The sequence below is a fragment of the Lissotriton vulgaris genome, chromosome 4_1 (genome assembly GCF_964263255.1).
Source record: "Lissotriton vulgaris chromosome 4_1, aLisVul1.2, whole genome shotgun sequence".
NCBI classification, from domain to species: domain Eukaryota; kingdom Metazoa; phylum Chordata; class Amphibia; order Caudata; family Salamandridae; genus Lissotriton; species Lissotriton vulgaris.
In genome coordinates, this window is record NC_141691.1 from 1,602,637,282 (window position 1) to 1,602,781,460 (window position 144,179).

Consider the following 144,179-nt stretch of genomic DNA (forward strand, 5'->3'; position numbering starts at 1 on the left):
TTCCCCACTGCAATTGTGCCCTTGTTTCGGATACATAAATCGGCTTTTGTGGCAATGACATTTATGACATGAGCACTGGATACATTCACATTTCGCTGATTGCTATATATTCGTGGAGCAGATACATTATCAGGCCTGTATTCTTCCCACTCGAAACGTGTACCCTCAGCCCGGGGAAACCCATCCTTGTCATGGGAACATACTTTATTCAAACGGAAAAGCACCCCCCCTTTTGTTGGCCATCTCAAAGTAAAGAGGAGGGTGTACCAGGCATTGCATGACCCATTGTGCGAAAACGGGAGTGGAATAAGTGGGGTGCCCCCCCTCTTCTGGTGCCCAGGCAACATTCCACACACCCAGCAATTTGAGGTATTGGTCATATTATGCGTGTGGTGAAGAATCTGAATGAAGCTGTTATTTAAGTACGTTTGACGATGGCGTTCTTCATGGAATGGCAATGTAAAATGGAAATGTTCAGACGGTGCCGGGGTAGTCGGCAGCAAATGTTCACGTACAGGCACCACAAGTTCGACTACCCAGGCTATAACAGCTATCACCACAATGGTTAGAACAAAGAGAAAGGCACCCAATATTTTCTTGTCACGAGATGCCGTTGATGCCATAGTTCAAGAAAGTTTGTACAGAGTCTCAAGTAGCACGAATTGTTCACAAATTGTTCACAAATTGTCCCAGATACACGTGCGTGTATACCTAAAAAAAGAAAAATGCGGTGCTGAACTCCGAGGTAGCCGTTGTTTTTTTCTCCGGGCCAAGACGGGTGTCGCTACTCTGGCAGAACTGATCCCCCCCCCTTGGAATTCCCGGTTTCCGTTTCACAAACCTGGAGCGGTAACCAACCAGTCATAAAAAAAGGAACAAAAATCTTCTCATCGCGGGCGTAGATTGTAGCGCTCTCTTCCGGTAGCAGATTGGTCCGGGAAGGCTCCCTCCACTTCGGCCGACGTCACAGCTGGGCTCTTTTCTTTCTCCAAGATCTCCTTATAGTCAGTCAGCACAGCAGGAGTCACCAGATCCGGAGAGACACGGCGACAATGTGTCGAATGCACCCACCGCTTCCTGTTCGTCACTCGTACTGCGGTGCGGGTCGCCAAGAGGACCTGCTCGGGGCCTTTCCACCTGGGCTCCAAACTGCTTGCTCTCTCAAACGAGCGGATCATCACATGATCCCCAGGACGAAGATCGTGGCCTTCTCCAGTGGAGTTATCGGGGAGCGCTTCTCGAACCTGTTGATGAATAGAGAGCAAATCATTTGTTAATCGTGCCAAATAATCATTCATCATAACACAAGGCACATCATGTATTAATCGCGGCTTGGGCACCCCCCAGATATTCATAGGGCGGCCAAACACCACCTCATAGGGCGTAAGGCCAGTTCGTGAGTGGGGTACTGATCTAAGAGAGAGCAGTGCTAGCGGCAACGCATCTGGCCACTTCAGCGATGTAGACGCCACAATCTTGGCCAGCTTAAGTTTCAATGTTGCATTGTACCGCTCGACCAAACCTGCTGACTGAGGGTGGAATACAGCGTGGAACTTTTGCTGAATCCCCAACCCCTTCAGTACATATTCCACAATCTTCCCAACAAAATGGGGCCCGTTATCGCTCCACAAAAACTTGCAAACTCCAAAGCGAGGAAAGAATTCCTTAAGCAACACCTTAGCTGTAGTCAAAGCCGTATTGTCTTTCGTGGGGTAGGCCTCAACCCATTTGCTAAAAGCACACACCACCACTAGGACGTACTTCAGGTTATTGCAGCGCTCGAGTTGGATGTAATCCATTTGAAGCACTTCAAACGGTGCAGAAGGTGGAACGAACCCTCCTTTCGGAGTATAGGTCCCCTTCCCAGGATTGTGTTGCAAGCATACCAGGCAGGTCTGCACTACTCTCTTTGCAGTATTCGCAATCTCAGGATGTTCCCAAACTCGTGTTAAAAGACGAGCGATTGCAAGAGCTCCGACATGGGCCAGTCCATGAGTCATCTGGACCATCGCCTGTAAGTAAGCCGCAGGCAATTTCCACTTCTCCATGTCTTTGCTTCTCCAACAACCTTCGTCATCTAGCACCCCATCTGCTGCCCAAGCCGCAAGTTCAGATTCTGTAGCTGATTTTTGAATATCCCGTATCTCTGCTCTAGCATCACTCCATCTCTCAGCCTGTGATTGTACCACGTACATAGGGGAGCTAGTTCGGGACATAGCCGTCTGCCTTGCTATGCTGTCTGCAAAGGCATTTCCTTGACCCACTTTATCCGTAATCTTCTTATGGGCACTACACTTCACTATCGCTACTTTTTTAGGACTAAGCAACGCATTCAGGAGATCACGCACTAGCTCTCCGTGCATAATGTGCTCCCCGTGTGACGTCAAGAACCCGCGTTCCCTCCAGAGAAGTCCGAAGTCATGGGCCACTCCAAAGGCATACCGGCTGTCCGTGTATATGTTCACACATAGGCCAGCACTCAATTCGCAGGCTCTTGTTAAAGCTATTAGCTCTGCTGCCTGAGCCGATTTCTGTGGTATTCTAGCTGTTTCTACCACCGTTTTAAGAGTCGTGATCGCATATGCTGCGGAAGTCGTACCATCTGGTAGCCTCAAACACGATCCATCAACCCACAGTTCCCCATCCACATCAGGAAGTGGCACATCCTGTAAGTCAACACGACCCTTTGTCTGTTCCTCAGTCAGGAAAACACAGTCATGATGTTTTTCTTCCTGACCCTCCTCGGCCGGATAGGGCAATAAAGTCGCGGGGTTCAAAGTAGCGCATCTTTTCAATGTTATGTGTGGCGCTAAAAGTGTCAGCTCATATCCTGTAAGTCGTGCACTCGTGAGGTATTGGGTCTTTGTTTGGTTTAACAGGGCATCTACTGCGTGAGGAACTAACACCAACAGTTTGTGTGATAACACTATGCCCTCACTCTGTCGTATGGCTACTGCTGTTGCCGCTACCGCTCGAAAACACCCAGGCAACCCTCGTGCTACAGGATCCAAAATGGCAGAGAAGTATGCACATGGTCTCTGCTTATCCCCGTGCAACTGCACTAACACTGACAACGCACACCCATCATTCTCGTGTACGTACAATGTGAAAAGTTTTGTGTAGTCTGGTGTTCCTAACACGGGTGCGGAACAAAGGGCCTGTCTCAACTGCTCAAAGGCTTTCTGACATTCGTCTGTCCACTCAAGAGGCATCGGTGTAGTTTTGGACAATAATGCTAGCAAAGGTTTTATGATATGTGAAAAACCCATGATCCATTGTCTACAAAAAGATGTCAACCCTATGAAGGCACGCACATCTCTCTGCGTGCGGGGGACTGGTGTATCTAAAATTGCCTGAATTCGATCAGATGTTAATGCCCGCCCCTCCTTAGACAACAGATGACCGAGGTAGGTCACCTGGGGTCTACAGTATTGAAGCTTTTTCTTGGAAACCTTGTGATTGTGTTGTGCCAAAAAGGAAAGTAATGCAAGCGTACTCTGTTCACATTGTGCATAGGAGTCGGCGGCGAGCAGAAGGTCATCCACGTACTGGATGAGCGCCACACCAGACTGCAATTTAAAGGAATCTAGTTGACGTTTCAAAGCCTGGCTGTAGATGCTAGGGCTCTCAGTATATCCTTGGGGAACACGACAAAATCTATACGATTTATTATTGAGCGTAAAACCAAACAGATATCTGCTATCTGGGTGAACAGGGATAGAAAAGAACGCATTCTTTAGGTCAATAACGCTAAAAGTGGTGGCTGTCGGTGGAACCAAAGTAAGCAAAGTCGTGATATCGGACACCACTGGGTATTGGGGGATGACAATTTTATTTATTTCACGCAAATCAATAATAAATCGGTAGATCTTGCCATCTGAGTCTCTCTTAAGAATCGGTAGAATAGGGCTGTTACAGACATTATAAGGGACCTCCTCCACTACCCCTGCAGAAATCAAATCCTGGACAATATGTGTCAGTGCAATTTCACCTTCCTTCGAGATCTTATACTGTGGCACTCGTGGTAGAGGGGCCCCCTCCTTAACAGTAATGTGTATTGGTGGAATGCGCATCTCTCCCACATCCGTATCCGATGTCGCCCACAACGTGTGCGGCAGAGAGGCCAAAGCGGGAATATCTAAAATGACACAAAATCTGTCAGGGTCAGGGCAATCATCAGGGTCAGGGTAGTTGTCATTCAGAATAACCCGCACTCCCTCTGGAGCGCAGCGTATTGTTGCTCGAAAATATTTAAGCAAGTCAATGCCCAAGATATTATCTGGGGTATGGGGCGATAACAAAAATTGGCCAAAACTAAAGTATTTGTCAATGCATAGTGCAAGGGGCTTGGACAATGGGCTGGGGGAGGGTGTGCCATCAAACCCTACACACGTAATCATTTCGCCAGACAGGGGAGCCCTCGGAACCAAGTTTTTCGACAGAGCGCTACGAGTAGCTCCTGTGTCGACTAGAAACTGATCAGTAGAACCCAAAATACCCGCTGTTACATATGGACCTTGCTGATCTACTGGCACTTCAACTGATTCCTTACCCCATCCTACGCAATCCTATGCATGCACATAATCCTGATGTTCCACATTCTCTCCTTCCAAAATCTGGTATTGGTTCCGTCTATCAAACGTATTTCGTTCGTCCTGGCCACGGCCCCTCTCCTCAACCTGTCTACGATCTCCTCCGCCACCTCTTGTTCCCGTATAACCTCCTCTTGACCTTCCACTACCTCGACCACGCTGACTACGCTGTTCACGAAGTACCGGACAATCTTCGGCCCAATGCCCAAACTCCTTACAATAAGCACACTGATCCTCCGCAATGTCCGTACGACCATACGATGCGTTACCTCCACCTCTTCTACCTCTCTCATTCCCTCTACCCTGTGTTCCCCGAACCTGCGCCAACATCACCTTCGTTTTAAATTCCTTCGTCTTTTTCTCTACACTTTCTTTAGCCTCCACTTCCTGCCGCTCATAATACTGAGCCATAGTTAACAAAGATGCAGGGGTCGCCGTGGCCCAGGAACTCTCACTCGACTTCAATCGCTTTGCAATCTCTGGTAGGAGATTAGCCACATACTTATCTACAAACAAATGCCGACCCGTATCGTCAGTTAAAGATTGACCACTGTAATCATGAAATGCCTCCTCGAAGCGCGTAAAGAAATCTGAGACCGTTTCATCGGGTTTCTGCTTGCACGACGTTAACATGGTCCAATCAATCTTTTTGGAGGGAACAAGCGTTTTTAATTTATGCAAGATAGCTGCCGGGAGATCTAGAATTAGCTGACAAGGCTTACATGCTGGTTCTCTATCTAAATCTGCAGCATTTATTTCTTTCCATGTCCCCCCCAAAATCGTTTCGTCATTAGTTTTGCGAATTTGCCTCCACATATCAGGTGGTAAAATTAGCCCAAAAAACAAATCTATATCTACAAGAGTCATCACACAAGACGATATAGCCCCCTCCACCCCTTCATAAAATGCCGCCGGATTCTTCCGAAGATCAGGTAAAGAATTTTTCAAGGCCATCACATCTGCTCTATTCCATGGCGTATATACCCAATTATACACAAAATACCCTTTCGCATCCTTTGACAACTTATCATCATCCGTACCTTCCCCTTTTGGTGGAACATACAAAGGCGCAGCTTCACGCATAGGCATAACATGCAACGCAGAACTCTTATCTGAACCACGGAGAGAACACTCCTTAGCCTGCCCACTATTGTCCGGCTCGGACTCCTTCTGCCTCCTTTTTCGTTCCTGTCGCAACTGGGTTGTCTCATCCCGCAGCTTGATCAATTGCTTGAATAGGTCGTCAACATCTGAAAGATCAAAATCACCTTTAGCTAAATTTTCACGGTACACTGACAACACTTTTGGCTCTAACGTATCAGAAAGATCTCGATATGCGCTTACAACCTCATCAGCCAAGGAAGACAGAAAATACATCACTTCAAGATACGTCCACCCTGCTTTCTCTGATATCAATTGATCCTGAGTAACACTATGCTTATTCACTTTGCGAGCCCAACTACGTAAATGAGCGGACCTCTCCGCAGTAAACCTGAGAGCCGATACACCCTTCTTGCCCAACTTATCCCGTCCGTCATCATCAGAATCCACAGCTGGAGCCGTCGGCGTAACGTACGGAGGCGGTGACCGATCTAACAAAGAGAAATCATCAATTTCATTATTAAGGACAGGATAAAGTGGTCGACGAATAGGAAACTGACCAGTAGTTTGCAAATTACGTTCCCGTTCCTCCCTTTCTTTCTTCTCCTGAGCCTCCTTTTCCTCCAGCTGTAAAGCCTTATCCCGAGCAGCCTTGCGCTGCTCTTTGTCCGCCAAGGCAACCTCACGCTTCATTCGTTCACGCGCCGCTTTCTCCCACATTCGCACACAATCAAACATGTTTTGTCTAGACCTGCGTTGAAACATACATTGCTCTACAAATTGGATTTTACTCAAATCGTACGACCCGTGTAGGGGCCATTGCAATTCGGGATCGGCCTTGGTGTATTTATGCCATAATTTACTGTACATAATAGGAGGGAGGCCAAACTTGATATACATTTCCCTATTTGGAGTCCCCTCTGGGGGAGCCGGCTGTGATTCCGCTAACCTAATTGAGGCACCTTCTCCCAGACAACACATTCCTCGGAGTGTGCTAAAAACAGGCATGTTCGAAAAGTATCACGAAAGCGTGACACCAGACCAAATGGCACTTACAGTTCTCCACACGATTGTGCCGCTCAAAGGAAAAAAACAAAGTTAGAGAAACATCTCTACATGCCTGCCTATGTGAAGTGCACTACACATATAAGTTCAAAGATCACAAATTCACAATGTTAGCTAACTCAAATCAAAGTTCATAGAATTCGGCAAGCGTCCTCACCGATCACAAAGCACAAATTTTCAGTAAGCGTCCGAAGACTACCTTACCGAACACAAATCGTAGCACTTCAGTAAGCGTCCGAAGACTACCTTACCGAACACAAATCGTAGCACTTCAGTAAGCGTCCGAAGACTACCTTACCGAACACAAATCTTACCAAATTCCCAAAGATCCAGGTTCCAACTGCCAAGGTCTTGTAAGCCAAATCAGCCAAACGGCACTTTCTCAGCGATGCGGACACTTCGAAAACTCAGTCGGAGACCGGCGCCACCTGGAAGGTCAGATCGGAAGGAAAGGAAAAAACACCGTGGCAGCCAAGACTCGGGTCACTCGTGGCAGCGCGCGCCCATGGCGGATTTCCAAGCCTTCGTCACGACCTCTCCTTCGGGCATCCGAGTCGCCGATGAGTCCCTTCGTGGTCGCCAATTGAAGTATTTCGGGGTTCCCAAGGCCTACACGCTCCAGAGATTACCCACTTACACAAGAACTGTTGGCACGGAAACTGTAAAATGCAAAGAACAAGTTTATTAAAACCCCATGGGGTGGTGGTACACTCAAACAGCACCCTTCGGTAATGCAAGAGGTATCACACCGAACACCGGTGTGACCCCGTTTATATACAATTTTGGGGCAATAAAAGATAGGCGGCACAAGTTAAGACACAGTTTTAGAGACATATATGGTCATGTTTTGGAATACTGCCAGCTCATTGGAGAGTTTCAAACCCACTGGTCAGTTAGCGGTACATTCCTGAAGGTTTACGGGTCAGTGAGAACTGCGCATGTGTGGCTTGACCAGTACTAAAAATAGCCTGTTGCTGGGCAGATGAGAGTGGTCAGTGGAACGGACAAAGGACTAAAGGGCACGTCGGCCACGAGGCCGCTCATGGTCTAAGATGGCCGCTGCAACATTCAAAATGGCGTTTATCGTATATAGCCAAGTTAAGGAGGACAACGTGTAGGTTCAGCTAATCGCTAATCCGAACGGGCCAATTACGACATACTGATCATAAGTTTCATTTAGAAGCAAGTGATGCCTATTTGAAGGAGGCACACACCTCCTCCCTCTCAGCGGCCCAGGCTGATACACTAGAGCAAGCCCTTCGAATAGAGGAGGTCATTTCTGCTATCTCCAGGTTAAGCACAGCTAAGTCTCCAGGCCCGACGGGTTTTCCCTGCTATTTTATAAAATATTCTGCTAGAAATTGGACCCATTCTTAACCCGGTTAGTCAACAGTTTCTCGTTCCCTGGAGGAATCCCCCCCAACATGCTCACCACCACCATCTCCGTTATTCCCAAACCTGGTAAGGACAGGCAGCTTTGCGGTTCATACCGCCCCATCTCGCTCCTTAACATCTATCTTAAATTATTTACTAACATTCTTGCCTCATTGTTAGGGTCTCAATTCCCTTATGTTATAGACCCGGATCAAACCGGGTTCATCCCCAAGTGCCAAACAAGCAACATTACGAAGAGGGTGTTACACCTAATTGAGAAAGTCTCGAGAACTCCCAATTGTTATATGCTGCTTGGGGTTGATGCAGAGAAAACCTTTGACAGAGTGCACTGGTCTTTTCTCGAGTGGGTGCTGGTCCACTTCGGGATCCCCGAGAGGTTCCGCACCTGGGTCCTGAATTGCTACCGCTTTCCCTCAGCATCGGTGATGGTAAATGGGCTCCTTGCCACACCATTCCCTATTTGTAGAGGGACCCGTCAAGGTTTCCCCATGTCCCCACTATTATCTGCTCTATTCATGGAGCCATTTGCTCAGAGGGTCCGTGATACCGTTGAGATACGAGGAATTGTCTTTGGGTGAAGAACACAACATTAATATATTGGTGTCCCTGGTTGATCCGCTGGTCTCTCTTTCCACCTTTCTAGCTTTGATGGAGGCATTTGGTGCCATTTCTGGTTTTAAAATCAATCTCTCAAAGTCACATAATCCGAGCCTTTCGCTACCCCCGGGCACGATCGATATTTTCAATCAATCAATCCACTTTATTCGATTTTTTTTAAATCATAAAAGTACACAAAACTGATACAAATAGACATACATTTAAAAACATTTTAGCTAAACAATTTCCAATTGCCTAGGGATGGGACACTTTACTTTATCTTGGCGTGCAGATAGCACCCTCTCTCCAAAATGCCTCCCTCATTAATTATCGCACCTTGTTAAATGGAGTCAAAGCAGAACTTGGGTAGTGGTCGCAATATTGATCTCCTAGCTGGGGAAAATTGCAACCATCAAAATGACTAATCTACATCAGATACTATACATCTTTCAGCCACTCCCTCTAGCTCTCCCAGTGGGAATTATAAACAAACTACAATCAGAACTACACAGCTTCATTTAGGCTGGGAAGAAACCAAGGTTGAGGAAAGAGCAGAACTACCTCCCCAATTCCATGGGCGGTCTCGGACTGTGAATCTCCTACTCTACTACCAAGCCTCACAAATGAAATACTCAGTTGAATGGAATAAGGCAGAGTCCAAGTGGTGGTGGCTCTTCCAGGATAGAGCAGTGGCTGAAACCTCACTAAGGATGATTCACTTCTTAAAGAAAGCACACAGAACTATGAGTCTCTACTTGTCCCTGATCACTAAGCCTACGATGGAGGTGTAGTACTATTATGGAGGCCGTCATGGCCTCACTTCTTTCCCATCTCCCATAATACCCCAGTTTGATAACCCTGACTTCACTCCCAGGATGCCCCCTGGAGTGTTTCCCAAATGGAGGCAGTCCAGTTGTCTCTCGATGGGCCACATGATTGATAGTGACAAGATAATACCGTTCCCACAATTGCAATCCAACTTAAATCCAGGAGACTCAGAACAACTACAGTACTTGCAGCTCAGACACTGGCTGTCTCACCAGGACAATAGAGCTAATACACAAGGGCATCTCGCAGCATAAGAGAAATGGCTTGTTACAAACAATGTTTAGCACAGGCCTGATCTCTACCCAATAGTCCCTTCTAGTGCAGCGCTCAGCTCATACATATAAAACCAATCAAGTCAGGTGGGAGGGAGAACTAGGGAGGACATTAACGCACAAAGAATGTGAAAGTATCTTATAGATTCCACCACACAGCCCAAAACACAGCCCTGACTGAAACGCTGACGAAAATAACATCGTACTGTTATCTCACCCCAGAACGATTACACAAGATAGACCCAACTAAGAGCCCATACTGCTGGAGGGGTTGCCAGGAGACCGGATCACTAGTCCACCTATTATGGGAATGCCCGTAGATTAGCACCTATTGGACACAAATTTTAGACAAGTTTGACCAACATTTTGAGACGCAGCTCCCAAGGTTCCCTGCTTATATTTTACTGGGTTTGCCTAATCCTTTGAAATCGTTGAAATGCAGGCAGTTGGGCATCGCACTGGGCTGCTCTGAAGAATGTCCTCTCTCACTGGGGTTCTACACACACCCCAGCCCACTTATGTTGGCTCCACTTCCTTTGGTTTTCCTTGGGATGGAGAAGCTCTCACACGTCTCTAATACAGTGGAGAAATCCTTCTAGGACCTCTTGAGGCTGTTCATTTCCTTTTTATCTCAGGAGTTCCGAGAGTTGAGGTGCCCCTGCTACCTACGGGTACTGTGGCTCTCGAGTGCATCACCCAACACAACATCAGACAAATATGGACATGGACAGTAGACGCTGAAGAACGCCATATGACATAGAAGAGGGACAGGAAAGGAAGGAGGGAGGGGAAGGGGTTTGAAGTTTCTGTTTATTTTGTTATATAAGCTGTTGGGATTTTACAAAGCTGTCTCTGTACGGAATGAGCATTGATCTGTATCCCTGTGCTACATTAATATAAAATACCAATAAAACATTTGAACCACAAATAAAAACATAAGGAAAAACACAGGCACATACTTACTCCCAAGGCACTTGCACCCCTCACCGCGGCATCCATTGACTTGCAGCAAGACAATACACCACCATCAGACACGACATCCGTGCAGCAAGACACCACTCCACCAGACACTACACCCATGCAGCAAGACACCACACTACCAGACACTACACCCATGAGCAAGACACCACACCACCAGACAATGCCACTACCCACATCACACACCCAGATACCACAACACCACCAGCCACATGCACATCAGACATTGCTGCAGACCAGACACATTCCACAACCAAACATACATCAAACTCAGAGACATGTGCACACACAGTCACACCTCAGACCTCACATCCCTCTACAACCAAAACCCCACCCCTTGTCTCACCTCTTCCCCGTCTCACCAAGAACACTGCCTTACTGCAACTGACCTCTTCCCTGCCGAAGCTGCCTGCCCCCTCCCTAAACCAGGTCTGGTGTCCCACCCCTACCTATCCCTCTCACTTCTATCCCTGCGAAAAGCCAAAGTAAAAATATAGGTCAACATCCCCGAATAGACCCACCTCTCCCAAAACCCAAAGGAGCTCTTCCCCTCTCCACCCCAAATCCTAATAAACAAAAAAAAGCCACAACACTTCTGTTCCCCCCCTCCGCACACCCATAACTACCCTTAAGGCCTATAAACTTCCAGTATTGGTTTGGCTCAGCTCAACACATCCCGAGCACAACCCTCCCACAGCCCAACTCTTCCCTCCCCATTCCCATACCCACCCTCCCACAGACCAATCTGGCTCTCAGAATCCCAACCCATAGCCCACCCAAGTGACATCTTTGAGGTGCCTGGCCTGCCCAATAGGTGCCCCTTCCCAAGGAGGTTTCCTTGGCAGTGTTCTTGAAGGAAAATTTGTGGCGCAGCAGTGTTCTGCACCACACTAAAGACACTGGACATTGGCCTTTGTTTTACAACCAAACTTTCTTGTTTGTAATAAAGACTTTCTTGTTGTTGATGACCTTTGTCCTGCCATTGCTACTGATACCAACTGTTGTCAGTGGATATTTTGGGATGTGTGTCTGCAGTTGTGTTTGTTTGACCATGATAGGTGACCCATTTGCAGTGGTGAGTATAGTCAGACCTTGGGGCATAGTAATGGAGTTACAGAGGCTGAGGGTCCATATTCAATGGATGTATATGTTGGAAGGGTTCCTATTGGGGCAGACACTGCATTGTGTGAAATCTGCTATGGTAAGTATTGCAGCTTGCCTTTGCCATTGTCCATGTGTTTGGGTGTGCAGTAAAACCTAGGATGTTGGGTGGATATGTGTTTGCTGTGTGCCAATTTGGTATTTGTTTCCACACACAAGGGGGGTGTTGGCCAGCGGGCTCATCCCTGGACTTCATTCCCCAAGAGTAGTGTGCCATTAGGTGCGTTTGCAGAGTAGTTGAGAAAGGGGGCAGGCATCCGACGAGATCTGAGCAATCCCGCTGTGGGGAACTCACTTGTGGCTACAATAGGGATTCTTGGCCCACAGCGATCCTCACCAGCCAAGGGGACTTCATCCCCAACCAGTAGTCTTCCCTCTCCTTTATTTTAAAAATGCCCCGGGACATGGCCCACCAGAGGGCCGATTACACACAAAGCCAGCGCTTTGTTTTTTTTAAGGATTCCCTGTAGGAACCACCTAAGAGACCTAAGGGGTCATGGAATTTCTACCCAGCCTAGCCCATATATATTTTTTTTCTTTTACATTTTTTCTGGGACTTGGCTCAAGTGTTGGCAGACAATCAGATCTCAGTACGAGATCGAGAGGGTTCACGGAGCCTTCACGTCCCCAGATATCCAAATTTGTTTTTTTCTTTAATAACTCCGCAATTACTGAACAGATTTACACCAATTCACAAAAAAGGCACTTTCTGGACCAACAGCTACATTTCTGCCAGATTTGGTGTAATTTCACTTACAGTTCAGGCTGTAGCCATGTCCAAAGTTCCTAAGGAAATGAACATGGGGAAAATGTGTTTTTGGACCCACTCTTTTCTCAGACCCCGCTTGAAAGATCACCCTGAAACTTTAAAAACAGCAGCTGAAGTGCCAGGGGGTATGAGGTTTCTGCGGCCAAAAATGGGTTAAACAGTGATGTCATTTGAGATGTCATCAGTGATGTCACCAACCATGTCATGTGTGATTTCCTATGTTGGGTATTATAGGTGGTTAAAAATCTCACCTGAGGTTTACCTTCCTCCTCCCTTGAATAGGATAATTTCTCTTTTTTTTTGTTGGCAGCCCTACACGACTCCTCTATTACTTTTCTACTGTAGCCCCTCTCTATAAATCTCTGACTCATTTCATTCTGGCATGCATTTAATTCAGTTACCATACTGCAGGTTCTGTTAGCTCGCAGCTTTTCTCCATACAGTATATTTAGTTTAGTGTGGGTTGGGTGAAAACTAGTGCCATGCAAAGTTGTACTTCCTGCTGTTTCCTTACTGTGAAGTCTCGTCTCTAGCTATCCTGCCTGCACAAATACTTCAATATCTAAGAATGTAATACTGCTCTTGCTAATGGTATGATATATAAGTATGCAGACACTGGGCAGGAAAATACAACGGCAAAAACAACAGTCAGATAAACACAGAGGATATAATTACAGACCCAGATATGGATAACACAGTCATCAACCTTACAAATATGGAGTTAGAGGAACATGAACAAGGGATTTTATCTTTAGGACATACGTATTGCCCTAAAACGAAGTTTGACTATGTTCAGACCTGCATAGATCTTTTTCATTTCATCAGGAAACTTAAGTTACAGAAGTATTTTAGCAAGGTTAAGATGCACACAAAGGACAGTGCAGAGAATGTATACAACATGGGAGGACTATCGGTAGAAGACATGACACCATTTTAAGACATGAAATAACTGCAATATGGATAGCAACCGAATAGAACATCACCAGAGGACTTGGCATCAGCTATGGGTTTAGAGATCTATGGTAGCATTCATGCCTAATATAAGCCAAAATAGTTTTTTCTGCCCATCATGCCAAGAGATGGATTGGGCATCTTTGCAGAAAATGCGACAAGAGAACTTAAACAATTAGCATCCCATCCAGCGAAGAATTCATGCGCACTGACCACAATCGCAGTTTACAATACATACCAGTGATTAACAAAATAAAAGAAAGGCAAGATATTGTAGTCAGATGGTCAGATAAGGCAGAGAATATGGTGCTCTGGCCCCATGACATGTACAATAAGGAAGCACAAAGATAACTACAAGATAAAGCATGCTATTGCAGATCAGGCCCCAAGAGCATCCAAGGCATCAAGGAAAAATTCCACACCAAGTTATACAAATGGAGGGGTTCAGGACTAATCTCTAAACAAGAATTTGACTTTTTGAAAACAGTTTATCCGATCATGCTGCAACTTTTCCTCATACCTAAAATACACAAACATGCCAGTAATCAACCTGGGAGACCTATAATTTCTGCCATAGGGTGTATGTTTGAGAATACTTCAAGATATATCAATTGTTTCTTACAAGAGCATGTTTGCAAACTTCCCTCTGAAATTTGAAATTTGGGTCTTATATAGCGCATGGCTGCCCGTGAGCGTCCCAGCGCTGCAATTGCAGAACTTCTGAGGGTGAAAGTCGGGGAGAGGGAGGAAGTTATTGCGGGAAGAGGTGAGTTTTTAGAAGCTTGCGAAATTTCAGAAGATTGGTCTCAGAACGAAGATGAAATGGCAAAGCATTCCAGGATGTGGCCGCTGTAACCGAGAAACGGCGTCCTCCAGTTCGGGGCTGTGTCCCCTCTTACATCGGGGACACAAGAGATTTCCTTAAAAAGATCTATAATTTTGCACGGAAAGAACAATATGTTCTTATGACCTTAGATGTCACTGCTCTATATACAAGCATTAAACATACTGATGGCTTGAGAGCCTTAGCATACTATCTAGGCAGCAGGCTGATGCATCTGTATCAACATACACAAATGCTACTTAACATGGCAAAATGGTGCTTAAATAACAACATTTTTATATATGACCAACTGACATATAAGCAAACACAGGGCACTGCCATGGGTACCTGCTTCACCCCCAGGTAACACATTTGCATATTGCATATTGGCTGGTTGGATGAGTAGGTACTCAAAACCAAACTTTCCAGGGAAATGACTGAGAATGTCATTCTCTAGACTAGATATATGGACAACCTCTTTATTCTCTGGCAGGGATCTCCAGAATCAGCACAGAAGTTTGCAGCAGAGTTAAATGTGAATGACCTGATTCTTTCGTCAAAACAGAATCAATTCATTTTCTAGATCTGGAAGTATTTGAAGCTAACAACCAATTACATTCCAAAATCTACAGACAGCCCACTTCTGGCAATTTCATTTTACATGCCATCAGCTTCCACCCCACTAAACTCAAAGAAAGCATTCTGTATGCGGAAGGCTAAGGCATGAAACATAATTGTAGCAATGAGGAAAGTTTGGGTGGAGCTACTGATGACCTTTTCAAGTGACTTAGGTCCCTTGGGTACAGATCTGAAGTTCCTAAAACTGCCCAAGCCAAAACAAGATTTATCAAGAGAGAAGATATGCTGATTAGTCAAAGTGAGAATAAGAAAAAAACCACACACCCAGGTACACCTCGTCTCATTACAGGCTATTCTGCATATCATGTCAATCTTCACAGCATCCTCTATAAAAATTGGCATATTGTCAAAAGTGATCCCTTCAATGGCCGCAACATCACCAGAGTCCCTCCCATATCATTCAGGAGGGCCAAATCAATGCGAATTGAGTAAGTACGTAATTCACCACAGGTAAAGAAAGGCACAGATTGTATGAGAGTGCACAGAGGTTTCAAAAAATGCCTAAAATGTAAGGCTTATTCACATGGCTCCAGTATAAAACATACACAAACACCTTTCAAACGTACACATTTTAAAATTAAAGGGAATTTCAATCGTAAAAGAGATTTTGCAGTCTATATTCTAGAATGCACTTGTAACAAAAGGAACGTAGGGAGCACCATACACCCGGTACGCATCAGGATCTTGCAACATCTAAGGGTGATTGCCAATGACGATCCGAGTTACCCTGTAGCCAGACACATCAACCAATGCCATGGTGGTGATGCAAAGGATTTATCCTACTTTGTAATCAACATTGTCCCTAGGAACCCTAGGGTTGGGAACAGACAGTTGTCACACAGGAGGCTACAACCTACGTACATACTCCTATTGAGAAAGCAAAGATGGGCGCACACCGCTGGCCTCTCCACCGGATCGCCCCTTTGCTTTCTACATACTCCTATTCAACTCTAAAATCCCACATGGGATGACTTATGATGAAGCATCTGTTCCCTCATAGCTCCTTTGCTCTCTCAAAAAAACTTCGGGTGTTTTGGTTATATCGCACATATAACATTTTCTACATTCTTTTGTTTATCAATAGGGTTCATTTTCACATGATGAATATTTTGTGGGCTTAGCCGGTTCTATTGTAATGTCCACATACCCAGGTTGTGATTGGTTTGACAATGTATTAAGTGCATGACTTTGCAACTTCTTTCATTTGCAGAATTAATTCAGGCCTACTTGGGCAGTACTCTATACCTCACCCGCGTGCAAAATGAGAATGTGTATCATTGGTAACCTCTCTTTATTTTAGGCACTGTAATTTGATTCACAATAATGCAGCAATTGTCTGCAGTTAGCACTGACTCATTAGTGTACAAATGTAACTTTCATTTTGTATTTTGTCTCTAGTTTAAAAATTACAGACTATTCATCACTGTTACTGGTATAGCCTGTTTCCTGTGTTGTTCGTTCTGTTCAATACCTCATGGTCAAAGTTTAGCCCACACCATGTTTACCATCACTTATTTAAACGTCTAGTAGCAGACTGATTTGAAGTCTCTACTACTTTGAGTTTATGTTTATTTAAAACTCAACACTTTTTCATATTGTATATATATATCATTATTTTTTGGACAATCTACCCTTTCCTTTCAAACATTTATATCTATGGCTTTCGGTTGCTCTGACAACCATGAAGAGTGAAGATCTATTTAATGACTTACCTCAAAGGCCCCGATGTTGGGAGGAAGGCGATTTAGCTGTCGAAACACATCTGGGTCATCATGTGGAAAAAATTCCAATATTACATTTCCACGGTGTCAGCGCCTGTTTTTCGGCAAAAGTGAAACTGGATTGGATTCATAGAAAAAAGGGGTGTCCCAAAGCATGTTTTCTCCATGTTGATTTCCATAGGAACTTTATTACAGGCTACAGCCTGAACTGTTGAACGGAATAATAGTTAATTTGGTTTAGACTGCGCCCTATTTGTTAAATGGTGTAAATCCGTTCAGTAGTTCCTGAGAAATTTAGAAAAGAAAAATATAGATATCTGAGCACCGAAGAGGGTTCGTGAATCCTCCCGGGCACCAGCTTCACCCTGATTGGTTACTAACACTCCAAACCAGGAAGTGTTGGCAGCCATCTTGTGAGAACCGAGTCAGAAGAAAATAGTGAAAAAGAGGTTAAAAAACAATAAAAGAGGGCAAGATACAAACACCCTGACCGACTAGGCCTGCTCAGGGGGTCCCAAGGGCCAAAAAAGCATTTTTTTAAATAGAAAATCAGCCAAATTTGCGCTGGGCTAACGAATCCGGAAGAGAAAATAAAAGAAAATGAAGCGCAGGCTCCCGCACTTCATTTAAATGAGCCTCTGGTGGGCCAGGTCCCAGGGGAATGCCAAAATCCTCTGCAGCCCCAGGGACTGACACCTCCCTGGGGCTATGTAACTTATATGTGAGAGGGCACACAGTCCTCCCTCAGCCCCAGGGACCGCCACCTCCCCCGGGCTTGTTTTTTAATCTGTGGGGGGGGGGCCCCCAGGCCTCCAAAACCCCAGGGACTGCCACCCCTCTGTTTTTTTTCTTAAATGTACGTGGGGGGCCCCCGCTACCCTGGGAACTGCAACCTCCCTGGGGCTTGTACCTAAAATAAAAAGATTTGTGTGGGGCCGTCATGGACGCCCCCATGCACCGGGGACTGCCACCTCCCTGGGGCTTTCTTGAATTATTTGCAGGGGGCCTGTGGGCCCCCCAAGCCCTGGGGACCACACCCCGGGGCTGTGCATATGATGGGAGGGGGCCGCACGGTCCCCGTCCAGAAGCCTGTGATGGCCCTGAGGACAGCCACCCCCCAGGGATGGCTCTTGCAATTTCCCTGGCTGCCTACTCCTGGGACGTTGCCGTTTGCTATGACTTGTTATATCAGGCCCCACCCCCTACCTGCACCACTGTGCAAATGCACCCCCTGGAGCATTGTAAGTTGGGGGATTAAGTCCCTGTGAATCCTAAGGGTCCCTGGGGCTAACTAGCCCACCAGGTACCTCCAGTAAGTGCCACAGAGCTGCATTGCCGAGTGGTGTAAAAAGGGTAATGGTCTCGGATCACCTCTCTGCAATGCTTCCATGAAGCAAAGCAGTATTGCTTTTGCACAAGGAGACCTGCATGTCAGCAGCTCCCCTTGTGAAAAAGCAATGCCGACTCCCCAGATATCCCTGCGGTTCCCAACATGAGGCCCTGTCCCGTGGGACCGGGTCCCCAAGGCCAGAAGTAGCCCAGGGGATGGGGGTAAATGTATTTTTTGTTGTTTTTTAACAAGGCAATGCCCAGGGGGATGGGGTCCCCGGGGCAGTAAAAGCCCTTAGGCGGGTGCAGGGGTATTATTTTTTCATAGTATGAAATGGCTAGTGCTCTGGGATGGGGTCCCCAAGGCAGAATTTGAGTTATAAGAATGGGGGCTTTTTCTTTTTCTCACATGCTTGGAGTCGCGACTCCATCGCGGCTCTCAGCACGCCCCCACCCTGTGTAACCGCGATGGGTTCAAGACTCAGAGCAAAATTTTAAAAAAGAGTATGTATGTTTAAAAACAAATAAGATAAAACTGTTGGGTTATAGGGTGGCTCTAAAAAGAGCCCTTGTTCTCATTCTGATTTTGTTGCAGCTACATGTAAGTGCGGACACACAGCTTAAGGTTGTTGAGGAAGACTCCTTGATTCCTTGATCTGTGAAGTGCACTCTCTCACTTTAGTACATGTTGTCCATGTCATAACATAGATTGTTGTTGTAGATGGACCCTAATCTATGATCTCTAAAGTATGCAGAAACAGCTTTATTATCATTCTTCCTAGCTTTCTCAAACTGTGGACAGAATTGATTAGACCAGTTCCATTTCTGTCTTTTGTGTATGTTAGAGTATACAAGGACAGTTTGCGGCAAAAGCACCATAAATTGCGCAAAGGTGTCCTTCATTATCATTTCCAGACCTACCTGAGTCAAAGTGCCTAGGTCATTGCCACCGCAGTGCACAATCATGAGGTCAGGGGGTTGGAGATGCAAAAGGGTTTCAACCGAAGGCAACAATCGGTGCCACATTAACCCTCTCTGTAAATCTATTTAATGTCCATATTTTCCAAACCTAGGTATTTGCCAATACCTCTGCGTTCAGCATACCTTTTGCACCAGAAAACATATTTGTGCCCTACAATCCACACTGTGAGCATCTATAAGGGATGCTTGGAAGTAATCAAAAGATGTCTGTAGCTCAGGTAGTCAGTTGGTAGAATGAGAGGTATGTAAAATGGCAGAGAACAAGTTGTGTTTTAAAAAGTTGATAAGTGATTGGCTGTTCATCAAGATTGTGCACTCAAAATAGGATACATGTTACTTTGCTGAGATATCATGTTTGTGATTCGTTGTTAGAAAATGTTTGAAAGGTACAGTTGATATCATAATGTAATATTTTGCAAAAGTCAACCACACCTGCTCTATGCATTAGTAAACTTGTGTGCTGAATTTGAAATTACGTTGAACTTGTGACCTGGTAGTACAATTGAATGCTGCATGGACTGTTCCTATGGAAACTGGCATTAAGTAGAATGGGGAAAGGGTTGAAACTTAACTGTGGACTTAAAATGTCAAATGCATAATTATATATGAGTGTAAAGTTAGTAAATTAGGGATTTCTAAGACATTAGTATGTGAGGAAGTAGTGTGTTGCTGATAATCTATCCTAGTATTATTAAAAATAGGTTTTTGAACTCCCATGTGGAGTCGCGGCTCCACCGTGGTGGAGATGCACCTTCAGAAAATTACAGAAGCAGTTTGGGCTCCATTTGAGGACACTTAGAAAGGGTTAATATGTCTAACCAATAGAAATTTGTTTTACAATTTGAAATAATGATGGAAGCAATGTGATTTGATACTTACATTTACTTGAGTGAAAAAAGAGAGGGAAAGTTTGCCATTTCTGGTTTCATCTTTCTGAGAGAGGTGCATTACATTTCTTGTGCGGAAAAGAAAATCTGTTAAGAGTTTCTGATATTTGGTATTCTGCTATACTACCTCAAATGTGAGTAACCAATTTGTAAGGTATATTATATATTATTCAGCGCTGCTTTATTGATTCTAGTCATATTCTTTACTTTTAAAAAATATTATCCAAGTGTTGAAATTGTAAGACAAATGTGATGTATGAAATATGTGATGAAATGTACAGCTCTCTATTGCACCTTGTAAAGAGTTTTGAAATAGTTTGTAGATAGTAACATGGTAGAAGGATTAGTGTTGGCTTTCTGAAATTATACAGGCAGTACTCTTGTCCTGAAGTTTTCACTGAGGCACTACTCATCTAGATATGCTTTCTCTCAGGCACTACCCACTAACCATCTATTTGTGTGTTTCTTTGATATATGATGCCACTTTAGAAAGGTACAGATACATACAAGCGTGTTTGTTGGAATATTGTGAGAGTTTTAATAGATGAATTGAAAAGGTTGGTGCTTTGTATTTGCTTCGGAGCAACACTCAGAGTAGTTACTGAATAGTGAAGAGGCAGTTCAAAACTGAGGTTTAAAACATTTTGCCAGAGGGATTAGGGATTAGCTTAGCTTGTATTGGTCTGTGGAGATGTATACTTCAAATATGCTGCATACCTTTAGGTGTCTTTTTAAAATGTATTGATATACTCTTGGCTTCAAGCATGCATTAGCCTTGCACTCATGGTTTGTCTAAGGTATTTTTGCTGCACTGTTATAATCACCCATTCAGTACTGCTGTCATGCAATCACCCTGGCAGTACTTTTGCACTGAACTTTTCAATCAGGCACTACCGATGCAGTTAACCATTCTCTTTGGCACTACCCACTACTTTTCTATTTGTATGTTTCTGTCATATATGATGCCACTTTTAGAGGGTACAGACACACGCATGCATGCATGCTCTCTGAAATATTGTGAGACTTTTAACAGACACATTGAAAAAGTTGCTGCTTTGTATTTGCCTAGGCCCAACACTCTGAGCAGTTGGTGAATAGTGAAGCTGCAGCTGAAAAGTGAGGTTTAAGACTTATTGATAGAAGGATTACTGATTAGGTAAGTTCGTATTGGTGTATGGAAATTCATACTTCAATAATACTATATAATTTTAGGTGTCTCTTTAAAATGGAAAGTGTGGTCTGTCAAGGTTAAGGGCTTTGTAGTGTTATGTCTCAAGTATGTGTCAGCCTGCACATATATTCTCACATGTGTTATTTCTATAGAGATGGTAGAGCTATAAAACACTGGTATATATGAATTTGTATGTTTCTTTTACATATGATGCCACTAGGAAAAGGTACAAACATATGCATGCGTTTTTAGGAATATAGTCAGCTAGACACTACTATTCAAGTCAATCATTTACTCAGCTATTACCAATGCACTCATGTATTCACCTGGACAGTACTGATGCACGTATGTAATTATGCAAGCATTACATTAATACTCATAGTTTCTCAGAGGTATTTACCATACATTCATACATTGATCCAGGTACTACTTCTGCAGTGATAGAATCACACAGGCAGTATGCCTACATTCATGTATTATCTCAAGCTCCACCCATACAGTTATGCAATAAACCATGCTTTAGGCCTGTATTCATAGTTTCTGTCAGGTATTTTTGATGCATTGATGCAATCACCCTGGCAGTTTTGGTGCACTCATTCTATTTTTTTTGGTCCTCATTATCTACCCTGGTACTTTGTAAGAGTCAGTCGAGAGTGGCTCACTACCTCAGAAATCTGGATTGGAGGGCATGATACAACTCCCTTCAGCCCTCACTCAGACACCTTCAAGGTATTAATTTGCTGCACTGGAGTACCCACAACCTAGATAAAGTTTTACAGGTCGGGGTTCTGCTCGCAGAGAGAATCGGGAATGACCAAAAGCAGCATAATCATTGGACCAAACGGGGAGAAAAAAAACATATTTGGTCTTGGAACTATGCCCACTTTAAAAGATGCCAAAATGCTCTTTTCTTCGGGTTGCCTGATCTTAATAAATCGAGTTATGAAACTTGCAATATTGAGGTCTGCCAATCGAAAAAGGAGGGGGGAGCTGAATCCTGCCACTTCATGCAGATCTCCCTCCTAGCTAGAAGAATGGAATAAAAGAGCAACATTTTTGCAGGACCCACTACCCCTCCATTACTCCAAATATAATTAACGCAGAATGAAACGTGACCGGGCAACCCAAACTGGCTGTAAGAAAAATACTAATAGAATGCCAAAAAGAGGATAAAAGTGGACATTCAAAAAACATGTAAATCAGATGTTGCTATTGCCCCACACTTTGCACAGGAAACTTGACGGTCTGTAGAAAATTTAGAAAGCCTTTGGGGCGAATAGTAAGCCCTATGCAGAACAAAGAGATGGTTCCTCCGAAGCCAATCTGGCTTAACAATGTCCCATAACAATTTAAACGAAGAGGGCCAAAGCCTTCCCACCTCCAGATCTGGAAAAGATGTTGCCCACTCATTCTAATATTGAGGCTCTACTCTAGCACTGAACTATTGACTTAGGTAGTAGCCATTTAGAGATACATTTTGTTAGGCACTATATATAAATTCATCCAATGATCCTATCAATACTCTTACATTCATCCTTTTACTTAGGTACTACCATGCAGTCATACAGTTAAGGAGAAACTACCTATACATATATGACTCCTCTTCCCTCTTTCAGCATCTGTCTAGTCTCTTTGTACATTACTCTTAGTTGTTTTGCACCTCTATTGCTCTTTCTGCACCTCTGTTGCCTCTTTCTGCACCTTACTTGTTTCTTTCTGCACTCCTCTTGGCTTTTTCTACCCCCTCTTCCTTATTTCTGTACCTCTGGTGCCTCTTTCTGCACCCCTCTTCTGTCTTTCTGTACCTCAGTTGCATGTTTCTACAATTTTCTAGCCTCTGTGTGCAGTTCTTCTGCCTCTTTTCCTATTTCTGTTGTTTTTTGTGCAGTTGTCTTGCTTCTTTCTGAACCCTTGTTTACTTTTTCTGTACCTCTCTTGCTTCTTTATGCACCCCTTTTCTCTCTTTCTGCACCTCTTTTGCCTGTTTCTGTAACTCTGTTGCATCTTTCTGCACTTCTCTTTTTTCTTTCTCCACCCCTGTAGACTCTTTCTGCACCACTGTTGTCTCATTGTGCATGTTTGTTGCTTCTTTCTGTAGTTTTTGCTTCTTTCTGCACTTCTTTTGTTTCTTTCTGCACTTCTCTTGTTTCTTTCTTCACTTCTCTTGCCTTTTCTTTTTCTGCACATCTTTTGTTTCTTTCTGCACTTCTCTTGTTTCTTTCTGCACTTCTCTTGCCTTTTTCTGCATTTCTCTTACCTGTTTCTTGATTTCTCTTGTTTGTTTCTGGAGTTCTCTTTCTTCTTTCTGCAAGTATGTTGTCTCCTTCTGTATCTCTGTTGCTTCTTTGAGTATTAATATTGTGTTTAGAAACCTTTTGTTTTTTTCTTTTCTCCTTTTGGCTGTTTGACCACCTATTCTTATGTTTTTACAGATGTTTTGCGCATTTTTATACTTTTCTCTTTTTAAGAGATATAAATGCAATAGAAACTTAATTGTACTTTTGCAATTAGTTATTTTCAAAATTAAAATATTATTAATGTTGAAGTTTTAATTAATGTACTGAAATAATTAAACTATAATTTGTTTTTTAGTTAGATTTTATTTTTTTTTAGAAATAAAAGATGACAAGACAACATGAAAAAAGAAGAGAACAAAGGAAACAGAAGTACTGAATGAAAACTAAAACAAGTGAAGTAGAATAACACCAAAAAGATGCTGAGGATAAAGTGGCTTCTGGTGAGAGAAGTAAACGATTTATTAAAAAAGTTGTGGAGATATTGAACAATCAAAATACTAATCAAAGAAGGAAAGACATTTTTCGAAGAAAGGAGAAGCAAATGAAGAAACGCAATGAAAAAGAAGCACATGTTACAAAAAGACAGAAACAATTTAAGGACATACGTGTATGTATGTTTTGTAATAGAGTAATTCAAAATTGATGAAAAGATTGAAAAAGTATAAAAAATTATCTTTTGCATATAAGAAGTAGTGTAGTAGATACTGCTTTTGAATTAAAATGGAAATTATTTATATTGGTATTGAAGAGAATGAAAACATTAGTAAAACAATGCACATTAGGAAGGAGAAAAGCAAAAGGAAAAGACTGGTTAATAGAAGTAACTTTTGGAAAGCTTTTTCTGTTGAATGGAAGCATACTTCTAGCACTGAGCCATTTTTTAAAGAAGAAAGTTATTTTCAACAAAATACATTAGCTCACACAGTTGATACCTGTGGTCATTGTTACGAGGTAAAGGATGTTAGTCCAATTGAAAAAGAAAAGATGGTTCCTAGAACTGTGGAAGAGGTAATAGTTGAAGAAGTGCAAGGGAGATGTGCACAGGCTCCAGTGTATAAGTGAGATTGCAGTAGTACTTTTAGCATTCAACAGGAATCTATTGATATATTAGGACTTTTCTTGCAACAATATGCTAAAAAAAGTGTTAAAAAGAAGATTAAGTTCCCCCCGTCAGAGCTCGACCTTGTCAATATTGCTCTAAGCCTTGAGTTTTGTTTGTCTGTTTTTTCTTTTTGTTTCTTTTTAAAAATTAAAAATAACTATGTCCTAATTTCATCCTGTGTTGCAGAGAAATGTATCCTGTATTTTTCTGGACCTCTAGGGGATCAGTCGCTGCTCCGTGATGTTTTACGGTTGCTTTTTATGCCTTAGCGGCGGGCCCCTGTGGTTGAAGGCCCATACTTGTAATGATTTTGGTATTGCACAATAAAGTTTAAAAAAAAAAAAGAAGATTAAGATGTTGCAAGGACTAGATCCATGTAAAGTAAGAAAATATACTAAGTTGCAGGGTCATTCTCTGGTTTGTCTTTCTAGAAAAGTGTGTAAAAGTACTTTTCATCATTTAAGAATGTTAGCAGTACATTACACAGAAATGTGGAAGTTTGTAAGGAGATTGTACTATGTAAAAAGTCCTGCATTATCTTTAAGTGAAATGAACACAGATCTTTTGTATGGATCAGTATCGGATGTAAAAAAAAGTTTGTGATGATATACAATTTTGTTTCTTTCCTTCACAAGAGAAGTGTAGAGAAAGTGATAGTTTGATAAGTGCAGGTGGAAGATATTAGTACTGAGCAGTTTGAAGAATAAATTACAAAGTTTAAGATACATTCAAGTGAAAAACCAAACTAGGTTTGCATTTGTTGTAGACATACCCACTATAGAAGTAAATCTAGGAATGTTTATGTGTATTTAACCCTTTCAGTGCTTGAATCGGCCGTTGTACTATATGCTGGGTGCTGCACACGACCGTTGGCCGACTCAGCCACGCCTACCCCATCAAAAGCCAGCACTGCGGCGGAATGTTTGCTGCGGTAAACGGGTTAAAAAGTGAAAAGGAAAATAATAATGTGGGAGCAATTTGGTGCCTATTTGTTGGTGGAAGGCCATATTGAGTTGGTTACTGATCAATGTATTTGTAAATATTGTTACAACAAATTAGAAGAGAACAAAATGCCAGCTAGAGCAGTACATAATAACTTAGAGTTGGTAGCTATTTCTCCGGAACTGCCAAATTTAAATGAGCCCATTCTTATTCAATCTGTGCACCCGTTTCAGGCTATAATTCGTATGGAGCCTAAAACAGGTAAGCTGCCTCTGACAGATTTACAATGAAGTTTGAAAGGAAGAGTTGTGTACTTACCTTTAGATTTGAAAAAAAATATTGAACCTGTTGGTATAGAGAGAGAGAGGAAGGTGAGCCTGTAGTTATTCTAGGTAATGGTGTTCCAACAAAAAGTCAGAAAATATATGTGAAAAGTTAGTAGATGTCACCATACCTCAAAAGGCTACATTATATATTGTACAAAATTATATTTTTTTTATAACATTTTAAATGTAGCAGAAAAGGAAATATGTTTAGAAGAAGATACAGAAATTTCAACTGGCTAAAATGAAAAAGTGGACAAGAGCAAGAGTGAAGAGATTTACGAACGTTACAATATTCATCCTTTACATTTAAAAGAGGTCATTGGATACACTATTGAATTATTTCAAATGAAGAAAGCAAAGGGAACAGCCATGAGTGTATGGGGAAAAGGTTTAAAAACGTCTTGTTTTCCACAACTGTTATCCCACTGGAGAAGGTGGACTATTTGAGGAACGATAAGTACAGCTTCCAGCTACAGAATACCGGACGACAAGATTGTACTCATAAGATTCAAGATTTCAACAGTGTATTCCCTATATATTTAATCTTTTATTTGAAAGTGACTTGTCTGGACTATCATATGCACTGAATCACATATTAAAAACAGGAGCACATCTTGCACATGTTTCTGCAAAAGAATTTATGGACAAAGTTCAACAAAGAGACGATCATTTGGAATCTCAGTTAATTAATTTGATGGCGTGTCAACCTGGTACTAATGAGTATTAGTATCATTATCACGGCAAACTTAAATGTATGTTAAGAAACATAGGTACTCCTACCTGGTTTCTAACACTTAGCTGTGCTGAATATGCTTGGAACGATTTACTTGCATTTCTTCGACAAGCAAATTCAAATGTCAGGAATATGGAATTGAAGACAGCTAGATAACTGTGTTCTTTGGATCCTGTGAATGTATGCAGATATTTTAATCATATGTTTCAAGGTATGATGTCTTTTATCTGCAATAAAAATAATCTACCTCTTGGAGAAGTTACTGATTTCTTTTGGAGAAAGGAGTACCAAGCCAGAGGTACTCCTCATATACACATGTTATTATGGATATAGGATGTACCTAAATTTGGAACTGATTCTAATGAGACTGTTTAGTCTTTTATCAAAGAGTATGTTACCTGTTCCATTCCCAAAAAAGGAGAAGAGAACTTAAGAGAACAAGTTTTACGTTTTTAAAGTCATCGATGTGGAAAATATTGTCGATGAAAATACAAGTCAAAGGGAAACTTTATACAAAATGTCGTTTTGGATTCCCACGTCCAGTAATTTCAAAAGGAAGAGTCAATAGTTTTATGTCAGCAGTAAGACATACTATAACACAAAAATCTCAGAAGAATACATACAACATAAGAAGAACTGAAGATTCAAAATATATAAATGACTACAATCCAGTGATTTTGACAATGTGGAATGCAAACAAGGATATCCAGTATGTTGCAGATAATTTAATTGCTGTTGCTCGCTGTGTCACGTCATATATAACAAAATCTGAAAAGACAGATTTAAAGGAAATGTGCGAAGAAATTTCACAATAGAAAAGTTTTAGTAGCAAATTGTACAGCTTTAGTTTGAAAATGCTTTCACATCAAGAAATTGGATCCTATGAATGTTCAGATCGGTTGAGCTCTGCGAGTTTATATTCAAAGTCAAGAGGGTAAGTCTAGGTCTTGCGGCTACACAAAATAGAGTATTGAAATCTGAAATTAAAATTGAATTCTTAGCATTGAATGAACCAGAAAGGACAGATATTCTTAAAACTAAGATGTTGGATACGTACTATCCCAAAAGTTGTCCACATCTGGAAAACGTATGTCTCTATGAAGTACTGGAACATTACAGCTTTAATAGAAATGTTACTGAAAATATAAATGAATAAAAGTATGCAGTCATTGGATGTGATGGATGTTTGGGTAAACATGCCGAAGGCAATCTTATTAATCACAGAAAACTCAGTGGTGAAACTCCAGAAAAAAGGGAAATTTTCTATTTAGCACTACTGCAACTCTTCAAGCTTTGGCATAGTGAAGCGGAATTACTTGGAGATGTCGACTGCTATGAAGATTCTTTTAATACATGTAAAGATAACATTCAATGCACAATTTTCCCTACTTATCTACAAATGTTAAATGAAGAAACTGAACAAGATAGTCAGAGTTCTGCTCCACTAAGTCAAGATCCACTAGGACAACCAATTATTGAAAATGAAGCAGCAATAGCCATGAATGAAGTAGAAATGACAATGTAATAAGCACATCAGGATATTATTAATTTAAGAAAGTTTAAGAACAACTAAATATTAAACAAAAAGAAATATATGAGCAAGTTACACTACAGATACAGCATGGTTTGCTACATAAAATAAGAATGCCAATGTCCATCATTTAAACCTATTTGAATGTACATCAGTGGTCAAGATGGAACAGGAAAAAGTTTCTTAATGACATTTTTCACCAGTTATCTTCACAAAACTACTGGATGCCATTAATCTTGTGTTGTAACAGGTCCAACTGGATTAGCAACACACAACTTTAAAGGGATTAATTTACACCGATTACTCATGCTACCAGTTGAACATGAAAATAAATTGGAATATCACAAGCTATCTAGAGAAGCTTGTTATGAAGTGTCAAGAGTACTGAAGAAAATGAAACTTCTAATCATTGATGAGGTGAGCATAGTCTCAAACATAATGCTTGCCTTTGTATATTTAAGAATGTAACAGATTCTAAAAACACATTGTGATGTTCTTTTTGGAGGAAAACATGTAATTGTATTTGGTGATCTACTTCAACTTACTCCTCTGAAAGGGCAACCTGTTTTTAAAACACTTGTCCATGAAGACACTCGGAAATATTTGGGAAGTATTGGAAATGTCAACATTTGGTCTCATTTTGAATATGAAGAACTTATTAAGAATATGCAACAAGCAAGTGATGAACATTATGGAAACATTTTTCAAGATATAAGAATTGGTGTTTTTACAAAAAATGGTAAAGAGGCTTTACAAAGTCGGCTTTTAATAAACTTGTTTGCAAATGAAAACATACCACCTGAAATACTGTACAAAAAATTGGAGAAAATAAGTCTATAGTTTTCATAATGCCTACACTGCAAGACTGTTCTACATTCAATCAAGAACTTTTGAAATTGGAAAAACAACCAATAGTGAAAATGGAAGCTATTGATAAAATGGAACACGAAGGAGTTACTATTCTTCTCTCAGAGAAATTACAGACAAAATTGGATACTTTGGAAAAGTCGGTGTCTAAGACTGTAGGTTTAGAAAAAACTTTGTATCTGTGTATAAATTGTCGAGTAATTTTACGGTGTAATTTGAATGTAGAACAAAGTTTAGTAATGGGAAAAGTTGTTGATTTTCTTAATTATCAAAACAGAGATGGAATTGAATTTTTGAAGATTACATTTGGTCAGATTGAAGAGGTAAAACAGATTGGACATTGTGCTGTTCATTTTTTGCTTGTAAAAGACTTTTATGTATAGTAGAAAACAGTTTCCTCATTCTTTAGTACATGCAGTAACCATTCATAAATCTCAAGGTTTAAGTGTAGACAGTGCTTAAGTAAATATTGGAAATACAGTGTTTAAAGAGGGCAGGGCATATGTTGCATTGTCTCGAGTCAGAACATTATCTAGTTTGTATTTGATTGATTTTGATGAGAAAAAGATTAGTGGTGATGCAAATTGTGTAAGAGAATATATTCGGTAAAGAAGACTTTATGCTTCTTACTTAGGTGAATATCCTTTATATGAGAAATGTGTAGTATGTCCTAAATGGAAATATTAGAAACATTCTAGTGTGATTAAAAAAAAGAAAGCAAGTTAATAGAATGATGAAGCTATAGGATACCAGTTAGAAAATAGTTCAGGTATCAACTGCTATGCTAATGTAATTGTAAATGTTGTATTTTTTCTAGAGGATCTTCATCATGAAATTATGGAAAATCGAGAAAAAAGATTCTGTTCTTTATTGCATTATATTTTTCAAAAGTTGGTAACTGATAGAACTAAAATTGATACTGCTTCAGGCATTCTGCATTTTTTGGATTTATCTACAGGATCATTGAAATTTACATTGAATGTACAACAAGATGCACAAGAATGTCTTATGTTTAGGCTTGGAGTATTGGAAGATTAAGAAATAGAAATTTAAAAATTATTTGGAGTAAGTTACAGATTGGATCATAACTGTGAAGAGTGTTCATTTTCTTCTACTACTGAAATAGACACTGAATGAATCATATAATTGACGATACCTGATTGCAAATCAGTGTCTTTTAACAAATTAGTAAAAACAGCTAATCAGGATATGAAATGTTCTCGTTTTAAATCAGACATGTTGTCAACATTACATATAGACAGATATGCAAAATATATCATTTTAATGCTACAAGGTTGTAGAGCAAACGGAACAAAATTGGAAACCAAAATTAAAAAAAATGGTGGCAAGTCAAGTTTTAATGTTAAAAGGAACTTTTAAAGCAGTGGCTAATTTTTTCCATGATGGACCTACTACAACATCTAGACACTATACTGTGTATTTAACGTGCAATAAATGATGGACACACCGCAATGATGCTCATTTGGAATTCAAATGGAGGCTGCCTTAGGAATTACCAAATTCATATCTCATATCTTTGATGCCAAAGTATTGGAAACATCATTTGTCCTATTGGAAATATGTGAACAATTAGTGTTTGGATTATTGTTTATGCTAATTCATTTTGCATTTGAAAAAGACTTAATGTGGTTGAAGAATGTAATTTAGAAACTGTAGATAGGTAAAGAGATAGTTATGCTTGTTCTAAATAACGTTCAATGCTGATTTCGTTTTTTTCTCAATCTTATTGATTGTATTGTAATCACTGTGTATGGTGAAATTCAGTAGAATCTCAGAACAGCAAAAATGGGAAAGTGGAAATGTTATGTAATTCTAAAATTATGTTGTAATCTGAAAACTATAATATTATATTCAAAAGCAGTTTTTCTTCTTCTTTGTTACAGAAGGTAATGGTGAAGTTTGAAAAGATTTTGAATTTAAATACAACAAAAGTACTGTCAAATAGTGAAATAACGTTTACAGTTGCTTTTACTGCACTCATCCAATCCTTTAAACACTAGCCATGCACTCATGTATACAGTTAGGCACTATTACCACACTCCTCTAATTACCCAGGCAATATCCATGTATTTCTACAATCACCTAGCCAGTACCCATAGACTTATAATATCATCCAGACATTACCCCCGCACTAATACAATCACCCATGCAATAACTATGTACTCTTCTAATCAAAAAGGCAGAACCCTTGCACTACTTTTATCATGCAGGCAGTATTCATGTACTCCTTAAATCACCCAGATATTACCCCTCCACAGATGCAATCACCAAGGATTACTCATGCACTTCTTCAAACACTCAGGTAGTAACTATGCATTTGTGCAATCAGCCACACATCATCTCTATACTCATGCAATCACCCATGCATTATCCATGTACACCTGGAATCACCCAACCACTATATAATCACACAGCAATTACCTTTGCACTTCTCCAATCACGCAGGAATGACCACTGTACTCTTCCAATCACCCAGGCAGTACTCATGCACTTATAAAATTACCCAGACACTACTTATGCACTCATGTAATCACCCACACACTACTCATGCACTCCTCTCATCATGCAGGCACTACCTATGCACTCGTGGAATAACCAGGCACTATTCTTATAGTCCTCCAATCACCCAGGTAGTACTTATACACTCATGCAATTACCCACTCATTACCTGTGCACTTGTGCAATCACCCAGGCACTACCCTTGCACTCTTGAAATTGTCCAGGCACTATCTATGCACTACTACAATCACCTAGGCACTACCCATACACTCATGCAATCACCCAGACATTACTCATGCATTGCTTCAATCACTCAGGTAGTATTTATGCACTCATCCAATCACTCAGCCAGTACCATGCACTTATAAAATCTCCCAGACATTACTTATGCCCTCCTCCAATCATCTAGACACTACCATTACACTCATGCAACCACCCAGACATTACCCATGCACTTATGCAATCACCCAACGATTACTGAGGCCCTCCTCCAATTACTGAGACATTACCCTTGCACTAATACAATCACCTAGACATTATCTGTAAACTCATGCAATCACCCAGGCATTACCTATGCATTCCTCTAATTCCCCAGACATTACCCCTGCAGTTATGTATCCACCAACGCATTATCTAAGCACTCCTCCAATCACCCAGACATTACTCCTACATACAAGCAATCACCCAAACATTACTCATGCACTCCTTCAATCACTCATGTAGTACGTATGTACTGCTCCAATCACCTAGACATTATCTCTGCACCCATACAATCAATCAAGCATTTCCCATATACTCATTCAATCACTCAGCAACTCCCCATGCACTTATAAAATCACCTAGGCACTAGGTATTCACTCTTCCAATCACCCAGGTACTACCCATGCACTCATGCATTTACTCAGGCACTACCCATGCACTCATACATGCATTGAGCCACCTCTGCTGCACTCATGCAATCATACAAGCACTACCCATGCAGTCTTCCTATCACCCAGGCACTCCCCGTGCATTCATGCAATCACCCAGGTACTACTCATGCACTCCTCCAATCACTCAGGTACCACCTATGCATTAATGCAATAACTCAAGCACTATCCTTGCAGTCCTGCAATCATGCAGGCACTATCCATGCAGTGCTCCAATCACCTAGACACTACCCATGCTCTCATGCAATCACCCACACATTACTCATGCACTCCTTCAATCACTCAGGGAGTACCCAATCACTCTTCCAATCATCCAGACATTACTCTAGCACTCATGGACTCTTCCAATTATCCAGACATTACTCCAGCACTCATGCAATCACCCAGATAGTACTTATGCCCTCCTCCAATCACCCAGGCACTACCTATGCTCTCATGCAACACCCCAGGTAATACCCTTGCAGTCCTCCAATCACACAGTCATTACCCAGTCAACTCATTACCCGTGCATTTGTGCTATAACTCAGTCACTGCCCTTGCACTTTTCAGATTATACAGGCACTATGATTGCTCTCCAACATTCACCCAGGTAGTACCCATGCACTCATGCAATCATTCAGACACTATACAACAAGTCCTGCAATCACTCAGGCAGTATCATTGCACTCATGCAATCACTCAGGTATTTTTTCTATTTTAATCACTGTATGTCGTTCCGTAAGAACCGTTTTTTAAAAAAGAATTTTATATTTTTTATTTTCTAACAATCTTTTCTTTTTTTTGGGGTGTTCTTGACTTTTTTTTAAAGAAAACAACATTGAAGAGTCCAATATAACTGTTTGGACAAAAAAAGGAAAATAACATTTGGGAGCAGATTAAAAAACAATATTAATACTTATGTGTTTTAATTGCATTGGTTATGAAATCAATGCATTGCTCCCCAATGCCAAGTTTTGCATCACATTTCTTGCAATTGATTATGGCATACAGTAGTTCAGGAATGATGTGTGACCTCGGTGTAGGTGGAACACCTGTTGAGGATATTAATTTAGCATTTGGGTCTTACTGTGCCCCTTCATTTATCTCCCTCTGAGATATTTCTCTTTCTAAATGCAAAGGGTGTATTGTCTCCAAGTGCTTTTTCATGGATGACGTTCCACATGAGTACTTTTTTACTGAACCTCTGAAGAGCACTCTTTTGCAGATTTTGCATGTAACCTGTCTTGCATTTACCTTCTTCTCACCCTCCGGCACAGTAAAGAAGGCCCAAACAACACTTCCTTTACTTTTCTTGACTGGCTCCACTAGATCATCTTCCTCTTCCAGTGGGTCTTGATCTGGATGACTGGATGCCATTGTTTGAAAAAAAAAGTCTGCAAACACACTAAAAGAGAAAATTGAAGAAAGATACGACAGGTCTTGCCAGGAAGACAGACAAATAATAAGAGGAATAAAACAGGTGTTGGATTCTCCCTCCAACAGAATGAAAATGTTTGGAACCAATCAGAAGCTTTCTTTTCAGGTCACATGGAGTTGCATAGGGTGCGGGCACCAGTCGCGCAAAGTCGCGCATGAGTAAAATTTTGCATACATAATAATAAAGTATAAATAGGTGTTTAGAAAATATTTTAAAAGGTATATTAGTGAAAGAGTTTATACAAATCTAATATTTTTACTTTGAGACACAATCCTATGCACACACTAAAGGTACATGTACAAATACGTAAATGGTTAAATCATGCAACAATGTTCAAAAGACTTGGTCCCAAATCTTCTTGTTTGTGCAGTTTTGCTCTTTTTTTTATTGTAAGAATTACACTGCGCCCACTGCGCCAGCCGACACGTGTTTCGTCAAAACAATTGTTGCTTTGACTCTTCAGGGCTGGAGAGTAAAACAAAAGTATAAACATTCCTGAATATCCTAGCAAGAATATTCATTTGTAATCTATTTGACAACAGATTTATATATCTTAATCAATACATTTAGCTTTCATTTTTCCAGGTTAAAAAGGTCATCATTGGTAGAAAAACTATTTGACAAGTGGAATGCTTGAGATATTTTTCATTAAAAAATATAAGAATATGAATCTATGCTCTAAACATTATGCATTCCTATTGTTTTTAAATTTCATCCAATGTTGGTGTGTATTCCGGTGATCATGCAGGAAAATTGGAAAAAGAGTGATCGGTGACAATGAAGACATTCTTCTATTGTAAATTCTTGTCGCATTTATTTCCAAAGTGATTATTATTGTGACTGAAATCAGTGACGCACAGATTAGATATAGAGACCAAAACACATCCAAGTGACATGATTGCTAAGACAAGTGCGATTGTAAATAAAAAACAAAGAACCCCAATTTTCTGTGAGGTAATGTTTCGTCATGCGACAACGAGCTCTAGAAAGAGTGTTAGTACATACCTGCCTTCTAATCAAGGCTGGTGTTGTCTTTCCTGCATAATATAAACTGAGTGTGTCAGAGAAACTAGTCAACTGTCAGGGGATTTAAGAGTCTTCGATCATGTACACTATTCAAAGTGGAATGAAAAAATAGAGCTTACAGCTTAACCGGTGATAATTCCAACCCGGTAAGGGTATCTGTATAAATTCCAATTCGGACAAGGCTCGGTAGCATTGATTCCTGTAAAGCGCAGACCCATACCAAAGGAATAGAAAAAGAGAAGTAGGGGCAGTCAATGATCTAAAATGATTGTATCCACGAATTAGGTGAAGTCAACAAAAATTTCTATCTAACTACTATCCGCTAGGCTTATTATGCACAGAGTTTGACAATCCCTCTATACTAGAATTGTATCTAGTATATTGGCCCAGTTTCCTTTCCAAAATAAGGAAGTTATTCCAGGTATTGTTACATACTATGAGATTCGCTGGCCCTATTCTACCAAACAAACGCCAGATGGACATATATTCCATCCGCAGTCCCTCACCTGCCACAATAAATCGCCTAAGTTTGGCCGTACTATCTTTGTTGGCACAGAGCAGGGATCCCAGTCATTGACACGTACACAGTAAAATGTGCCTGTTGAAAAATGCAAAGATTACCAGGCACATGCATCAATCTCGGCATTTGCGATTCCTTAATTGCGATTTTTAAGGAATCGCAATTAAGGAATCGCAAATGCCTATGCATCAAGAAATCGCTAAATAAATTGCGATTCCTTAGAATTCCTTATTTGCGATTAGCATTTTGCGAATCGCAATTAAGGAATCCCTTCCCATTCATTCCTATGGGCCTAGAGGCCCATAGGAATGAATGGGAAGACAATCTCAATTTGCGATTCGCAATTAGCTAATCGCAAATTGAGATTGCGATTTCAAGGGTGCAGGGGTGTCCAAAGGACACCCTGTTGCACCCCTGAAATCAAACAATGCACATATGTTGTGTACACACATGCCCTAAGGGCATGTGTGTGCACAACATGAAAGTTAAAAATATGAGCAAAATTGCATATTTCTAACTTTTCGCAAAATTACCATGAGGTCCAACCTCATGGTAATTTTTTCTCTCTAATTGCGAAATCGCAATTTTTTTAAGTTTCATGCATTGCTTTTAAGGAATCGCAAAATTGCGATTCCTTAAAAGCAATCGCACTTTAAAAAATCGCTAAAATAGCGATTTCTTCACTTTTAGGTTGATGCATCCCAAATAGTGATTTGGGAATCGCAAACGGCCGAATTTTGCGATTCGCACCGTTTGCGATTCCCAAATCGCTTGATGCATGTGCCTGTACGTCTCTTAGACACTATTAAATCACGTTAGAACCACCCTTTTTGATAGGATACGCCGCGCAGTACTCACTTAAAATATTCTCACTAGTATTTGCGTTGGTGTTCCGATGTCTAGATAATAGAGTATAACTGTCCTTCGCAGACCTCCTGTAAAAAACGGGATACTATCATAAGAAAAAACTGATCCCGGCCCCTGCTACAACCTGGCCGCCTCACTATAATGGACTTACTTAAATTATGTCAATTTCACGTTCCATCTCCGTTTATCTAAAGTGTGCCAAGCTTCGTGGAAACCTGTAAGAAGTGTAAGAATACCATGAGTCGACCACCCCCTCTCGAATAGTTTTAATCGACTGCCACCCCTTTCATCCGTATTACAGACCTGCTCCATCTTCTTGCCGCAAATCCGGTGTTCTCGCTCTCCATGGTGACTGCTGTTGCGAGACTTGAAGCCCCGCGCATGTGTTATAACAAAAACCCCGTTTACGGCCACTAGACCGTCACAACCACTTCCGCTTGAAGTTAATGTGTAAATCAGACGTAACTAGACCGTATGAGTAACTTCCCTTATAAAATGTTTCGGAATCATAATCCGTACTAAACCAACAGTAGTACGGCCAGGTTGTAGCAGGGGCCGGGATCAGTTTTTCTTATGATAGTATCCCGTTTTTTACAGGAGGTCTGCGAAGGACAGTTATACTCTATTATCTAGACATCAGAACACCAACGCAAATACAAGTGAGAATATTTTAAGTGAGTACTGTGTGGCGTGTCTTATCAAAAAGGGTGGTTCTAACGTAATTTAATAGTGTCTAAGAGAGGTAATCTTTGCATTTTTCAACAGGCACATTTTACTGTGTACGTGTCAATGACTGGGATCCCTGCTCGGTGCCAACAAAGATAGTACGGCCAAACTTAGGCGATTTATTGTGGCAGGTGAGGGACTGCGGATTGGATATATGTCCATCTGGCGTTTGTTTGGTAGAATAGGGCCAGCGAATCTCATAGTATGTAAAAATACCTGGAATAACTTCCTTATTTTGGAAAGGAAACTGGGCCAATATACTAGATACAATTCTAGTATAGAGGGATTGTCAAACTCTGTGCATAATGAGCCTAGCGGAGAGTAGTTAGATAGACATTTTTGTTGACTTCACCTAATTCGTGGATACAATCATTTTAGATCATTGACTGCCCCTACTTCTCTTTTTCTATTCCTTTGGTATGGTCTGCGCTTTACAGGAATCAATGCTACCGAGCCCTGTCCGATTTGGAATTTATACAGATACCCTTACTGGGTTGGAATTATCACTGGTTAAGCGGTAAGCTCTATTTTTTCATTCCACTTTGAATAGTGTACATGATCGAAGACTCTTAAATCCCCTGACAGTTGACTAGTTTCTCTGACACACTCCGTTTATATTATGCAGGAAATACAACACCAGCCTTGATTAGAAGGCAGGTATGTACGAACACTCTTTCTAGAGCTCGTTGTCGCATGACGAAACATTACCTCACAGAAAATTGGGGTTCTTTGTTTTTTATTTACAATCGCACTTGTCTTAGCAATCATGTCACTTGGATGTGTTTTCGTGTCTATATCTCATCTGTGCCTCACTGATTTCAGTCGCGATAATAATCACTTTGGAAATAAATGCGACAAGAATTTACAATAGAAGAATGTCTTCATTGTCACCGATCACTCTTTTTCCAATTTTCCTGCATGATCACCGGAATACACACCAACATTGGATGAAATTTAAAAAAAATAGGAATGCATAATGTTTAGACCATAGATTCATATTCTTATATTTTTTTATGAAAAATATCTCAAGCATTCCACTTGTCAAATAGTTGACAGGGAAAACCCTATTTCCCCTGACCTACACAAGGGGATCCTCTCTTTTTGAATAACAAATAGTTTTTCTATCAATGATGACCTTATTAACCTGGAAAAATGAAAGCTAAATGTATTGATTAAGATATATAAATCTGTCGTCAAATAGATTACAAATGAATATTCTTGCTAGAATATTCAGGAATGTTTATACTTTTGTTTTACTTTCCAGCCCTGAAGAGTCAAAGCAACAATTGTTTTGACGAAACACGTGTCGGCTGGTGCAGTGGGCGCAGTGTAATTCTTACAATAAAAAAAGAACAAAACTGCACAAACAAGAAGATTTGGGACCAAGTCTTTTGAACATTGTTGCATGATTTAACCATTTCTGTATTTGTAAATGTAACTTTAGTGTGTGCATAGGATTGTGTCTCATATTCAATGTGTTGTGCAAACAACATCCCTAAAGGGGTATAGGGTCCCCCTTTTCCTGTGGCACCACCAGTATAATTGACCGCGCCTTACATGCACTTTCAGAAAACATTGCAGAGCACAAGTTATCCCTACGATAAGAACCCTGTCCGTTACATAAACTAATATTTTTACTTTGTATAGTGATATTTCACACTTTGAAAATCACACCGGAGTCGCGACCCCTGCGCATCCCCGTAAATACGTGCCGGGAAGGGTAGCGCACCCTACATGCATATTTCGTACACTCGTGAAATTTTGTATCATTCATAGAAAAGTAAAAAATACTGTTTATAAATTGTTTTCTAAATTATATTAGTGAAAGTCTTTAACCATAATTTGTATAGTGATATTTGATACTTTAAAATTTACACCGAAGTCACAACTCCAATGCGACTCCGCAAATGCGCGCCAGCAGGGTTCGCACACCCTGAATCCGCGCACCCATCGAGTAGGTTTGCGTAGGGTGCACAACTCCTTTGTAAAACAAAAACAATTTAAGAAAGTATAACAATATAATAAAACAACTGTCACAGTATTAAAAGTATTTTTTGGGGAAGAATTTGTGTTGGGTGCACTTTTCCAATGACCCAGGCACTAGTACTACAGTCATGCAACAACCCAGATATTACTCCTGCACTCATGTAATCAGAAAGATATTACTCATGCACACCTCCAATAACTTACACATTACCCGGCACTCATGCAATCACTTAAGCACTACCCTTGCACTCCTCCAACGACCCAGACATTACCTCTGCACTCATGCAATCACCTAGCTATTATTTATGCAGTCCTTCAATCACTCAGGCACTCCTCATAAAATCATCCATGCATTCTAGCTCTACCCATACACTCATCCAATCACTCAGGCAGTACCAATGCAGTCCCACAATCACTCAGGCACTACTGTTACACACATCCATTCCCTCAAACACTAGCCATGCACTCATCAATGCATTCAGGCACTAGCCATGCATTCCTTCATTCAACCTGGCAGTGTCCATGCACTCATCCATGCACTCAGGCTCTGCCCATGCACTCATTTAATCAGGTTTCAAGTCTTTATTTCGATTTTTGGCAAATCATAAAAGACACATTATAATACATTAATAAATCAAACAATAAGTATCAAAAAACTTTTGCATAGAAAGGAATGCAAAACGTTAATGGGGAAAGACTATGTACATTTGAAACAAACCATCTAAACCATACAATAATATCCTTAAGTAAGTTGATTTTAGAAGAATTTTTTAAAAAAAAGTATTAAACATCTAGGAAGGGAAACCTGATTTAAAAACATAGTGTTTTAGAGATACATTTCGAATCATGTCGATCAATAGGAAACCATTTCATGCTTAAATTGCAAAAGGTGCAAATAATAGAAAACAGATGTTTTAAGCAATATACAGGATATGTCACTTTATGAAGCACTATGTGCGGGTTCTGGCAACTTTGACGTATGTTTTAAGCTTATAAGCCAGGCCCAACCCAAATATTTAGCCAGATTCACTACAAAGACCTCAGAGGTGTTAATCTTTAGCGCCCAGATGGCTTCGGCAGATGTTTTAAATGGTAAGCGCTGAAACAGTGGTTTTAACCATTTCTTTCGAGGCACTGAATAACTAGGGCAAGCAAAAAGAAAATGACCCTCTGATTCTTTCTGTCCCGGGCAGCCTTTACAGAAAATCGATACCCCTGTAGACCATTTGTTTGCAAAAGTGTTCAGAGGCAAAGCCCCCACTCTGAACTGATGATACAGTTTCTTGTCCAGCGGTTTGGTTATGACATCCCAATAGGGCTCTCGGGACAGATCTAGCTTGAATGTTAGAAACCTGCCCGTGAGACTGACATTGCTGGAAAGTGGGACTCGATTTAGGCGAATCGAAGCCCAATACAGGGTTTTGAACTCTTGTTTAGAGGGGAAAGCATTGGATAAAGGGGATATCCAAAGCTGTTCTAAGCCCATGTCAATGAGTATGGTTTTTACAGCTTGGAGCCATGGGATTTTTCCAGATCCACTGATTGACCTGACTTCTGCTAGTTCTTTTGCGAAAAGAGACAGGTCAGGGGAGGTCCATATTCGTCTCCAAAGGGCCACCAACCTAAATCTAGCCATCTCGTTGATCGGAGGGCACCCTAAATCCAGACAAAGGGGGATTGAGGGAGTCGACTGTGGTAGGCCTACTAGGTTCCGTAGGAACTTGCATTGGGTTTTAAAGAGGTTAAGGAGATCCATATAGCCCCAAAGATCTGCGCCATATAGAATAGCAGTGGTAATTTTGGCGTCATAGATCTTGAGGGCTGGGAGTACCCGCTTGGTGGTGGATCTCTTTTGCTCTTTTATGAGACAGCCCGTTAACCGTGCAAGCTTGAGATGTTGGGTGTTAATTTGATCTTTCCATCTCAAGCGGCTGTCAAGGGTGACCCCCAGGTAGGTCATGGTCTCGACTTGCTCGAGATTAACTCCATTCAACCTCACGGAACTCCGGACAGGATGATTTCTAGAAAAAACCATAAACTTTGTTTTCCCCACATTCACCGCAAGATTGTTAATGGCACAAAACTCCTCAAAGCAGTCCAAAGCCCGCTGCAGCCCGCTGCGTGTTCTAGAGAGGAGTATGGTGTCATCGTCGAAGATGAGCAGTGGGAATCTCGTCCCAGCCAACATTGGGGCATCAGTGGGGGTGTCCATAAAAAATTTCACCACTTGGTCGATGAATAAGAGGAAAAGTGTTGGTGCCAGGACGCACCCCTGACGGACACCTCTAGTTACGGGAAATGTTTCCGTCACTTGTCCCTGGCCTCCCCACCTCACCCTCGCATAATTATCCTCATGGAATTTAATTATGAGGTCAAGTAGTTCTGGTGGACATCCTAAGTTTTCCAACACTCCCCACAGTTTGTCCCTTGGCACCAGGTCGAAGGCGGATTTAAGGTCAATGAATGCAGCAAAGATGGTACCGCCGCCAAGCAAGACCACTTTCCAATAGATCAGGCAGAGTCTAAACACCTGATCTATGGTGCTTATTCCTGATCTAAAGCCCGCCTGCATGGGAGATAATATGTCCTCTGTTTCAATCCTGCCCTGGACCCGTCCCAAGACCATACGTGCGATGATTTTTTGTATGGAATCAATGAGACTAATAGGGCGGTAATTCCCTGGCTTGGGCCTATCGCCTTTTTTAAATATTGGAATTATCTCCGCTCCCTTCCATGATTTTGGGATCGTGGCTCCTTTAGCTAAGGAGTTAGCGATCATGGTTATATAAGGAAGCCACAAGGCTGGATTAGATTTAAATAAGTCCGCTGGTATGAGATCCATGCCCGGAGCTTTCCCTCGCAGGGTCAAGCCCAAGGCCAGCTCGGCCTCTGATACTGAGAAAATGAGTTTCTCCCCGAGGGTGTGTAACGGGGGTGACCTGCCCGAGGATTTTAGGGCTTTGGGGTCATCGGCTCTGAATTAGGCAGAATAGAATGTTACCCACTCGTCTAGGGGTACATGGTTAGCCGGGGTACACGAGTCCGGGTCCTTCCCCCTCTTGACTAGATCCCAAAACTTTTTCTGATTGTTTGAGGTGGAGGCATCCAAGAGATCTGACCAAAACCTGTCCTCCCACTCCCGTTTGGATTCCCACTGGGTTTTTCTATAATGAAGCCTAGCCGCTTTGACTGCGACCATGTCCCGAGATTTAATAGTTTTAATAAGATCAGAGTGGGCCTCCCTACATTTTTTATTATACCATTTCTGGGGAAGGGGATTAGCTTTGGTGGAAGCACTCCGGCAAGGGAGGGAAAGTAGGGACTTTAGATGGTCAAAGCAACTAATGTGGAGATTAATAACATTGTTTGCCAAGCCCGGGCTTCCCCCCAGCAGATCAATTTTTAGCATGTCATTGTACACATTATTAGCCATTGTGTTAACATTGTCCCATAAGGATTTATCCTCCATGATCCGGGACCATTTCAACCTCCTCCTGTCATTGGTTAACAAAACGTCCCCTGTTTGTGAGGTGGTGGGCTCCTCTAGTCTCTTTTAATTTGGTAGTTTCAATGATAGTAACAGCGGATTATGGTCACTTTCCGGGCGCTGTTTTTTACTACCATGTCTACTAGTAAGGATCAATATTCCTGTTTTAACAAGACATAGTCAATGCGGCTCCGCCTTAGGCCATTATCGAAAGTACAATTGGCTTCTTTATCCGAACTTGTGCGGCCATTGCAAGCTCGGAATCCCCTGTTTAGGCAGAGTGCCATCCAGTTCACTGCCGCCTCAGTTGCTTTAGCCATTTTATCAACTATTAAATCAGGGATGTCCCAAGCAGCATCCTCAGCCGTTCTCCAACTGTCCCCCATATCAAACAATGGCTCTATGGTGCAATTTAAGTCTCCAGCTAAGATGGTGACATTCCCACTGCCCATTTCAGCAAGTTTGTGGTCGATAATGTTCAACAATGGCGGGCTACGGCCACCAGGCAAGCCTCTGGCATATATGTTAAAGATGTACAGATCCCGTTGATTAGCCTTACTCAGTTTGATTGAAAGAAGATCCGGGTGCTGAACAGGTAGCTCTGTTGGATAAAGACCCAATGACTGCTTCACCCAGATCATTAAGTCACCTGAGGAACGCCCTTTGCCCCCTTTAATCGCAGGTTTAAAGAAATTGGCTCCATGCTATACCCAATTGGCTCGTGGCCAGCTACTTTAGCAGGGGAAGACTCACTGGGTGTTATGTGGAGTCAATCTATGGCCTCAAGATCGGAGAGGGGGCCAAAGTGATTAAAGAGGAATGGGCGTTGGCGGTCAAGAGGGGTTAATGCCAAGGGGTGTCTTATGGCTGGGGCCTGACGGAAGGTGGGGTATGGTTGGATGGGTCTTTGCCTATGAGGGTAGAAGTACGATAGGCCCAAAGTTTGTACATCCCCCTGTCTAGCAAATCTAGCTTCTCTTTGGATGGAATCTACCACCCATGGGTCCTTAAACGAGATCAAGATGCAATCTCCCTCCAGGTCCTTGGTCCCATGACCCACCCAGTCCACTCTTCTTACAAATAATATCTCAGTAGGAGAGGAGGGGGGTAAAGGTCGATTTTTATTTAACCAGAAGATTACTTTGTTACGGAGATCCCCATATGACTCCTTACTGCCTGGTTTTAGTGGAGCAATACCTGAGGGGTGGTAAATCTTCTTCTGCGACTCCCCTCCCTATGGTTGATGTTAGTGCTTGGGCCAGCAGGGTTTATTTTAATTTGTTGGGATGGTCCTGTACTTTGTTGCCCACAGGAGTTGTGTTTGTCCGAGGTCTTTGTCTTGGATGCCTGTGTTAAAGTACTCGTGACTGGTTTAGAGGATGTGGCTTTTTGCTTCTCCACCCCTGTGAGCGTATTGGTGATTGGCCCTAAAATTTTGTTATGGGATGAATTACTCATTGCCAAATTATTACTAACTAATTTTTTTGGGGCTGTTTGTGTTTTGCTAACTCCCATATGACTAGTGCCAGATAGTTTTTGTAGCATGGCATGGTCTGAGTTAATTATAGCCTCCATGCTGTCTATTTTTGAGGTCATTAGCCTTGTCCGCTCCAAAACAGGTAGTAATAAAGTTTTGAACATGGCCTCCATTTTTACTAACAGTATTTCGTCACTGTTAAGACACAAAGGGCAGGTGTTTGAAGAACCCAATGTGGTGAGGGAAGGGCACAACATATTAGAAAACACAGAGGGATTTTGTGTGTCAAAAGGATACTCAGGACCCTGGCTCCCTTTGTCTGAGACATCGTTTATTTTTGGGATCTTTCGTTCTCTCCCCCCCGACAGTCTAGAGTCTTGCTTTCTCTTTTTGTTATTAAGGTCAGTATTTATATTTGGAGAATCGGTAGTTTCAGTAGTGTTAGAGACATTAAGGGGAAGGTATCTAGATAACTGGCTAGGTTCGAGCCCCCCGCTAGTCTGTAAATCGCCCCCCTGGCTAGCTTGTGAGTCATCTGTACTGTACCCATCTTCCTCCAGGATAGGGACAGTTGGGCTCACCCCCACACTTTCTAGATGGACAATCGTGTCCGTGGAAGAGGTTTGAACACAATTAAAAGCGGCATGTGGTACAGGGCTAGTAATGGTGGCTAGACCCCCCAGCGATGAGCGCTTTCCGCTGATAAGGTCAAGCGAGAGTCTTTTTTCGACCATGGCAATTTCCTTCTCCAATATCCCCGTGGCCCGTGTAATAAAGGCGTCAAGGGGGCCTGATACGACTCCCTTGGTGGTATGGATTTGGACTGTTCGTTCTTTGCCTGACCTTAAGGGCATTATAAGAAGTAGGTGGGATGAGAGAAAGATCTCACAGTTATTTTTAATCCGTCCTTGCAAAACCAGAAGGCAAGGGTTAGTATGGTAAGGACCACCGCCTACCTTGAGTGCCTCCAAACGGCAAGGGGGGGTGGGCCCGGGCCGGACTCTGCCGTACTCGAACGGCCTCAAACGGCCCGCTCTTTGCCCGTTCTTCGCCCCGGTCGCTCCCGCGCAGCGGATACTCCGCCCTGTGAAATAGGGGAGGTCAGGGGGCGTTGCAGGCAGGGAGAGCGGCCACAGGTGTTGCACGCAGGGACTCCTGGTCAATGGAGTCCCTGCTAGGCTGCTCGCAGCCCCGCCGGTGTCCAAAAGATGTTGCTGGCTGTAGGGCTCCCCCTCTATGCCACACAAGGAGTCTCTGTGCGTAGCGGGACCCGCGCAGCGGGTCCGGCAAGGCGTTGCTGGTCACAAGTTAATCCAAAGTCTGGCAAGTCGCGTGAGCCTCCTTCCGTGCTCCGTGAACCGATGATCCGTTTGAGGTTTCCCGCTTAGGCAAGGGAAACGCTAGGTTTTCACTCCGCTTGTCAGGGGGCGTTGCCGGCAGGGAGAGCGGCCACAGGTGTTGCACGCAGGGACTCCTGGTCAATGGAGTCCCTGCTAGGCTGCTCGCAGCCCCGCCGGTGTCCAAAAGATGTTGCTGGCTGTAGGGCTCCCCCTCTATGCCCCACAAGGAGTCTCTGTGCGTAGCGGGACCCGTGCAGCGGGTCCGGCAAGGCGTTGCTGGTCACAAGTCAATCCAAAGTCTGGCAAGTCACGTGAGCCTCCTTCCGTGCTCCGTGCTCCGTGAACCGATGATCCGTTTGAGGTTTCCCCTCATTTAATCACTCAGACACTACTATTGCACTCATCCATTTCATCAAACACTACCCATGGCAGTACACAGGCACTACTGATGCACTCCTCAATGCACCTAGGCATTACCCATGCACTCCTCCAATCAGCCATGCACTATCCATGCACTCATCTAATCACCCCGGCACTACCCCTGTAGTCATACAATTACCCAGGCAATATCCATGCACTTATAAAATCACCCACCCAATACCTCTACACTCCTGCAATTAGCTAGACATAACAAAGAGATTCATACCTCAGACATTACCCCTGCACTCATGGAATCACCAATGCATTAGCTTTACACTACTCCAATCACTCAGGCCCTACCCTTGCACTCCTCCAACCACCCAAGCAACCTTTGAAAATCACTGAAAAAACCACAGGTTTCAGAGACGTTATAGTTGGAAATCAGCATTTAAAAAACCTTTGAAATTCACAGAAAACCATAGGTTTCAGGGACTTTATAGTTAGAAATTAGCATTTAAAAAACCTTTGACATTCACTTAAAAAACATAGGTTTCAGGTATGTTATACTTAGGAATTAGCATTTAAAAAAACTCTGAAATTCACTGAAAAAAAACACATATTTCAGGGGCGTTATAGTTAGTTGGACATTTTACTCATACAAAACCAGAGAAATTTGGCAGCAATAGTTAGTTAAGCTAACTATAACTTACGCCCGCAGTGCACTGCTGATTACATCACATATTACATCACTCATGACATGGTCAGTGACATGACTCATGACATCACTGATAACATCACTGATTACATCATCCATGTGATAATCTAATGCACCTCCTCACATCTAATATAACCTTTGTTACACCCACTCTAAATAACAGACTGCCATTCTCAAAACCATAGACACACCAATACCAATTACTACCTAATTTCTAATTTAAAAACATTTCTAAAGCGCAGCGTACACCATGCGGTTTCTTGGCGCTAGTGGGCAGGATCGGCAACTGAGGGAAAAGACAAGAGTGATAGGGATGAAAAGCTAAGCGGGGAAAGCCTGATTGAAGAGGAAGGTTTTTAAATCTTTGCGAAAGGAGAGGTACTGGGTAGCAGAACGGAGATGGTCAGGGAGGGAGTTCCAGAATGTTGGAGCCAAGGTGGAGAAGTTGGCCCCACCCCACTTTTTACGTGTGAAGCGGGGATCTGAAGAAGGGACTTAGAGGAAGACCGGAGCTCTCTTGTGGGAACATAGGGTTTTATTAAAGAAGAGATAAAGGCGGGGGCAGTGCCCTGACGGGCCTGGAAGACCATGCAGCCAGTCTTGAAAAGGGAGCGTTCTTTTACGGGAAGCCAGTGAAGCTCCCTAAGAAGGGGGGTGGAATGGTGATAGCGTGGGAGGCCGTAAACCAGCCGGGCCGCCTGGTTCTGGATCGACTGGAGTCTTCGCAGGCTGTAAGCTGGAATGCCATGATAGAGGGCGTTGGCATAATCCAGCCTTGATATCACCAGGGCGGCCATGATAATCTTGAGTGCCTGGGGGGAGAAGAAGCGGGAAACAGAGCGGATGGTGCGGAGAGTGAGGAAACAAGAGGAGACCACGGAGCTGATTTGTGAGTGGAGAGTGAGCTGATTATTCATTTTGACACCCAGTGTTTTGACTGTGGTTGAGGGGGAAGGTGCGGGCCCAAGAGAGGGGGGCCAGAAAAAAGTGTTCCAGGGGCTGGATGAACCACCGGTGAGAACCAATTCGGTTTTATCCGGGTTCAGCTTAAGGTGGTTGTGGTTCATCCAGTCCCTGATGAATGTCATTGTAGACTGGAAGTTAGAGACAGAAAGGGGAGAGGAGGACAGATCGAAGATGAGCTGGAGATCATCCGCGTAGTTGTACACGGTGACCTCCAGCTGCTGGAGCGCGAAGATAAGAGGGAAGATATAGAGATTGAAAAGTAGGGGGGAGAGAGAGGATCCCTGGGGAACACCACAAGTGACAGGGAGAGGAGTGGTAGAGAAGTCGCCTAGCCGCACTGACTGGGTGCGGTCCCTCAGAAAGGAGGAGAGCCAAACCAGGGCTGATCCCCCGATTCCAGCCGCCCTGACACGGGACAGTAAGATGGTGTGGTCCACCGTGTCAAAGGCGGCGGACAAGTCAAGGAGGACCAGTGCCTGGTGTTTGTTATCATCCATACCCTTTCTGAGGTTGTCTAGGACTGAGACCACAACCGATTCGGTCGAATGTCTGGGACGGAAACCGGCCTGGCGAGATGCCAGCCCCCCATTGGTCTCAATATAGGCACTGAGTACCGCGGTGACGTGGCGCTCCATCACCTTGCCCAAGAAGGGCAGCAGGGAGATGGGGCGATAGTTGGCCAAGATGGAAGGGTCCGTGCCAGGTTTCTTCAAAATGGGCACTATAGTGGCTGCCTTTAGCGCGGGGGTCACTACACCCTGTGCTAGGGAGCTGTTGAGGAAGGCGATGGGGGGTTCAGAACAGCAGGAGTAAATTTGCTGCAGGATACGTGCCAGGCAGAGATCCGCCGGAGACCCCGACTTCACTTTGGGAAGAATCTCCAGAAATGATTCCTGAGTAAGGGGGGGAATGGAAGTGAAAAGGCATTGAACGGTGGGGGGGGAAGGATCAACAAATGCAGGTGAGGGTGGTGGAATGTTGGCCTTGATGGTAACGATCTTATCCAGGAAATAGGCGTTGAGTTGATCGCAAAGAAGCTGGGAGGGAGGGATTTGGGGTGAGGTTCGATCTGAGAATGCCAGGTCATTCACTATGCCAAAAATTTCCCTGGGTTTATTTTCAGCGGACGTTATTTTTGCAGAGAAATGGGTGGTTTTTGCGGCGAGGATTGCTGTTTTATATTTGGCCAGTGATGTGAGGAAGTGAGTTTTTGATAAAGGACAGTAATTTTTCCTCCATTGCCTCTCCGCCCGTCGGACGCTCAGTTTAAGCTCTTTTAGGTGGTCGTTAAACCATCTGTTGGAATCCTTAGGTCGACGGATGGAGATGCGACGTAGGGGAGCCACTGAATCACAGCCAGCCAGGTGTTTATGGCCTTGGCTTGAGAGGTAGATGACAAGCCAGAAAGGGTGGGAGTGGAGTTTCGAAGCAGGGAGGTCAGGGAGGGAAGATCCAGTCTGTTCCAGTTCCGCGCCCAGGTGTTTTTGGCATGCGGAGTTTTTGATACCGGATTACGGGGAATGGAGAGGGAAATGAGGGCATGGTCGGACCAGGGGCAGGGAGAGACTGCCGCCGAAGCCACTGGGAGGTTGAGGGACCAGACCTGGTCCCTCAACCTCCCTACACCCTACCTGATTCCTAGGTCTACACATATATCCACTCACTCACCCATAGAGTCACTCATACATGCAGTCACTCATCAAACCAGCCACTATCATATGCACTCATACAGTAACTCATAGTTACTCACACAGCAAGTCAGTCATGCAAACAATGAATCATACTCCCATTTACTCACCTACACAGTTATACTACAAAGCCCCCCTTCTTAAAAGTAGTTTTGAAAAAAAACAACGGGATCGGGAGGAGGCCACGCCCCCTCCCTGCACCTCTCTGCAAAGGCGCATTTGCGGAGGGGGAACTAATTCCCCTTGCATACTGGGTGTCCCTGGGGGGCAACTAGCGCACCAGGAACCTACAGTAAACACCAGGGGGCTGCGTTGCAGAGAGGTGTAAAAAGGGTTGTGGCCTCAGAACACCTCTCGGCAAGGCAGCACCCTGGCACATACTGTAGGTTCCTGGTGGGATTTTTGGCCCCCAGATACCCTCAGTATGCAAGGGGAATTAGTTCACCCAATGCAAACGTGCCAGGGGGCTGCATTGCAGAGAGGTGTAAAAAGGTGTGTGGCCTCAATAACCTCTTTGCAACGCAGCCCCCTGGCGCATACTGGAGGTTCCAGGTGGGCTACTTGGTCCCCAGGGACCCCCAGTATGCAAGGGTGATTAGTTCCCCCTCTGCAAACACCCCAGGGGGCTGTGTTGCAGAGAGGTGTAATGAGGCCACGCCCCTTTTTACACCTCTCTAAAACGCAGCCCCTGGAGCATACTGGAGGTTCCTGGTTGGCTAGTTGGCCCCCATGGACCCCCAGTATGCAAGGGGACTTAATCCCTCAACTTAGAACGCGCTACTGGGCGTGTTTGCACAGTAGTGAAGGTAGGGGGTGGGGCTAGAGGTGATATGTGTGCAAACATGCCCTGTGGCGCGTTTTAAGTTGGGGAATTAATTCTTTTTCAATCCAGAGGTCCCCTAGGGGCCAACTAGTCCAACAGGTACCTCCAGTAAGCGCCACGGAGCTGCGTTGCAGAGTGTTGTAAAAAGGGGGTGTGCCCTCTGAACACCTCTCTACAACGCAGCTCCCTGGCGCATACTGGAGGTAACTTTTTGGGCTAGTTGGCCCACAGGGGACCTCAGGATTGAAGAAGAATTAATTCCCCAACTTAAAACGCGCCACAGGGCATGTTTGCACACATGTCACCTCAGGCCCGCTCCCTTCCTTCACTATTGAGTGAAATATTCCTCTAAAATCAGCCGAACTACGAATTTCGATTTACTCACCTGTTATCACGAGAGGTCATGAGTGGTGTCACTGACCATGTCATGAGTGATGTAATATGTGACTTCATCTGCAGTGCATTGCGGGTGCGCGAGTTATAGTTAGCTGAACTAACTATAACTGGGGAATTTCAATGGTTTTGTATAAGTGAAATGTCCAGCTAACTATAACATGTGTGAAACCTATGGTTTTTTCAGTGAATATATATATACATGTAGGCTGGTGTGAGGAGCATGTCCTCAGAAGACAAGACAGGGCAATGTTTGATGCGCACATTGCCTATATGTGGAGGTATATAGATGATGTCTTTATTGTGTGGAAAGGTGATACAGATCAGGCAAATGAATTTGTTCAATGTATCAACAATAATCATCTCAATTTAGCCTTCACCAGCAATATAAACAACACACTCACTAACTTCTTAGACATCGAGGTTTCAATCCATGATGGGGTTATTGAAACTAGTCTATACCAAAAACCCACAGCTGGCAACACGCTGTTGCATGCATCTAGTTTTCATCCTAGACACACCATTCTCACTCCTCCCACAGATCTCCCGAGGCTTCGCCGGGAGCAACGTTTCTTTTTAGCTAAACACTGACCTCTGGTCCATGAACTTTGTGTCTCCTAGCTGCGCTCTGGACTTTCGCCCATTGCAACCTTTTAGCTGCCTCACCCTCCTGCACGCGCCGCTGAGCGCCAGCCGCTGATCGTCTCCTCCTGCCGGGCTGGTAGGGACGGGCGAGTCCACCATCTTGGGAGGCGCTGGGGTCAGTGCTGCAGTCTTCCGGCCCCTCCCCTCCCCCCCGACAAGCATTTCAGGCACCCAGCGGACTTTGCGCCTATTCTCACTCCTCCCACAGATCTCCCGAGGCTTCGCCGGGAGCAACTTTTCTTTTTAGCTAAACACTGACCTCTGGTCCATGAACTTTGTGTCTCCTAGCTGCGCTCTGGACTTTCGTGCATTGCAACCTTTTAGCTGCCTCACCCTCCTGCACGCGACCCAGAGCGCCTGCCGCTGATCGTCTCCTCCTGCCGGGCTGGTAGGGACGGGCGAGTCCACCATCTTGGGCGACTCTGGGGTCAGCGCTGCAGTCTTACAGCCCCTCCACCCCCTACCACTCCCCCTGACCCTCCCCCCTCATGTGTCCCTACATCTTGGTTGGTCAGTCCTGGCAGCGCAGCGGGCGCGACGAAGGCGTGCCGAAGTAGCGCCTAAGTTAAGCCCGTCTGCGCCCGTCTGCGACGGGCCGGGACCAGGGGCCACAGACTCTGCCCTTCCTCTGGTCTACACTTCGGCTCAACTGTCTGCACATCTTGCTACTATCCCTCTCTCCCCTTCTTTAGTGCACCGTTTAGACACTCTTGGTATCTATGCCCCCACTCCCCCTGCTCTCTCTCAGTCGCACCCAGCCCTGCCTCCCCTACGTCTTGTACTCTCCCTGCCACTCGCCCCTCCCCTGGTCCCTTGGCAGCCTCTGCCTTTCTGCTCAACACCCGTTCTGCGGCCAAAAATCAAACGGCACTCTTTAATCTTCTCAACACTGAGTCCCCTGATTTCCTATTTCTCACAGAAACCTGGTTCTCCACTGATTCTCTTCCAGATCTCTTGGCCATCCTCCCTGACACCTATTACGCCCTCCGAGCAGACCGCCCGGACGGCAAGGTTGGAGGGGGTGTGGCTATGATAATCCGCTCCTCCTTGAAATTCCAACTTCTTGCTCACCCCCCCATACCCAATGTAGACTACCTGGTGGCCCATTCCCTTAATCTCCCCTCTCCTCTCACTGTTGTCCTTATGTACCGCCCCCCTCAAGCTATGCCGCTGTTCGTGTCCACCTTGCAGGATCTCTTGGCCACACTGGTGGTTAACAACTCTTCGTTGCTACTGCTTGTTGATTTCAACTTCTGGCCGGGTGACCCCAGGGAGGACTCATCATCTAAAGACTTTTCTGCTACACTTCAGTGTCTCAATTTCTCATCTCACGTTTCGGCCCCCACTCACATCCAGGGTCATATCCTGGACCAAATCTGGTCTTCACGCTGTAACGTCTCATCTACCTCTATCCTCCCCTGCGTCTGGTCGGACCACTCTATGATCTCATTCTCTATCCACTTGGGTCCAGCCGAGAAAGTCCCTCTACCTAAAAACATTCTGGCTTGTAGTTGGAACCAGACCGACCTCAACTCTCTTTTGTCTTCCTTGGCCTCTTCTGCCCCTGACCTGACTGACCTGTCCCTGGAAAGTCAGGCAGATGCCATCAGCACCTGGCTCTCTTCCTCCTGCGACCAGGTTGCCCCGCTCAAGAAGGTCAAATCCGTCCGTCCCTACGACGCCCACAAATGGTTTACCAGTGATCTTAAAGCTCTCAAACTAGATCTCAGGCGCTCGGAACGCCATTGGAGATGGAACTACTGCCCCACTCTCTGCCTCAAATATAAAGCTCTCCTCAACGACTACAAAAGAGCCATTTTAGCGGCTAAACTAAATACTTCACTGAGAGAGTGGCCCTCTCTGCCAATAAATCCCGAGAAATCTTCTCATTAGTCCATAATCTCGCCACTTCCGATCGCACCTGCACGTCTCTTGTTCCATCTCAAATTCTCTGCTCTTCACTGAATGATTATTTCATTGACAAGATCATTAACATCAAGGCCAACATCCCCATTGTGCCTCATCCTGAACTCTCTGGTTCCCTTCCTCTGCCCTCCTCTTCTTTGGACCATTTTCAACCCATCTCTTCTGAGCTTTTCCTTGACTTGCTTGTTAAGGTTAAGTCTGGTTCTCCGGCGGACTGTGCTCCCGCACGGATTCTCAGAACACTCTTCACTAGTTGCCCCGTCCCTCCTCTCACTTTCCTTAATGCTTCTCTGGCTTTGGGTTCTGTCCCTTCTTCATTCAAATCCGCTATAGTTCTTCCAATTCTTAAAAAACCTGGTCTAGATCCCTCTCTTTCATCTAATTTCAGGCCTATTTCTCTGCTCCCTTACCTGGGGAAGATCCTTGAAAGCCATGTTACACTTCCATATGGATGATTGTCAAGATCAGGATGCTATTAAGTTGCTTGATGTTACGTCTGCCTTGGGCTTGCTCCCCTACCTCTCTGGCCCGACCCACGACAAAGGTCACACCTTAGACCAGGTCTTTTCTACTTTACCTATTGAGGTCACGGCACTCCTGCCGGTATTATGGTCCGATCATCGGCTTGCCCACTTCCAAATATCTGGCACTGAGAAACCAGCAATTACTGCTATGAGACAGCAGGGAAGTAACTTCAGGGCGTATCATCGGGTGACCCCAGATCTGTTAGCCCAGGCCCTGGTGAACCATCCTGTGTCCTACACTGGTGATCTGGACAATGACCTTGAAGCCCTGCAAACCTGGCTCTTAGCTAGATTAAATGAACTCGCCCCCCCACAGCCCTCCCGTTCCGGCATCAAACAGGTTTCGGCCCCTTGGTTTACTGTGGAGCTGGCCCACTCCCGTAGGCAATGTAAAATCGCCGAACGGACGTGGAGAGCCCAATATGATGCCGAGGCAAAACGGACTTACAAATCTATGATTAAATCCTATCATAGGCTTGTCCTACAGGGAAAGAAATGCTACTTCGCTCAGAGAATAGAGGAAGCAGACAACTCCTGCAAGGAGATTTTTTCGATCGTAAGGGAATTCACTACCCTGCGATCGAATTCAGTACAGGAAGTACCGGCTGAGAACTGGGCGGATACCATTGCTACCTTTTTTACCACCAAAATTAGGCAGATTCAAGATTCCTTCCCTTCGAGACCGTTAGTCGATCTCGTGACCCTGCCGGAAGAGCCAGTCCATCTACTCACCGCTGGCCCTGTCCTGGTGAATTTTCTGCCCCTCACGATATCTTCATCCCTAGCAACTGTGAAGAATCTTAAATCCGGCTCACCACACGACCCCTGCCCAGCGAAATTTTTAGCTAAAATGGCCGACGTTGTCAACCCCATAGCCAACCCTATTCTGAATCTATCTCTGAGTCAGGGAGCCTTACCACATTCCTGGAAACAGGCCATGGTTATTCCTCTCCTTAAAAAGCCTAGCCTTGCCCCGGAAGTCCCGGCCAATTATCGACCTATCTCGCTCCTTCCAGCACTCACTAAAATCCTGGAGAAACATGTCCATAGCGTGCTCTCCAACTTCCTGGAGTCAAATGAGCTTCTCCACGCGTCTCAATCAGGTTTTCGACCTAACCTAAGCACTGAGACTGCGCTCCTGGAGGTTACAGAGATTGTTAAGGAGTCGCTGGATGTCGGAGGCAGGGTGATGTTAGTAATGTTAGACCTGTCGGCGGCGTTTTACACCGTCCCCCATGAGGATCTCCTCACAAGACTACATGACATCGGTCTAAGGGGGGCGGTGCTCAACTGGTTTCGTTCTTTTCTAGCCAACCGCCGACAAACGGTCTGGGCCCCCCCTGGATCTGCTGAAATGTCGCCATTGGGAGTCGGAGTGCCTCAGGGCTCAGTACTGAGCCCTACTCTATTTAACATCTTTATGACCCCTCTGGCGGCACTGGTGGAGTCCTATGGGGCCCAGATCGTCTCATATGCTGACGACACCCAGCTTCTTTTCACCTGCCGTAAGAGCGAAGAATTCGATGGGGAAAGTATCCGTGAGTGCCTTGGGGCTGTTTTTAATTGGTTCCAACTGAACAGCCTCAAGTGTAACTCGGATAAATCCGAGATACTTTTCTTTGGATGCCCATCAGAACCGGACTGGCATGATTGGTGGCCTGCCGACATGTTCCCCCCTGCTCACTCTTCTGAGTGGGCTAAGAACCTGGGTATTAAAATTGACAACAGGTTGTCGCCTAAAGCCCAGGTGTCGACCCTCACAGGAACATGTTTTGGCATCCTCAGGATGCTCCGAAAGTTCTTTCCGTTGCTTTCTGAGGAACATCGGAGAATAACTGTCCAGGCCCTCATTGGATCCAGACTGGATTACGCCAATATCCTGTATCTGGGTCTTCCAGAATACCTCTTACAGCGTATGCAGGTGACCCAGAATGCAGCTGCACCAGCCATTTTTGGCCTGCATCGTCGAGCCAGTGCCTCGAACTTGTTGCAAACTCTACACTGGCTCCCCATACGGAAGAGGATAATATTTAAAGCCATGACTTTAGCTCATAAGGCTTTACACGCCACAGGTGCCAAGTACCTACAAAAGAGGCTGGCCTTCTATCTGCCGACACGAACGTTAAGATCGGAGTCTCTGGCACTCGCGGTAGTCCCCCGTATAAAGAAATCCCGTGTTGGAGGACGGTCTTTTAGAATGCTGGCTCCCCAATTGTGGAATTCTTTACCGCTGTCCCTGCGGTCCACTTCTAACTTACTCACTTTCAGGAAGGGTTTGAAGACCTGGCTTTTCACAGGCTAGAGTTTTTTTAGTCTTCTCCTCCGGCTCTGCCTCTTTCTGTATTTTTGTTATGTTTTCCAGTTTCCTTTTCTGGGTCTGGAGCGCAAAGCGCCGGGACACTCCTTTGGAGTAGCCGCGCGCTATAGAAGTCCCATTATAACATTATAACATTAACATTATAACATTGCTTGTCCACCTACATCGAGGAGAATCATCTTCTGGCCTCCCACCAGTCGGGTTTTCGCCCAGGCCACTCCACTGAGGGAGTGGTCCTTGCGGTCCTGGACGAACTCAAGGGGAAAGCTGACAGCAACCTCCCCCAAGCTCTGGTCCTCCTCGATTTGTCTGCTGCGTTTGACACGGTCGATCATGCCATCCTTCTCGATCGTGTCAGCGCAGCGGGCATCCAGGGCGCTGCCTTTTCTTCCTTCAAGGCAGGTCGCAAGCGGTTCACCTCTCCGGTTTTTCCGCTCATCCTCGTCCAGTTACCTGTGGGGTCCCTCAAGGTTCCTCCCTCTCCCCACTTCTCTTTAATAATTACATCCGCCCTCTTATCTCTTCTCTTCTCGAGCTGGGGGTCTCTGTGTATAATTACGCAGATGACCTTCAGCTCGTCTTTGATCTTTCGTCCCCTTCTGACTCCCTTCCCAAGTTCTGCTCCACTTTAGTCTTTATTTCTCAGTGGATGAGCTTCAATCACTTGAAGCTCAATCCGGACAAGACGGAGCTTGTCCTCGCGGGTGGTCCTTCTAATCCCTGGTCCCCGGTACACTGGCCCCTTTCCTTTGGTCCCCCTCCCTCACCGGTTTCTTCTGTTCGTACCCTGGGCATCAAGGTCAGCCAGGATCTGTCCATGCATGCCCAAATCAGTTCCGTTGTGTCCTCCTGTTTCTTGTCTCTTCGTTTAATTCGAAAGATTTCCTGTTTTTTTTCTGTAGATGCCCTCAAAACCATCGTCATGGCTCTTATCATCTCTCGCCTGGACTACGGGAATGGCCTGTACGTAGGCATCCCCGCCTATGAAACCCGCCGCCTCCAGGCCATTCAAAACCAAGCGGCCCGCCTTATCCTCCGCCTACCCAAATCTTCTCACATCACCCCTGCACTTAAGTCCCTACACTGGCTCCCTGTTCATCTCAGATCCTACTTCAAGCTAGCCTGCCTGGTCTTTCGGGCGCACGCTCGCTCCACCCCTCTCTTCATCAATTCTCTCATCACCTCCCATGCCCCCAGCCGTACTCTCCGCTCCTCATCACTTTCTCTTCTCCACGTCCCCCGTTTCCGTAAATCACGCACAGGGGGCACCCGTTTCTCGGTTCTGGCCCCCCGGTTCTGGATCAGTCTCCCTCTTTCCATACGCTCCATCCCTATCTACACCCACTTTCACAAGGCCCTCAAAACTTTTCTGTTCTCTCAGGCATTCTCCAGCTAGTCCCCTTGGGTTCCCTCTGTGAGCCTGGATGAGTCTTCAGCGCCAGGAAGCCGCTTGGCCGCAGTGCGCTTAATCAAGTTTCTTTTTCATTTCATTTCATTTCACCATAGAAAGTCTCCCTTATGGAGAACTTTTGAGAATCAGAAGGGCATGTAGTACGGATAAGGCCTGGAAAGACTCGCAGGAAATTGCGAAAGCCAGACTGTTAGCGCGAGGATACGGGGCACGCAAGGTTAAATTGGCTTTACAAAAAGTCAATTCACAAGATAGAGAGGTTTTACTAAAACCGTTGATTACCACCCAGAGTAGAGAAGCGGAGCCAACCTGAGCGCCAAGTGAAGATTTTGGCAGTGGCAACGGCAATTCCCAGTGCAGGTTTATTACCACGAACCGTAAGCAATCGCATGCCATAAGAAAGATCATTAATGCACAGTGGCCCATTGTTTTAACAGATGGGGTTCTCAAAGGAGTCTTGCCTATAAAACCTAATATCACTTACCGAAAGGCATACTCTATGAGATCAGATCTGGTTAAGAACAGTCCAGAACTATTAAACAAAGATATATGGTTTTCCACAAAGAAGGGCTTCTTCAAATGTAGTAGTTGCAGAGCATGCAAGTTTGGTGTGAACACTAAATCCTACAAGAATGCATTTTCAGATGAGCCGATTGAGATCAAAGGCAATTTTAACTGCAAAACTGATTATGCAGTCTATGTTTTGAATTGTGTTTGTGGTCTTCGCTATGTAGGAAGCACGAAACTTGCAGTGCAAGCTCGTATATTACAACATTTGCGAGCAACTGTCAATTCTGATCAATCGTATCCCGTAGCAAGACACGTCAAGTCTGAACATGGGAACAATTTGAATGTTTTATCTTATTTTGTCATTGACAGTGTCCCTAAAAAACAGAAGAGAAGGGAATAGAGATAAAGCTCTGCAACAATTGGAAATCAAATACATTCTAGAATTAGACACGAAGAGCCCGCAAGGTCTAAATATGTGTGAGGACATGTATCATTATTTGTAACCGAGTATGCAATCTCATTTAAGTGAGTATTTGGTCATAGAGAGATTTGTCGTGGTGTTAACAAATTTTGTATGGCACATAATGGGTTTTAGATTGTATATACAGCAACGTATTTATGTCTCCATTGGATCGCCGGTAGATGTGTGTATTGTCATGAATTTATTTATGGTTTTATGCTATTTATTGGCGTTCTTTTGCAGAGATGTAGATTGCACTGTTTTCAATATATAAATACCCAGCTGCTATGCACATGATCACTTTATTCTCATAAAATCTGCATGTATACGTTTCTCAATATGAAATAACATTTCGACTATTAATGCTGATTCACCCGCTGAAAGGGGTTCCCGGCTGGGATACCCTAGAGAACTTATTAATTGTTATGCACTTTATTCACTTTTTGCACTTTCCTTTGCACTACAGCACTTTCAAGAATACAGATAATATTTTATATGTTTGTCTATATACATACAACCTAATAGCTTGACGACAAAGTATCAAGAATGTGATACAGATTAATTGGGATGTAACTATATTGTATTAAACAGTTATAAGAGACTAGGACTTCATTGCTACGTATTGTTATGCTTTTAATAATGATTCTAATATTTATTGTTTTAAATATGAATTTAAGCAATGAGATTACGATATTGCATTAGTTTTTTCCCCACATTATATGTCATGTGCAATTTCAATGTATTTAAACAGTTATTAATCAAATTGCGACATTTATTATAGTGAAGCAGACGAGGAGTAAGTCTGTCTTCTATTTTCGTTAATCTATGATTGATGGTCACGTGGTATATGACAGAAAGTGATCTAATTGGTGGTTCACAATTTAAATGTTATGCACTCACAAACGCTTGTATCTGGTGAGCAAGGCGACAGGATCGCCGAAACGCGTCACATCGCGGCACCCTTGGCACACTGAAAAGAAAATAAATAAAAAACTCTGCTGCATCCATTACCGAATTCAGTGTCCCTTTTTCTCCTGGAGAGTGCTGGCTTGTGCGGTGCGCTGTGGGAGCGTCAGCGTATATTTCAGAGGACTGACGAAGGCAGCACGCCGAAACGCGTCTGTGTAGCTCCTGCACACAATAAAAACTATGTGGACACCGGAATCCCTTTGAGTGCTGCTATTTCTTTCTCCTAAGTAAATGTGGGAGAAATTTGGAGCGTAATATATATATATATATATATATATATATATATATATATATATATATATATATCTCAATGCTTTGGCTAATATTCTATTAGTAGGTTTTAGATGCACTCATTTGAGACAAGTTTTAAATTTAAAGCGTCTTTATTCGCAACCAAAAACGCCTGACGCGTTTCACCTCTACCTGAGGCTTGCTCCCGTGAGCAAGCCGCAGGTAGAGGTGAAACGCGTCTGGCATTTATGGTTGCGAATAAAGACGCTATAAATTTAAAACTTGTCTCGAGTGAGCGCATCTAAAACCTGCTAATAGAAGATTAGCCAAAGCATTGATATTTTCAGTCGACTTTACCGAATTATATGCACCACGCCGAATTGGGAGCGCTGGCGTCCGAGTGAGTCAAAACCAGTGAAATATATATATATATGTATATGTATGTATAAATATATATATATATATATATATATATATATATATATATATATATATATATATATATATATATATATATATATATATATATATATATATATATATATTTAAACTTTTTAGTAACACTCAGTCACTGGATGAGGACTTCAGTGATGTTATTTGAGATGTCATCAGTTATGTCATGACCATGTCAAAAGTGATGTAATCTGTGATGTCATCAGCAGTGCATTGCGGTGGCGTGAGTTATAGTTAGCTCAAGTAACCATAACGGCCAAATTTCTCTGGCTTTGTATGAGTTGGATGCAGTTAGAAATTGTAATAAACATACAAATTCACTAAACTTTCAAAGGATATAAGTGGTGTTATAGTTAGATGATAATTTCAGTGACAACATATCACTGAAATTCACAAGTTATAGTTATGTCTAGTAACTATAATGGCTGTGCTAAAGTAACTTTAACACTCGCCCACGGCATGCACAGTTTCCTCAACAGTGATGTAATTTCTTTTTCATAATATTAAATATTTATATTAAATACTACCATATTATAAAAAATGATATGTACAAAAAACAATATTTGTGACTATGAAATTCTATCACACAGCATTTTTCTAGAAATTATATTCTTGAAAGTCAACATATTTCTGGGCTTAGACAACCAAAGGCGGCTTTAGGAGTTGTAGTTTTTTTTTATTTTTTATTTATTTAGCTAATTAAACTAAATACATAATGATTATTATTTGGACAGGAAAAAACATGGCACCCTTGCACTTTCACCACTAATTTCTATAGCATCACACCATTGCTGGCACATTGTTTGAAAATATAACCATGACATCTTTTTAGCTCACTAGTCACCTTTCCTTCACATTGTCAATGAACTCCTTGTGCGTTAGCACCATTCGAGTGGTCACTATGCATTTTATAAATATTTTCATGAGTACAGGGGTAAAAAAAAGTTCTGTCATTCCCTTTTCAGACATGACAACACCAGTATGGCATGGATCTTGTGAACCCATATGAGGAGAAGGGGTTGAGGATTAGAGAGTGGGGCTTTGAACCTTGTATACTGCCTAATAGGTCACAGCAAGAACAAAATCATGTGGTGTCACCTCCCATGTCCCAAGAGATTTTAAATGGAGCCTAGCTGGAGTCCAACTGTGCAGAATAGTCACTTTGCCAAGCATGCATTGCACACATGTCTTTGGGTCCCTAAACTAGTCCTTCCTTTATATTTATTACTTCAGCTGCATCCCTTTCCTGTAAATCACCAATGACACATGGGCTTCAGTAGTACCCTGTATGGGGCCAGTGCAGCGATCCCAGAGTCCCAGCCTGACCAGGGTCAGTAGTAGGAAGAGGCGTCGCAGCTGCAGTTCCAAGGGTAGAGCAACGCACAGCCCCTGGACTAGTTTGACCTTCATGTGGGTAAGAATGTATAGAAGATATTCATATTCTTGTGACAGTCCCTATTGCTTAAAGAGGAGTAATGTCTCAGCTAGTGATGGACAAGGAAACACACCGATAGGGATATATGGGGCGTGTTTGTTGTTAAGAACTAACCAGGAGACAAACTCTACACATATTTTACATGCTAATTATGCAAGCACAAGGTATAAAAAAGTCTGAAAGACTTTTTAGTTAAGAAAATGTGTGTTGGATTAAAGCATTGAAGTATTTCAGAACAGTGAATTTGATCATTTCACTACATTGAATGAACGTTGTACAGGGCTATGCTGTCAATAGTGCAGAAGGTGCAGTTGCACTGGTGGCCAGGGGTGTGAGGGTCCCTCTCAACCCAAACTTCGACTGATGTTTAATACCATACTGGGTATGGGTGCGTTTTCTTGTTGGTACCAAGGCCCATAGCAGCCTTCCTACTCCACTGAATTCATTAATAGGGAAAGTTTCTAAACATGAACTTTCAAAAAAGAATGAGTCCATCCTTCCTGGTCATGATGCTGACGCCATGGCCTGAGGCATAATGCAAAATGATCCCACTGCCCAGCAAAATGTAGTGAGGGCTTCCCTAGATTTCTAACTATTACATATATCCACAGACTTTAGACTGAATGGGGTGTTCCCCTGAAGAATCGATGCCCCTTGCGCCTCACGGGCCACAGGAGTCTGTGTTACACCCCTGTCTATGAGTTAACAAAGACAAGTCATTAGCAATATTTCTCTGTCATAAGTGTAATGTTGCTATAACTTGAGAAACATAGAAAACTGAAATTTACTACTTCATTGTGTTCTTTGATGAAGACAAGTAAGGCACAGTGAAGTCATTTGACTAAGATGGCAACTTATCTGTTTAAGTCAAGCCTAGGCAGCTATCAAGAATGCTTCTAGGCCCATGAAGCCCAACCGGAGTCTTTTAAAAGATGGGTAAACCTTTCAGGGGCTTCACAATGGTGGCATTTATTAATATTTATAAGAGCACCAGTTATATTTAAACATGTTCATATTGATGTTTTTTCAATTCCCCATAAATGCAATCCGCATAAAACAACTCTGTCACATAACAACAAACCACGTAAATACACTCCACACCATCTCTCGTAATTCAACTGTATATCACATAATTAAACTCCACTACATACCACTCCACAACACAAAATACCATTCTACATATTTACATTCTTTGACACACAATCCCACTCCACATGATGTTAGTATACTCAGTACGACATAAATACTGTTGGACTTGGCCCTTTTTACAGGGTCATCCCTGAACTTTTTGCCTTCCTCCTAGTCTTTATTCAGACATGGTGTTGGTGGTTTTAGGACTCTGTGCACTTTATCACTGCTGTCCTCAGTGCATATGCTCTTTATTGTAAACTGGTAAGATTGGTCTACACCTGTTTGGTGTATTTAATTGACCTAACAGTCCCTTGTAAAGTGGTATCTCAGATACCCAGGGCTAGTAAATTAAATGCTACTTGCAGCGCTGATTGCCTCAGACACCAAAGTAGCCTATTAAACCTGTCTCAGGCATCTGCCATTGCCGGGCCTGCAAGCGCAGTTTACTGCTGCTGTGACGTGGCACATAAAATGGGTGCCACGTCTGTGACTCCCCTTTTACTACATATCAGTCAAACCTACGGTAGGCCCTGGTTAGCCCTATGGGCAGGGAGCATTGTAGTTAAAAGGTAGGATATGTGCCTTAACTGTGTGGCGTGTCCTGGTAGTGACAAACAGCCATTTCAGGTTTCTCACTGCTGTGAGGCTGCCCTCTCATAGCAATGCATTGGGGATCCCCTGATAAGGGTTTCAGTGGTAATTCCTGATCAGAGAGGAGTAGAGTGGTCAAGTTTGGCATGTTTAGAATAGTGGTAATAAATGCTGCACAATGGTGTGCGCAGATTTATTATCACTATTTTAGAAATGCCACTTTTAGAAGTGATAGGGTATAAGTACCTTCAAGGGATTTTGTTATTATGTATTTCAGACAAAATTTCAAACAGTACTTGACGGCCTTGTACACATAAGACTGATATTCAGTCAATTTACGTAAGTCACTTCAAGTGATCAAAATGGAAGAGAGGGAGAGGGTGTGTATGAAAAAATTCTATTTAATACTCAAGAATCAATTTGAGAAAAAGGTACAGAATAAATAACAATGTTATAGGAAGAATATTTCAGATATAGCAATCAAAAGAAAACTCTCCATAACAATTGTATGCGCTTATCCGCCTGTTCACAGTTGATCTATTAGTTAAGCAGAAAAAGCGTATACGTCAACGTTTTGGTCTCTAATCTTGAGTTGATGAGACCATCCTCAGGACATATGAATCATATCTTGAAAACCCTAAAAGACAGAGTTATAATTAAAAAACAGTCTTGATCCCCTATATTGGGACACAATAGTAATATATACATATCACACGAAACCTCTCTATATCAAAGACAGTGATTTCCAGTCTGACTCAATTCAGATATGCATTAAAGCTTCAATTTGGACACTTAGTTCAAATTTACATTGAAGCTTTGATTGAGAACTATGACATACAACTTAATTTCAAAGATCTATACATATATCACATATTTACATCACATACTGAGTATATACATCCTAGCAATCATTGTGAAACGGCCCTCTTTAAATATTCATTTTACTTTTAGAAGTGGGCATTTCTGTGTGCTATGTGTCTTTGTGCCTGCCTGATGTGCATTGCATGTCTGGCTCTGGAGTGACAGGGACTGGGGAGGTGCAGTGGCTCCAGAGGGGCTGGGTGAGTCAGCGCTAGGCTGACTTGGCCTGATCTGCATTTGGAGTAGTGGGAGGAGTAGCCACTAACCCTGAATACATCTGTGCCTGCCTTGTACAATACAGACTCCACCCCCTTGTGGTGTGTCTGGGGCCAGAGCCTACACTGACAACGAGGGTGTTTGTGCCCTGTAAACAAATGTTTGAGTGCCCCCAGAACTGATTTGGACTGGGCTTAGGCCTGTGCCGGGGGGGGGGGGGGGCAGAACAAAGGACATATCCACTTTAAGTATTGCGACTGTGACCTCATAAGTTGAGCTGCTTGGAACTTGCTTGGAAATGTGTTACTGAAGGGCTGCTGGGCACCAGCAGGAACCGCCACAAAGGGTTGCCCCTCTGCCGGAGGGCCCTATGAGTTGGCCTGCCTGGGCCCAGCTCTACTCGATGTGCTGCTCCAGTCTGTTATCCTTCCAGCTATTTTGGAGGAAAGTATCTGGAGCGCACAATGGTGCTCCCTCATGAGGGAGTGTGTGGAAGCCATTTGTTCTTTCTTTTATTTGCGCTTACAGGCGCTGTGCCCTGTGAGAAACAAACTGCCAACAGGAAGGCAGGCATCATGCCTGGTTGTAGGCGGGCCGTTGCTGTGCGCAGCAAACCAATAGGAGCCATCCAGGAGAGGCCGCCGGAAGTCAGGCAGGGTTAGTGCCTGGTTGTAGGCAGGACTCCCTGTCGTGCCTGGTAGAAGGTTGTCTCGGAAACACCATGCAATTGAAGCTCAATCCTGACCTCCCCCACACCGGTTCACTCTACACCAATGATATATATATACTTGGTGACAAGAGTAGATGCCAGTGTCAGGGACACAGGGGAACAAAACAAGGAAAGATGGGGAAGACACAGGAATCCGAAATCCAAAATGCAAGAGAACTGGTCAACACTCACTGTCTTTTCTGAACCTCTCCTGTTGGTAAAGAAAGAATGATTAGGTATATATTGTATTTTATCTGTGAGTGTTTATGCTAGAACGCAGAGATGTAAGGTACCTGATGATTACGTGCAGTGCTTCTACCTGTAATCAATCTTCCTTCTGTTGACTTCACAGTAAGGTAAGTAACGAGGGATATGAACAATGTATTTTCCTATAACATAGAGGATTGAGTTAGCAATAAGGGAGAGTCCACAGAATGCTTATAGGTATACGTTTTGGTAATGGATTGTACCTAATATGTCCAGTGCCTTTATGAATGTTGACTCTCTGTTCTCCATAAAAGTAAATCCTGTATCATAGTAGAACTTCCCTGTAAATATAAAGGATAATATCAGAACTCTGCTTCTGTATCTCTCTAAGGTATGATATGTACCTGCCTGGTCTATGCAAAGTTCGTAATCACTTCTGCCTCTATTAATCACTGTATCGTGAAACAAAAGAAATAAACCTCCTCGAGGTAACCTTAAGCGCGGACAAGGCTTCCGCAACTAAAGTTTGTAAACAACAGACATCTCCGTGTACAAAAACATCAAATTAGCTAACACGGATGAGAGATTATCTCTAGAAACAATATGTAACTCTCCAACTTAGCTGCTCAGGAGGAGAGAGTCCAGAACCGAAGCCCTACACCAAGACGCGAGGAAATCCGTCGGAGCCCGAAAACGCCACCACCGTGACCCGGAAGCAATGCTGGAACCCGGAAGGAACGCAAAGCGTCTTCGCTATGGAAAGGGGAGATTATATAGCGAGAATGCGCATGCGCTAGACTTGCGCATGCGCTTTCCTGTTGTCTGTGATTCCGCCAACCATGTCTTTGCCAACCACGACTTCCGTGGATCGGCAGGCATGACAGTACGCCCCTCCCAAACTGCCCCCAACCGGTTTGGGCTTTCCAGGATGGCGTCTATGAAACAAACGCACCAATCTGGGTGCATGTATCTGACTTGCAGGTTCCCAACTACGTTCCTCTATGCCATACCCTTTCCAATGTATGAGGTACTGCAGTCTGCCTCTGCTCCTACGGGAGTCAATAATACCTTCCACCTCGTATTCCTCATCTGAATCCACTATCACAGGTGGCGGACTCACCGGTAACTGAGTACCCGGTGTAACTGGCTTCAAGAGCGAGAGATGAAATACAGGGTGTATCTTCATGGACACAGGGAGGTCAAGTTTCTTGGCAACTGGGTTGATAACCTTAGAGATAAGGAAAGGGCCAATATACTTAGGTTGGAATTTGCATGCCCCTCTCAATGCAATGTATTTGGAGGACAGCCATACATTGTCCCCCTCTTTATACACTGGTTCAGGTGTTCGATGTGCATCTGCCCTCTTCTTATACTGTATCTTGGCTTTGTCTAAATTATCTGACACAGAATTATGAGTAGTCTGTAGATGTTGCACCAAAGCAGATACCGAGGGAGTGTTGCAAGTAGCGGAAAGGGGTATAGGTAATACTCGAGGATGAAACCCATGAGATCCGTAGAAAGGAGTGAATAAGGTGGAAAAGTGGTGACTGTTATTGTAGGTCAACTCTGCTAACCAGATGACCTCATCCCACTCTTTCATAGACTGGAGACATTGACACCTAATTAGTTGTTCCAGACTCTGGTTGACCCTTTCGGTTTGCCTATCCGTTTGAGGGTGGTGACTGGAGGACAACCATACCTCCACTTGTAAAAGTTCACATAATTGTCTCCAAAATTGGGAGACGAATTGGGTACCCCTATCCGTGATCAAAACAAAGGGTATGCCATGCAACCGAACAATGTGTTGTAAAAACACATGAGCAAGCTTCATTAAAGTAGGTAAACTAGACAGAGGAATTAAATGAGCAGTCTTTGTGAACAAATCCACTACCACTAAAACAGTAGTATTCCCCAAGCTAGTGCGAGGCAATTCTACAACAAAATCCATAGATACTGTATGCCATGGACCTGGAGGTGTTGGAATTGGATTTAAGAGACCTACGGGTTTGGTGTGTGTTGCTTTGCTCTGTGCACATACATGACATGTCTTCACGAAGTCTTGTACATCTTGAGAAATACTGGGCCACCAACAATACCGTTTTACCAGTTCTATAGTTCTCTTGCATCCAGGATGGCCTGCTAGACCTTGAGTATGACACAACTGTAAAACCTTTTGTCTCAATGGTTCTGTGGGAACATATAAACCTCCTTGTATATATCCTAGCCCTTCCTTCCATTGGGTTTCTTGTTTCCCTAAATATTCCAAAATCAGGGGATTCTGCTGTGCATCTTTGACCTCCTTCATGAATCTCTCTTCCATACTGATTGCCCCTATGATTTTCTTGGATTCAAGAATAGAAGGTGGAACTTCCAAAGTGGGCAAGGGATCAAAACCTAATCTGGAAAGAGTATCAGCTTTTCCATTCTTTCGTCCGGATCTGAAATGTATCTCAAAATCATACCCATTGAAAAATTGAGTCCACCTCAACTGTCTCATAGAAAGGGCTTTAGTAGTCTTCAGATATTGAAGGTTTCTATGGTGATGATAGTGACCGTATATCTAGAGCCTAACAAATAAGGTCTCCACTCTTCTAGTACCTTCTTTATTGCGAGCAGCTCCCTTTCTCCCACTGCATAATTGACTTCGGGTGTGGTAAGCTTGTGAGAATAATAAGCTACTGGATGAAGTTCAGCTTACCAGATTAGCGGCCATAGGCATCACAGGCTCTGCTCTTGACTGGCTAACGTCCTTTCTGGACAATAGATTTCAACAAGTCTGGATGCCGCCCTTCGCCTCTTCCCCCAAGAAACTCTCAGCCCCCTGCTTTTTAATATTTATCTAACCCCGCTTATTTTTCTTGCTGAACAATTGGGAGCAAAAATAATGGCTTACGCTGATGACACTCAACTCCTGTTTACCTGGCCCAAAAATAATCTGGATACATCTGAAGCCCAAACCTGTTTGTCATCTGTCTTTCGTTGGCTTGCCCTCGCCCAATTAAAATGCAACGAAAGCAAATCTGAAATTTTGCTTTATGGCTCCTTCCCAGACAACTTTGGCAACTCTCTCTGGCCAGCCGACTTACCCTGTCCCAAATCCATCGGTGGCCCTGCAAAAAATCTCGGAGTCTGGTTTAACAACGACCTTAAATACGAGGATCACATAAAAAGACTCACAGGGACCTGCTTCTCTACACTTAAAACTTTACGCAGGTTCTTTCCACTTCTCCCGAGAGCGGCCAAAGAGACTGTCATCCGAGCCCTTATATTATCCAGATTGGATTACGCAAATGGCCTCTTCGGTGGCCTTCCTGCTTATCTGATTCATCGCCTCCAGGTTATACAAAATGCGCCTGTACGGCTTTTGTTTAACATTCCAAAAACTTCAAGTGTCCGCCAACCCCTCCGCGCCCTGCATTGGCTCCCGGTTGCTCACAGGATTCTATTTAAAATCCTGGTCCTTGCCTTCCGAGCTGTTCACCAAGTCGGTCCTGTCTACCTAAGGAAAAGGTTTTCCTTATATGTTCCCAACCGCCCCCTCAGATCAGCTAATCTACACCAAATGAATGTTCCAAAATTCAAATATAGCAGGCTTGGCGGCCAATCTATCTCAGTCAGAGCGGCGAGAGCATGGAACACCCTCCCTCAGCAGCTAAGAACAGCTCCTTCCATTACTCTGTTCAAGAAAGGACTGAAGACCTATCTTTTTAACATCACTGTATAGGTTCTCCCTCTACCTTTCCTCTTTCCCCTTTTCGCGCCAGGATACTATTTTTTTAGTAATAGAGCACGCTATAAAAGCCTATAATAATAATAATAATAATAGTTTACCCGTGTCGGGATGAACTTGGGACAACACACTCCCTACCGCTACTTGGGAAGCATCTACTTCCACCACGAAAGGGCTGTTTTGGTCAGGATGTCTCAGGACTGGAGCACTCGTGAAAGCATTCTTTAGCCTCTGAAATGCTTCTTCTGCCTCTGCCGTCCAGACGAAGGGAATACCCTTCCTCAATAATCTGGTAATGGGTGTTACAATGTCTGAGAAATGATTAATGAAACGTCGGTAGAAGTTGGCAAAACCAATGAACTGTTGTACCTCCTTCACAGAGGAGGGCTCTGTCCATTGCACTACCGCTCGTACCTTGTTGGGATCCATTTCCAGTCCTTGAGATGAAATGATGTATCCCAAAAAGGACACTCGTGACCTATGGAAAAAACATTTGTCCAGCTTGCAGAACAGGTAATTGTTTCGTAACCTTTGTAGGACAGATTGGACATGAAGGATGTGGTCTTGTAATGTATTGGAATAAATCAGTAAGTCATCGATGTAGGCAATGACACATTGATCGAGAATATCTCTCAGTATGTCATTTATGAAATACTGAAAGGCAGAGGGAGCGTTGCATAAACCAAACGGCATGACTAGGTATTCGAATAGTCCATATTTAGTACAAAAAGCCGTTTTCCATTCGTCCCCCTCCTTAACTCTTACGAGGTGGTAAGCACCTCTCAGGTCGAGTTTGGTAAAGAAGTTGGCAGTCTTTACTTGATCCAATAAAGAAGAAATGAGAGGGAGCGGGTATCGATTCTTGATGGTAACAGCATTGAGGGAGCGATAATCGATACAACACCGCAGGCCCCCTTCTCGTTTCGGTATGAAGAAAAGGGCTGAAGAAGCGGGGGATCTTGACACTCTAATGAAACCTAGGGCTAACATCTTATCTAAATACTCCCTCAAGTATACGTTTTCTTTTTCGGTTAACGCATAGACCCTACTAGTAGGAATGCGAGCGCCTGCTTGTAAGTCTATCCTACAATCATATACCCTATGTGGGGGTAAACAAGTGGCCTCCTTGGCATCAAAAATAGACGAAAAAGGTGCGTAGACTGTAGGCAGGAAGGTGTCTGGCTCATCTATTTGCAACTCTGTATGTGTAATAACACTACAACCTATATGCATTATCTCCTGGTCTTGATGTAAAGAGACATGTTCTTCAGTGGTTTCCTGTACATCTTGTAACCCCAATGGTTTAATATGTTCACTACACACTTTGGGATCAAACTCTATACTGCCTCTCTGCCAGTCAATTGAGGGATTGTGGGCTCTTAACCAAGGCAATCCTAATACTATAGGAAACTGCGGTGACTGTATAAGATCAAATAACAAGTTCTCTGTGTGAACATCCAGTAAGGTAACCAGTATGTTATCGGTGGATTGTGTAATAGGACCTGATTTAAGCGTGCTGCCATCAATGGTACAAACTTCTTCTATGATGTCCTTTGAGGCTACAGGAATTTTATGCTGCTGAGCCCATTCCTGATCCATAAAATTACCAGAAGCTCCGGAATCAAGCATGATAGGGATTTGTGTCTTAAACTGTTGCCACTGCAATAAAGAAGGCACCATGAAATGACTCTGACTGTGAGAGGTTGAAGAGACTATAGATCCAGAATGACCCGATGCCTCAGTCTCTTTTGGCTTCGGGTCTGCTAGTTTTCCGACCTTCTGTTTTGCTTAGGTTTAATAGGGCATTCTCTTAAGAAATGACCTGCCTTACCACAATATAAACATAGCTTCTGATCACGTCTTCTCTGTCTTTCTGCTTCACTGATTGGCCCCTTGATGCTCCCTATTTGCATAGGTTCCACACCATCCGGAGAAGAGCCCGTTGAGGACTCAGTTTCTGTCTTTCTCTCTCTATAATATGTTTTACTATAATCATATCTATTCTTATCTTTTCTACGTTCACCCAAACGGTGATCTAATTTAACCACCAGATCTATCAACTCAGGACATGTATCAGGGGGATCTACCACATGTGCCAAGGCGTCCTTTAACTCATCACAGAGTCCCTTGTAAAATAAAGCACTACGTTTGTCCTGTGGCCAACTAGCTTCTGCCACTAAACGATTAAAGGTGGCTATATAAGTAGGCAAATCCTTGTTTCCCTGTTTCAACAAAAGTAGTTCTGTATCGGCAGCGTGGGTGAAGGTGTGTTTATCAAATAGTTTACGGAGTTCACCCTTGAATCTATCATAATCTATAAGTAATGGATCGTCTCTTTCTATCAATGGTATAGCCCAATTGGAAGCGGAGTCCCCCCAAGTATGAAATCATGAAGGCTACCTTGGCCTGGTCCGTCGGAAAACAAGTGGGTTTACACATAAAATGTAACTGACACTGACTGATGAAAGCAGCGCATCGTGTAGGTTCACCAGAAAATCTTTCCGGGGGAGCAAGAGGCAAAGGTGGAGCAGGGGTAACCACTTGTATAACGGGTGTTTGCGAGCCCGAAGCTGTCCCAGCTCCATCTCTATCCATTCTATCTAATCTAGTAGCCAGGGCCTGGGTTTCTAGCTGGAGATTCCCCATCATATTAGCTAAATCCGTTAGCGTCACTTCCATGGTGTTTGGGCGACAAATATGTTAATAAGGCTTTGCGTTCTGTCGTGCCTGGTAGAAGGTTGTCTCGGAAACACCATGCAATTGAAGCTCAATCCTGACCTCCCCCACACCGGTTCACTCTACACCAATGATATATATATACTTGGTGACAAGAGTAGATGCCAGTGTCAGGGACACAGGGGAACAAAACAAGGAAAGATGGGGAAGACACAGGAATCCGAAATCCAAGATGCAAGAGAACTGGTCAACACTCACTGTCTTTTCTGAACCTCTCCTGTTGGTAAAGAAAGAATGATTAGGTATATATTGTATTTTATCTGTGAGTGTTTATGCTAGAACGCAGAGATGTAAGGTACCTGATGATTACGTGCAGTGCTTCTACCTGTAATCAATCTTCCTTCTGTTGACTTCACAGTAAGGTAAGTAATGAGGGATATGAACAATGTATTTTCCTATAACATAGAGGATTGAGTTAGCAATAAGGGAGAGTCCACAGAATGCTTATAGGTATACGTTTTGGTAATGGATTGTACCTAATATGTCCAGTGCCTTTATGAATGTTGACTCTCTGTTCTCCATAAAAGTAAATCCTGTATCATAGTAGAACTTCCCTGTAAATATAAAGGATAATATCAGAACTCTACTACAGAGTCTAATGCTTCTGTATCTCTCTAAGGTATGATATGTACCTGCCTGGTCTATGCGAAGTTCGTAATAACTTCTGCCTCTATTAATCACTGTATCGTGAAACAAAAGAAATAAACCTCCTCGAGGTAACCTTAAGTGCGGACAAGGCTTCCGCAACTAAAGTTTGTAAACAACAGACATCTCCGTGTACAAAAACATCAAATTAGCTAACACGGATGAGAGATTATCTCTAGAAACAATATGTAACTCTCCAACTTAGCTGCTCAGGAGGAGAGAGTCCAGAACCGAAGCCCTACGCCGAGACGCGAGGAAATCCGTCGGAGCCCGAAAACGCCACCACCGTGACCCGGAAGCAATGCTGGAACCCGGAAGGAACGCAAAGCGTCTTCGCTATGGAAAGGGGAGATTATATAGCGAGAATGCGCATGCGCTAGACTTGCGCATGCGCTTTCCTGTTGTCTGTGATTCCGCCAACCATGTCTTTGCCAACCACGACTTCCGTGGATCGGCAGGCATGACACTCCCATGGTCAAGGTGAACCACGCGTGTGGCCGATCCTGTTGTGAGGGCTCCATCCGAGGTCACAGTATTTGCTACACCTCAGGAGAGGCCGACCAGGACAGCGGGGAGAAGCTTTGTAGGTGCCCGGGCGCATGTGCAGACACCCATAGTCCAGCAGCGGAAGGATGCAGTAGGAGCTAGGCCCGCACAGCTCCATTTGCCTGGCATGGCAGCTGCCCCGTGTGGTAGTGGGCAGCTGCCCTGAGCAAGTCGGGTGACCTGGAATTCACGCAGGGGTGGAGAGATCACTCTGCCAAGGGAGGTTTGTCCCCCCTTACTCCCGCTTAGGAAGCTTGCTGAAACTAACGGACTTGCAGTTGTAGGCGGCCCGGTGCCTTAAAGCCTACGCATCAGGGGGTAGTGACTACAAGACTCTGTTTAGTAAATATACGGTACATTTGTGACATGTGGAGTGAAAGGGAAAGATTTCAAATTCACAGGTCATGTACTTGCTAAGAAATAGCAAAAAAGTAAAAATGAACATTGTTGCTGGACAGGACAGGATCTAACTACTCAGATTTTCTGGAAATATCTATCATGTGCTGGAACTTTAATTGTTTATACCTCTTTCAGGTCTCACCTATCCAGGTCTTCAATTCTGGAACATCGCATGCAACGCTGGTGACAAATATGGTACTCAGCAGCGGCCTTGCAGTAGTGTGGGAGTTTAGGAGAACTTGACTCCTTTAGACACCGGTTCTGAAAAATTGCCGATTGACTTGCTAGGGCCAGAAGGCAAGAAACATTTCGACCACATACACTAACTAGACCCTGTAGGATCATCAATTCCAGACATGACTCACGCATTTTTAGTTTGGTTAGTACATCTCAAGAATAAAATGTGTTCCATATAGGGCAGTATAAAACCTTTTTTAAACCACAACTCAGACTCAGTTCTCTACCTTGACAACTTACCCTCGCACACCAAACGGCTGTCTCTTAAAAGATCTCTGGCAAAGAGCCCCTTTGTGGGAGCCCGTCGGGCATTGCAGCGCCGGCCCGACGAGGAGCACAGCCCAATGATGAAGCATGACGTCCTTCGGGGTGTGTGAGGGCACTCCATAAGAGACCTGCTCGCTCCCTTTCTCTCCCCTTGCGAACTGCACATTCTGTTGTGCCGGACCTCACCAAAAGCTCCCGGTTCCTCCCCTTTGATTAAAATATCTAAAATATCATCCGCGCCCGCTGACCACTTCCCTCTCCGCCCACCCAGCCCCTTTCCAAGAAGCATCACTTTAGCATTTCTCACTGAACGTGTGCGGAATAGGGCAAGTATTTTCCTTGTTTAATCCCTATTAGAACAAAGTGCGTTTTCTTTGTTTTGATTCGATAAATAAACTGTCATGGATCTACCGACATTCTTTTTATTATTTCTTCATTACATGCCTTTTTTAACAACTGTTTGGTTTGTTGCTCTCTGCCTAGTTGGAAATTAAACACACTAGAACATGAATATTTAGTATACAGTAGCCTCGTTGATTATCAAGCGCTGGGGTTGTCATTCCTTCAGAATTCCAGCAGATGGCAGCCCCACACTTCTTATCAGAAGAAGTGGTGAAGTAAACATATACACGCAAGAGAGCACTCAAAGATAGTTTATGCAGCAGAAACCAGTGCCGTGGAGAGCCTATCTATGGAGAGCTGCCACAGAAGAACTCTCCAGGAACACAGTGGCTTCCACGGAGCCACTATTAGCGTTCAAACAATCTAGGACTTTGACAGTGGCTTGTATTAATACCATTTTCCTGGTAGGATTGCAGCGTTTAACAAGTAGCTCTTGGCACATGGCTTTGCCACTTGGATTAAGTCACTAAATCGCACATGTACGGAGTTACTAAAGCAACCCAAGTTGGACAGTAGGGGGCTTATTTACAAGCCCCATTGCACCGCCGGTGCGTCACTTTTTCCCATATTAAAAGTGACGCACGGCGGCGCTAGTGGCTTGTAAATAAGCCCCTAGATGAGTAATTGACATCCAAATTGTTGATTACAAGTGTAGCGTTTTCACTCTGCTGGACCTCAGATTGCTTACTTCACAGGGAGAGACTTGGGGCTTGATATACAAAGCATATTTTGGGCGTCCCTTCCAAATACCGAATTGATATGGCATGTTTTACTGTTTTGAGACCGTAATCCCGGTTGCAAAACAGTAATACTATTGCCCTATAACCCATTCGCAAAGGGGTAGGGGTACCCTTTGAAAATGTTCAAAAATAACTCACGGACCACTGCCTACTCTTAAACAAGTATTTGCAAAACAACAGGTCTCACATTACTGAAAGTTTGAGCTATTGGCGTTGCATTATTATTTGCAACGTCAATAGCTCAACCTTTCAGTAATGCGAGACCTATTGCATTGCAAATGCTTTTTTTAATTAGTAACAAAAGTTCACAAAAATCCCCTTGTAGAGTTTTTGGTTATTTTACAAATTTGAGCACATGGGGCCTCATTTATGAAAAGTGACGCATCGCTGCGTGAAAACAGCGATGCGTCACTTCTCAGTGCACACTCCTTACGACATTCCTGATGCGTCATATTTAATGTATGACGCATCATGGCGCAAGGAGTTACAGATACGTCAGTATTTCTGACGTATCTGTAAGCGCAAAAGTGACGCATTGCTGGAGTGTGTCACAAAAGTGACGCAACTCCAGCAATGCGTCCTTTCACATGGGGCAAGCCCCATGTGAAAGGGCTTGCGTCAGTCTTACGCCTGCTGTGAGGCAGGCGCAAGATTTTGACGCAACAGCATCCTAAAAGTGACGCAGTGAAATCTCATAGATTTCACTGCGTCACTATTACGAGGCTTTTTGCGGGGGAACGCCCCCTCTGCATACATTATACCTGACGCAGGTATAATGTGGCGCAGGGGTTTAAAAAGTGACGCATCTACCTAGATACGTCACTTTTTAAATATGGCGCAACAGGGCGCATTTTTTACACCGCTGGTGCGTCACAAAAAGTGACGCACCGGCGGCGCAAAACTGACGCAGGGCCTTCATAAATAAGGCCCATGGTGCCTAGCCCATTGGACAAGAAACTAAGCCATAGAGCAGAGTTGCCACAAATCTTGTAAATAAAGAATATTTTTTCACATCAAAGTGAAAACAAAGGATTATTAGATAGTGTTACAATGTGGTAGCTCTTTCCTATGAAAATATCTTATCCTATGTTATAAAAGTTAGTAAAGTCTCGACCGGAACTGGTCTGTAAACGGTGTAAATTAGCCAACTTGACCATATATTAAACTAACCTCGAAACAGAAAAACGTTTGGAACACTACAATTTAGGCGCCATGGGGCATATTATCAAGGGGGTTTATCTCCGCTTTTTTGGCTTTAAAAGCCAAGAAAGCGGAGATAAAATTATCTCCCTATTACCTAGCTGTCGCTAACACCAGTTAGCGACAGCTAGTAGGAGATAGCGACCATCTTTGGCCCCACTTTGCATGTCAGTGATATTTATCACTAATGATATGCAAAGTGGGCGCGCCAAGATGTTAGCGACTGAAAACAGTCGCTAACATCGCTATCTCCTATTACCAACTTTTGGAGATATTCGCGCTAAGCGCGAATATCTCCAAAAGCTAACACCTGCCCTGAGCAGTTCTTAGCCATGTTATCCAATGGGAGGTGGATAACATGGCTAAGAGCATTAGCTCGGTAATGCATGAATATCGCTGACTTTTCAGCGATATTCATGCATTGCGGCGATTTTTATCGCATTTGTGATAAACCTGGGTAATACCAAGGTTTATTTGCAGTAAAAATCGCCGCAGCACAGTGGTAAATTTTTGTCTCTAACCAAGCAATAGCGATAATTATCGCTATTGCTTGGTAATATGCCCCCATGTTCTTTACCTTATAAAAACGATGCCTTTTCAGACATGTTTACTATCCAAGGAACAACCACATGCATAAACATCCATTTGCATAACGTTAAAGCATAGTATTTGCATCTGGAAATTGGTAAAAAGCTTCGAAATATTTCAAGTAAGTTAAACATAGTTGTATATTTTCGGGGTTATAAAATAAAAAATTAAAAACTGCACATTCACTATCTAACAAAAGCCCAGTTATTGTGAAGCATCCCTACAATTTAAACTGTGAGCTAAACTGTTACGCTTGTATATTTTAGCAATGCGTACTTTGAATTCTTTATATTAAGTAACTTCTAAAAAAAATTATCACAGCGCTCTTCGACCAGCTTATGGCAAGTAAAAAAGAAGCAGCTGCCTTTCCAAGTTGGCCGCCTGAGGCCGCCGCTTGTCTGGTGACCGGCAACCCAAGCTAGCTTGGGACAGCTCAGAGTCAGCTGAGCTGCAGTGAGGGGTCCTGAGCCAGCCCACTGTGGATCAGCCGCCGCCGGACCACGTGCCATGGGGTGAAGCGCTTTGTTTCACTTACTTTTGCTTTCTCTCGTAGAGCAGCAAGGGCAGAAAAGTATCAGGCGGAAAAGTGATGCGACGGGCAGGATGGGAGAGAGACCGGGAAGGGAAGAGGTTGGACCTAATGGAGTGGGAGTTTAAAACAAGCCCAATCCCCTTTAAAACAAAGCCCAAAACCTAAAGAAGCCCAACTGACGGTCAATCAAAATGAAAAGTGCAAAAAGGCTAAATAAATACATTTAACGGAGCGAGAGGCACGGCGCAGGAGGCAGAACTAACACAGCTGTGGCATTAAGAGGAGGTTGGAGGGAAGAATGCTATATTTGCATATAAGCATCTATGGCACCAAAGCTGAACACAGGCAAACAGTAACAGACAAGGAAAGCGGTCCCTGGAGTCGAGTGGAGAACTGAGTGCTGCCGGTTCCTAAAAGAAGCAAGTCTACACAGCATTTTTGATTATGTGATTTTGTTTGATTTTTGAGTTTTCATTGAGACCCTTGCGGGTGAGTAGTGCGCTATACAAGTATCAATTTACATTAGTTTCTAACTGACAACGGCGTTCTATTCTCAGGCCTCATTTCGATGATTGACTCGTACGACTATCAGCCTTCTTCAGCCTGAATAGCTTGACTCCAGTGATGTGGAGAGCCTGGGACTCACGTCTGAGCATACCCAGCCCACTCGGGGTGAAAATTGCAAAAAACACAGTTGATGGACAGAATGCAGAACAATGTCTTACATTCACCCCAGTACAAAGATCTGGACCTAAATCCATCGTTTTATTTGCACTCCACACCACCCTAGGTCAGACAATGGCTATATGCAAATCAGCCTTGACCCTGTGCCTCATGGGAACAGTCCAGCCCGAATTACCAAGCCATGTCTTTCCTAGACCGGAATCAAGCATCCAAGGACCGGTTTCTGGCTATCAGCCTTCTTCAGCCTGGATAGCTTGACTCCAGTGATGTGGAGAGCCTGGAACTCACATCTGAGCATTCCCAGCCCACTCGGGGTGAAAATTGCAAAAAACACAGTTGATGGACAGAATGCAGAACATTTCCTAATGTGTCACAAATTGTGACCTACCTCATTAATGTTCATGCGATAGGTCAATTTGCAACTTATTACCAGCCTATTACGACCTAGGCGGACCTCCAGTGGCATCGCCACCACGCCATCCACTGGAGGACCACCAAAGTTGTAATGCGACGCCCATCGGATTACGAGTGTAATCCTGGTCATGTGGTGCTGTGGTAGATTGACAGTGGTGTACTGTGAGACATTTACATTTCTTGAAAGAAAAGTTGCTTCTACAAAGTACATAGATAATATGTTTGCAGCTTCTTTTGTAGAGAAGGTGATCTATAATAACAATCCCTTTAGTTCCCATATAAAGGATTATCTCAGATACATCGAATATGTATGCTTAATATGGGATGGCACTCCTGTTGAATTGCAGGGTTTTCATTCCTGGCTGAACCAGCAGAATACGGATTTACAATTCACTATTGAGAGTAATCAATGCACCATCAGTTTCCTAAATTTAACTATCTTGAATGATGGAGGGAATCTAGCCATGAGTCTATACACAAACCTACAATGAGGAATATAATAGCCACCATCCACGCAATTTGCAGGATAATCTCCCTTTTGGGCAGTTTTTGCGTATTAAACACAACTGTAACAGAAGGGAGGATTATTTCAGAGAAGCTAAATTGTTACTATCGATTTTGGTGATGAGAAGTTACCCATACAGATTAGTGAAACATGCAATGAAATGCGCATGGTACTATAATCGACATGCGTTACTGCATAAAGATTAAAAAAGATCACAAGACATTCAATATGATTCAATTACTTGTGTAGCTACATTTGGAACTGAGTCTAATACTCTCAAAAAGATTATCCTAAAAAACTGGCATCTCATACAGAAAGTGGAAACTAATTTAAAACTACCACGTTTTGCTTTTAAAAGAGCTAGACATTTGAGAGATCACTTAGTCAGAGTCTACAATTAACAAATCGCAGTGATAATACAAAACATGGGGGGTTTAATGCTGGTAACAGGACATTACCCGTGTGGTAATTGTGCCGCTTGCGCAACCACATGTGTAACCAAAACGTGTATGTTGAATGAAAAGGAATGGACCTACGACATCATTCGAATTGTTGGACAAAAAATTTCATCTATCGTATACAATGTCTGTGTTCTCTATTGTATATTGGTAAAACAAAGCAAGAGGTGAAGAAGCGCATTATGCAGCATCAGTCGAGGATATGTTGTAAAGTAACAACGGCACCTTTGGTTGAGCATTACTTACAAAATGTGCATACTCCTGATATGAAATGGTTTGTGCTGGAGATTGTTAAAAGTTCAAAGAGACGGCAGAATGTCCACCGGCTGCTCACACTCAAAGAGAACAAATGGATTTGGTTATGCAAAACTGTCCAAAAGGGACTGAATTCTTTTGTTGAATGACATGCACTAGCCACTTTGTAGTTTTCCATGAATGTACCATTACTGAAGTCTCTCAGTACCAAGTTTGTAGTATTCCACGAATGTACCACTGTTGAAGTTTTTTATTTTATTTTACAATGGGACATATTATGAAGCAGTCATCTAAGGCAACACTGTAGACACCTGGGGTATGGTTACATTTATGCTGTCAGTGTGCAAGTACACTACGTCCCTGTGGGGCATGAGTGAGGTCTTAATGCTTACTATTTCCTGACCCTGCTTTTTGACTAGTCTATGTTATTGTGATCCTTGTGTTCCACACACTTAAGATGTGATGGAGTGGGTAATATGACTACTTGTGCAGTGTAGACTTTAGACTGACGCCCTGACCTGGTGAAATAGTGTATTTAGACTATTGATTGGTTTGTTTTATTTATTTTGTGATGTCCCTTAGGAACGGGGTAGCTCATGTTAACTAGATGGCCCCTGTTTGATTAAGGTTTTGATTAGGGTGTTGATAGAGTGAGTAGCATCATGGTAGAACGTTCTTAACTGGTGCCCTCCTACTGGAGTTATATCCGATGCAGTTAGAGTTGTTTTGTTTATTTTCAGGACTGAGGTTATTATTTTTGTTTTGGACCAGATGGCTTAAAACAAATATGTTTTCGACGGATACTCACTCAAGATGGCCGCTACGTACGCGACGCTTTAGGCGTCTGCTTACGTTTTGAGGTTAAAGTTTTTTTTACGCTGCCACCGCACTCGGTCCCTGGAGTCGAGTGGAGAACTGAGTGCTGCCGGTTCCTAAAAGAAGCAAGTCTACACAGCATTTTTGATTATGTGATTTTGTTTGATTTATGAGTTTTCATTGAGACCCTTGCGGGTGAGTAGTGCGCTATACAAGTATCAATTTACATTAGTTTCTAACTGACAACGGCGTTCTATTCTCAGGCCTCATTTCGATGATTGACTCGTATGACTCACTTGTGAGTATTGTGTGTTTTCTACGTCTATAGTAGATGAATGAATTGTGGTTAGACTTGGGCGTAATCGTTAGTGATACGTTTTTCTTTCTAGATTCGGAGATTTACTCTGAGGTGCACTTAATGGATTAGGTGCAATGAAATCATTTTGGAGTGATGTTCAGAATAGGTATATGTTAACTGAGGATGTGGATATTTAGAAGGATTTGTTCTGTGAATAAATTCAATATTTTTATGCTATTTAAGGTTGTGGTGGCACTGGTTGGTGTGTTATAGGGCACGTTGAAGGCCAAATAGCATGTTTATTGACTGTTGGTGGCACGTTTTATTGATTGTTGGTACATTTTATTGATTTGAGGCACCTCACCTACACACTCAAACACATTAGAGATAAGTTGTTTACGTTTTGTTTGAGTGATGAGCAGACGATCCCTTTGAACTCAGGGTTTCCTCTATACATGTTGTTATATTTTTATGTTTTTATTGCATTAGATTGATTGTGCAACTCTTCCATCCTGAAGATGGTCTTGGCGATCTTCTAGACCATTAGAGAGACCAAAACGTCAACGCTTTGGCACTTTTTTGTTGGGATTAATGTTCTTTGAGGCATAGCGAAAGCAATATAAAAAGTTCTGTTTAATTTTGACATATGGTGAATTTTGTCCATATGTATGAAAAGCAAAAAGTGTTTTGTTACTACTGTGTAATTGATAGAGACAATCAGTAGTATTTTGGTTGCCATACATGTATAATTGAATATTTTTTCTAAAATTGTATTAAAACAAACATTCATGCAACATTGTTTTATGAGAAATTCCCTGATTGTGATAAATTATATTCACATATGTGACATGCTTTGAAATAAGAAATAATATTTAAATTATTCCTCTAGGGACATTTGTATTGTGTTACTTTTAGAAAGTTGGCATTTTCCTACATTTACCATTTGGTGCTTTGCCTGTCCCCATCTGGGTTGGATGGCAGTTGGGCTTCGTGAATTCACTCTTGAAATCAATTCACATTTGTTAATGTGTGCCTTGCATATTCCAATGGCACTTCATCAGGCTGATAGTTCTTCCTGAGCTAGAGTGGTCGGAGGAATTATCACATGCGCCTGAGTAGGGCTGTGCTTGTCCCCACACAAAGAACTGCATATCCCCTTGTAATGTGTCTGGAGCTAGTGCCAGGAAGGTCAGGGTATTGTGCACTACAAAGACCTTTCTTTGAAGTCTCCCCAGTTCAAAGGTCACAATGGTATAAGTACTGGAACTCTGATACTATACCAGCAGAAAAACTTCAGGACTGAGGACTTTCTGCCTGGAAGAAGAACTGTTGGACTGCCATGAGGGACTGCCACTTTGCTGCTTGCTTTGCTGTTTTGGCCTTCTGTTTGCTGCTTCTTGCCTACGAGTAAGAGGACTGGACATTGCTCTCTGCATCCTGCTTTCTAGAGTATCTCCAAGGGCTTGGGTTGAGCTTGCCTTCTGTTGAAAGTCTCAGGGCAATCAAAGATTTCACCTGCATATTGCAGCTGGGCTCCTCTGCTGTGGCTCCTCTGCTGTGAGTCTTAACCTGCCAAGTCGTGCCAAACCCAGTCCTGAACCCTCAGAGTTGATTCTTGTGCTGTAAACAATAAATCAATGCATCAGCTCCAAGCATCACTTCGGGCAGGTACATCCCTGCAAAATTGATGCATATCTGTGCCTGAACTGAAGTCGTAGCCCCCGCTCTCTGAATGGTGAACGCAATGACCGCAATTTACAACGCATGCCCTGACGACGCTGCAGCACCTCAGAAGTACCACTACTGCATGGTCTTGAGTACTTTTTCAACAAGTCTGTGACGCACCGCTCCGACTCTGACGAGCACCTGCAGCCTGGCGGTTTGACATCGGTGCTGTGGATTTGACGCACCATGCTGTGACATTGACGTATCATCGACACCACGTTGCCTTCAGGGCCGAGGTCCTGCACCTGCAAGTGACGCATTACCTCTCCTGTGCCCCGCATCGTTCCTGGGCTTAAGTGGCTCAACGCCCTTGCACTACCTCCAGGAACTGACGCGTCACTTTGCAACAGTAATGCCTCACCTACTTTGCACAATGCATCATCCCAGAGAGCCTACGTGTCAACGACCTGCATAGCAGTAAGGACCCAATGCATTACCTGCCTTCATGACACCTCACCTCCTCTGCACATTGCACCGTTTTTGACTTTGTGACGCATCCAAGGTACTGTACTGGGGTCTGGGTGCCTCCTGTGGCCGGCCTGTGCTTCAACGTCAGGGTAGGACTGAATTTGTGGATTTTTTTCTAAGTGCTATAACTGCATTTAATAGCAAAGGATTCATATCTTGATTTGTGTGTGTTGGATTTTTGACATTCTGGTCTTGTTTTACTCAGATAAATATTGGCTTTTTTGTAAAGGGTGTGGAGTACTTTTGTGGTGCTTTCACTGTGTTACTGTGAGGGGGTGGGTGGGGATGTGCGTGTGTGTATGAGTGTGCAGAAATGCTTTACACATTGCCTCTTTATTTTAACCTGGCTGCTCTGTGCCAAGCTACCTGAGGGTGAGAAAAGCAAAACTTAGTGTGTATTATACTTACCCTGACTAGAGTGCAGGTCCCTACTTGGACATGGTGCAAACCACTGCCAACTAGATACCCCATTTCTAACATTGGTGTTCAGCGGTGTGGATTGGACTTGAATTTGTACATTGCATACAGTAATTGGTGTACATTTCTTCATTATTGCAGATCATTACGTACCAGCATACTATTTTTTATTTTTCATCTTTTGGCAACCTTTTGTGTTTTTGCAATCATGTCTCAGTCTAGGGAGCCATCAGCTGAACCTGCAGATTTGGAGTTTGAGTAGGAGAGGCTGGAAACCTTTACGGTGCCTCAATTAAAAAGATTCTTCAGGAATTTAAAGTTTTCATTTAAAGGCCTTACTAAAAAGAAGGAGCTGCAAAAGACACTGGGGGACTGGTTAGCAGCCAGAGATGCAGCTGGACACCCCTAGGATGAGAATGTTGTTGTGGAGGAAGTTGGAACCAAGCATGCATCTGGAATGGCTGGCAGAACAAGCATTGCCCGTCAAGCGGGCCCAGCCTGAATGGTGGAAGAGCTCTCCCCAGAGCTAGCAGTAGTGTTTCATCAAAAAGCTTGTGTGCAACAGAGTTGAGAGACAGGCAGGAAAGAAGCTCCAGTTGGAGCTGGCAAAATTCAATGTGGATGTGGTAAAGCTGAAATTGGCTTTAGAGGAAAGGGAGAATCTTTAAGCTCTAATGATCTGAGCTTGAAGGAGCTGGACTTGAAAGCGAAGTCCAGCACAGATGGTCACAGCATACTCAAACGTCTGGTACCTGATTATGAAGAAAGAGACAACATAGATCTGTGGTTTCGGGCCTATGAGATTGCTTTGCAGATGTACAGGAGTCCAGAGAGGGATTGGCGAGCAGGTTTATGGAAGCACAGGGAAGGAGACGGACACCCGATTGGCCCTAGGAGGGGAGGACCAGACAAGATACTCTGCCATGAAGAAAGCCCTTGTCAGGAGAAATGGTCTGACCCCGGAAAACTACAGGAAAAAGTTTAGGGAAAGTGTGAAACTTGGTCCTCAGACCTAGGTGAAGTGTATTGGCTCTTTCTGCAGAGCACTGGATGGTTGGGTGATGTGCAGTGAAGTAACAGATTATCAGGGGCTTTACAATTTGATTGCACAGGAGCACATATTTAGTCTTTGTTTTCCAGAACTGCACCAGCACTAGCTGATAGTAAGCTGACCCCAGGAAACTTGCTAAGGAGGTGGACCTCTGGATAAGCACCAAGGTCCAAAAGAAGTTGTGTGTGGGAGACTAGCCAAGAGAATGTATGTCGATACTTCACATACCATTACTTCGCACGATTTTAGAACAATGTTTTTACATAGCATAAACGATTACTTCTCAAGTTTTAACTGCACATGCATTTATAACGCAAATGGTTATAAATGTACTTTAAATGCTTTCATTCTGCATTCTATTACTACGCATAGCACTATTATGTTTTTCCTTTAATAGTTCATGCTAATTAAAAGAATCGCACTAAAATATCACCCTCACACACTACACTACCCTACACTTCTCAAACACCACTACACTACCCTAAACCCTAATACACCACCCCCTACACAACCTTCCCCCTTACCCCTGCCTGGACCCTACACTCTAACACTATACTTCACGACCCCCCAACACTACCCTAAACCCTGAAACACTACACTACCCTACACTACACAAACACCACACCACTACCCTAAACCCTAATTCACCATAACATCTCAATACTACCCAAACCCTCACCCACTACACTGCCCCACACTACTCAAACACCAACACCACTACACCACCCTAATACACTACCCCCTACATGACCTTCCTCCTACCCCCTGCCTGGACCCTACACTCTAACACTTCACTTCACGACCCCCCAACACTACCCTAAACCCTGAAATACTACCCTGCACTACACAAACACCACACCTCTACCCTAAACCCTAAAACACTACCCCCTGCACATCCCTTCCCGACCCCTAGTCCTGTCCCTACTCCCCAACACTACTCTTCATGACCCCCAACACTACCCTAAACTCAAATACACTCCTCTACACCACTCAAACACAATCCTACAACCTAAAGACTACCCCCTGCACGCCCCAAAACTACACTTATCTCTCTCTCCTCCGTGGTTCCTCTCTTCTCCGGCTTTCAGCATCATCAGATCTGCACGCCGTTGGTTGGAAATGGAAGTGTCTTCCAAACAACTATGTGAATAGCGAATACCATTACAACGCATGCATTGTAACAACGCTTGTGATGTAACAACTTGCGTACTAATTGTACGCGTTGTAACATCTCAAGCGTAGTAAGGCTTGCAAAGTAATGGTATGCGCCGTAGCAGCTGTGAAGTAAGGGTTGATTACCTTGCCAAGGGTGGGCAGGGTCCCCAACAGAAGAAGGGGGGAATAGAGGTAAGGAGTTCTCAAAAGGGCCCAAAACTAGTTCCCAGGGTAAGGATTCCCAGCCCCCTTCTGAGAAGAAGAGTTGGTTCCCTTCAGAAAAGTCTGGAGGGAAGTGAAGTAGCTGGGCCTTATTACCATAAAACCACAATTCTTTTGCTGTTTATACTTAGGACCCGTACCACTGCACTTGCTGCGCAAATGATAGCTACGCCCCTGAGTGGAGCATAGTGTGGCGGGGTCAAGATGGTCCTTGTGAGAAAGAACATTTGTACACTGCCTTACAGAAAGACTACTAATTCTGCTTTTGAAAAATAATGCTTAACATTGATTTGGTACAGTTAGCATAACTAGGCCACATTAAGCAACATTACTGAAAAGGGTTTGTTTATTTTTTTGGCCACGCGATGTGCTATTCTTGCGCTTTCATTGCTTTTCAGAAAGTAATAGAAATTCAGCTTCAACTACACTGTCTGTCTGTGCATATGAAATGTAATTTATTTATAGCTTTGTTGGCCAAAGCAATGTGTTTTGCAACATTACAAGGTTATGAGTTAAACGCAGTCCATTGTATTCTTTTTTCCCAATAAAAATAAAACCTACAATTTCTTCAGTGCAACAAATCTTGTAGTTACTAGTCAACGAAAACAATGTGGAAGTATGTCTTGTTTGGATATTAATATTTCAATTAGTTTACTGTACAGGTTACATTTTAGTGATGCCTTTTATGTAATGTCATGCAAATTGTGCGCTTTCATTGTCCAGAACATTAAAAAAGCTTTACTTTTTGGTTAGGGGTTACTGCTTGTTAATATTTATTTGATTATGTGCCATATGTGCTGTGGCTATTTAATTTCTCAAAGGCCTACTGCATTATTGCATTTATTATGGCTTGGCTTATGCTAGTTCCTGATTTAACTAACTTTTGCTTTCTGTAACAATCACTTTGATATTTGAATAAATGTACAAATTGTGAGTAAGAAAAGTCAATTTGTGCAAGTCTTTCTTAATGGTGCCAGATGGGTACCAGCACTGAGGATTCTCCCCTTCTTATGACTTGGCCCTGCTGTATGTTAATTGGGTTGGAGTGTCAAAACAGTAGAGATAAAAAAGTGGTTGAAGTATCTGAAAATAAAATAGAGCAAGCCACCAAGCTATTCCAAAACCATATTGGTACAAGATAATAAAACGACAACCTGATTTGCATATCATATTTATCATAGCATATCACACATATATATAAATAAATATAAATACATTACCTACTGGTGGCCGCCAGTAGGTAATTATAGTTAGGACCTATTTTCCATAGGAAATCCGCAACATTCTATTTGGAATTACTTTGGCGCCGGTTGACGAATCTTCGCAAAATTTTCAAAACTACTGGAGTGCTCCGGTCCACTCCTATCCTGAATGTCTCGGGTGATTCGTGAAGCAGGGGCCGAGAAAAAAGGGGGGTCCTAAAACGTGTTATTCCCATGCAATTTTCCATAGGAACCGTTCATCGCGGCTACAGCCCGAACTGCAGAACGGAATTGCACCAAATTTGGCAAAGAGGTAGTCCTTGGCTCAGACTCATGCCTTTTGCTTAAATGGTGTAAATCCGTTCAGTAGTTCCTGAGAAAATCACATTTAAAACTACATATATATCTATGGCCGCGGTGGATCAGCGCATCCTGAGCGCACACTAAGCGCACTGTACTGATCGCGCGCTGAATGCTAATTGGCTGTGTTGGAAAACGAGGCAGAACCTGTGAGGCCTGCACAAATAACATGACTACATTTGTCCTTCACTGGGAACCAAACACCCAATTGTAGAGCCTGACTTTCTGAGGGTAGGGTTGCAGAGCAGTCTGAGTCTTACTCAAGGGAGGTGGTGTGGGCTAGTAATCGCCATTTGCAAGTGCGCAGAATTAACACTCAATGATTGATTGTCCAGTCTGTACTTTCCTTTATAAAAGTAAGAGTACATTTATTAAACACACACTCTACTCAATACTATGCATCAATTTACAAATATACATAAGCTGTTGGAATTACTTTGTGACATTGCATAACATCTCCACCCCTCCCGCAAGGGGGGGTGGGGTCTAGCACCATGACTCCCATGTATGCACAACATGTTGCCCCCAATGCAGTTAGTGAATCATAACCTGGAGCAAGGGCCCTGCGCACTGGCACCATCCCAGTGGCGACCCACCCCAGTACTTCAACCACCATTTAAGATAGGTAACCCTGCCTTGGTGGCACATGACCCTGACTGAGCATCCCCTACTGACCATACAGTATGCACCTCTACATCTTAAGGGCTAACAGTCTGGGGTCTTCACCTAAGCGCAGCAGCAAGAATACATGTTTACGCACACTTTAGAATGACCATACTCATAACATTTGGATATCATTAGTGATGCATTGCAATTACAGCCCCTAAAGGCATCACAGATGATCACATGATTAAGTCAGACACCCTAGCAGGAGTGTCTAGCCACTTAAATCCACTTTGCTTATGACATTACCTCACAAACTGTGAAATTCAGTTCCTCCAAAAGAAATAACTATTAGTAAATGCATTTCAATGTCATTACACCATTTCACCTCCAGGAGATGCCCTTCTCGAGACATCTCCAACTCAGCCCTTCAATCTTTGATGCACTTCAAAAGTTCCAGCCTAGGAAGTGATGCAATCTTGCCGAGCGTTGAGAGGTTATTATTTTTAAAGCCTCAAGAAATTTATGGTGGGACTTAACTTTGTGCTGGGGGCAAGACTGCGCTTCTCCAGCAGCTCCCCCAACACCTATTCACACTCAAGGGTGACCCCTCTCCTCTAGGGGCCACCAAAACGCCAAAAACAATCCATTCCCCATGTCTTGCAAGGCATTTTGGGGCGCTTCAAGCTCCTGCTGCTGAATAATAGATGAGTGGCTCTCCCGCTGTGCCGGGAAGAGCCGCACTGGTGCTTCGCAGCTTTCTGGGGCCTCGGTGGGGGTCTTGTCCCACCCAGACCCCCAGGTGAGCACAGATGGCTTGGTGAACCCACCCCCGCCGCTCCTCCTCTTTTCTGGGGCCCGGTCCCACCCAGGCCCCTCACACCGCTGAAGGTCTTCCCTTAGGGGCTGCGGTCCTCCGCTGTCCTTCTTTGTTGGTTGGAGGGCAGCCTGGGGAGCCCACCCCCATCTGCCCCCGCCGGCTCCCCGCGTGGCCAGCACTCTTCCGTGCTGCTGCGGGAGCCGGCTGATCCCTTCTGGTCTGCTCGCTCCGCAAGGACTCCCACAGTCCTCGTGGGAACTCGGGGGAGTTCGGTGGCACTCCCCCGGCCTCCTCCTCTTTGCCGGGGCCCTGGGATGCGCTCCCGGCCCCTGGACATTTTCGGGGGAGGCGCAACAGCGCTCCCCCCCATCCTTGCACTTCGGGCCCGGGGATGTGGTCCCAGGCCCTGCCTCCCGCACCCCTTCATGGGGAACGTTGTGGTGCTCCCCGGCGCATGTTTCAGCGGGGGCCAGGGTGGGCTTCTGGCACTTCGCGGGGGCAGCTTCACTGGGTGCGCGATGGCACACCACGGCTTTACTTCTTTGGGGGGCAGTGCCCAGGACCTGACCCACCCCAGGGGCATCTCTGAGACCGGCAGCGGAGCCCCACGCGCTTTGTCGTCGGTCTTCTTAGGGGTCAAAGGTCGCCTACCTTCCGGGGGCCATATCTCAGCCCCTGGGGGTACAATCTGCCCCATCTTCGCGCTCCTAGTGGCGTCCCCAAGCCACTACTCTGCTTTCCAGGTCTCCAAGAGGGTGCATTCTGCAGGGAGCGGTCTTCTCTGGCTCCCTGCGCCAGCCTTTCGCCTGGCTCTCCTCCTGGGCCTCTCTTCTCCTTGCGCAGAGGCCACTTCTTCTGCGCACCGTCCTGAGATCTTCTTCTGGTGCTGTTAGGGCCTTGGGGGGCATTTAGGGGGTACCTCCATCCAACTTCCCATTGTCAGGCCCTAGACTTTTTACTTAATATAGCAGAATCAATCGGTATGTAGTTACTAAATGAAATTATTTAAGAGCCTACTCCTAGGTTCAGCTCAAGGTAATAAATAACCTGTCAAAGGAAAATGCAACAGACCAGATTCAAGGAACAGAAGCCATTTTATTAATTGCATCTAGATTGCTGAGTACAATACACATTAGTAATTGATGAACGTGTAGGTTGCCCCAAGGAAGGGGACGTGCAGATGAAAGGGGGTGGTTTGGAATGTGTTTAGTGGTTGGGTGATAGAAGAAAAGTCATAGGATAGTGACATACGAAACATTTACAATATTTACATATAGAGGAACGGTTTAGAAAATCACCGTCCTCGTTAACCTGGCCACAAAAATTGATTATGAACACATTTAATGGAATCATTCAGACAATGGGGACATATAGTTCCAAATGTATTGGACGTGAAATATGGTAGAACAGGGTCCAGGTTGGAACAGTAGGGGGTGTCGACGTTTCGACTCGTCTTAGGGCCTGTAGGCAAGTTGGACCTTGGCCGTGCGAGTCTTCATCAGGACTAGGTGGGGGGGGCATCCAAGGGTTGTAGATGACCCTAGGGGGACGAGAATGAGAATGAGGCTGTTGCAAGTAATATTGTTAAAGTGAATGAATCTCACAAGAGGGGCGGATACGCTTACCCTTGAGGAGGACCCGTGTGGTGAAGGATTCACAGCAGATCCAAGGATTAGAAAAACACCTGTAAAGTAATGAGGTGTGGTTAATTAGTGGGTACTCAATGTAGGCCGATCTGATAATGCCACGGACTGGTCAGCGGCCTGAATTACCTTACGGGAGCTGAAACAAGGCTGAATGTAGCTCCAAGGGAAACAAATTCCTCTCTCGTAGGAAACCATCAGTGAATGATGAGGCTGTAATACAAGGGGCTTGGATTAGGAAACTGGGGGTGGATATCAGATGTATCCACACAGTCTAAGGCAAGCGGCAGACTGTCCGCAGAAGGAATTACCTTAACGCTGCTGTCAGTCAGCGTATTCCTTGATGCTCGTCTTCCGCGTTACTGCAACCGAGTGTAGCAGCGCGGTTTAGCCTCGAGGACGTCATAGGCACGAGCGTTGCCCAACGTCATGGACATAGAGGAAAGACTCTGTAAAGGGTCACTGTAAACATGATGTATACAGTAGTCATGGTGATGGTCGTCGAAGGGAAAGCAGGAGAATTCAGCGTAAAATACACAATGTATAATGCAAACAACGACAGTGAGGTTGAACACACATATAAAAGGTTTAAAAAACGGTATAAATCAAGTTAGATATTATCAAGACAGTATTGTGAAATCGTGCTTTTGACATTGGAAACATGATTTGCAACAATATACATTACAAGAAATTGGCAGTGTGGTTAAAATACGTTTCATTTTACAGTTAGAGGCTCAACTAGGGTTCAACCATGGGCCTACTTTATAAACCTAGAAGTGCCACTTGTCTATTAATCTCCTCTTGTTCATTTAACCCTTTGTTGACCGTGTCTAAAGAATGTATCCATCTGCATTCTCGTTTACTGAGGATGCTGCTGAGGTCACTGCCCCTAGGGTTAGGTATCACCTTCTCAATCGGTGGGTCATTGAAAAGGTGATACCTAACCCTAGGTACGGTGACCTCAGCAGCATCCTCAGTAAACGAGAATGCAGATGGATACATTCTCTAGACACTGTCAACAAAGTCAACAAGTGGCACTTCTAGGTATATAAGGCATACTTATCTTATGAAAACCCTGGCCCACAGCAACATTAATTACATGTACATGGAGTGACCGTGAGAAGTTCTTAACTTAAATTAAAAGACTGGGGGATCTAATACGTAAGAAAAATACATGAAGCAGAGCTAGGAGCTGAGAAATGCACTGATAAAACGCTAATAGCTTATGAGGCAGTGATAAGACGTCATAAACAGACCAAATTCCAGAGGGATGACCAGGATTTGCCTGAAAATTTGATGGACCCCAAAAAAAGTTGAGCCAACAGAGAGCTACTGCAAGTGGGAGCAAGAACACCTCAGAATCAGAGGTTGAGAGTGAGACCTCAGAAAAGGAACAATACGCCAACACTGAAGATGGAAAGGCGAACCTAGAACCTAGAATGCCCTTATTTTCAAGAATATCAATTAATAAGGGAAACACGTCAAAGACCAACTCCACTGACTCACCCTCCACAACAAACAAAATCGAAAAACACAAAAAGCGGAAAATATGGAGGGGCAAGAAATGAGGAAGAAGAGGCACCTACCCCAAGGATTACCCGCAGCAGAGGAAAGAGGGGCAAGTGGTAAACCAGACAGAAGAAAAAAGCGTGATTAATCTTTCAAACAAAATACTAACCCAGGACTAGATTAAAGTATTACAACTTAGTCCCACCTTCTGTCCAACGTCAGGATACAACTACACAGAAACTTTTATAGATCTTAATAAATACATCAGAAAATTAAAGTTACAAAAGATCTTCTTACTTCATCCCAAAAAAAGACCGCGGATGATACATAGCAATCAGCAAAACAATAATGATACTGAATCCAACCTTTGTGTAGGCCATGATCTTCAGACCTTATTAGTGTTACAAACCTTGGAAACATCCATAGAGGAAGGAGATGCCAACGTTGATGACTGCCTAGATGGGGCTGGCATAAAACAAACCAGTGGCCACAGTAACTTTAAAAGAAAGTTGCGAACATTTCCACAGACTCCATTTTGATGCAATTGGTGTATTCAATGAAGCGGTCATTATTGATCTAAAAAACTTGGCTAAACAAAATACTTCTCAAAATTGGGACTATAACCTAACAAGAAGACCATGTGAGGCAACAAAATCCCTGAAAGAAGATACTAAAATAGAAAATAAACCCTCAGACAAAGGGGGCAACATGGTAATCTTTAACAAAGAACACTATCATAAAGAGGCCATGAGACAATTGCGTGATAGGGAGTGCTCTGTTCCAATACAACGGAAGGAATATTTGACATGTATCGGTGTATATCATCGATTACTGCAAGACTGGCGGAATGATGGGATGTTAGAACAAGATGAGTATTTGTTTCTGCATTGTGAAAAACCAATTCTACCCACCTTTTACTACCTGGCTAAAATTCATAAAGATCCAAACAATCCACCAGGTAGGCCAATTGTGGCATCCATTGGCAGTATTTTAGAAAATACAGCAATATTCCTTGAGATCTTTTTAGTACACCTAGTCAGGGACCTTGCTTCCTATGCCGGGGACACCCAGGACTTTATGAGAGTAATTGAAGGCATCACTTGGGACAAAGATTATTACTCTGTATATAACAAGCTTGTACATGTGTATCAAACATCCAGATGGATTAAAAGCTGCAGATTGGTTCATCAACAAGAGACAGCTGAAATTTGGGAAGCATAATAAGATGCTTTTAGACAAGATCAACTTTTGCTTATTTATTTTATTTATTTATTTTTGCTATTTTTATTGCGCGACAAATACCCGGAGGTGTCTCGGCGCATGTGTGAACTAGCAGGACCACAGTAATAGGATTCACTGGTCAAACAACCATGTCTTTACGAGCCTGCGGAAGCTCATCAAGTTGGGTGCATTTTTGATATTTAGTGGAAGAAGGTTCCAAAGTTTTGGTACAGCCACTAAGAAGCGACGGTCTCCCCAGGTTGCCGTTCTGGTACGCGGTACAGGTAGAAGGCAAGTGTTGGCAGATCTCAGCAGTCTTTTGGGGGTGTAGACCTGGAGTGCCTCAGTCAAAAATTTAGGTCCTATGCCATGCACTGCCTTATAGGCAATGCAGAGGGCCTTAAACTTAATGCGGCTCTCTACTCTAAGCCAATGGAGCTGGCGGATAGCAGGAGTGGTAGGTTGGCGGCGAGGGATGTTTAGAAGAATTCTGGCAGCCGCGTTCTGTACTGACTGTAGCTTCAGCAGCACCTGTTTCTGGGTGTTAAGGAAGAGGGCATTTCCGTAATCGATTTTAGAAAATACCAGAGTGGTAACTAAGGTCTTCCCAGCAGAGGTGGGGAGATAAGGCAGCAGTTTCTTTATTTTCTTTAAAACAAAGAAAGCAGAGGAGACAACCTTGTTGACATGAAGGTTGAATGTTAATTTGCTGTCAAAGATGACTCCCAAATTTCTCGCTTTTACCACAGGGACGGGTGGGGTGCCCAGTTGGTTAGGCCACCAGATGGGGGACCATTCTGGAGCGAGGTTGCCAAAGGTCATAACCTCGGTTTTATCCGAGTTAAGCCTTAGGCAGTTGGAGGACATCCATGTACTAACAGCGAGCATGGCCTCCTGGAAATTAGCTGCCACTGCTGTGCCGTTCTTGTGGATCGCCAGCACCAGTTGGGTATCATCTGCATAGGAGGTTAATCGTACCCCATAGGCCTTTATTACCCTCGCTAAGTCCGCTACATAGATGTTAAATAGCGTGGGACTTAGCGAGGAGCCTTGGGGTACTCCACATGGTAGTGCAGAGACAGGAGAATAGAAGTTGCCCAACTTGACTGTCTGGGTACGGTCGGCCAGGAAGGATGAAATAAGGTCTCTGGCCAAACCATCTATCCCCAGAGCTGTGACACGGTCGACCAAAATAGCATGGTCGACCGTGTCAAATGCTGCGGACAGATCCAGAAGAATTAGGATGGCCACTCCTCCCTGATCCATGATGGTTCTGATTTCGTCAGAGGCTTTTATTAGCGCGGTCTCCGTCCCATGTCCCTTCCTGAAGCCAAATTGCGTTTCGTCTAAGAGTTGGTAAGTATCGACGTACTCTGAGAGCTGTTTGTTCATCAGAGTTTCGCAAATTTTGGCCGGGAAAGGGAGACAGGCAATAGGTCTATAACTGACCAAGGCAGAGGGATCAAGGGAGGGCTTCTTCAATAGAGGCTTAATCACTGCCTTCTTCCACAGGGCTGGGTAACAACCAGTATGAAAGGCAGTGTTGCAGATTTCCATAAGTGGGTGAGAAATCACCTCACTTAGATTGGCCATCACTGGGGGGGGACAGGGGTCCAAAGGGGATCCTGACTTAGTGATGGAGATGAGTCTGCTGATTTGATCTTCTGAAGTGTCAGCGAAGTAAGAGAAAGGGTCATGGTTAATATGGGGAATTTCCTTTCTTCTGACAGTGGAGCTGGTCCCTACATCTCCACCAAAGGATGCATAGATGTCTGCCACTTTGGTAGTGAAGAAATTGGACAATGCATTACAGAACAGTTGGGAGGGTTCTGCTCCAGGACCCGACGGAGGTGTGGATAAGGAATTGACCACTAAAAAGAGTTCTCTGGCCGAATTCCTGGCATTGTCGATTTGGGTCGAGAAATAAGTCGTTTTCCGGGTGATGATGGCCCTTTTATATATAGTTAAAGCATCTTTGTAAGATTGCTTAGCTAAGGGGCAGTAAGATTTCCTCCAGCGTCTTTCTAAATTCCGACAGTGTTGTCGGTGGAGTCTAAGCTCTTCTGTATACCATGCCGCTGAGGGCAACCTTCTATTAGGTTGGATGGATTTTTCTGGGGCAACCTGATCAGCGGCGTTCTTAATCCAGTCATGGAAAACCGAAGCTGAAAGGACGGGATTAGATCCTGAGGTAGGGGAAGATAGTGACAGAATATTTGCCATCTGAGGGATATCAGCATTCTTCCAGGCACGGATTGCTGCCCTACTAGGTGGTCTGGAAGCAGGAAGATTAACTGGGGGAGTGTCGATAGAGAATATAATGGCCCTATGGTCGGTCCATGTAAGGGGTAGAATATCTGATATCTTGATGAGAGAGTTATTGGTAAAGACACCATCTAGTGTGTGTCCCGCCAAATGAGTAATTCCCTTTACCAGTTGCTGAAGTCCTAAAATGAGGAGATCAGCAATAAGTTGGGAGGTGTCGTGGTTTCCATGTTCTTCCAAAGGGAAGTTGAAATCTCCCAATATTGTGTAGTCAGTGGAGCCTATAATATAATGGTTTAGCTCAGATAGGGAGCAAAGAAAGGAGCTGCGAGGTCCGGGGGGTCGGTAAAGCAGAATGCCTTTAAAAGTTTGTTTACTATTAAGATTAATTGCAAAGGCGGCAGCTTCACAATTAGTAGATGAGATGGGGTCGAGCGTGGTGTGGTACTGGTTCTTAAAAATTATGGCGAGACCACCCCCTCTTCCTAATTGTCTATCATATCTCACTACGCTATAGCCATCCGGGGTGGCCTGACAAAAGTCAGGTCCCGAGCCCGCATCTCCCCATGTTTCTGTGGCGAAAAGAAAGTCAAGATCATGCGTAGTAATAAACTCGCAAATATCTAGACAATGACATGGTAGAGAGCGTGTGTTGATAAGCGCCGCTCGACATCCCTGAAGAGGGATAATGGCCGAACTAAGAGGGGCGTCGGGAACTGGTAAATGGGATAGAGTTGGCGATGGTAGCTTGTAGTTGCAGCCAGGGCACGGGGCGGGAATAATACCTGCAACAGTTGAAGGAGGCAGGGAAATGCAATGGTGGCTAGGACATCCAGGATTGAGCAGTCTAAGTTGGGCCGAGGTGTAGTGCACGAAAGAACCAGGAGTCATGGCCCTGGGCCGAGTCCGGTCGCGGACGGGCGCAGACGGGCTTGGCTTAGGCGCGGCTTCGGCGCGCAACCGGCGCGCCCGCTGCGCCAGCCCGCTGCGCCGTCTGGCCATGACACTGCTAATATGGAGGGTGAAGAGGGCGGGAGGCCGGCGCGACTAGAGCGCAGCCCTAGCCCCAGCCACACCTAAGATGGCGCCCGCCGTCGCTTGTAGCCGATTCAATGAAAACGGCTAGGCGAGGCAGGGAAAGACAAAACAACAGCGTGTGAGGGGGTGTCAGTGTGCCTCTCGAATTCCCCTTTAGCTAGAATAGATATAGCCCCCCAACAGAGAAAATATAAACAGGATTAAAAAAGTATTAAAAACGATGTCAGCAATCAGATAAAATAATGAGCGCTATCAGTGGTCCAGCGCTAGCTCGCAGCCCTCGTTGTCTCACCAGGGAGAGCTCAGAAAGCAGAGAGCAGGATCCAAAACTCGGCTAAATAGCTGAGGAGGGCGGGAGGCCGGCGCGACTAGAGCGCAGCCCCAGCCACACCTAAGTTATTAAACAATAACAGCTTTACTTTGCAGGTCAACTTTACCAACAACAGCGCGGTACCGCAATGGGCTCGTGTTTCGCCCCGAGCTATAGAAATGTATTTGTGGGCTGGTGGGAAAAGCCTGTGGCCTGGGCGGAAGTGAATGACCCTTGGATCGAAAAGATAAGTTTGTGGGCAAGGTATATAGATGACCTTTTTGTTGTTTGGCGTGGCAGCCACTCCTCGGTTGAGGAGTGTGTTGCCTCACCTAGCAACAATGATGTAAATCTCAAATTCACGAGTAATATCAGTGACATCTTTGTGACCTTTTTAGACCTGGAATTATATATTGAAAATGCAACCTTATTGACCCATCTGTATTGAAAACGCAGCAAGCCATCACCCAATAAGCCTCATAAAAAATATACCATTCGGGGAGCTATTACGCCTTAAATGTAACTGCACCACGATGCAGAGCTACAGACAAGATAAAGAACAGGCTCTCCAACAGTTTAAAGAGAGAGGCTATACCAATGCAGATCTACTACAGGCATAAATCATGGTAGAAAAAGTCAATAGAGTAGACTTACTGGTAGCTAAAGGACCTAGTAAATCCACACAAGAAGGTCCAGTAAGAATGATAACCGGCTACAATGAAAAACCAAGCAGATCTTTAAAAAGAACTGGCATATCCAACAGACAGATAACATCTTAAAGAAGTACCTTCCAGTACGCCCACTGATAACATATAAACGATGCCCCTCAGTGGGAGATCATCTGATCCATAGCCACTTTAATTCAACCCCCAAAGTCTTATATCGTATGAGCGTTGCTGGTTTATTTCTGTGTAAACGATGTAAGGCTTGCAAACAGAGTAGTAAAGTTACCAACTATCAGGGCAGACCAGGGGATCCTAGGCCTGTCTGTACGATCAAAAAACATCGGAACTGCAACTCCGAATATACGGTCTACTGCCTGACATGCCAATGCCTTAAGCAATACATCAGTAGCACGATCCACCCTACAAAGAAAGGCATCCTTGAAGCACATGCGTGCCATTTTTAATAAAGATGCTACCTATCATGTTGCCCGCCATTTTGAAAAATTCCATCAGAGCAACAGGGATTTCCTCAAATTCTATTGTATAGATCAGATGGAAAAACAAGAGAGAGGAGGAGATAGGGTGCGAAAGCTTTGGATTTTGGAGTCAAAATATATTATCGATCACCAAACCAAAGCTCGGACAGGGCTTAACAATGACGAGGAGATGTGGGTGCACTGAGAGTAAATGATGAAAATGATCAAATTATTTTCCATGCATAATTCTGTTTTGGAACATCTCTTCTTAGGAGACCACACTCCCAACACGCTTGACTTTCTGAATGCCCATTCAGGGCTCAATTATGAGTGCAAACAGATGACGCAAGTAAAGACATAAAATTGTTCCTAGCATAATATCCCAAAATTATGAGGAATGCTGAATATCTTATGTATTGGGAAAGACTTATTGATGTATATACATGAATTAATTTGTTATAAGAAAGACATGAATTCAATTGTCATCTAGTCAGATTTGCAACTATGTCATTTTTTATCATGTACAGCACTAAGCACTTTGGTTACTACACTTTTGTAAATAGCACTTTAAAGATGGCCGTCATTAATTTTTACATTGAATGTTGCTTAAGTCCAATTTTTATGTTTAGTGACAAAACATATGATGCATGGTGATTTTAAATACTCTTGTGGAATGCTAAAGAAACTGACATTGAGGAAGCCGTGAGGCGAAACGCGTCTGTCAGGGGGGTCTGCACAATAAAGCATTCAGCTTAAAAAGTCTATCCGAGTGTGCTCACCGACTTTGGTTGCTGATGTATATATATATGTATATATATATATATATATATATATATATATATATATGTATATTCACTGAAAAAACCATAGGTTTCACACATGTTATAGTTAGCTGGACATTTCACTCATACAAAACCATTGAAATTCCCCCGTTATAGCTAGTTCAGCTAACTATAACTCCCGCACCCGCAATGCACTGCTGATGACTTCCTATATTACATCACTCATGACATGGTCAGTGACATCACTCATGACATCACTGATGACATCTTAAATGACATCACTGATGACATCATCCAGTGAATGAGTGTCTTTCTGAAAAATACATATTTTTTATATATGTATATTTAAAGGTCAACGGAAGAATAAATGGGTAAATAAGTGTCTAAATAGATGGGTTTTTTTTGTAAAATTGATTGTGTAACTGACTTATTAATTGTATCTTAGTGAATAGATGTATTAACGAGTAATATTTAAATATTTAAATATCTGTATCAGTGTCCCACTTTGTGCATAAGTGGCTGCATGGGTTGGTGAGTAGCTACATGAGTGTGTATATGGGTTATTAGTTTGTTTTTTGAGTATCAATATGAGTGTCTGTATGGTTCGGTGGGGGATATTACTTAGCGTATAGATGCATGAATGAGTGACTCACTGTTTGTATGTTTTTTGAAGACAGCATGTGTGCAGGACTGTATGTGGGGATGAGTGTGTGTATAGGTGTGTTAATGAGTGAATGACTGTCTCAAAAGTGTCTTTATTAGTAAATACATATGTTTTAAACAAGTATATGTGAGTATTGATGTATATAAGTGAGTATATGTTTGAGTGAGAGATTAGAAGAGTTCCTGTATAAATAAGTATGTCTTTCTATAAGTGATTGTTTAAGAGAGTAAGTATGCGCATGTTTCTGTAGAAGTAAGTGTAGTGGTGTGTGTATAGCTGTATATGCAAGTAAATGAATGTTTGATAGTTTATTTGCATGTGTGAGTATGTGTGTGAGTAACTCTATGGATGAGTATCGGTGTGTAACAGGATGTATAGGTGTATGAGTACATATGATGAGTGAGTACATTTATGAGTGACTATATAGAACTGTTGGCCAATGAGTGGATGTGTATGTAGATTTTGGAATTACTGAATAGGTTGTTGTAACTGGTATTGGTATCTCCATTGTTTTGACAGTTTTAGTTTCTATTTTTGAATGTGTGTATCAAAGGTTATATAACGCTGAGAGGAGGTCTGCCACTCTTTCACAAGGATGATGTCATCAGTGATGTCATTTGAGATGTCATCAGTGATGTAATGAGTGATGTCACTGACCGTGTCATGAGTGATGGAATATGTGAGATCATCAGCAGTGCATTGCGGGCGCATGAATTATAGTTAGCTGAACTAACTATAACGGGGGAATTTCAATGGTTTTGTATGAGTGAAATGTCCAGCTAACTATACTATGTGTGAAACCTATGGTTTTTTCTAGTGAATTTCTAAGGTTTTTTAAATGCTAATTCCTAACTATAACGTGACTGAAACCTATGGTTTTTTTCAGTGAATTTTTAAGGTTTTTTTAATTCTAATTCCTAACTATAATGTGGCTGAAACCTATGGTTTTTTCAGTGAATTTCAAAGGTTTTGTAAATTATAATTTTTAAATGTATTAATTGTTATTTTTTTATACTAATTTACTACATTGTTTTAACGTATTTATTTTTAGATATTGTATTTTTTAAATTACATTACATATTATTAATATAAATTGAAAAATACATGTTTTAAAAAATATTGAAATTGTAATATTTTTTTATTTTATTTTATATTTTTTAAATTGATATATATTTTATATAGCAGGCAATGATATCTTATGGAAAGAAGTTCAAGTTACTGGTAAGTTCAGTTAAATTTACTTTTCAGGATTAGTAGTGAGCTGCAAGATGCAGCACTGAGGTCTCTCCAGATAACAGGTGAGTAAATCAGAATTCGTAGTTCAGCTGATTTTTGAGGAATTTTTTTAAGTTCCAAAACTCCACACAGAAAAATTTCCAAGTGAAACCAGTCAATGTTAGCCTATGGAAGGAAATTCAAGTTACTGTAAGTATGGTTAGAATTACTTTTCAGGATCAGTATTGGGCTGAAAGATGCAGCACTAAGGTCTCTACTGATATCAGGTAAGTAAATCGGAATTCGTAGTTCGGCTAATTTTAGAGGAATATTTCACTCAATAGTGAAGGAAGGGGGCGGGGCATGAGGTGACACGTGTGCAAACACGCCCTGTGGCGCGTTTTAGTTTGGAGAATTAATTCTTCTTCAATCCTGAGGTCCCCTGTGAGACAATTAGCCCACCAGGTACCTCCAGTATGCGACAGGGAGCTTCGTTGCAGAGAAGTGTTCAAAGGGTTCTTCCCCTTTTTACAACACTCTGCAACGCAGCTCAGTGGCGCTTACTGGAGGTACCTGTTGGACTAGTTGGCCCCTAGGGGACCTCTGGATTGAAGAGGAATTAATTTCCCAACTTAAAATGCGCCACAGGGCATGTTTGCAAATATATCACCTTCACCACCACCATTTTTACACCTCTCTGCAACGCAGCCCCCTGGCACATTTGCAGGGGAAGAACTAACTCCCCTTGCATACTGGGGGTCCCTGGGGGCCAACTAACCCACCAGGAACCTCCAGTATGCGCCAGGGGGCTGCATTGCAGAGAGGTGTAATGAGGCCACGCCCCTTTTTACACCTCTCTGCAACGCAGCCCCCTGGCGCGTTTGCACAGGGGGAACTAATTTCTCTTGCATACTGGGGGTTCCTGGGGGCCAACTAGCCCACCAGGAACCTCCAGTATGCGCCAGGGGGCTGCATTGCAGAGAGGTATAATGAGGCCAGGCCCCTTTTTACACCTCTCTGCAACGCAGCCTCCTGGCACGTTTGCAGAGGGGGAACTAATTCCCCTTGCATACTGGGGATCCCTGGGGGCCAACTAGCCCACCAGGAACCTCCAGTATGCGCCAGGGGCCTGCATTGCAGAGAGGTGTAATGAGGCAAAGCCCCTTTTTACACCTCTCTGCAACGCAGCCCCCTGGCCGTTTGCACAGGGGGAACTAATTTCTCTTGCATATTGGGGGTTCCTAGGGGCCAACTAGCCCACCAGGAACCTCCAGTGTGCGCCAGGGGGCTGCTTTGCAGAGAGGTGTAATGAGGCCATGCCCCTTTTTACACCTCTCTGCAACTCAGTCCCCTGGCACATTTGCAGAGGGGAACTAATTCCCCTTGCATACTGGAGGTCCCTGGGGGCCAACTAGCCCACCAGGAACCTCCAGTATGCGCTCTGGAAGGTACAGAGTACAGTAGAGAGTACAGTACAGAGTACTGTACAGAGTACTGTACTTCATACCCCGCGATAAAAAAAATAATAATTTGGCCTTGGGGTTCCTTGTGGGACGCCCTGAGCAGGCCTATGGGGTCAGGGTGTTTCTACCCTGCCCCCTTTGCGTGTTTTGCATGTTTGTTTCACTGTTTTCTTGTGCCTCGGTTCTACCGAGGCACAAGATGGCTGCCAACACTTCCTGGTTTGGAGTGTTGACAGCCAATTAGCTTGAAGCTCGTGCTCGGGAAGGTACAGAGTACAGTGCAGAGTACAGTATAGAGTACGGTACTTCATCTACAGCTATCTATGATTTTACTTTTGATTTTCTCAGGAACTACTGAACGAATTTACACATTTAAAAAAAGGGTAGTCTGCGAACCGAACTCTACCTTTTTGCCAAATTTGGTGTAATTCTGTTCAGTCGTTCAGGCTGTAGCCCTGGCTAAAGGTCCCTACGGAAAATTGCATGGGGAAAACACGTTTTGGGACCCCTTTTTTCTCAGTCCCCGCTTCACGAATCACCCCCAAACTTTCAGGGAAGGAGCGGAGCGGTGCAGGCCATTTTCTTGGAGAATTTCGCGTGTATTCGTCGACCGGCGCCAAAGTTATTCCAAATAGAATGTTGCGGATTTCCTATTGGAAACTAGGTCCTAACTATAACTACCTACTGGCAACCGCCAGTAGGTTATATATATATATATATGTGACCAAGGCCGCAGGGACGGCCGAAACGCGTCATGACTAGCTGTTGGGGTTAATAAACACTGCAGAAAACTACAGGAAGTGGTCCTTGCCTTGTTTTTTTCGCCTAGGAACGGTGAAAGTACTGCGAGGTATTGCAGAGATATATATATATATATATATATATATATATATATATATATATTTTTTTTTTTTCCGGCAAAAAACGTCAGCAGCAGCATGCAGCAGCAGCAAGGTAGACGCGGCAAACCCGGTTTCCGTGAATGTGGTAAGTTTTATTTAAGTAAATCACTCATCACCACTCCGCCATGGCGCGTTTCGGTGCACACAGCACCTTGATCACATGACAGTCACTGCAGGGCGGGCGTGCTCATTTTAAATTGCTTGGAGCCAATCAAAGAAACGTCATAGATATAGAAGACGTATGTTACAAAAGATTACTGCATAAATGCAATGCTGTATATGTACACATACACATAAGTGCGGCAATAACGAAACTCTGAGAAAATAGTCTATGTATTTCGACGTATGTTCCAATAATGAACCTATTGAGGATACTATGGGGCGGCCCGGGTTTTTTTTGAGTCCTTGTGTGTCACAAACAGTGACGTATATACACAGCCACCAATCACGGGGCTGTTTGTGCTATACACTAAGTGAGCGATATTTTAGCTCTGCTCATCATGTATAGACTATTTTCTCAGACCGTTTGTTATGTCACTACCTTCTTACATTAAGGATACCACCCATTTCCTCACAGTCATAAATGGCATCCATTGGGAGGAAGAGTATGTGTTAGCTACACTCGATGTGAGTAGTCTCTACACGAGTATAGTACATCATCAAGGTTTACAAGCAGTGAAACATTTTTTGAGAACTAGATCTGTCTCATTTTCACAACATTCACAAATGCTGGTGGATATGATTGAGTTTTGTCTGAAGAACAATTTTTTTTATTTTGATGACATCTTGTATCGTCAGTCACAGGGCACAGCCATGGGGACCTGCTTCGCCCCCAGCTATGCGAATCTTTTCATGGGCTGGTGGGAGGAGCAGGTCGTCAGGGAGATGGCAGAATTCGATCAGGTTGCCCTGATGCTGAGATACATAGATGATATTTTCTTTATTTGGTGTGGAGACTTTACATCAATACAGGCGTATATTGACAAACTGAATCTCAATCATCTAAATTTGAAACTCACTGGACACTTCAGCAAGAATGAAGTGGAATTCCTGGATGTAATTGTGGCAGTTACGAATAACCAACTTAACACCAAATTATACAGGAAAAAAACAGCTGGAAACAGCATTTTAAATGTGAACAGCTGCCATCCCCGTAGTTTGATAGGCAGTATACCCTACGGAGAGCTACTACGAGCAAAACGCAACTGTAGTAACAACGATGCCTATCAGGTTGAAGAACATATCATGTGTGAAAGATTCCGCAGCAGAGGCTACAGTCAGAAAACAATCAATACTGCCAAAGATCGAGTAGCCTTAAAAAAAAAAAACTGAGAGGAATTACTAAATCCTCGGGATAAGACGGAGGAAACAGACAAAGTTAGGTTCATCACCACTTTTTCTGAACAATCTCATAATGTCCGAAAGATTTTCCAAAAACATTGCATGTCCTTCACACTGATACACATTTGAAAAAATATCTCAATGACAATCCTCAAATTACATTTCGGAAAGGCAAATCACTCAGAGACGAGCTGAGCCATAATTATGTGACCTCCAAGAACAATTTCAACAATAGCGATGTGGGTTTCAAATGCTGTCGTAAATGTAAAGCATGTAAGTTCAGCAAAGACTGTAAAACACTAACTGTTCCCAACAGCAAAAGAGTGTTCACAATCCGTAAACGATTGACTTGCAACACCCCGTACAGCATATATATCCTAATCTGTCCCTTCAACAAATGGTATGTTGGCAGTACCAAGCACACTGCAAAGAAAAGGGTACTGGGACATCTACGAGCCATACATAATAACAACAAGCAATACCCGGTTGCCAGGCACTTTTCGGACATGCACATGCAAAACGAGCAATTGGTGCAGTTGGTGGTAATAGACAGTGTTGACTTGGGAATAAGAGGAGGGAATTTAGAACTGTCCCTCAGAAAACTTGAGTCCAAGTACATTGTGGATTTTGAATGTCTAACACCAAAAGGTTTAAATGTGACTGAAGAATTGGCAATCCATTTATATGATTAAGAAATTGTTATGAACTGATATCCGCGGTTTTCTTGATTTTAATGTAACTTATTTTATTTGCAGAATTTCACACATCATGTGGTGGCGGCACAACACGGAATTTGAATTCAATGATTTGAGTCCGGACACAACTGATACAAACTCAATATGTGGTGAAGCTATGGAAATCCTTTCTGTACAAGAAATTATCCCTTAAAGATTTCATAAACTTAGACCATAAGTTGAACACTCACTGGGGCAATACTTAATTACCATGAAACTATATTATTCAAGAACTGAACCCTTTTGCCCACTGGGGTGTTATATATGCAAAGACAATGGGGATCTACTTTGCCCACTGGGGCGTTATTGACTCAAAGACAATTTACTGATGATCACATGTACAGCCAAGAGCATAACATTGCCGTAGCTAGGACACGTGACATGTTCATATAACAACATGACCACCACTAATAAGTTAACTGGAATGCAACTTTGATTATTTTGGTGTTCTCTTGTTGAATCAGATGCGTGGTATATCACATATATGCTTTGGGTCTAACTATTATATCATTATGCCCGGTTGTTGAGATCGTGCAAGCAAAGTGCAGCATAAACAAACAGTGACGTATATACACAGCCACCAATCACGGGGCTGTTTGTGGTATACGCTAAGTGAGCGATATTTTAGCTCTGCTCGACATGTATATGTAGACAGCCTAGTGATAATTAACTAAACTGTGAAGAGAGGACAATGTTTATTATCATGCACTGCACTGCAAATATTTTGCAATATTCGGACTAATCTTACATTGGGGCAGATTGTTATTTGAATTTGACTGTCTTATGTTTTTGAGACCCAACTGATGTAAAAAACAGGCATATTGTGGATAAAAACACCAGTCAATGTATAACTGAATAATAATTTCACATGTTACAAGATGGCCGACACATTTTCAACGTGATGTTTTCATATGCACTAGGGTGTGGTGTTTAAATACTGGCAACCAACGCCACGAGACGAGCGTGACCAAGCCGTAAAAGCGAAACGCGTCGTGGAACTTTTGTCACCTGCCAAATAAACTCCTGTATATTTGCAGCTCTGGGTGTCCTGTCTTCATCATAATCTTTGATGCGTTGCGGAACGAATATATATATATATATATATATATATATATATATATATATATATATATATATTTCAAAACAAATGCCCCAAGCATGCATTGAACTGACAAAAAAAAACACAGTTTTGCCTGTAATGTCGTGCATACATGTCCCAGGAGGTATTGCAGCATCACGTTTGGGAGTGGCTGCTGCAGGGACACGTGATGCAAAATAAAAATCGGACAAAGAAACTTTGCAGGCTGTAATGGTGTTTATGAGCTGCCCAGGAAGAAGGGGCCACCGTGCCTTGAAACGCGTCGGCTAATCTGAAACAGAGGGAAAATATTGGCGAGCTGCACAATACTGCTGGAGAGCATGAGAGAGGTCGAGTTGCTCTTCATATGCTTGGGGCATTTGTTTTGAAATATATATATATGTGTGTATATATGTGTATATATATATATACACACACACACACACACACATTATATATATATATACACACACACACACATATATATATATATATATATTTATATTACACAATGGAGGGTTTTACTTCAGTCACAGTTTCTGTAGGAAAAGCAGTTTTTGTATTCCGGATATCCTTGGTGTCATTGATTTGTTAATTCTTCACAAAACTATACACGAAAAAAGTGTATCCACCTCAGCTCCTTCATGGAAAGATTTGGGGGGCCTCTAAGTCGAATAAATCTGGGAGGTGGCTGATAGTTACCCTGGACTGAGGGGGGGGGGCTAGAATTACTCTGCAGTTTTTTTTATGGGCCTAACATTGATGATTCCTCCCACCTATCCAATCTGGAATGGAACCTAATGGATGTTACGGCCCCTATTATAATGGGGGGAGATTTTTATGTCCTGCTGGACCCTGTTCAGTGCAGATCCAATAGTGGTCGATATGATAACACCCCTCGGGTCCGGGTGACGCTAAAAAACCTCCTGATAGAATTGTGCCTGTTGGATGTCTGGAGATATAAGATGAGTATAAGTCAGGGATTTACTTTCCATAGTAAAAAGCATGGCCATTTCTCTAGATTAAATTACTTTTTTGTTGACAGGACTATGGTGGAAAACATAACATATATAAACATAGTACCAGCCCATATTTTGGACCATGCAGCAATTACTTTTTCCTTGGTCGGGTATTGTAGTCTTGTGAGACCCAGATGGAGTCTAAGGAGAGCCACTCTATCTGATCCTGAGGTAGGTAGGGTATTAAAAGAAGTATGTAGGCTGTTCTTTCAGGACAACCTAGGTTCTGCCGCCTAGATTTTGTATGAGACACGTTTAAGGGCTTCCTCAGAGTGGAACTGAAAAGTCAGTATTCTGCTCAGAAAAGGGTTGAACGTTCAACTCTAATACCCACATGCATCAAGCAGAATTGCATTCGCAAACGGTGCGAATCGCAAAAATCAGCCGTTTGCGAATGCAATTTCTCTTTTTGAGATACATCATGTGAAAATGTATTTTTCGCAATTTTAGAAATCGCAATTTGAATTGCGATTCCTTAAAAAATCGCTAATTCAAGGAATCGCAAAATAATATCAAAAAAGTGTATGTATCAAAATTCGCAAATAGCGAATTTCTAAGGAATCGCATTTAAGAATTCTTAAATTTAGAAGTACTGAGAGCAGGTGGTAATTTTTTTTTCTGGGAAAACATGTCAAACCAATTTGTAGGGTACTTAAGGGGTACCACAGTTGAGCCAGACCTCTTTGAGGATGGCAGCAGTCATTGTCCTCAGAACAGGATAAACCTGCTCAAGTGTGCACTGTTCCTAATGAACACTCTGTTCACAGTTTTTAACTCTCAGTAAATTCCAATATCAAAAAACTATATATATCACAAACATCACTTTTGTTTGTATTATTATTTACTTCATTTTCTTTTTTATCACGTGATTGTTTAACTGATACACCACGGTTAATTGATGGGCCATCAATTAACCGTGGTGTATCAGTTAAACAATCACGTTAAATTATTCAATGATATTATGTATTTGATTGTAAATAATATGGAAATCTGGAATACATTGTAATTGTATGTGGAATTACTGAGAAAAAGTACGAATACAAGTTACATGTTCAAATTGTGATAAAAAAGAAAATGTATCCTGTTCTGAGTTTCATAAGTTAGATACATGTGTAGCCAACACATGTCATAAGTGCAGCACCCTTGTCTAAACAGTGAAAGTAGTGATTATTTCAGAGTGCGCCTCTCAAACCCTTTGTGGGTATACTTGTTAGCAGTCATTGTCCTGGCATATCGCTGGAGGTTGAGAGCAGCAGGAAGGAGAAGGAGGATGCTCAGTGAAAGAATATTTAGATTGCGCATCACTTTGTTTGGCCAGACACAGGCTGAAATATATGACAAGTATAGGCTTAATGCTGACTCCATTATAGATCTCATTGCTGAATTAGACCCTATTTTGCGTAGAGAAACTCATAGGACCCTAGCCATACCCACCCATGTGCAGGTGTTATGTTCTCTACACCTCCTAGCCTCGGGGTCCTTCCAGGGAGTCATAGCTGTTGCTGGGGGGGTGTCACAGAGTGCACTTTCTAGATTTTTTAATGATTTCCTAAATGCAATGCTGCAAAGGATACGTCATCACATTTATTTTCCAAAAACTCAGCAAGAGTTGATGGAAACAAAGTTAGACTTCTATAACATGACTAATTTTCCTCATGTCATAGACTGCATAGATGGGACACGTGTTCCCATTTGTCTCCCATCTGTGAATGAGTATATTTTTCGCAACAGAAAGAATTATCACTCTTTAAACATCTAAGTTATTTGTAATTCAAAATCACTCATCACAGACTTAGTTTCAAGTTACCCTGGGAGTGCCCATGACTCCTACATTTTCAAACATAGTGCCATCCATGGGCGACTGTTGTCAGGTGAATTTGGAGATGGATATTTGCTTGGTAAATACTGTTCTCTTTGCTTAACTTCATTTTTCTCACATGCAGTCGCATGATATGTTAACTGCAATTGTACCATTTTACACCCCCATAGGTGACAGTGCATATGCTGTGAGATCATATATACTTACACCATACCTTACTCCAGCAACCCGTAAAGAACAGCACTACAACCATGCCCATTTATCCACCGAAATGTTGTAGAGAGGACCTTTGGGGTCATGAAGTCTAGGTTTCGGATACTGCACAAAACTGGTGGAGCACTGCAATATCGTCCTGAGGTGTGCTGCAAAATAGTCACGCCATGTGCCATGCTGCACAACATTGATTTACAAAAGGGGGTGGTGATGAACAGAGTGTCTGAATTGAGCAGACCACTCTTACCCAGTCCAAAGATCAGGGCTTGATCCATCACCGTTATTTATCTCACTGCCCCATCCCAGCTCAGAACATGGCTATATGCAAATCAGTCTGTCCCTGGCCCAGTGCATCATGGGAACAGGGCAGACTAAACTACCAAGCCAATTCTTTACCAGAAAGGAGACAAGCTACCGGGGACCGGTTTCTGGCATTTCAGCCTCTTCGGCCCGGCTTGCTTGAATCCTGATGGAGCAGTGAGAAAGGGACTCATGTCTGAGTATACCCTGCCACACCTATAGTGGCCAAAATCGATTTACAAAAGGGGGTGGTGATGAACAGAGTGTCTGAATTGAGCAGACCACTCTTACCCAGTCCAAAGATCAGGGCTTGATCCATCACCGTTATTTATCTCACTGCCCCATCCCAGCTCAGAACATGGCTATATGCAAATCAGTCTGTCCCTGGCCCAGTGCATCATGGGAACAGGGCAGACTAAACTACCAAGCCAATTCTTTACCAGAAAGGAGACAAGCTACCGGGGACCGGTTTCTGGCATTTCAGCCTCTTCGGCCCGGCTTGCTTGAATCCTGATGGAGCAGTGAGAAAGGGACTCATGTCTGAGTATACCCTGCCACACCTATAGTGGCCAAAATCGATTTACAAAAGGGGGTGGTGATGAACAGAGTGTCTGAATTGAGCAGACCACTCTTACCCAGTCCAAAGATCAGGGCTTGATCCATCACCGTTATTTATCTCACTGCCCCATCCCAGCTCAGAACATGGCTATATGCAAATCAGTCTGTCCCTGGCCCAGTGCATCATGGGAACAGGGCAGACTAAACTACCAAGCCAATTCTTTACCAGAAAGGAGACAAGCTACCGGGGACCGGTTTCTGGCATTTCAGCCTCTTCGGCCCGGCTTGCTTGAATCCTGATGGAGCAGTGAGAAAGGGACTCATGTCTGAGTATACCCTGCCACACCTATAGTGGCCAAAATCGATTTACAAAAGGGGGTGGTGATGAGCTAAAAAACGGTGTTGGATCTAGCCCTGATCTCTTGACTGGGTGAGAGCTTTCTGCTTAATTCAGAGACTCTGTCCCTCACCACCCCTTGTTGTAAATATTTTTGTCCACCCTAAGCGTGGAAGGGTATTCTCAGATGTGAGACCCTTGCTCATTGCACCATCAGGATTCAAGCAAACCGGGCCGAAGACGGCTGTAATGCCAGAAACCGGTCCCCGGGAGCTTGTTTCCTTCCCAGTGTAAGAATTGGCTTTTGTAGTTTGGTTTGCCCTGTTCCCATCATGCACTGGGACAGGAACAGACTAATTTGCATACAGCCAGGTTCTGAAACTGGGATGGTGCAGTGAGCTAAAAAACGGTGTTGGATCTAGCCCTGATCTCTTGACTGGGTGAGAGCTTTCTGCTTAATTCAGAGACTCTGTCCCTCACCACCCCTTGTTGTAAATATTTTTGTCCACCCTAAGCGTGGAAGGGTATTCTCAGATGTGAGACCCTTGCTCATTGCACCATCAGGATTCAAGCAAACCGGGCCGAAGACGGCTGTAATGCCAGAAACCGGTCCCCGGGAGCTTGTTTCCTTCCCAGTGTAAGAATTGGCTTTTGTAGTTTGGTTTGCCCTGTTCCCATCATGCACTGGGACAGGAACAGACTAATTTGCATACAGCCAGGTTCTGAAACTGGGATGGTGCAGTGAGCTAAAAAACGGTGTTGGATCTAGCCCTGATCTCTTGACTGGGTGAGAGCTTTCTGCTTAATTCAGAGACTCTGTCCCTCACCACCCCTTGTTGTAAATATTTTTGTCCACCCTAAGCGTGGAAGGGTATTCTCAGATGTGAGACCCTTGCTCATTGCACCATCAGGATTCAAGCAAACCGGGCCGAAGACGGCTGTAATGCCAGAAACCGGTCCCCGGGAGCTTGTTTCCTTCCCAGTGTAAGAATTGGCTTTTGTAGTTTGGTTTGCCCTGTTCCCATCATGCACTGGGACAGGAACAGACTAATTTGCATACAGCCAGGTTCTGAAACTGGGATGGTGCAGTGAGCTAAAAAACGGTGTTGGATCTAGCCCTGATCTCTTGACTGGGTGAGAGCTTTCTGCTTAATTCAGAGACTCTGTCCCTCACCACCCCTTGTTGTAAATATTTTTGTCCACCCTAAGCGTGGAAGGGTATTCTCAGATGTGAGACCCTTGCTCATTGCACCATCAGGATTCAAGCAAACCGGGCCGAAGACGGCTGTAATGCCAGAAACCGGTCCCCGGGAGCTTGTTTCCTTCCCAGTGTAAGAATTGGCTTTTGTAGTTTGGTTTGCCCTGTTCCCATCATGCACTGGGACAGGAACAGACTAATTTGCATACAGCCAGGTTCTGAAACTGGGATGGTGCAGTGAGCTAAAAAACGGTGTTGGATCTAGCCCTGATCTCTTGACTGGGTGAGAGCTTTCTGCTTAATTCAGAGACTCTGTCCCTCACCACCCCTTGTTGTAAATATTTTTGTCCACCCTAAGCGTGGAAGGGTATTCTCAGATGTGAGACCCTTGCTCATTGCACCATCAGGATTCAAGCAAACCGGGCCGAAGACGGCTGTAATGCCAGAAACCGGTCCCCGGGAGCTTGTTTCCTTCCCAGTGTAAGAATTGGCTTTTGTAGTTTGGTTTGCCCTGTTCCCATCATGCACTGGGACAGGAACAGACTAATTTGCATACAGCCAGGTTCTGAAACTGGGATGGTGCAGTGAGCTAAAAAACGGTGTTGGATCTAGCCCTGATCTCTTGACTGGGTGAGAGCTTTCTGCTTAATTCAGAGACTCTGTCCCTCACCACCCCTTGTTGTAAATATTTTTGTCCACCCTAAGCGTGGAAGGGTATTCTCAGATGTGAGACCCTTGCTCATTGCACCATCAGGATTCAAGCAAACCGGGCCGAAGACGGCTGTAATGCCAGAAACCGGTCCCCGGGAGCTTGTTTCCTTCCCAGTGTAAGAATTGGCTTTTGTAGTTTGGTTTGCCCTGTTCCCATCATGCACTGGGACAGGAACAGACTAATTTGCATACAGCCAGGTTCTGAAACTGGGATGGTGCAGTGAGCTAAAAAACGGTGTTGGATCTAGCCCTGATCTCTTGACTGGGTGAGAGCTTTCTGCTTAATTCAGAGACTCTGTCCCTCACCACCCCTTGTTGTAAATATTTTTGTCCACCCTAAGCGTGGAAGGGTATTCTCAGATGTGAGACCCTTGCTCATTGCACCATCAGGATTCAAGCAAACCGGGCCGAAGACGGCTGTAATGCCAGAAACCGGTCCCCGGGAGCTTGTTTCCTTCCCAGTGTAAGAATTGGCTTTTGTAGTTTGGTTTGCCCTGTTCCCATCATGCACTGGGACAGGAACAGACTAATTTGCATACAGCCAGGTTCTGAAACTGGGATGGTGCAGTGAGCTAAAAAACGGTGTTGGATCTAGCCCTGATCTCTTGACTGGGTGAGAGCTTTCTGCTTAATTCAGAGACTCTGTCCCTCACCACCCCTTGTTGTAAATATTTTTGTCCACCCTAAGCGTGGAAGGGTATTCTCAGATGTGAGACCCTTGCTCATTGCACCATCAGGATTCAAGCAAACCGGGCCGAAGACGGCTGTAATGCCAGAAACCGGTCCCCGGGAGCTTGTTTCCTTCCCAGTGTAAGAATTGGCTTTTGTAGTTTGGTTTGCCCTGTTCCCATCATGCACTGGGACAGGAACAGACTAATTTGCATACAGCCAGGTTCTGAAACTGGGATGGTGCAGTGAGCTAAAAAACGGTGTTGGATCTAGCCCTGATCTCTTGACTGGGTGAGAGCTTTCTGCTTAATTCAGAGACTCTGTCCCTCACCACCCCTTGTTGTAAATATTTTTGTCCACCCTAAGCGTGGAAGGGTATTCTCAGATGTGAGACCCTTGCTCATTGCACCATCAGGATTCAAGCAAACCGGGCCGAAGACGGCTGTAATGCCAGAAACCGGTCCCCGGGAGCTTGTTTCCTTCCCAGTGTAAGAATTGGCTTTTGTAGTTTGGTTTGCCCTGTTCCCATCATGCACTGGGACAGGAACAGACTAATTTGCATACAGCCAGGTTCTGAAACTGGGATGGTGCAGTGAGCTAAAAAACGGTGTTGGATCTAGCCCTGATCTCTTGACTGGGTGAGAGCTTTCTGCTTAATTCAGAGACTCTGTCCCTCACCACCCCTTGTTGTAAATATTTTTGTCCACCCTAAGCGTGGAAGGGTATTCTCAGATGTGAGACCCTTGCTCATTGCACCATCAGGATTCAAGCAAACCGGGCCGAAGACGGCTGTAATGCCAGAAACCGGTCCCCGGGAGCTTGTTTCCTTCCCAGTGTAAGAATTGGCTTTTGTAGTTTGGTTTGCCCTGTTCCCATCATGCACTGGGACAGGAACAGACTAATTTGCATACAGCCAGGTTCTGAAACTGGGATGGTGCAGTGAGCTAAAAAACGGTGTTGGATCTAGCCCTGATCTCTTGACTGGGTGAGAGCTTTCTGCTTAATTCAGAGACTCTGTCCCTCACCACCCCTTGTTGTAAATATTTTTGTCCACCCTAAGCGTGGAAGGGTATTCTCAGATGTGAGACCCTTGCTCATTGCACCATCAGGATTCAAGCAAACCGGGCCGAAGACGGCTGTAATGCCAGAAACCGGTCCCCGGGAGCTTGTTTCCTTCCCAGTGTAAGAATTGGCTTTTGTAGTTTGGTTTGCCCTGTTCCCATCATGCACTGGGACAGGAACAGACTAATTTGCATACAGCCAGGTTCTGAAACTGGGATGGTGCAGTGAGCTAAAAAACGGTGTTGGATCTAGCCCTGATCTCTTGACTGGGTGAGAGCTTTCTGCTTAATTCAGAGACTCTGTCCCTCACCACCCCTTGTTGTAAATATTTTTGTCCACCCTAAGCGTGGAAGGGTATTCTCAGATGTGAGACCCTTGCTCATTGCACCATCAGGATTCAAGCAAACCGGGCCGAAGACGGCTGTAATGCCAGAAACCGGTCCCCGGGAGCTTGTTTCCTTCCCAGTGTAAGAATTGGCTTTTGTAGTTTGGTTTGCCCTGTTCCCATCATGCACTGGGACAGGAACAGACTAATTTGCATACAGCCAGGTTCTGAAACTGGGATGGTGCAGTGAGCTAAAAAACGGTGTTGGATCTAGCCCTGATCTCTTGACTGGGTGAGAGCTTTCTGCTTAATTCAGAGACTCTGTCCCTCACCACCCCTTGTTGTAAATATTTTTGTCCACCCTAAGCGTGGAAGGGTATTCTCAGATGTGAGACCCTTGCTCATTGCACCATCAGGATTCAAGCAAACCGGGCCGAAGACGGCTGTAATGCCAGAAACCGGTCCCCGGGAGCTTGTTTCCTTCCCAGTGTAAGAATTGGCTTTTGTAGTTTGGTTTGCCCTGTTCCCATCATGCACTGGGACAGGAACAGACTAATTTGCATACAGCCAGGTTCTGAAACTGGGATGGTGCAGTGAGCTAAAAAACGGTGTTGGATCTAGCCCTGATCTCTTGACTGGGTGAGAGCTTTCTGCTTAATTCAGAGACTCTGTCCCTCACCACCCCTTGTTGTAAATATTTTTGTCCACCCTAAGCGTGGAAGGGTATTCTCAGATGTGAGACCCTTGCTCATTGCACCATCAGGATTCAAGCAAACCGGGCCGAAGACGGCTGTAATGCCAGAAACCGGTCCCCGGGAGCTTGTTTCCTTCCCAGTGTAAGAATTGGCTTTTGTAGTTTGGTTTGCCCTGTTCCCATCATGCACTGGGACAGGAACAGACTAATTTGCATACAGCCAGGTTCTGAAACTGGGATGGTGCAGTGAGCTAAAAAACGGTGTTGGATCTAGCCCTGATCTCTTGACTGGGTGAGAGCTTTCTGCTTAATTCAGAGACTCTGTCCCTCACCACCCCTTGTTGTAAATATTTTTGTCCACCCTAAGCGTGGAAGGGTATTCTCAGATGTGAGACCCTTGCTCATTGCACCATCAGGATTCAAGCAAACCGGGCCGAAGACGGCTGTAATGCCAGAAACCGGTCCCCGGGAGCTTGTTTCCTTCCCAGTGTAAGAATTGGCTTTTGTAGTTTGGTTTGCCCTGTTCCCATCATGCACTGGGACAGGAACAGACTAATTTGCATACAGCCAGGTTCTGAAACTGGGATGGTGCAGTGAGCTAAAAAACGGTGTTGGATCTAGCCCTGATCTCTTGACTGGGTGAGAGCTTTCTGCTTAATTCAGAGACTCTGTCCCTCACCACCCCTTGTTGTAAATATTTTTGTCCACCCTAAGCGTGGAAGGGTATTCTCAGATGTGAGACCCTTGCTCATTGCACCATCAGGATTCAAGCAAACCGGGCCGAAGACGGCTGTAATGCCAGAAACCGGTCCCCGGGAGCTTGTTTCCTTCCCAGTGTAAGAATTGGCTTTTGTAGTTTGGTTTGCCCTGTTCCCATCATGCACTGGGACAGGAACAGACTAATTTGCATACAGCCAGGTTCTGAAACTGGGATGGTGCAGTGAGCTAAAAAACGGTGTTGGATCTAGCCCTGATCTCTTGACTGGGTGAGAGCTTTCTGCTTAATTCAGAGACTCTGTCCCTCACCACCCCTTGTTGTAAATATGCTGCACAACATTGCCACAAGGAGAGGCTTGGAACTGAATTTAGATTACATGCTACCAAACAATGACAACCAGCCACAACAACCACATGCAAGACTTCATGGAGCAGATGCAGCAGAAGGAAGGCGAAGGAGAGCAGAAATCACTGAACATTATTTTTAAAAGAGGTAAGAAGCCTGTTAATATTCAGTAAATCTGAGTTACATTTATTTCAAATCATAAAGGAAGTAATGAGAAACAAAGGTCACATTAATGCATGAAAAGTGTAAATGATATCAACATGTAGCTTTTGACTTTCAGCAGTCTCTGGCCAGTATTTTCATGTTGTGAATCCTTTAGAAGGCAGTCCATTCATGACTTTATATTCTTCCTCTCACACCTAAAGCTTTGCTTTTTGCATTTCTCTGATTTGAAGATGTGTAACTTTTTTGTTCAACATGTCATGAGCTGCGGCGTCCAACAACTGTATCAGATTTAGGCTCACAACTGGGTTTAGCACTCTCATCATTATTGCCCCTTGTACTGATGGAAGCACACTCATGTCTTTCTGCTTGAGATCCTTGGTACTTTTGTTGGACATCATCCCTTCTGAAAGCTTATTACAACATTTAATTACTTCCTTTTGCATGCACAGTGTATTTGTTATCATTTTAGCATTGCTATTGCACAAGCGATGTATTGCTCTAGTATAAGTGTGCATGCTAGACATTAATCTCAAGTGCCTATTGCAATTGGCAATGTTCTGTGCTTGTATTGCTACACACATGGTTTCCATGGCTGTTGCCATGCGGTCCAGTTTATTACTTGATGCCATATGTGCACTTTCAATCACATTTGTCAATTTAATAAGACTGTTACTCATGGTACTGATGTCTACACTAATATGATTGAGTTTGCGTCTCATTACCCTTATATCTTTGCCTTGCAGCCTTTGAACTTTCAGGGGTTTTTTTTCAACTACACTGGCCTGGCACTCATCTTGTGAGGATGACCTCTGGTTTGCTGAACGTGCCCTTCTTCTGTAAAATTGTTGCAGTCTACTACGTCGACTTATCTTTGTCTTTTGAATGGCATTCATTTAAACTGCTTGCTGCGTATGTGCATGGGCATTGGGCTCTTCTTCAGTGTCTGAGTCTTGCAGTTGCTGCACTCTTTTCCTTGTTTTTTTCTTTGCAACTGTGGTTGAGGATGTCATTTCATTTTGTACTCGTGTGTTCTCAAACTCAGTATTTATAGTGTAGTCCAAATCAATTGTTTCACCCTCATTTTCTTTATCTATGAAAAAAAATGTATGCTATGTTTACTTTTAAAATGTCTGTAAATTTGAGTTAATTGTGAAAGTATGCATTTTTGTTTCAAAATAAACAACTACTTTGCTTAGAAAAGTGTATTCACAGATGTGATAATTAACTTTGCATTGGGAAATCATATTCATCAGAATGTCACTTTTAAAATGGTGAGAAAACTACATCTCCCATGATGCATTGCTTCAATGCTAAATTATGACTATTTCTTCAACCTCTTTGTATGCGCTTAAGGTTAAATGCTGGGGATTACTTAAATAATTTGAAGAAGAATTAAAAGGCAACTACACTCTGAAACATATTTACAAAACAAAAGATGACAATTACACACTTACCTTGCAAAGTGCCAGCATGCTCAGAGGTGTCTATGTCAATCATTCCAATCACTGCTTCAGTCACCAGGGTCCCCTCAACCATGTCCTCCAGTGGGGTATTTGGTTTATCCTTTGGGGGACCTCCACCAGTTTTATTTGCACGTTTAATCCTGCAAGCAATTTTCTCCTTGGCACGGCTGCGTAAATTATACCAGCGTTTTTGGAGATTGGTAATGTCTCTGTGGGCAACCCCCACAACATTCACTTTAGATTTTATAGCCAGCCACAGTCTTCTCTTCACTCCTTCAGGGACCTTAAGGGAATCTTTGCCAAAAAGCTGATCATGCCTCAAAGTGACCTTTTCTATTAAAATCTCAAGCTCCTGGTCACTAAACTTTATTTTCCTTTTTCTGGCATGCAGGTCTTCAACAGCGCTTTCAGTAGCCATTACTCCTTCAAGAGCACACCAAAAGCACTCCTCCTCTTGCTGCAAGCAGAGCTCCAACTGCCAAAAGCCACTCCTGCAGTTTGAACTAGGCTTCAGGTGTGTGTCATCAGTGTACTGGCTTCCTAGGTGTGTCCTCATTGATATGCATCAAATTGCGAATTCGCAGATTGCGAAATCTCAAATTGCGAATTCGCAATTCAGAAATCGCATTTTTCTTGTGATTGGGTAAAAATTGCGATTTTTACCGAATCGCAAAACAAATTTCGAAAAAATTGATGCATAGCATTTTGCGATTCGGTAATTTTCGCAAATAAAGAATCGCAAAAACAATGAATGATGCATGTGGGTGTAAAAGCCTTAGAGGACAGAGTAGGCCTATTAGAAGGCAGCCTGCTCCAAGCTGGAATGCCACCCCCTTTTGCTCACTTAAGGTTGCGAAAGCAACTTGAGGACGCAAGGATGGAATATAGGGTCTTTGTAGATAAAAAATGTAGAGCCCAGTGGAATGTAAGTCTATGCAGAGTTTTAAATATGGGGAAAAAGCTGGTGCACTACTGACCTGGAAGGCTCGGGCAGACAGGTCTAGGAAGTTTATCGAAAGTTGGTCATGAACAACAGGGGCGACGCTTCAGGGAATAAGGAAGATATGCAGGCCTATCTATTGTCTCTTTTTTTTCAGCCTATATAGGGAAGACATCTCTCCTTATCTGTAGTGTATTTAGTACTGGCTGAGGAAGTTGCAGCTTCCCAACTTAACAGATGCAAGTTGTAAGGCCCTTGATGACCCGATCACTAAGGAGGAGATCCGTCCGAGTATAAGTAAGGGTAGGAAGGATAAAGCCATGGGCACTGACGCCTTACCAAATGAAGTGTATAGCCTTTTGATTGATGAGCTGATACCATTCCTGGAAGCCCTGTTTAATTCCATCTATAGGTATGGCGGTGACATCCCTAAATCCTGGAAAGAGGCCTCCATAATCCTTATTTTAAAAACTTATAAAGATCCTAATAGGGCGGATTCTTGTCAGTCAATCTATCTGCTCAATGCGGATTATAAGATCTTTATGAGCATTTTAGCGGGGGGATTGGCTAAGCTCTCCCCTCAGTTCATCCACCCAGATCAGAAGGGCTTTATCCCCAAGAGATATATACAGGAACAGACCCAGCGGTTAATTGACACAATATATCTTGCCATAGAACGATCTGCCCCTTTGGCTGTAGTAGCGTTAGATGCCACCAAGGCATTTGACCGAGTATGCTGGGTCTTCCTCTGGGAGGTTTTGAGCTCAATTGGATTCGGCCCTAAATGTATTAACACAAGTAGGGCGATCTATGCGGGAGCTTCAGCCAGGATTTTCCTTAATAGTATATTGTCCCCTAATGTTAATATCCTAAGAGGGACACGGCAGGGTTGTCCTTTATTGCCTTTTTTTATATCTATATTGAGCCTCTCGCCCAACAGCTGGGACTGCATGCCTTAGTTGTCCCATTCAGCTCCTCGCCTTATATCTGTAACATCACGCTTTACTCCGACAACTTATCAATCTATACGCAGACCCTTCGACTTCTATTCTGAGAGTAGAACTACTACTGGTGGAATTTGTCTCTTTTTCAGGTTATTTAGTAAATACTGCCAGAACCGAGGTTATGTGTTGGAACATCACAGATTGGGGGCGGACGTAAGTCCCAAGTTCAGATTTCTAGATATCACAATAGTAGGTGATCTTAATTTGTCAAGGGTATCTAAAGAGATTGGATGTCTAATAAACAGGTAGAAAAACCTTAATTTGACAATCTTTGGATGGGTTAATTAGAAATAACTATCCTTCCTAAACTAACCTATCTTTTTAATGCTATCCCTCTTGGGTTCCACAAACAGGGCATTGATAAAATTCAGGGGAGGATGTCGAGTTTTATTTGGCCCCAAAAAGGTGCTAGATTGTCTTGGAAAAACTCAGACGTAAATTGAATAAAGGGGGATTGGCTTTATCTGATTTTAACTGGTATTGTGTTGCCTTTCGTTTAAAAATATTTGAATGCTTCTGGCGAAAACGGATGATTCCACTTGGGGGAAATTGTAAGACATTGGAGTGTGGAGGGTTTTCTATATAAATTTGGAACGCCTAGGTTTTTAAAGAAGGTTCGACTAAAGGTATTGAGAGCTGCCTTTGATGTTTAGTATAGAGTCAGGAGGAATTGGGTATTGGATATTATTTAGATTTTGCCCCAGTTTGGCATACCCCCGGACCACTAGAATAGTTAAAGGATGCCCTTAGTTTTCCACTCAGAAGGGCCAGGGTTACAACTTGGTCGGACTTGCTATCATCAGAAGGAGTCCACCACTGGAAAGTATTAAATAAAAAAACAGTAATGAGCTGTCTAGATTTAAGTTTATCCAATTATCCTCCTGGTTTGCGGCATTAAAAAAGAGAGATTGGGGGTGATTATGAATTAGAGCAGTCTCTCCAAGACATCATGCCTAAGAACAAAGAAGTGGCAAGGTGGTTTGAGGGACTCCTAGTGGTGGAGGAGAGAAAGTTGTTAGCCCCTTATGCGGTTTGGAGAGGAACTCTCTCAGAGGAGGGCTTCGAGTCAGTTTGGGATATCTCACTGAAGACTCTCTACTCAACTGTTAAACCTGCTAATTTGAAGCAGAACCATTTTTTATTTATGCTATTAATCGCCTTTATTGGACTCCACATACAATATCCAAGTTTGCCCCTCAACCTCCCCCCAAGTGTGTGAAGTTTGGCTGCATAGGAGCTAATGATGTCCACATCTTCGCTGATTGTCCATGCCTGAGACGTTTTTGGGATGGTATAGGACTAGCTCTTAAAGGGATTTTCGATCAAGAGATTAAATTAAATACAACACTTACCCTCCTGGGAGAAGATGGAGCATTAACTTTGCTGCTGAGGCGGCCTGCTAGAAGGTTGCTCTTTTATTTAATCCTTAACGCTAGGAGGGAAATCTGTCTGAAATGGAGGGACCCTTTGCCCCCAGCAGAAGAAAACTGGGTCAGGGCTGCAGTCAGGATCTGCTGCCTCGATCAGGGTACAACAAAGAGCTCTGCTTTATCCATATGGTCTCCCTTTATGATTTGGTGTTGCTCCTTGGGTGTTGGCTATCTGCCCCCATGAATACACTGACTCACTGACAAAGGTGAGGGTCCAGGTGAAATGGACCAGGGTGAGTGCAGGGAGCACTGGATGGATAGTCAGACGATGTGGTTTTCTTTGCTTTGCAGACGCTTTTTGGTGATATGAGGGGGAAAAAAAGATTTGGGGTGATCCATCAAGCATAGCCCAAGAAAAACAGGGGGGTCCCAAAATGCATTTTTCCTAGTTTTCCAACCGAAATTTGGGGGAGTGATTCATAAAAATCAGCTGTAGAGAATTACACCAAATTTGGCAGAAAGCAAGATCAGAAAGCGTTTGATTAATTTTTATTTACTCTGATCTTAGTCTGCTGGTACACCCCTGGTGATGGAAATGCAGAAAATCGTGATAGACCTGTTTGCAGTGGAACCAAAATGTTAATAAACTGCTCAGTTTAGACAATGTACAACAATTGCAGGGGAAGCTTCAGCAATATACCTTCCTCCCTACGGTTAATGTGCTGACTTTGTGTACATTACAAATTTCACCAAATGCCTGCACAGTCTCAGTGTGGAAAGAACACCGTCCTTCCCAGAAACCTTGAGAAAATCAGAGAAATTATACTGTGGCTGAAAGATGCAACTCTACTGTTTTGGAAACAGATATTATTTTTCACGGAAAAAAAGAATATCTAATAAACGTGATATCAGTCGCTGATGCTGGAGACCTCTGCTGCATCAGATTCTCGGGAGAAGGGACTGAGTTATCAGGGTGAGGTCACTAATTTATTTGTAGTTGGTCCTCTTTGGGCCTGAAGGGAGAATCCCAGCTACACGGCCGAGGCAGCTCCGGTCAGACCTCTGTAAACACCTCCATCCTTTCAGAAGACGTTATTGATGGCCAGCGTGAGGACGCTGCGCTGCGCCACGTCACTATTGATCACCTCTCCTGAAGAAATACTGACCACCATGCATAGTTAAAGCAAAGACAGACAGCAGGCGTACTGCATCCGACACATTACACGCTTAAGTGATTAAATCCAGGGCTAGTGCAGTCTCTAAGAAGTGAGGGTTGTGTTCTGGTCGCTTTTCTTCAGCTTTCCTTCGCAGCACCACGGGGCATAACGTGAGGTAGTGTAAACGCGCATGATGATTTGATAAAAAGCAATGCATAATTGCCAGAGGGACAGAAGGCATTGTGGGAGAACGTTAAACTGTTCTACGTGCCCTGAGGGGAGCAGAGATGATGTAAAGAGAAAGGTAAAGTTGACTTCATTCAAAGCAGCCAGACGTGGCAGGACGAATACATTTATATTTTACACCAACAAACCAATGATAGACCTTCATCATCGATATTCAGAACGTTTGCAACTCACTGTGCAGTGTGGTACATGTGCTTCGAGTTTGGGGCATGAAGTGAAGGCCTACAAGCAAGAATCAAATAAGTATTTCCTCAATTGGCTTTATTTTGAGAATGCTGACAATGATGCATTTTCTGTGGGTGCTTCTGAGCTAACAGGAAACACATGCTTCACAATTATTCTTCAGTTAGCTAGGTAGGGAAAAGGCGCATGATGTATAACCTTAATTTAGTTTTCGAGTAGGAATGCTCCGACTGTGTGCTGCGCCAACACTTCTGGCAGGTGACTTTTCCCACAGCCAGTGAGGATGACATCTCTTTATCTAATTCATTTAGCGAAATTCCGCTCAGGCTTTTCAATTCACTTTTTTCTGAACAAACCGGGCAGTCTTTGGCTTAAGCCAGGGGAGAATCGTATTCCTTAAGGCCTCACATTGTCATTGAAGCGCATTCTATGGGAGAAGTACAATATTACTCTTCACAAAACAATCCAGAGCACCGCACAGGTTTAGTAATTCTGACCTGCCAATCTTGCAGATCCAATTTTAATTTTCAAGAATTCAAATCCAGAGTTTGTTACACGCAGGTCAATCGTTGAAGACACAGCCGACACGTGTTTCGTCGTAATGACAACGTTTTCAAGGCTGTTAAATAAGTTGTAGTTAGATAGGTAATGTAGCCGAATGGCAATAGTTCTTCATTGTTAATATTTAATGGTAGCCATGTTGTTTCCTCTGCAAGAATGGTTAAGGTTTTGATGCACAGAGGGTCATGGAGTAGAGCCTGCCAGGCTGTCCAATAACCCGCAAGGCCAGGGAAGCCAGTACCTGTACCATACAGTCTGGACCTCTGATACATTTAAAGCAGTGTAGCTGGGTGCACCTTTCTCCGATGATGAGAACGAGGGGAATTTACAAGGATCCAGGGAGATGCCACAATCTGATTGGGCCACGTTTGGTAGACGTCAGTGGGTAACCGTTCTGAAGAAATGTGCTTTGTGTTATAAGTGAGTATTTTAGAATAGTTGTTAGGAGACCCAGACCTGACTTTGATGGGGGAAGGCCTTTAACTAGCTCTGCTCATTGGGGTTACACATTCCTTTTTCTTTTGTTAGACCTTTGAAAATGTTCTGCTCTTTTAACCTGAACATTCACTTGGTTCATTTAAGACTGGCAGCTTCTGCTTAGAATTTTCCTCACCGCCTCCCTGCCATCTTTCGAAGCTTTATTTAGCATAGGGAAATTTCTTTATGGAACTAACACTACCTTCATTTTGCATTATGTACTTTCTAATGATTTTCATTGTCCTTTACTTGATATATGTAGGAGCATTCATTGACAATGCAGAATTGTATGTCTATTTAATTGACTGATTTACTAAATAAAATGTTTCTAACTTTAATTAATCTGCCAATAAACCTTCTTGGTTTTGGAAACTATCCTTTCTGTCATTCTTGTGGCGCCAAATAGGTTTCACTGTAATTTGACATTGATGTACTGATGTTAGTTTCCAGAATACACTTTCAGCTAATAACCAATTGTCCATACGAGCGGTGGTGCAATCTGTTTGACAACTACACCAGAACCAGAAGGTATAGAGAATTATGCTGTATCTGGGGCAACTCAGCGGTATGCATCGTGCAAAGCCTGCGCATACTAACCAGATGCAGCTGATATGGCCTTCAGCCAAAGGTTGTCCAAAGTATTTGTTATGTTATTGGCACACATTGTGCATGGCCACAAACAGTGAACCATATGTATAATTCAAACATACTTAAAGATGTGGATGTGTGGGTTGAACACAGTACATTGGTCCACATGTCACACATTCGACAATACAAATGTCATTACCTATTACTGACATCATACATTACATCATCATGTATGAAATGATTGATACAATCACACAAGAGTATCTATAGCAGTAGTTTCCAGGATAGTAAACAAAATAATGTTGAACTGGAAGGTTTATTACATCTATTGATGTCAAACCTTCTGGTCACTTTCAACCCCAGATACTGATGAAAACAACATGCCAAAGGCAGTATGTATTAGGGAATCCTGAGATGTGGGCCAAAGGTAGATAAAGCAAACACAGTTCAAAGATATAACATTCTGGACTGTGAGAGTGTTTAGGTGAATTGAGTGGGCAGCTTCTCTAGAGGAACTAGAGAACTGCACTGACCAGGGGCATGTTGCACAAAGGCATTTGCAGATGTAAGTATTGCTTACATGGACAAATGATTTCATTTATGGTTTCAAGGTAATCACAGCAGTGACCTTCCAGTCTCAAATACTTTTACTTATACACAACAGGTCATACTGCCAGCCGTGCATCACAGGGAAAGGGCAGGAATGTGCTGGAATTATCCAATAAGGCTCATTCCTGTCTTTTTCCCTTGCGTTGGAGCCATTTTGACAGCCTTGTGCCAATGCAGGCAGCTTTGCACCATGGTGCAATGGTGCATGTGTTGTAGGCAGGATTGTTTTTGTGCAGAAAGGGCACCTTCCTGCACAAAAAACAATCCTGTGAGATTTTTCCTCTTTCTATGTGTTCTGCAGAATGTAGCACGCATAGAGAGAGATTAAGACTAGGAGAAATAAAGAAATGTTTTCCTCATTATACCTCTCCTGGAAAGGCGTAAGATTTTGTCCCATTCCCAGGTTTTCAAGTCCTTGTAAATCTGGTAATGCGTCAAAATCCATGGAATTTGCGTGGGATACCCACCGCAACGCCAATGGAACACCTACCCATGGCAGAGTAGTGCAATTCATTGATTTGCGCTGGGTTGCGCTACTCCAGATTTATGAGGCCACTCAGAGCCATGTAAAGTGGCTTTAGGTGGCTTCATAAATCTGACTTAGAGGTATGCATCACACATGTACTATATTGTGTGGTGCAAATGTGATGCAAGCGTCTCATAAATATGCCCCAACATTTCTTCATAAATAGGTTACATTACTCATGAAGAAATCCCGCTCAAGAGGTGGGAAGTGGGACTCTAAGACAGGATTTATTTGCAAAGTTTGGAAACACCTACAGATTTGTGAGAATTCTCCAACTTCTTTCCTATTATTTCCAGCAATGGAAATGGCCATAGACATGCACCTGTCAAGGGCATGATTAATTAATTTGCCATGTTAGAAACGGGTAGAGAACTCCCCAAGATCAGTAGGGGAAATAGGGAAAGATTTGTTCTTCTGAAAAAAATATTTTCTCCCAGCAAGACAGGAAAATAGTGCTATTAAACTAAGGACTTGGCATTTCATAGTGTATACGTATACCATGCATACACTTAAACAATGCAGTACTGGAAAATTCCTCTCGCAAAGAAGAAAAAATCGAAGTTAACATTTTTTCCAGAATGACATCTGTTAATTTGCAACTAGTGCAGGTTTCCAGATATGACCTGGAAACAATTTGTGAGTTGCAGAAACTTCCAAAACTACACCCTTCTACGGTTGTACAACTGCTTAAAGAGATTTATGGCTGTAATTTGGGACATATGTGCAACAGGAGTTGAACTTCTGGGTTTAGAAAAAAACAGCATATGTAGCCAGCACGTGAGCAACAAAAGTATACATGCAGTTTATCAGTGTTTTGGGTATCTACGGAGGCCTCAAAATGAAGACTTTAAAGAAGACCAGCCCTCATGGGGGAGTGAGTTATCCTATTTATTGGATATACCATGCACACAGACACCTTTCATCAAACGCCTGACACATTTCGGCAAACGCCTTAACCAAAGTTGGCAGACGACATTTTAGACCTCATGTAATATCAAACTCATGACTGGTTGTAAATAATTCATCAAAATCAATAGGTGAAGAATGGATTTAATTCAGCAGTCCATCGTTAAAGCGCCATCTTGGAACATGTACTTTACGTAGACGAAGGAGTACACCCCTAATTCAGAACAGGAGTTTAACCCTTCTTGCCTGGAGAGTGTCAGGAGATCCAATGAAATCTCAGGACCTTTGGCAACAGCTGCAACTCTCCTCAGAGAGTCTTGGGCCCCAGGCACTCACTACAGATATAACAACATAAAGAGAATCTGGGTATGTTGGTGCCTGGAAAGGAACCTGGATTCCTTGGAAGCACCATTTGTTCACATAGTTAACTTCCTTGTTAAACAATTTGATAAAGGTATCAGCTATAGAACTATTAATTGCTATGGATCGGCTAATCCTGCTGGTTATGTCCTTGTCAATGGTAAAAGGGTAGGTACAAATGTCATTGTTTGTAGAGTGATTAAAAGCCTTCGTTTAAGAAGACCTCCTAAACCTAAATATGAAAAGTCTTTGGGATGTCAAATTAATCCTTGATCTTTTCAATAACTGGCCTGTTAATACTCTCCTCAATAAAAAAACAAAAAAAACTTTCCATTAATCTAGCTACTCTACTATGCCTAATCTCATGCAGAAGGGTCAAAGCCCAGGAGATTGCGAATAGATCATATAACATGTTCGGAGTCAAATTTGAGATTTATAGAAGATCAAAGACTATGTCTGATTCAATCTTTTACCCACTATTTGATTTATGTCCAAAACTTTGCGTTGTGGACTGCATGAGAGAGTAAGCTCGCAGAAAGTGTGCTCTTCACACTCAGGATGTTACCCACTTATGTATATACTTTGTTAAACCCCACAAAGGCATAACCTCGACCTCTATTGCTAGATGGGTTAAGACTGTTATGAGTTTAGCAGGTATTGACTTAAAGAAATTTCAAGCTCACTCCCTTAGAGGCCAGTAAATCTCTCTGGTCTGGAGGTAAGTTGGGCGACATTCTCAAAGCTGCTGACTGGTCAAATGCTAGCACCTTTGCATGTCATTATTGCAAGCCTATTGAACATATGTCTGATGTTGTTTTACAAAGCTACCAACATGCATAATGTAGCCTCCATTCTTGTAATGACATTGCGATTCTCATATTACCATGACTAGAGAATCTGGATTTCATTAACACGAAGGCTGACTTTATCCCTCCCAACCCACTCCTTGGTGGTTTTACAATGATTTAATGCTGTTTTTTTTTACAGTTTATTACTGTACTTTTTATTAACAGTACCTGTTGCATCTCTAGTTCCTTTTAGCTTGATAAGCTTGACACTATTTTTTACATTCAAGAGATATTTACTTCTTTCTCTTTTCAGGTAACGCTCCTTAACTGTGTGTAGTCTGGCCTTTGGTTTTACCTTCGTTCTTCCTTCTCCTTCATCCTGCTCATCAGAAGATCATTTTCATGTTTTGAGTTTCATGAACTTATTTTCCTCCACATTTAAAAGAGGCAGATTGTTGATGGCACATGCCTTTCATGTGTTGCTATTGTTCAACTCCGGAACCTTTCAATATTGTGATTTAAGCGCTGCTTGGACTGCATTAAAGGAATAATGCATAATGTCAGCCTCCGTGTCTTTAATGAAATCCAGATTCTCTAGTCATGGTAATATGAGAATCGCAATTTCAACAAGATCGTACATCGATCTATCTCTTATATACGTGCTGTCAATGTATTTTTATATATATATATATACACACACACAAAATGGTTAGCCCATATAAGGTCCAAGTTCTCACCAAAGCTTACGCACTCACAAGCGGGTGCTCGGCCATTGCAAGAATGAGCTTGCATTAATATCTTGCACTCAACATTAAAGAAGATCAGCAGTCTTGGGGGATATATATATATATATATATATATGTAGCGGTGGTTTTGTGGGACCATGCCGTTGCTTATTAGGATTGGTTATGGAAATGTAAGCTTTAAAAGATGCACCAATATGGCGCAATTCAGGTTAACAAAGGCAGCTTGACTGCTGAAACACGTCCCTGTTCTTGTGTATGCTGTAACCAACGCAATAAACGAGAGAACCCCCACAACAACGTGTGCTGTCTCCTCAATTTAATGCAGTTGGGTAATATATTAATTTCTAGGTGCTAGCGGTAGCACCCCCCTCCGAGCACCACCAGCGATCTGGCAGCACGCCAGTACACCGCAATGTTTTATTGGATTTTAAGACAGGCGTGCCCCCATGTAAGGAGTGTAGCAAAGGAGATGAGAAGAAGGCGCATATGGAGGAGTGAGTTTGAGCGCTGGAGGCGCAAGCATCCTTGGTGGGGACAGAAACTCCTCCATTTAGAAGCACATCCTCACCCTGGTATAATCACTCCTACGATGGAGCTGGACACCGCAGATGGCACTGACCAAGGAAGCGGTGGTTTTGTGGGACCATGCCATTGCTTATTAGGATTGGTTACACTGGACACACGAAATTCAAGCTTCAAGAAAATCGCCGCTGTAAGTCTTTTTCCTTTGTATTCGGGCAATTGGTCTGAAACAACGAGCTGTCCCCGTGTGCAGAAGAGGATTCCCTCAGAGATATATGAACTGATAAGGAATTGACAGGATACGAAAGTTAGCGACGTTATCTGAAGTGAAAGTGTATAAACTGGTCAAATGCGTGACTTTGGATTTAAAAAGTAAAGATATTAGTGTGATGCCTTCCAGTGCAGTTGGAGGACTCGTAATAATCCAGTCCGGGTTTCATTTGTTACATAACGCATGCTGGGAATTGTTTTGAAACAGTGGAAACAGGACGGTATAACGCTCAGTAACACAGTCTGTAAATAACCTTGAAGCAAATTTTGTTTTGCAGGATTTACACTGTTGTGGTTTTGTCTGAATACATTCCTGTTATGGTCTTTGTGCAAAAAACGAACTGCATTTTTGTTCACATGCTTGTAGTTACCCAATCACTGTGAAGTGAAGTGCATCTTCAATTTTAATGAAATGTAAGCTTTAAAAGAAGCACCAATATGGCGCAATTCAGGTTGACAAAGGCAGCTTGACTGCTGAAACACGTCCCTGTTCTTGTCTATGCTGTAACCAACGCAATAAACGAGAGAACCCGCTCAACAACGTGTGCTGGCTCCTCAATTTAATACAGTTGGGGAATATATTCATAAATATACATATAAAATTCATATATATATATATATATTACCTACTGGCTATCGCCAGTAGGTATATATAGTTAGAATTTTTTCTCTATGGGACTTTTGAAAATTCTATGTCTAATAACTTTGGCGTTTGTGGACGGAATCGGCTGAAATTTTCAGGAAAATGGAACATTTTGTTTCTGAGCAGCCCCTGAAAATTTGGTGGGGTTTCGTCAAGGGGGGGCTGAGAAAAAAGGGGGGTCCCAAAACGCGTTTTTTGCATTGAGTTTTCCATAGGGCGGTTGGACTCACTTTTAGCTCGAACGGCTGAATGGATTTGCACGAAACTTGGCAAAATTGTAGGGACTGTTAGCCCAATGTGCCTTTGCTAGGTCTCAATATATGTGCTCCAGTAGTTTTTGAGAAATTAACGTTCAAACCAAGATATATATCTGTAACAGCGCTCTGGGCAGCGATCCGGTCCGCTTACTTTTCGCTTATCGGAACTTTGCGCGCAGAAAGCTGATTGGCTCTCCGGTGTCTGTCAACATTCTAAACAGTCCGGAACGGACGCCATCTTGTCTCTCGGTAGGATCGAGAGAGAAGAAGAGGTGGAAAACGAAAGGGGAATTTAATGAAAGGGGGCAAGGTATCCCCCTCTTGACCCCCTAGGAATGTTGTTGGGGTTATTAAAGGGTCCCGTGGGGAAAATAAAAAAAAAATGATTTTTCACGGTAGAAGCGCGGCCGCGAACTGGTAGCGAAACGGGAATTCGCCATTTTGTGCTTCGTTAATTAAATTACTAGTTATAAGTGGGTGCGGGAGACGTATCCTAATCCCCTATGTTTCCTGAGGGTGGCTGAGGAGGCTGATATATGTTGATACATCTCTTCCAGCGGCTGTGCGTGAGCTTTTTTTTTTTTTTGCTGCGTGACAGTCCGGAGCGGCCGCCATCTTGTCTCTCGGTAGGATCGAGAGAGAAGAAAAGGTGAAAAACTAAGGGGGAATTTAATGAAAGGGGGCAAGGTATCCCCCTCTTGACCCCCTAGGAATGTTGTTGGGGTTATTAAAGGGTCCCGTGGGGAAAATAAAAAAAAAATGATTTTTCACGGTAGAAGCGCTTCACGGGCCGCGAACTGGGCCGCAAACTGGTAGCGAAACGGGAATTCGCCATTTTGTGCTTCGTTAATTAAAGTACTAGGTATAAGGGGGTGCGGGAGACGTATCCTAATCCCCTATGTTTCCTGAGGGTGGCTGAGGAGGCTGATATATGTTGATACATCTCTTCCAGCGGCTGCGCCATCTTGCCTTTTTTCGAATGCCACAATTTTGTCGTGCACGGCAGCCATTTTAGATGCCAGGCTGGTCCCAGGCTATCACCTAACCCTGCGGATGTAGTTTATGGCCCCAGCTGTAGAGAATTCAGACATGCCAATCCTCCTGATTCAGGCGTGTGAGTACTGATTTCAGTGCTAGTCTCCCGCCTCCCGATTTCTGCAAGCAAAAACCCGGGGGCATATTACGAACAACTAGCGATAATTTTTGTCTCTAACTTGTTTAGAGACAAAAATTATCGCCGCACATCGGCGATTTTTATCGCAGATAAACCTTGCTATTATCGCAGAAAAGTCAGCGATATTCATGTATTATCGAGCAAATGCTCTTAGCCATGTTATCCACCTCCCATTGGATAACATGGCTAAGAACTGCTCAGGGCAGGTGTTAGATTTTGGAGATATTCGCGCTTAGCGCGAATATCTCCAAAAGTTGGTAATAGAAGGTAGCGATGTTAGGGACTGTTTCCAGTCGCTAACATCTTGGCACGCCACTTTGCATGTCATTAGTGATAAGTATCACTGACATGCAAAGCGGGGCCCAAGATGGTCGCTATCTCCTTTTAGCTGTCACTAACTGGTGTTAGCGACAGCTTGGTAATAGGGAAATAATTTTATCTCCGCTTTCATGGCTTTTAAAGCCAAAAAAGCGGAGATAAACCCCCTTGATAATATGCCCCACGATTCCTTGGGGGTTTCAGCTGACAGGGCTTGGTATTGTGTTACATGGTAATTTTTCCATGAAACGTCAGAGGGTCGATGCAGGGGTTCTAGAAGAGGTGATAAACCATTTAAGCCTCATGAACAAGCGCATGGTCTTTTAAAGATTTGTGAAGTACTCGGGGCGGCGGTGTGTGTGTGCCCTCTTTCAGGAGCGGGCGGGGGGGCACTGCCAGCAACTTGCCAGGCCAGGCAGTGTTCAACACGTGCATCACCCTTTCTCTGCCTGCTATTGCGCTCCATGCTTCGGAAAGGTAAGAAAAAGAACGTGCATTTGAGTTTGAAATGTCCGATCCTGCAGCAGCACACTTCCAAAGTCCACACATGACAATAACCCAATTCAAGGCCCCATTCACCCGTTTTTAAAAAAAATAGATAACACTCCAAGAAAGTAAGGTTATAAAACTTTATTAACTACTAACTTTAACGAACGGAACAAAAACTAAAAACATTTAAACATTTCTCAACACAAAAAGCAACAATGGTTAGAAGCTGTCTTTTGTGCGAATAGTCCCAAGGCAGCACAACGTGCAGAGTTCTGGACGGCACCCAGGTGATGTCGCCTGGGTGCCGCACTGGTTTAGGGATCCTACAATGCTGCTCCGAAAATTGGCGTGGGGCGTCCCGGGTGGGGCGGGGGGAGGCCTCGTCAGTAGCGGTCTGTTGTGCGAATAGTCCCAAGGCAGCACAACGTGCAGAGTTCTGGACGGCACCCAGGTGATGTCGCCTGGGTGCCGCACTGGTTTAGGGATCCTACAATGCAGCACAGAAAAACAGCGTGGGGCGTCCCGGGTGGTGCGGGGGGAGGCCTCGTCAGTAGCGGTCTGTGTCCAGTGTCACATGGCTGACACAACATGTACGACAGGCACCCAGGTGATGTCCAGTAAACTGCCGCACTGGTTTTGGTATCCTACAATGCTGCTCCGAAAATTGGCGTGCGGCGGCCCGGGGGGGGGGGGCGTGGGGGAGCCGGCGTGAACGGGCCTCCCCAGGTGGCGGCCATCTAGCTGAGTTGCGCTCGCTCTTGCGGCCACAGCGTCTCACTCACCATGTTGTTGAGTTGCTCCCACTCTTGCAGTGCAGCGATAGGCGGCTGCCACATGGCTCTTAAAATGGCGGACAGCTCCTCGGTTTTAGGCCTGGTCCACTGAAATGGCCCTGGGACACTTTGGAACTCGGACGCTTGCCTGCTAGGGCTTGGGTTCCATTCTCGAAAAGCGTCCCCTCAGCCGTGAAGATTGTATAAAAGTCTTGGGGGGCCCCCGACTCCCGCAGGCTTCCGGTGGGGAGCGGCTGCCATGATTGCTCGCGGAATGACCACGACGGAGCCACGAGATGGTGGTGTTCTCATGCTGACGCCAGCTTCAGTCTGAATGATCCAGAAACAAGGTGGGGCTTTCATCGTTTGGGAAAAAAAAATGTTCTAAACCAATGAAAAGTGTTATTTTTAGGTCATATGACCAAGCCTTCCATCTTTAGGAAACCAAAAGTAAAATGAACCAATGAAAAGTTTTATAAACAAGTCACATGACCTGTTATGCGGCATAGGGCTACAAAAAGCGTAGAAAATCCGTTGGCACGTGAGGCGGCGTCAGTAGCGGACCGATGTGCGAATAGGCCGAAGGCAGCACAACGGGCCGAGATCCGGATGGTACCGAGGTGGTGTCCAGCAAATTGCCGCACTGGTGTGGCCATCCTACAATGCTGCGCCGAAAGACGGCGTGTCCAGCTGAATTGCGGTCACTGTTGCGGTACAGTGACTCGAACGCGCCGAGATCCGGATGGCACCGAGGTGGTGTCCAGCAAATTGCCGCACTGGTGTGGCCATCCTACAATGCTGCGCCGAAAGACGGCGTGTCCAGCTGAATTGCGGTCACTGTTGCGGTACAGTGACTCGAACGCGCCGAGATCCGGATGGCGCCGAGGTGGTGTCCAGCAAATTGCCGTACTGGTGTGGCCATCCTACAATGCTGCGCCGAAAGACGGCGTGTTCAGCTGAGTTCCGGTCACTCTTCCGGCACAGTGACTCGAACGCGCCGAGATCCGGATGGCACCGAGGTGGTGTCCAGCAAGTGGCTGCACTGGTGTGGCCATCCTACAATGCTGCGCCGAAAGTCGGCGTGGGGTGCCCCGTTGGCTTATGAGGTGATGTCAGTAGTGGACTGATGTGTGAATAGGTCGGAACCAGCACAAGGCGCCAAGATCCGAATGGCAAGTCCTGGATGTTGAGTGCCTCAGTTGAGATTTCTGAGCAGTGCTTGTAGGACTGTCTGAAGCTTATTTGCACCTGCTGCAGCTTCACTATTGCCCTGGTGTGGCCAAAGGTGGCACATGACATAGGCGGCCGGCTCCCGAGGTCCGGCGGAACTTTTTTCCTTTTCCTTTCTGCTTCTTTTCCTACAATGCGTTTCATCTGAAGACACGACCAGGTCCCTGAATGTGTGCAGGGGGACGCTATTGATTGAATGAAAATGGCGGCTTGACACAAAGCTGACTCAAGCGTTACTGTTGGTGCTATACAGACAAAAATTGGTTTTCAGTTTGTACATTCTTCAGGTTTTTTTTTTCCATCCAAGTCTGATTGAGAGTTTGTAGAAAAATGGCTTCAGATTTTCCACATACTACTCTTCAACATTCTTCCTAAATGTAACAATGTGAAACTCACTAGGAGAACGGCTGTTTCTGTTTCTTTTCAAAATGCTGCCACCAATATTTTCTGAATGGAAGACACCATCTTGTAGCATAAAGGGCCGAAAGGGGTTCTGGTCTGGCCGATGGTTGGTGGAGACATTTTGACTATATCTTGGACCTGCCCGGCCTCGCCCAAAATGGCGCCGGTATAAATGGGACTCGTAACTCCTTGCCCGCAAATGTATATCTAGAAAATGTTATTGTAAGTGGCCCTGTCGTATTTTAATTACAAAATGTACGTCCACCGATTCCGCAACTGTTAGACACCTTTGTTCTTGCAACCTAATGGCCCGCTCGTTACGTTCTTCTACAGTGTAAATGTCTCCTCATCATATACGATTTCAGTTTGCTCCGTGGCCGGCCCACGTGGTTATAGGCCCGTATTTGTATACTGACATTTTCACAATAAAGGTTTTTAAAACAAAACACGGTAGTAGTATTTACATTTGTAAAGTTTTTACTTTTAGTGACTGTTTTCGAATCAGTAAAAGGCAAGTGAAATAAAGCAGTCCAATTACATGACGGATAAAAGGTATAATATGTAGGAACGCAGTAAAGATAAATGGTCAAGGGCAGTTGTGTTTTTCATGTCTGCAACATAAAGTGATCGATAAGAATCTGATAATCAGGCGTATCGGCGACTAAGACAGCAGGCCGAATCTCTTTTACTCAACGGCTCCGTCATGGAAGGAAGAAACGCCCTTTTTCTCGAAAAAGGAATATATTTTACTTGCAAGACAGTTGTAAATTTTCCGGGAAAGTACATTAGCCTGGAATATTATAACATATGTTTGAAAAAAAAATATTGTTCGAAAATAATAAAAAGCGTAATTTTTAGGTCATATGACCAAGCTTTTCATCATTAAATTAACAAAAGTAAAATGAACCAATGAAAAGTTTTATTAACAAGTCACATGACCTGTTATGCTTACGTTACGCGCTGCGCGCCGCGCCTCGGATCACTTCCGGGTGCGCTAACGCGGCGTGTCATAAAACGCATTACGCGACAACGTAGGTCAAGAATATAGTCTAAATGTCTCCACCAACCAGCGTTCAGAACACAACCCCTTTCAGCAGTCCAAAAAGTTCTGTTAAATGACAACAGAGGGGACAGGCAACAAGAACCATCAGTCAAAGAGGGGAGGGCAAGTTCTTCTCTTCCGGTTCATGTTGGGGCGCTACCGGAACTGATCGAATTGGTAGTCTATAGTGTTTCTGGATGTTTCAGACTAAAGCTGGCGTCAGCATGAGACCACTACCATCTCGTAGCTCCGTCGTGGCCATTCCACGAGCAATCATGGCAGCCGCTCCCCACCAGAAGCCTGCGGGAGTCGGAGGCCCCCAAGACTTTTGTAGAATCTTCACGGCTGAGGGGACGCTTTTCGAGAATGGGACCCAAGCCCTAGCAGACAAGCGTCCGAGTTCCAAGGTGTCCCAGGGCCATTTTAGTGGACCAGGCCCAAAACCGAAGAGCCGGCCGCCATTTTGAGAGTCCTGTGGCAGCCGCCTATCGCTGCACCGCAAGAGCGGGCGCATCTCAACTACATGGTGAGCGAGACGCTGTAGTCGCAAGAGCGGGCGGTAAACAGCTGAATGGCGGAAGAGGCACAGTGTAGCAAAAGCGGGCGGAATGGCAACTAAAACGATAAAGGGGCGCCCCACTACAGCTTGTCTTCAGGTCAAACGGATTGTGGGACAAGGTCCAGAATTGAAGAGTCATCAAAAGGCAAAAAGTTCCGCCGGACCCCGGGAGCCGGCCGCCTATGTCGGGGGCGATCTCAGGCTACACCAGTGCTATAAGACTTGGGGGGGGTGTCGGAGCCAAGCGTCTTCTCCGAGTCCATGGCCATCACACCGCCCCTCAGGGGCCTCCGTCAAGCTGTTTAGGAAGGTAACATATCACATTGTTTTCTAATGCAGTCAGGTCCACAAACGACACTCACTTACTTTGAGAATAGTGAAGCTGCAGTAGGTGGAAATAAGCTTCAGACAGTGTTACAAGCACTGCTCAGAACTCTTAACTATGGCACCCAACATCCAGAACTTATGCTATTTGAGAATGGTAGTGACATCGAAGCATCTCAGGGACCAAAACCATTAACGTACGTTCACGTATGAAAATCTTACTTGGGGAGGGGGCAGGAGCGAAGCGCCCCCTCCCAGTCAGCGCCACCACACCGTATGTTGAAAATCTGAAGCCATCGTTCTACAAAGTCAACCAAACTTGGATTGAAAAATCTAGAAAAATGTACAAACTGAAAACCAGTTTTGGTCTGCATAGCATTAGTAGCAACGCTTGAGTCAGCTTTGTGTCAAGCCGCCATTTTGATTCAACAAAGCACAGGCATTGAAAAAGGCTGAAATTCAGAACTCTAAACTATGGCACCCAACATCCAGGAGCTTGCCATCCGGATCTTGGAGCCTTGTGCTGTTTTCGTTCTATTCACACATCGGTCCACTACTGACATCATCTTATAAACCAACGTTATGTAAATAGTTTTTTAATAAAATGTTTTACCCTGTTTCTTTGCTGGTGTGTTGTCTACATTTTTAATATTTGCATAGGGTTTGTCGTTATTTTGTGCGGGATGGGTGATGGAGCCGAGCTGTCTTGCAGCCCTCATGGTGTGGAGCTCAGTTCATCTCACTATTTTCGTATTTCTCATGAAGGGTTGTTCCTAATATTTCTATTTTAGCGAGGTCAAAAAGAGATCCAATTAGTGGCCTACTGATTTTGCTCGATTACTTTTATTTTTTTACACGATTTTTCACTATCTGCAAAGACTAAACAGAGTATTGCGCCTATGTGCTTGTTTGTAAATAGAGAATGATCCAAAGAGAACCAATTCTAAAACAGTAAATGCTTGGACAACAATCAATCAAATGGAGAGACAAGGAGGCACGACGGATTACAACGGGGGTAAAGGCCTGCGTTAACTACCCTTCAGTATCTGCAAAGAGAGAGTACTACTAAGGCAAAAGAGGGGAGGGGGGGGGGGGGTGCAGCGTTCAAAGCACATCAGCGTGCATAAATACGAAAATGTTTTTATCTATCACGTACTTGACATTTTAAAGCTTTTCATATTTGCTATTAAAAAACCAATGAAATTCACAGAAAAAACCATAGGTTATAGTGGATATATAGTTAGGAATTTGCATTTACAAAACCTTGAAAATTCAATGAAAAAACCATAGGTTATAGGCCATATATAGTTAGGAATTCGCATTTACAAAACCTTATTTTACTCGCATAAAACCATTGAAATTCCATATATAGTTAGAAGCGCTAACTATATATCGCGCACCCGCAATCCACTGCTGATGATGTCACATATTACATCATTCATGACATGGTCAGTGACATCACTGATGACATCACTGATGACATCTCAAATGACATCACTGATGACAACTCAAATGACATCACTGATGACATCTCAAATGACATCACTGATGACATCACTGATGACAACTCAAATGACATCACTGATGACATCTCATTTGTCATCACTGATCACATCACTCATGTGATAATACAATGAACCTCTTCAGACTCTAATATAACCTTACATACACTCAGTATAAACAGACACTCACAGACTGTCACTCATCCATGGAGTTACTCACACACCTAGTCAGTCATGCAAAGAATCAATCACACCTCCATTTCCTCAACTATAAAGTTATACACATCTTACTTATTCAAACATATAATAACACATATTTATTCTCTTATATAATCCCTGATACAAGCTCACAGTGATCGATACAGCCACTCACACATTCACTGGCTCTTATGTTCAGTTATTTATATATCTCAACTCTCACATGTATTGTGTTTTACATACGTACTTACTTGCACATGTAGCAATGAGAAATCCATTCACTCACCAACACACCCATGCACAGTCAACCGCCCATATAGCTGTTTCCACATGCACTCTTGAACTCATACTCCTAGTGAATCAACTGCTTACACATCTATGCAAAGAGTCACGCACCTCCCAGCCACCCACACACACACTCAGCCTCCCATTCAAATACTTGGGCAACCAATCAATAACCCATATGGCCACTCTTATAGCTACTGATCAACACATGCAGCAGCTTACACAACAACAAACATACTGATGCACAAATTAAGACAGTTTAGTCACTAACCCATGCACTCAGTGAGACACATTTAATCACTCACTCATACAGTCAGTCATGCACCTACTAAATTCTTCATCCAGACACTTATACATCCACTCATTCTTCAATATGTGAAACATATTTAAACTTTACAGACACATACAATCACTGGATGTTGTGATCAGTGATGTCATCAGTGATGTCATTTGAGATGTCATCAGTGATGTCATCAGTGATGTCACTGACCATGTCATGAATGATGTAATATGTGACATCATCAGCAGTGGATTGCGGGTGCGCGATATATAGTTAGCGCTTCTAACTATATATGGAATTTCAATGGTTTTATGCGAGTAAAATAAGGTTTTGTAAATGCGAATTCCTAACTATATATGGCCTATAACCTATGGTTTTTTCATTGAATTTTCAAGGTTTTGTAAATGCAAATTCCTAACTATATATCCACTATAACCTATGGTTTTTTCTGTGAATATATATATATATATATATATATATATATATATATATATATATATATATATATATATATATATATATATATATATATATATATATATATATATATATATATATATATATATATATATATATATATATATATATATATATATATATATCCACAAAAAACTCCTTGCATCCAGACACGAAAACCCAGGAGACAGACCACAGGACCAGATGTTAGGTTTCTTCTTTTATTTGCTCAAGTTGTGCGAGAGTGCATTACGCGTTTCGGGCTCCCAGAGCCTTTGTTCACATGCCTATATATATATATATATGCTGCGAGGCTCGCCTTCAGGAGAATGAAAAAGACGAGGAAGACCCAAATTCGGTGCAAATTTTAATTATTTATTTTCTGTGCTTGCCATATATATATATATATATGAAGCAAAGCTCTCAGTGACTCCCTCCAATTTTCTCGGACTAGCGAAGTGAAAATAGAGACAGACCACAGGTAAGGTGACAGTATCTTTTTACTGCAGTTTGTAGATGATAATCCAAACAGCCATGACGCGTTTTGGGCAAGATTGCCCTCGTTCACATGCAGTTAGTCAGCAGTACATATCACTTTTTTATAATGCCAAACAATCCACCAAAAGTCCGCCCACAATCAAATCATGTGACCTATAGACATAGAAAAAATACTGTTATGTACTTAAACAACTCGGAAGTTGAACCCATACATTAGGATTTTTTTCCTCATCATTTTCGCAACCCTCCAAGTATAAAAAATATTGGATGCAAATGTTTAAATATTATAGTCTGCATAAATGTAATTTAAAAACATTCTGTTCTGTTTAAATCCATAAACTGATTAACTTAGATCTGTTACAAATTATGTACAAATCAAAAGGTCACTAGTTCTTCTCCGAACTATTAAAGCTAGAAATTCATAGGCGGTAAAGTGCAAAGATTTAGTGCAAGAGAAATTGATTAAGTTAAGTGCCTGAACTCAACTGCCCAGTGTGCAAAAAAAGCTTTCAATAACAGTGCAAACATTCACGTCTAAGAAAGTGATAAAACAGATTATTAAAAAATGCACTAGAATACTGTCCCCATTAAAATTGGCTACAGCCATATTCTATTAATAAAAGGCGTATCTAAAACATTTATAAAAACACTCATAATTTCATTGTATATAAAAAAAGATCGTGAATAGAAACCTCATAAAACTACAGTTCATGAGATAAGAGTAAAACCTTAAATACAAGTGGAAAAGTGGAGGTAATGCATATAAATAATTAAACTATGCACAAAAAACTAATAAATACAATTGTTCTTTTGGTTCTAGCGTGGATAACAGGGAACCTGACTATCCAACACTTATATGCGTAAAGGTATATTATAAAGTGCGAAAGATCCATGAAGCAGAAATTCCAGGTGGACAACAGGGAACCTGACTGCCCACCTGGGATAGACAATGGCAAGGGCAATGTATCTCAATGCAAATTAACAATTTCCTCTTTGTCAAGGAACTAACAGGGTAAGATAAAACTAAACCACATTGGACTCAACAAATAGGTTGTCATTCATAATAGAGACTTTTACAGGAAATTATGAAGGTTCTCTGTATTGTTGAGGCCATTCGGACATTTGCTGTCGAATTCTAAGATAAACCAAGTTTCCAGCTGTCTCAACAACAATTCCCTATTACCCCCTCTATGGGGTTGGGGAACTGAGGAAATTACAAAATAAGATAAGCAATTCAAATCCTTGTTGTGTTTAAGAGCAAAATCCCTCGCTACCGGATAGGCCGGGTCATTGTGTAATATGGCTCTTAAATGCTGGAGAATCCTGACGTGCACAGGCGATTTTGTACTGCCTATGTAATTTAGATTACATGTGCACGTCAGGACATATACCGCAAATTCAGTCTTGCAGGTATAGTTACCTTTAATTGGAATATCTACAGAATCAAATGGAATATTGTAGTGTGTTTTGTTAATTCCGAAATTGCAGGCCCTGCAGTGGGAACATTTTCTGAACCCTGATTTCGGTTGGAGACAGGAAATTTGTTGTTTAAGTTCAGGGCTACTGGTGTCTAATTCAGCTCCCATATCTCCGAAATGTGACCATTGGTTGCCTTGGTAATTCATGATTTAAAATAGTATCGGTCAATAGTATGGGCCAATTCTTTTTAACAATCCCTCTGATCTTATTTTCTTCATTGCTGTAACTTGTAATGAATCTGGGGCATTCATTTGTCATTGCTTCAGTAGAATCTGCCATCTCACTGTTCTCTTGAATGGCCGTTCCCATGGACAACAGACACTCTCTAGATTTTAAACTAGCCTTGGCCAAGGCATCATTAAAGATCTTGTCTGTGTATCAACGTTTTTTCAAACGGACCCTTAATTCTTTAATACATTTTTCAAAATCACTGGAAGAACTACAGATTCTTTTTAGTCTTATTATTTCCCCATAGGGGATGCTAGAGATGGTGTGTCTGGGGTGTAGGCTGGAGGCGTCCAGGGTGGTATTCCCAGCCGTGGGTTTTCTAAAAAGTGTGGATTCCAAGTGATTAGTATTGACATACACTTTGACATCAAGAAACTCTATGGACTGTTTGTTGATGTGTGAGGTGAATCTAAGGTTTAAATTATTCCTGTTTATTTCTTCAATGAAAGAAAGAGCTTCTCTTTCGTCACCTTTCCATAGAATAAAAATGTCATCAATGTATCGAAGATATCGAACAATTTTCTCACGAACCCAAACCTTAAATGTAGAATTTAAAACCTGCTCCTCCCACCAGCCCACGTGTAAACACACGTAGCTGGGGGAGAAGCAGGATCCCATGGCTACACCTCTTTGTTGCTTCCACACATCTTTTCCAAACATAAAGTAATTATTATTAAGGCACCAATCAATTAAATTCAAAATAACTTTGTTGTGTTCATACATTTCTGCCGGTCTTTTATCTAGAAAATATTTAACAGCTCTTAATCCATCCAAGTGAAAACGTGAAATGGAAAATGTCCATTTTCCATTTCACGTTTTCACTTGTAAATAGTGATCGGAATTTTTTCTATGTTGATGAATTCAGCAATTGTGTTTTTTTATTTAAACTAAGATGAGTAAAGTTTCAGATTGACACTGACGAAGGCGGAAACACTGAAACGCGTTTGTCAAACTGGCTGCAGGAAGCGCTGAAATAAATACTTATAAACTACTTCGACCCCATGGATGGCTTTGTTGTGTGCAATCAAAAAGCGGTTTGGTAAAATTTTGAACCAGTGCTGGGAGTGTGACAGGCGTGTTTCACCACGCGCCGAGGAAGCACCTGTAATGAGTGGAGCAACGACGGGTGAAAAACGTGTCGTGTCTTTCACTTTAATTTTGTAAGACAGCAATTCAACAACCTCCTTGGGCACAGTATATATATATATATATATATATATATATATATATATATATATATATATATATATATATATATATATATATATATATATATATATATATATATATATATATATATATATATATATATATATATATATATATATATATATATATATGTATGTATATATATATATATATATATATATATCTCTTGCTCTACTTCAGAATTGATCTCTTCTAAAGAACTGCACTCGTGGGACCAAAGGTTTTGCGGTGCTCACACCCGAGGTTTATTCACAATTATTGACAAACGCGTTTCAGCATACGCCTTCCTCAGTGTCAATTACATTGTGGAAACTGACCCGGGATATAGCGATAAACAATCATAGACATGGATGACGGACTTCACTGTTTGTGGGTCGCGCCATCTTTGAACATGTAAATACATATCACAGTAGGTGCATATTAACCCAGTGGAAACAAAACAAATACAGCCGTGTATCGGCATGGATCCCCGTATTTATACATCCGGGGAAGATGTCCATTTGAGTTTCCAGAGTCCATCAAGCCATGTATTGGCAAGACCCGTTTTTGGCCAGCTTCAGTGCAAGGTATATACAGTGTCCCAGCTTCCCATCACCATTCTAAGGATTAAAGCTCCCAATCCTTACAAACATTTCTATAATTATATAGAATTATATAGAACTCAAATGGACATCTTCCCCGGATGTATAAATACGGGGATCCATGCCGATACACGGCTGTATTTGTTTTGTTTCCACTGGGTTAATATGCACCTACTGTGATATGTATTTACATGTTCAAAGATGGCGCGACCCACAAACAGTGAAGTCCGTCATCCATGTCTATGATTGTTTATCGCTATATCCCGGGTCAGTTTCCACAATGTAATTGACACTGAGGAAGGCGTATGCTGAAACGCGTTTGTCAATAATTGTGAATAAACCTCGGGTGTGAGCACCGCAAAACCTTTGGTCCCACGAGTGCAGTTCTTTAGAAGAGATCAATTCTGAAGTAGAGCAAGAGAGTTATTGCGGGTACCCATTACCGCAAACTGCACCCGCCCACGAGTGCCCTGATTTCCAGTGGGACAGGGAGCGTCAATTTGAAGACGGGCACCGCTGCAGAAACCCAATCGTGCAACCGCTAACCAGCAACCCGGAGGAAGCAGTGACGAGACAGAATCTGCATACTCTACGGTGAGAGCGCGAGCCCGTATCTACACGAGCGAGGGCGCAGTAGCAGCAGGGCGACAGTGGTTGACCAAACGGGTGCTCACGCCTTTTCACAGAGCTATTAGCGCAAATCCATGACAGGATATGTATTGTGAAGACACGCGCAGGGATGCAGCGAGGGGAATGTTTAAAAAACAGGAGGCTCTAACAGCAAGCTCCAGTGCAAGCGCAGCGCCCCAGCCACCAAAAACGAAACTTAACGAACTCTTGGTGAAACTTGAAAGATTACACGAGAGGGAAATCCGCAAGTGGTGGGAGGCTACTAGCCTCCAAAGTTACATCGACGATAAGAGAGTACCAAGGGGCTTAAGAGTGTATACCATCCCCTCCTACGAGAATCCGGATCCCCAACTCCTAACAGACTGGGCTGAACATACCGCACACTATTGCGAAGGAACCCTGGCAATACTAGTGAAATACGCGTGGAGTGACCGCGAAAAAACTCTGGCCGAAATAGAATCACTAGAGCAGGAATTGCTAAAGGAGGAAAAACCTGAGAGATTAGTGACTCTAAAGGACCAACTTAAGGCCCGCCTGAACAAATACGAGGAAAAGATCAAAAATCGTAAACAGGAAAAATATATAAGGGACGAAAACGACTATCTGTCCGGCAGAATTTTAACGTATGCCAAAAAGTACGACGCACCAAGAAAGGAAGTGGACCGAAAGAGAGCACAAGGTAAAGCCTCCCCACTTAATACATCGGAATCAGAGGTCACCGATAGTGAGACGGTAGACGAACAGAGAAGAAGACCTACAGCCGGGAAACAAAGAGGAGGACGGACACCTTCCCTTCCTCCTTTTCACGACGAATGCACAGTAATCCGCCAGTCATGGCTACGGGGCGGCAAGAACAAGCCTCCGGAAAGCGAGGCAGGAGAAGAACGAGAAGAGCAGGAGGAGGGAGGAAGAGGAAGGGCCCAAAGATGGAGGAGCAGGAGAAAGCCCAACAAGAGATAAATACCACCCACGGAGACGACCTCACTGTGGTCAACCTGTCGGAGAGACGGTTAACTGAAGTTGAACAGAATTTGTTGAGTAGGGGCTTAAGCTTCTGCCCCAACAACAAAAGCGAATACACACAGATGAGGATCGACC